At 36.2% G+C, this 144,179-nt stretch overlaps 7 protein-coding genes, 1 long non-coding RNA gene and 1 pseudogene across 22 annotated transcripts; 2 read left to right on the top strand and 7 right to left on the bottom strand.

Moving 5' to 3' along the window:
- Positions 1–11,578: 11,578 nt before the first annotated feature.
- Positions 11,579–16,736, bottom strand: LOC105163949 (acyl-lipid omega-3 desaturase (cytochrome b5), endoplasmic reticulum). Its single transcript, XM_011082487.3, has 8 exons — positions 16,237–16,736; positions 15,683–15,772; positions 15,507–15,573; positions 15,280–15,372; positions 14,451–14,636; positions 13,634–13,714; positions 13,352–13,489; positions 11,579–12,064 (listed from the first exon to the last, which is right to left on the bottom strand). Exons 1-8 carry the CDS (start codon positions 16,608–16,610, stop codon positions 11,864–11,866), a joined length of 1,230 nt encoding a protein of 409 aa, XP_011080789.1. The 5' UTR covers positions 16,611–16,736; the 3' UTR covers positions 11,579–11,863.
- Positions 16,737–26,685: 9,949 nt separating this feature from the next.
- On the top strand, positions 26,686–29,435 carry LOC105163951 (uncharacterized). Its single transcript, XR_847970.3, has 3 exons — positions 26,686–26,947; positions 27,072–27,107; positions 28,984–29,435. It is a non-coding gene; the product is annotated as an uncharacterized LOC105163951 (long non-coding RNA).
- A 2,456-nt stretch (positions 29,436–31,891) lies between these two features.
- Positions 31,892–33,209, bottom strand: LOC148787897 (uncharacterized; annotated as a pseudogene).
- Positions 33,210–56,650: 23,441 nt separating this feature from the next.
- LOC105163952 (RING-H2 finger protein ATL2) lies at positions 56,651–57,358 on the bottom strand. The gene has a single exon (XM_011082488.3). It carries the CDS (start codon positions 57,356–57,358, stop codon positions 56,651–56,653), a length of 708 nt encoding a protein of 235 aa, XP_011080790.2.
- Positions 57,359–59,328: 1,970 nt separating this feature from the next.
- F2KP (fructose-2,6-bisphosphatase) lies at positions 59,329–75,653 on the bottom strand. Of its 2 annotated transcripts, XM_011082489.3 has the most exons (23): positions 75,223–75,653; positions 74,974–75,037; positions 74,565–74,860; positions 73,584–73,799; positions 72,828–73,037; positions 72,629–72,724; positions 72,338–72,436; positions 72,221–72,250; positions 71,254–71,307; positions 70,300–70,353; positions 70,151–70,228; positions 69,325–69,416; positions 69,195–69,252; positions 69,017–69,091; positions 68,498–68,545; positions 66,025–66,122; positions 65,343–65,418; positions 64,699–64,761; positions 64,500–64,591; positions 62,436–62,504; positions 62,271–62,334; positions 62,121–62,186; positions 59,329–59,648 (listed from the first exon to the last, which is right to left on the bottom strand). In XM_011082489.3, exons 1-23 carry the CDS (start codon positions 75,403–75,405, stop codon positions 59,574–59,576), a joined length of 2,256 nt encoding a protein of 751 aa, XP_011080791.1. In that variant the 5' UTR covers positions 75,406–75,653; the 3' UTR covers positions 59,329–59,573. The 2 variants fall into 2 exon arrangements, with proteins under 2 accessions (XP_011080791.1, XP_088737446.1); XM_088881320.1 differs by lacking the exons at positions 74,974–75,037; positions 75,223–75,653 and having other exon boundaries at positions 74,561–74,700.
- Positions 75,654–84,131: 8,478 nt separating this feature from the next.
- On the top strand, positions 84,132–87,825 carry ROC7 (rotamase CYP 7). Its single transcript, XM_011082490.3, has 7 exons — positions 84,132–84,290; positions 84,656–84,734; positions 86,347–86,394; positions 86,486–86,509; positions 86,780–86,962; positions 87,137–87,212; positions 87,408–87,825. The coding sequence occupies exons 1-7, from the start codon at positions 84,222–84,224 to the stop codon at positions 87,544–87,546; spliced, it is 618 nt and encodes a 205-aa protein (XP_011080792.1). The 5' UTR covers positions 84,132–84,221; the 3' UTR covers positions 87,547–87,825.
- Positions 87,826–98,459: 10,634 nt separating this feature from the next.
- On the bottom strand, positions 98,460–101,393 carry LOC148787896 (uncharacterized). Its single transcript, XM_088881435.1, has one exon. The coding sequence runs from the start codon at positions 101,391–101,393 to the stop codon at positions 98,460–98,462; it is 2,934 nt and encodes a 977-aa protein (XP_088737561.1).
- A 2,644-nt stretch (positions 101,394–104,037) lies between these two features.
- Positions 104,038–106,415, bottom strand: LOC105163955 (protein EARLY FLOWERING 4). 12 transcript variants are annotated; one of them, XR_016065698.1, is made up of 4 exons: positions 105,910–106,415; positions 105,758–105,802; positions 105,535–105,614; positions 104,038–104,764 (listed from the first exon to the last, which is right to left on the bottom strand). XR_016065698.1 is itself a non-coding variant. In XM_088881011.1 (3 exons), exon 1 carries the CDS (start codon positions 106,292–106,294, stop codon positions 105,911–105,913), a length of 384 nt encoding a protein of 127 aa, XP_088737137.1. In that variant the 5' UTR covers positions 106,295–106,415; the 3' UTR covers positions 104,038–105,614; positions 105,758–105,802; position 105,910. The 12 variants fall into 12 exon arrangements, 5 of the variants coding, with proteins under 5 accessions (XP_088737137.1, XP_020549990.1, XP_088737136.1 ...); XR_016065699.1 differs by having other exon boundaries at positions 104,038–104,755; XR_016065694.1 differs by having other exon boundaries at positions 105,758–106,415.
- A 7,136-nt stretch (positions 106,416–113,551) lies between these two features.
- On the bottom strand, positions 113,552–123,517 carry LOC105163956 (smr (Small MutS Related) domain-containing protein). Of its 3 annotated transcripts, XM_088881742.1 has the most exons (12): positions 123,287–123,515; positions 122,429–122,999; positions 121,944–121,969; positions 120,273–120,383; positions 118,977–119,062; positions 117,593–117,822; positions 116,918–116,994; positions 116,763–116,831; positions 114,849–114,916; positions 114,667–114,773; positions 114,495–114,565; positions 113,552–113,953 (listed from the first exon to the last, which is right to left on the bottom strand). In XM_088881742.1, exons 2-12 carry the CDS (start codon positions 122,982–122,984, stop codon positions 113,831–113,833), a joined length of 1,524 nt encoding a protein of 507 aa, XP_088737868.1. In that variant the 5' UTR covers positions 122,985–122,999; positions 123,287–123,515; the 3' UTR covers positions 113,552–113,830. The 3 variants fall into 3 exon arrangements, with proteins under 3 accessions (XP_088737868.1, XP_011080796.1, XP_088737869.1); XM_011082494.3 differs by having other exon boundaries at positions 116,763–116,819; positions 122,429–123,514; XM_088881743.1 differs by lacking the exon at positions 114,495–114,565 and having other exon boundaries at positions 122,429–123,517.
- Between the last annotated feature and the right edge of the window lie 20,662 nt (positions 123,518–144,179).

Here is a 144,179-nt window from a genome sequence, read left to right as displayed (position 1 = left end):
AATCATTTTGCACTATCGATTAGTGTAACTGTTGGAAATATGGCCCAATACCATATTACAAGGCCCACTTATAAGAAGCCCACACCCGACCCACTTGGATGGCCCATCTACTCGATCCATATTTCTAACCCGGTTCGATTTCTACTACTTAATCCCTAAACCCAGTTGATTACTCATTTCCCTCTCTTTTCTCAACACTACGCCGACTCCTCTCTTCCTTTTCTTCTCCATATCTCTGTGATTCTCTTCACATATCTTTGTGATTCTCTTACTCCATTTCTCACCGGAGTCAATGGTAATCTTCCTTAGACAATACAATGGCTTTAGGAAAGTCACCAAGACTTTCCTCCTTTTGTCGTCCGTTCGTCCCTTTAAAAGGGGTTCTTCACCGTTGACTGAAAATATGAAAATACCCATAAATCTCTTCTTCTATCCGACTTCTGTGTGAAGCTTACTGTGTCTCTGTGACCGAGATCTGTGAGGTTGATTTGGTGATCTGTTCACCGTGGTATTCCTGAGGTAGTGGCGCAACCGTGGGTCAGTTGGAAGTGAATAATCGGGACTCAGTGACCAAGTGCTCCTGGATCTGGCAGATCTGAGCCGATCTTCATTATATATTGAGTTTGTTACTTTTCTGTTTTTCATTTTATTTATTGTGATATTTGTAATATCGATTTGTATTAAGGAGTTTCGCACGCCGCTGTAATAGTTGATTAGGATCTTGAGGTTACCACTCTACAGTGGTATCAGAGACTCGTCTCTGAAATTCGGCTCCTACACACGAACGCACACACACACCAACCCCCGTTCCCCCCCCCCCCCACACACCCACACCCACACACACAAAAAAAAAGACATACAGACAAGCACACAAAAATATTACATAGGACATAAATAGACAATAAAGACAAAAAATAACCGTAATGAGTATAAAATATTGCGAAACTATAGTGACATCCTGCACATGAAAAAGGGTTATCAAGATAGAAATGAACACTTAAAAATTGAATGAGAATGGCAAATGTAACAAGACGTAGAAGGCATTAGTTGACGCAGAAGATAAAAGCAACACCTCACTTTTTCTATGTTCAAAACGAAAGTAAAACATGTTCTACCGTGAATCAAACCCCCCGCCCCACACACATAAACACACACCCCCCCCCCCCCCACACACACACCCCACACTGCCACACACACACACACAAACCCCACCCACACACCCACACACACATACACAAACCCCACCCACACACACAACCCCCACACATACACAAACACACACCCACACACCCCACATAAACACACGCACCCACACACACACCCACCCATCCCACACACACACACCCCACACGCACACCCACACACACACCCCACACACATAAAAAAAAAAGACGCACAGACAAGGATATCTAAAAGCTGGAACAAGGGGCGACATCATTCAGCAAAACTTCTTAAGTTTGTGGGTCGATAAAATTGAAAAAAAATATATAGTAGCTGATTAGAACAAATAAAAATATATTCGTTGACATCGTGATCTTAACAGAAACCTGCTACACCAGATCATGATGGGTGATCCAGAAACTGGATAATATTTATGACAAAATTATTGGCCTAATACAATTACATATATAAAATACACTGGGAAATGCTGCAACCTTCTTTGCTCCACTAATAGCACTGGATACAAAAGAGCACACACACACACCCCCACACACACACACACACACCCCACACACACCCACGCACACACACACACACCCCACACGCACGCACACACACACACACACACACACACCCCACACGCACACACACACACACACAAAAAGACGCATAGAAAAAGCACACAAAAATATTACAAAGGACATAAATAGACAACAAAGACAAAAAATACCCGTAATGAGTATAAAATGTTGCGAAACTATAGTGACATCCTGCACGTGAAAAAGGATTGTCAAGATAGAAATGAACACTTAAAAATTGAATGAGAATGACAAATATAACAAGACGTAGAAGGCATTCGTTGGCGCAGAAGATAAAAACAACACCTCACTTTTTCTATATTCAAAATGAAAGTAAAACATGTTCTACCGTGACACACCCCCCCGCCCCACACACATAAACACACACACCCCCACACACACAAACCCCACCCACACACCCACACACACATACAAACCCCACCCACACACACAACCCCCACACGCACACAAACCCACACACCCACACACACAACCCCCACATGCACACAAACACACACACCCACACACCCACACACCCCACATACACACATGCACACACACACTCATTCTCCCACCCCACACACACACACCCCACACGCACACACACACACACACACAAAAAAAGACGCACAGACAAGGATATGTAAAAGTCGGAACAAGGGGCGACATCATTCAGCAAAACTTCTTAAGTTTGTGGTCGATAAAATTGAAAAAGAAATACAGTAGCTGATTGGAACATATAAAAATATATTCGTTGACATCGTGATCTTAACAGAAACCTGCTACACCAGATCATGATGGTCGATCTAGAAACTGGATAATATTTATGACAAAATTATTGCCCTAATACAATTACATATATAAAACACACTGGGAAATGCTGCAACCTTCTTTGCTCCACTAATAGCACTGGATTCAAAAGAGCACACACACACACCCACCCACACACCCACACACACACCCCAACACACACACACACACCCCACACACACCCCACACATACACACCCTACCCACGCACACACACACACACACACACACACACACACCCCACACACACACAAAAAGACCCACATGAAAAGCACACAAAAATATTACAAAAAACATAAATAGACAACAAAGAAAAAAAATACCCGTAATGAGTATAAAATGTTGTGAAACTATACTGACATCCTGCACGTGAAAAAGGGTTGTCAAGATAGAAATGAAGACTTAGAAATTGAATGAGAATGGCAAATGTAACAAGACGTAGAAGGCATTCGTTGGCGCAGAAGATAAAAGCAACACCTCACTTCTTTTATGTTCAAAATGAAAGTAAAACATGTTCTACCGTGACAACCCCCCCCCCCCCACACACAAACATAAACACACACACACCCCACACACACCCCACATACACACACACACACACACACCCATCCACCCCCCCCACACACACACAGAAAAAAGACGCACAGACAAAAATATGTAAAATCCGGAACAAGGGACGACATCATTCAGCAAAACTTCTTAAGTTTGTGGTCGATAAAATTGAAAAAAAATGCAGTAGTTGATTAGAACATATAAAAATATATTCGTTGACATCGGGACCTTAACATAAACTTGCTACACCAGATCATGATGGTTTATCTAGAAGCTGGATAATATTAGTGACAAAATTATTGCCCTAATACAATTACATATATAAAACACACTGGAAAATACTGCAACCTTCTTTGCTCCACTAATAGCACTGGATTAAAGGAGTACACACACACCCCCCACATACACACCCCACACACACACACCCCACACATACACACACACACCCACACACCCACACACACACCCCACACGCACACACACACACACATATATATATATTTTTGCGATTTGTTCGATCATTATATTTTTGTGATATATATTTCTGCGATTTATTCGATCATTTTATCTTTGTGATATATTTTTCTGTCCACGTTTTTTCTCTTTATCCACATAGTCCTTAAGATATCCAGCTTAGATGAGTCTTTCTATTTCTTGTTGTAGTTGGTGGCAGCGATTGGTGTCTTGTCCATATTCTCTATGGTACGCGTAGAAATACTTAGATTTTTGGAGTTGGGGGCCCTCCACGGAATGACCACTGTAGAGCAGGGAGTCGATCGATTGCCATAAGCATCCTGGATGGGCTAATTATGAGAGGTGTGTAATGGTCATTTTTTGGGTCAAAGGGATTGAAACGTCCTCGCGGTTCCCCCTTAGTCTGGGGGCAGCTCGCTCTCCTTCCTCCTATCACGTCTGTTCTTCTTTACCAGCCAGATATCCTCCAAATTCATTACCTTTTCTGCCCAAGCTAATATATCTAGGAAATTTGTAGTCAACTTCTTAGCTAAAGAATCGAGCAAGGGTCCTCCATGAAGTCCCTAGGTAAACATGCTAACCAGCACCTCCTAGTGGCTATGGTGACCTCTAGTATATCTATGTTAAAATGTTGGGCATAAGTCCAGAAAGTTTCCTTCTCATCCTGCTTGATCCCCAAAAGGCAAATGGCTTATTTCCTGTACTTCTTACTGCTGGCAAACTAATATTGAAAAAGTGAACTGAATTCTGCAAAAGATCTAACTGATCTAGCAGGAAGCTGGCCAAGCTATTGTTGGGTAGAATTCGTTAGTGTAGTAAGAGAAACACGAGACTTGATACCATCAGTATACCTGTGCAACAAAGCTGCGTTTTTGAACATATGAATCTGTTCAGCTAGATCGATGGTACCGTTATAAGCAGGTAGGTGGGAAGGTGCTCGCAAATGAGCAGGAAGTTCTTCCGCCATGATGTGTTCAGTGAAATGAATGCCACGCCAGCAAGCACAGTCTCTTCCATCACCTGCTGGCGAATTTCCACCATTTTCTTCTTCGGGGACTGCCAGATAGCAGGCGGTTGATGTCTAGCTGCTTCTTTTTAGCAAAGTTAGTGGGGGTGGATCGACCTTGCTGTGTGTTGTCAATTGATCAACAAAGTTGATGTGATACCATACCAGTTGTGTTGTGGTATGAATGATTTGACATATTGTACAAGCTATATGTTGTGTGATATGACTTATGGTGGGATATCATATGAGTTGTGTGTTGGGTGATATTAGAAAAAAAATAAAAATATATTATGGTTGAGATCATGATAGCCAGCAAAAATCATTGAGTGATGCACTCTATCTTGGATAAAAGGCCCTAAGAAAGTAAACAATTACGTCGGGCATTATAGTATAGATTAAAATGTGATTATTGGTATGTGTTACGTCTTACATTTGTTGTTATTACATGCCAATATTTGTTGGTTGGCATCATTGCATAAAACTTGTTTTTACTGTGTGTTTGTGTATATATATAAAAATTGATTTATATTTATTGAGTAACCAACTCATTTCTTGCCATACATTTTTCAAGACATAGCACTACAAAAAACAAATTGTCAATACAACGGATTTTTCGCCACAGGCATTTTCATGGCAAATTTGTCACAGCCTTCCATGACTTTGCAACGAAATTCCAAAAATTTAGATTTTCGTGATAAATTTCGTGCCAAAACAATAGTAAAATTTTGTAATAGACAATTCTTGGCAAAAATTCGCAAAAAAAATTATTCAACTATTGGTTGACCCACTTTTGTTGCAAGTCGTTGCAAAATTCACGAAAAACCTTGCCACAACACATCCATTGCAAATTTGCAACATTTTGTGCAACAGTTAATATACGTGGCATGGTTTGTAATGGATTATAAAAATATATCAGTTGCTAATTGTGACAATCCCTCCATAATCACATTCAATTATCTTAACAAACTCATATTTAACCCAATAAGATAACTGATATAATCATCATTTGACATACACCTCAAGCGAATTAAGTACTTCATCAAATCTTGGTATAACATTCTTCACTATAACATGTGGAAAAGGAGAAACATTTACACACATATAGGCACGTACAACACGAGACCAATATCATTCAACTCCAACAATCAACCAATTTTGGAGTACCAACTTCAATGACACCAATCAATCAATATTTGTTAAACAATTCAGTTGCATCACGTAGTAATAATGCCAATAATCATGCAAACACAATACCAGAGTCAAGCACCATCCACAACATAATACACACATCATTATAGTTAAATTTTCTTAAATACTAATTATTTTCTTTGGGCCCCGCTTAGCCTAACTAGAGTGCATTACTCAATGAGCTTTGTCGGCTATCACCGTCATCATCTCAATCACAATTTTTGGCGATACTGCACAACATACAACTCGTATAATATCCCACCACCAATGATACCACACAACACACAGCTTATATTATATCTCATCATCAATCATATTACACAGCTCACAACTCGTATGATATGCCACATTATCTCCATTGATCAATGACAGCACACAGTTCGTTATTAATCTTATCATCAGAATCATTGCAGTATGTCCCCTCCCAGTTATGTATGCCATCTTTTATTCCAATTCACACACCAACATCATTAACTTCATCATTTTATTCCACTTAATAATTACTTTCTCGTTAATAACTTTCTCATTTGATTGTATTCAACAATCAATTATAAGATCATATAATTATTCATCTAATTTCCGTTCGTCAACACCAAGATAAACACATAATACCAATTTCTCAAATATCCTGGTTATCCATATCGTCGACATCCACGATCAAGTATATAAACAATCCACACATTATATCCGTATACATATATAAAAATCCAACATTCAAGATATTATATTCATATAAGCATATAAATATATATAAACCCAACAATCAATATATTATATTCCTATAAATATGTATATATATATAAACAATTAGTTGTACTTACCTTAAATCTCAAAATGATTCAATAAATACAAAGAGTTGTTCAACCCCCTATATTATCGTCATGTCCTATAATAAGAATTATGCATATAATCAATATATTGTGAATATCTAAATTCTAAATAAGACATTAAAAATAATTTGTACATTTCCACCAGTCTTTTAATATTTCATTTATATCGAAGTTCAAACTTGCGTTCCATTTTTTCTAAATAACTAGACTTCCTAAACTTTCAAGGTATATAATTAATTTATCAACTAACTTGTAAGAATTCATCTAATTCAAACCCCTTATATCATTAAATTGATTCATCACAAGAATCTCATTCTTTTTCTAATAACCATAATATTTCTCAAATATAATTTTCTAATATTTTATAAATGTAGCTTTCGAATATTTTTATTCATTTTCTATCAATTTCTCGCTACTATATAATTTAATTAACCAATATATATAACTAAACATTTGGTTAATACGCGCGATGGAATTAAGTAAATTAACTATGGTAATATTAAATCTAATAAATTTAGTAATTTAATTAACCATCAATGACATTTTTAAGTCAAATGGATATGTAATTCAATATTAATTTAAATAGTGAAACTCATAAAACTTTCTCATTAAATAGTATATCAATCAATATAAAATACATTTAGTAAATAGACTAATCAAATAATATAATTATATAAATTAATAAAAATTTAAAATCAAAATCTTACCTCTGTTCCTCCGTAAATGTGTGTCGGTGTGTGTATTAAATATGAGTGTGTGTTAATTTGTAATTGTGTGTGTGGATTGTGTCAATATTATATATATATATATATATATAGAGGCTAAGCTTGAATTGTGAGGCGGTGGGACCCAGTGGTTGTAAAGCCGCTTTCCCCTTTTTTTTTTCTTTTTCTTTATTATTTTATTTAATCTTTTTTAATAATTCTCGTTACATCCTATCTTTCTTAATTAATATAATTCGATCTCAAATATTATAATAAGCTCCAATTTACTCTGTTTAAATTTTATTATATTTTAATTTTAAATTATATTTTTATTATTATTAATTTAATTATTTTTAATAATCATCAACTGTTCTCTTAATTATGTATAAAAATGTATGGACGTCACACTAATGATTGCAACGAACATTACACTGGAAAGAAGCCATTGCAATTTAGTTATACTTTTACAGACTTTTTTACAACATTTTACAAGTTACATAATTTATAAAATAATATAGCATAGTTTTTACCACGAACTTCTTAGTATTTATGTTGCAAAATTAAACAGTTGAGTGTTGCAATAAATTTTACCACGGATGTAAATCCATGGTAAAGTTGTCAATAAGTCTGCAATACTTTTGCAACGAACATTTGTTCCATTGCAAGCCGTACAAGGTAGTTGAAGGCATTTACTTTTGAGATGTTACATTTGCGATGATTTTTGCAAAGGATGTTTGATCAGTTGCAATCCGTACAAGGCGGTAGGTAGCATTCAATATTGAGATGTTACATTTGACAAGGGCTTTGCAACGAGCGTGTGATCCACTGCAATGCGTACAACACAAGCAATATTTACAAGATTGCACTTTTGCCTCGGATGTTGTAGCGGATTGGAGGTTCGTGGCAAAATTTGATGCAAAAAGTAATAAAAAGACAACCTATATCCATCTTTATTCTTGTTTTCTTATCCGTTATTTTGCCTATTCTTACTACTAATTCTTTTATTTTACTGGCATTTTTATTTTATGTGTGATTTAACTATTTATGATCAAACTGGTACAATAAGTCACAAGTCTAGAGATTCAGTTACCTTACATTGAGGTATATAAAAAAAAATTTGCTAGTTGTATTTATATATAGTCATTTTAATTCTTAAAATTTTGGTTTATTATCTTAGTATGTTATTGAATGTATATATATTTGTTGGTTTAATTTAGTATAAAAATGTTGAGAGTTGAGAAGGTGGATCTACGAGAAGAATCTATCCTGTAAAGAATTTCAATAAGGAATGGTTGAGTTTATAAACTAAGCAAAAACATAATATGTTTTAATGGATAAAGAAAACTCACTGATCATGTAGTAAATGTAAGAATAGTAAATATATATCCATAGAGGAGGTGACATACGACCTCCTTAGAAAAGGCGTTGTAGAAAATTACTATAACTGGACATCTCATGTTGAGCCAGACTATGAGCATTCAATGTCGGAAAATAACTTCCCAAATCAAACGATGTTTGATTTGCGTCAGGAAGTCAAGCACATAAAGAAACAAATGCAAATACTAAAAATACAATTCGCTGATAAACTTGATATGATGTTGGATGATGCAATGGAATAAAAAGATAAGTCCAATGACAATGTCCGACATCTCGATTTGGCGAACCACTTTTAGATGATTGTGAAAATGATGACGACCTCCCTTATTGAATATCTTAAATTTTAAATTTTTCTTTAGCGCATATGTATTAAATTATCTTTTTATATTCTGTTTTTGATTAAATTATGTTATGTCTGAATTTATAAATGTTTTGGTTGTAAATTAGATATAATTTTAATTTAAGAAATTATATATCAAAAATTGAAATAAAACATATTGTACAATAAAGTTTATAAATTTTATTGCAAAATTTTTCAATTTATTTTAGCAAAAATATTGGTTAATCTATTTCAAAATTTTACAATGGGTTGAAATTGCATGAGACAAGTTGCATTTTTTTTGCCATGAATTTTCGTTGCACGTATGGCTGCAAATAACGCGATGCAATTTTGGAATCGATTGTCGTTGCAAATACCGTTACAATGAAATAAGATATTGCAACGAAATTATCATAAATTTTACAACGAAAATATTGTTACAAAGTCGTTGCAAAAATATTATAAATTTCGTTGCAAATATCATTGTAAAATCCATTGCAGATTCGTTAAGAGTCAAAGGTCCGACAACGTAATTTGCAATTGCAACGGACAATTATCGGTTGCAAAATTTGCCACAGACGGAAAAACCAATGCGACTATAGCTTTAATACCTATAGCAACGGAAATTTTTCATTGCAAACTTTCCTGGTAAAATACAATTTTTTTGTAGTGTAGGTCAGAGTCTAAGCCAGTTGGATCTTATGATGTGTTGCCAATCTTATTAGGTAGGTCAGCGATGATATCTGAAACTAAAAGTTCTAGCTATGTAATTATCAAGTACACTAGTCTTTCACTGAGTTTGTATTTCAAATTTTGAACGGTTAGAAAACTTTACTACTCTTTTGGAAGGTACGTATGTACGTAAGTACATCAGTGCAATTGTAAGTATAAATTTTTTACTACGTCTATCATTAATTATGACATATATATATATATATATTACATCGATAAAAATAAAATTTGTTTTATCCAATTAAAATGAAAATTTATTAAAAAAGACGATTTAGGATTAGAAAAGTGTATAATAATTAACTTTAATAAAACGTAGTGTGATAGAGGTGCTATAATAATGATTTAGTAATATAATAAATTATATAAATAATATTATATACTTTAAAATATTATAAAATACTATATTATAAGTCTGGTGAAAGATTTTGAGATGGTATGTAGAATGGTTTTTATTTAACTATTAATATAAGTAATATTTTTGGTGAATAATAAAAATTAAAGAATGGCCCTCATATCACTTTCCCACTGAAGAGACCTAATTTTGATTCCTCCTTTATCATGTGTCTTTTTATTTTTTTCAATTATTTTTGGCTAATTCATTATTCTTAATAAATTTTTAATGGAGATAACCAAATTTGATGGAATTTATAAATATGAGGGATAAATTTGATGAGTCAGAAACTTAAGACATATAAAATGATACTTACCCTAATTATATATAATTATATACAATTATCTATAAATATATATAGGGAAAAATGCAAGCAACTCCTTGTGATATTGCAAATGAGTAAATTATCCCTTTTCCTGTATTTTTTAAAATACAACAATTTACCATCTCCCTATGATTTTTAAAATGAAGCAATTTACCTCCATGTATAAGGAGGTAAATTACTTCATTTTAAAAAAGTGCAGTAGAATAAATTGCTATATTTTTCATAAGAGGATAATATGCTCATTTTTAATATCATAAGGGGTAAATTGCTAGGCACCTTATTTATATATATATATATATATATATATGTATATTGGCTTGGTTATGTGTGGTATATATATGTATATTGGCTTGACTGGCACAAATATGTGGGTGAGTGACAGAGGCATGTCTGGCCACTACCTTGCAGTCATCCACATTAGTTTCTTGTACTTTTGTTCCCTTTTCTTTATTTATTTTTATTTTTATCTTTTTGGCTTAAAAAATTTAAATAATTAACAATTTAATTAGTTCCTTAATTTTCAAAATTACATAGTTTAAACTTAAAATAAATATAAAGTTTTAATTTAATCCCTTAAAATTATTTTAAATTACACTCCATAATTTATTTTCTGATCAATTTGAGACTTTCTAAGTATTATAAATTAAGTTTCATATTATTTCTTCTTTGTCTCAAATGAACTTTTTATGAATAATCCATAAACAAGAAATATGTAAAGATGAATATATTTCATGGGTGATATAATATACATGTAATTAATACAACAAATAAGGACTATCACACAAATACTTTCTGTCTTTGCAAAATTATAAATATATCCTCGAGGGGTATTTTATATAAATTTTTGTTATTAAATAGAGGATATATTTATAATTACATTACAACCTGAAGGTGTGTACATGCAATTTTGTTTGTGCATTTTAAATTATGTATACATAATTTACCCTAAGTACAATGTTGTTATTATTTTATTTTATAATATTGTTATATTTCATCAAATTAATACAAAAATAAGGAGAATATTAGCAACAAAAATAACATTGAAGATATTTATTTTGTAATATTTTCACATTGGTAATATTATTTTAAGTTATGACCATAAATATATTTCACGAGTTGTCTAGAGCAGTAATTTCATAAACAATTCTCATCACTAATAATCATATCACGACAAGATGAAAATCATTGTCCCTTAGTACATATTTCAAGCAACGATTTTAGGGTCGTCGCCGAACATTCTGTCCCTAATACTATCTCTTTATTGCAGCGACGGAAAAGACGACGCAACAACCAAAATAATTAAACATAAAATTTGGTTCCAACAAACCATTCTATTTCCCTTTTTTCTTTTTTTTCCAACCAAAATTTCAGCACTAAGAGGAGGAAAGAAGACTAAAATCTAAACTTGGAAGAGAGTTTAGTTGGTATGGAGCTTTGATGAAGGAAGGGAAGAGAAGTGGGAAGTGTCAGTCTGATAATAGACAACGTCGCCGGTGTCGCTAACGTAATGGTCACTTTGGATGCTGTTCACCAAGCTGGGAATTAGATGGAAAGGAATAGGTCCTGATTTCCTGGGCTCCCTGTAGTATTTTCCCAGCACTCTCTTTGCTTCCCTAGTCTGCATGTATATATAAATATTTTCAGAAAGAAAGAAAGAGAAAATAATCATAATTAATTAATTAATTTTACTAAATAAGTATATATATATATATATGTATTTTCATTTTTCGTGTATTGACGCTCTAAAAAAATATGTTTCGCCGTTTGGAGAAGCATTGAATATGAACATTGGACACAATACCTTCTAGAGCGTACAGAACGCGCACGTTAATATATTTGGAAATGCAAAAAATTCAACACGATGTTCACTCATGAAAGTTCAATGTTGACGAAGTTGGTGGTGGCCGACGCATTTTAAATAAGGTAAAGGTTTTTATTTTTTTTAATTTTATAGATTTAAGAGTTATGAATTTATAAAATAAATTCAGACGTTAAATGAAAAACAATATTAGTCCCAAAAAAATGCTTTTGAAGACTATTCTCTTTCTTTATTTTGCAGCATCGAAGCTGAGAAATAATTTAAATATTGCTCCTAATACTACAACGGACATAAATATCTTTGCAATATTTATGTATTTAAGTTATATATATATATACTTCTACTACTCCTATTTTAATATAAAATTTTCAAAATACTACGCTTATATCGTAATGCGTTATACATCTTTGAAAATTTACGTTAGTACTTAAGATTTTTAAAAATAAATAAATATAATATATTTATCGTATAATTAATTTTTAATTTAAAAAAATAATAATAAATTAGTCATATAATGAATATAATATATTTGTTATATATATATATATATATAATTAGTTAGATCCACCAACCCCTCACCCAAATATGAGATTCCAGTTATAAGAATATTTAAATTAGACTTCACAACCATTCATTCGTTCCGGGACTGACACATAGTAATAATAATCTAAAATGTAAATTGCAATTATTTTTTTAATATTTAACATAATTATAAATACTTTTTAATTATTTAAAAAATTATAAATACACTTTTAATTTTACTGTTCTTGAAGCCCAATCTATCGACCTCCTTCAGACTTTCATCTAATTTTTTGGGTGAACGCTAAAAAATGCACTATTAAAGTATGAATAATACTTTTATATATTTCTTAGAATTTTTTTTAATATTTTATCGATTAATATGTCTTAGAATTATAATTGAAAAGTAATCATTTCTACTTCATCATCCGAATACTATGTGATTTTTTAAAATAATAAGAGATATTTATAATTATAATAAAAAAAAATCTATAACAATTTATCATAATAAAAAAAAGGGGAAAAGAAAAAGGAGGGATCACGTGATTAGGGCAAAAGAGATCTCACCGCCTCCACCAAGTGGTAGTGTGGGATCTGAGGGAAGAGATGGTGAATGACATGGGTCCCGATGTCGTGATGGATTTTGTTAAACAATCCGTAATCCCGATCTACTGTCGTCAGTCCGCCCCTTAAATAACTCCATTCCTGCTCACAACCACACACACACAATACGACAAACACTTGGTGTGCATCATTTTGATTCCTTGACCGTACACGAATGTCTATGCTAAACCACAATTTTTAACTATTTCCAAACGAATTGATTAAACAAATTGGGAGAGGACAGACCTTGCCGCGGTACCAGGGGAGCTTCTGCTCGTGACCGTGGTGGTGCAGATACGTCACGGTATCCAACCACATCACAAATATCTGCTCCATAAATTAAAAAAATTAAAAAAAAAATAAGTGAAGTAATTAAAAAATAAATAAATTGAAGGAATCTTAATCTATGATTTAGTAATATTGTTAGAAAATAAGCTTATAAAATTTAAAAAATAAAATATTAAAAACTTATAAGCTAATTACTTAGAAAAAATAAGCTGTTATTTTTTTAAAAAATTTTAATAATCATTCGATTTTAATCATATTTATTTTGAAATTATATTTACGATAATCTATAAAGTTTATGATCTCGCCAAACACCCTATAAAGTAATATTTACTTTTCGCGGTTAAAATAGATTATATAAAAAGCTAATAACCAAAAATAGTTGTCTCGTTAACATATAGAAATAGGGGATTTCCACTTATTCTTGACAGATTACTCTCTATCTCTTTCGATCCATCAAAACAGATAAGGCCATCTAGTAATCGATTTGAAAATAGCACGTTCATATCGTTTCTCGTTCATTTTTGCTGCGAAAACAGAGCCGCCATAATAACATCAGGTGAAGCTGCTAGAAGCAGTCGTTCATTCGAGTATTTATGAAAAAGAAATTAATACGCGCATTTTTACCAATAAAAATTGCCAAGTTTAATAGGAAAAAGCTTATAACTTTCGGATTAAATGAGCTAAATTTAAACCATCTAAAAGCTATGTTTTAAACAAAAGTACTAATAATTAAGCTACATCGGAGGTGGCTTAAATAAAGGTGTAGGGTAATTACCAAGTAGGGAACACCATAGAGCTTGAACAAAGAGAGTGGACCAATAATGGTGGAGGCACAAAAGAGAAAAGCAACCATTGCTGCCCAGCAAATCGTTGAAGTCATCACCAATTTCCTCTCATCCGCTCTGAACAACGCGCTATAGGGATTGAAGTGGGATCCGCTCTTTCCCGGACTTCTGGACCACTGAGAATATTAAACACATCAGAACCCTAGTCCAATTGTTTTTTTTTTATTGCCCTTATTAAAAATATTAATTAATGGACAAAACAGTATTTGAATAATAATAAAATAATAATAATACGGATCCGTGAACTTTTATTAAAAATTAAAAAAAAAAAAAAGGTTCGTTGCCTCGTGTATCAAGAGAACCCTATTTTTCAAAAGTTTACAGGGTGAAATTATTCTTTTTCTTTTAAAGGGAAATTTTTCGTCTACTATTGCATTAAACCGTTGTTTTTGCTATAATATGAAATTGAATTGAATTCTTTTTTATCTATATCTAATTTATTATAAAATATTTCATATCATAGTGTATAAATGTACTCGACTGTATAAGTAATAATTAAAAAAAAAGTAAGAATGCATCGGGATAGAAAATACCAGCAATATTAATTATATTGCATAATCGAAAATATAAATTTTGTTGTTGGTATCAATTAATTATTATTTTTTTTAATATTTTATATAGATACATATAAAAAAAATTGCTGGTCGTATCAACAAAAATATAGATCACACTGCTGACGAGGCATAGTATTTTTATTATTTAATATTTTCAAGCACAACCCATATAAATATTTTGAGGAAAAAAGATTAAGATACTTACCAAATATATTGGGTATGCAAACATGGGGAATGGGATTTTATATCTCAAGAATTTGGTGGAGTAGTCCAGTTTCTTGTACAACTTCTCAGGCAGCTGCATTAATAAAGAATGTGTATGAATCTTGAAATTCAAAATTAAAAATAATTTTGCAATAATTAAAAAATAATTCGATTAATTTATAGGGTTTTTTTTTTTTAAATATGTAGATTTGAGAAGAGAACTATTACCGGTACCCATGACTCGTCGTTTTCAACGTGTCCATGGTTCTGATGATGCGTCTTGTGGCTGATTCGCCTGTAATAAATGTTAATTGAAAATTTAAAAAAATAATGGAAAAAAATAGAATATTTATTTCTAAAATGTGGTTATAATATTAATATTCAAAAAGTATGCAAGAACTAACCATCCATGATAAGGCACAAGAATTGAGGAATGGAGAAAATGTCCCACCACATTATTCAGCACAGGATTGTCTGAAAAGCTCCCATGCCCACTGCAGTTGATCAACAACTATTGATTAAAATAAAGTTTAATTGATTAATTAATTAATTCATATCTCATATAGTAAATATATTATTATTATTATTATAATATTGTATTTTTATTTTTCTAGAAAAAATATCTTCAATTTCATGCACTATAGATATTTAACAAAATAAATTTAAAAAAAAATATATTGATAGCCCTAAAGTTAGATTAATTACACAAATACCCATCTCTTAGAAAAATTACAAACATATCTCTAAGAGGGTGTAAATGTAATTTCTCTTAGAAGTGTCGATCAAAGGTTTGTCTCTGGGAGTGTGATACAAATTACAATTAAAATATTAGAGGGTGATTTTTATTTTTGACTTAAGGGGATGAATTTATAATTTTATAAGAGTAAGGGGGTATTTTGTAATTTAAAGTAAATCGCAATCGGTAACAGTACTCGCGTTGTATTAAAATGAGTATTACCAGTCATGGCCAAGAACGAAAATGGCCCAGAACAAGGTCCCCTGAGCCACCCAGTAGACCGGCCAAAAAGCCCAGCTGTCGAAGTAGACGGCGGCGGAGAGCAACCCTACGACGGCCGCCACGTCCTGGACGACGTAGGAGAAGGACCGCCACGGATCCTTCACCCAGCAATGCGCCGGGATGGCGGCTCGGATGTCCGCAATCCTGAACGGAGGCGGCGCTGCCGGATCGAATGCCTCACCTCCGGGCGTGACCGTCGCAGCAGCTGGCGTATTCTGCTTCATTCTCTCCTTCTCTTCTGGACCGCCATTGATCTCTTCCGCCGCTGTCGTATTTAGGAAGGAGGAATGGCGGAGGCCTGAAATTACGGCCATTGCCTTTGTATGGACAAACTACTAACAAACGTTAGTTAGAGAGATGTGAATGTGTGTTGTGTGTGTAATGTTCCTTCCTCCTTTTGGAATGCGGAGTGGTTTTTATACTTTTATTTGTGGAGTTCGCATAGGTGAAAGGCACTATATATATATATTTTCAAGAGAATCTATTGGGGTTGAATTTCACAGTTAAAAAGTTAGGTAAAATCATTTTTTTTTAATTATTATTTCAACTATAATATTTTATAAAGAAGAACCCTATTTTTAGATTTTGACATCCTAAATTTATACTTTTATATATATTTTTTCAAAAATTTTACACCCATTTTTAGAAATTACAACATAACGAAATAAAATATTGGTGCAAAATTGTCGTTGAAAATATATATTAACTGACAATAATTTTTCATCTATACTGTATATTACGGGGAGGACCCTGTAGGAATTAGCTATCATGGTCCGCAGAATATGAATCGTCTAAGATACTCTTAACTATATTTATTTATTTGCAAATAAGCATATTTTCTATTAATATTTTTTCTATTTAAATACATATTGTAGAGTTAATTTATTCTACCAATTTTGATCGGTTATTCATTTTATCTTACTTCTTTTTTATTTAATAAAATAAATATATTAATAAAATTTGAATTATATACATGTATTGATTGCACTTCAATTTAATAAGAAGAAATATACGTAAAGTTGTTACTATAAATGATGAGTGACAAATCTAAGGTAATAACTTAATAACATAACATAATGATACAGTTATCTGTTATCATTAAATCGTCACCGTATACGTATTATACAACTTTAATTATGCAGAATTGTTTGTCATCAATTCTTGTTAGTAACATTTTTTACAAACATGACAGTGATTGATAAAATCATAAAATTCATTATTATTACAAAATAAAATTTTTTGACATTAAATATATATAATTAGTGATAATATTAAAATGATTTTTTTCTTCTGTAGTCTTCTTTTTATGGGTGGTGATGCTTTTGACTTTATATTTTTTTAAAGAAAAAACATGTTTTCTTAAAATAAATAGTAAATTAATCAATTTATCATTTAAATGATAAAACTTTGCAACCCCATCCAACCAAATATATTTTTAATGTATTATCTAATGAGATATATTCTCAAAATGCACTAAAAATTTAAGTGACAGTTTTAATATTGTCATTAATTATATATATTGCATGACAAGCTTGTTTATCTTATCACAATAATGAATTTTATCATCTTAATAATTACTATTATTTTATAAAAAAATTTAATAGCAAGAATTAGTGATAAAAAAACTGTGTATAAAGTTAACAATAAATACAATTAGTGATTCATGTATAATGATGATCTAATGACAACAAATAATTCTTGTAATTATATTGTGTTGTCACAAAGTTGTCACTGGATGTGTCACTAATTGTATTTAGTAAAAATTTATACACAAACTTTGTCACCAATAATTATATAATCACAAGATAAAAATTGTTGTCGCTTAATATAAATTTTTAAGGAATAATTATACTCCTCTCCCCAAAGATTTGGTGTAATTACTCGTAGACTCCATGTGGCTTGAAAAATTATATCTAGTACCCCTGAGGTTTGTGAATCTTGACTAATAAAAAATCTATTTGTTAAACGAAAACTGATGTGGGGATATTTTTAATGTACCATTGGAGACCTTCAATTTGCTTTACAGACTTCCACCTTATAATACCATAGTTTTGAGGCTCCTGGAGACTTTAAAGAAGACAGATCTCTTTAGGCATACACCCTGAGAACCATGATAATCAATAGAAAGGTATCTAGAAGACTGTAGCACCCTCTATTGGTATTACGGCTATATCTTTCCTAAACATCATATTTAATGTAAATCATGTTTATATATATAAATATATACGTAATTCATATGCACATATAATCTCAACGTCACAACAGATACAATCAACCCATGAGATTATATATATGCACATATCACATACTACAAGAAAAACCATCATAAGTCATTCCCACACCGACCACATTTTTAGTTCCTCTTTATACATTCAAAAATGCAATTTGTATTTTGACTGGCGTATGAAGAGAAACTTGCATGCTAACTCGACCTAACAAAATACAAGGTTTGGACCTACCTCTCGGAGGGTAAAGACTTATTGTAGCACCCTCTTTGCTACAAGGGCTATATCTACCCTAAACGTCATACTTATAGTAATCCCTGTGTTTATATATAAATGCACATAATCATCTAATCAATATGCATACGTAATCACAACGTCATAACGAAATAGTCAACCCACAACATCACATATATACAAATCAAACACCACAGGTGATCCACCACAGTTGATCTCTACGCCTATGTTCTCTTTATACAAACAAAATAAGATTTGTACTCTAGCTGACAAAGAGGAGAAAAGAGCATACTGGCCCGACCTGCCTGAGTATAGTGCATAGACCTATTCTTCAACAGTCAGACATCTCAAAGTCTACTCCTCAAAGAAAATGTCAACAGAGGGACGAGCTTGCCACTCAGTAAGTAAATAATCAGCCTATCTATATTTGTATATCAAACACAGCCCAAACAGGACAAGTAGGCAACATGCATGGATTACAGTCAATTTAATTCCAACATAATCAATTATAGTACACCACATAGCTATCTCACAATAAAATAATCAATTAAACTTCTTTTTTCCTAGTTTGCTTACCAGAAGGTGATATCGTGTTTTTCCCGTCAACTCAATCTCGCTGTTATATAAATTTAAGTGAATCCCCTTGACAGCCGGCTCATCAATCTCATTTCACATCATAGCTCTTTCAATTCGCATCATAGCTCTTTTATTTCGCATCATAGCTCTTTTATATCGCAGCATCGCTCTTTTCATATCACATCTTTTTCATATCGCATCAAAGCTCTTTTTATTTCATTTCTTTCTCATATCGCATCAAAGCTCTTTTCATATCGTTTCGCCTTATAGGCTTTTCAACACATCAAGGGGTATTCACACCATAATTACATTCAATTTCCACCACTCCCTCATTTCCACATATCACCATTCTTGTAAGCAACTAGTAACGTAAGACAATATACCAATATATTCTCATTCTCAAACACTCACAACAAAACATCAAACAACAAACATAGTATTTCAACGCATTTCTCATTCCACATACACAATATCGTCAATCAAATTGCATCATTCACCACTCATATATATTTTCAGATAAATCAAAGTCAGCATGAACCACAAAATCATATAACAGTAATACCACAAGTAAAGGGGACATATATAGATAATACTAATTATTTACTTACCTCGACCTTACAATGCTTTTATCTATCCAATAGGTAGTGGTTCGGTCTTTTCACCTTACCCCCGTATCCTATAATGAGTTATACCACACACAACTAATATATCGAGAATATCGTAATTTCTTTTAAATATAATATTGAATATCATTGTACAATTTTTAATAATTCTAATATTCCATTTCTATCGAAGTACAAATCTTCGTTTTTCCTCTTTATTAACATACCATTTATTAAATATAATTTTCGAAATATTTCTATGAATTTTCTATCAATTTCCCGCTACTATACAATTTAATTAAATAACAATACGTAGAATTGCGTATTTGGTTAACAATTTCGATGGAATTGTATAAATTAGCTATAGAAATATTCAAATCAAATAAATTTAATAATCTAATTAACCAACGATATCATTTTTGTATCCAATTTGATATTTAATTCGACACTATTTTAAAAAGTCAAACTCGCAAAATATTTCGATTAAATAGTACATCGCTTAGTACAAATAATATTTAATAAACAGATTAATTAAACAATATTATTATATATATTATTATAATTTTTAAAATATAAATTCTTACCACTGTTTTTGTTTTCCTTTTCGCCGAGAGAATTTCAAATTTCCAAAATTGTTTGTGTGTGAATTGTGTATGGGTGTGTGTGTTCAATAAAGAGAGGAGAGAGAGAGAGTTGAGGCGGTGGCCACTCACTCTCTCTCTCTTCACTTTATATATATATATATATGTTATATTATTATATACATAATATTATTATGATATTATATAAAATATTTTATTTAATTAAATTTTTTTCAAAATACCCATTACGTCCTTCTTAAATTTCTTGATTAAGATAATTTGCTCTAAAATATTATAACGAGCTCCAATTTAAGCCGTTCAAATTTTATTATATTCTAATTATGGCCCGTAATTTATTTATTAATTAACTAAGTCTCATAAAAATTTACCAATTAATCGCCCAATAAGATATTATAATCTTTGGGGCGTCACAATTCTCCCCTCCTAATAAAAATTTCGTCCTCGAAATTTAACTAACTTACCCGTTCAGGGAATAAATATGGGTATTTTTCTCTCATGTCTTCTGCATAATTTCTACAAACTGTTGCATAAAGGGGTTCATTTTTTGTTGTGAGGCATTTCTATTTTGGGATCCTAACCCCTAATGTTTTCATCCAGAATCATGACCCTGCACAGACTCTAATGACTTAGTTGGGCCAGCAACGTTTTCCCTTGACGCTTCCATCCTATATGAAATACACACATGTGAGTAGATTCCTAGCATATACACCTTACGTATAATATTGTATTTCAACTACTATCCCAAAAAAATCTAATAATCCCTGCTCTGATACCACCTAATAGCACCCTCTTTGCTACAAGGGTTATATCTACCCTAAACATCATACTTATAGTAATCCCTGTGTTTACCGTCAAGTGTGTGTGTGTATGCAAATTTGTGTTTTCTTGAATTAGTGTGTGCTATATTATTAGCTATTATATATATATATGTACGTGCTAAAATGAGGCGGTGGGGGAGTGGCAGCACATGCCACTTCCCACCCATTTCTATTTTTTTTAAATACCATTACATCTTTTCTAATTTTCTTAATTAATATAATTTGCTCCCAAATATTATAATGAATTCTAATTTACTCCGCTCAAATTTTATTATATTTTGATTTCAATCTATAATTTATTTATTAATTAACTAAACTCCGTAAACATTTATCAATTAATCCCATAATTATGTATTAAAAATTTATGAATGTTACAAAGACCTTCATATACAATGAAAAGTATATCAGTCCTGCACAAATAGTGCTACAACCATCTTTATCAGTATGGTATACTTTGTTTACCAGAACCATTTTATGGTCCTATCTTGAGGATATGTACAGCCCACTGCAAACAATTATACTCTTAATTTAAGGTGCACGTGAAATTGTACAATCCAACCGAGATTTATATATATTGGCTCTCCCGCATCAGGTACAACTTTTGCTACTCTAATTCTTACGCTCATTCTCTTAGAGACCTTAAACCCTCACTGACTTGAGTAAAGGAGAGCTACCAGAAATCCTTCCGATTTGGCCTTGACGTTGTGTTCTTTTGCAAGATTTATATTATATCTAAGAGGAGATTCAGAGAAGTGAAAATCGTTAATATTCGTTTTATATCATCCAGATACCTTGCGGTATTTCCTGAATACAACAGAAGTAAACATTAAGAAAACTAGATATAATTTTTCAAATCAAACAACATTTACGTGTAGTTATACCAAATTTTAGTAGAAATTAATTTAATTATCTATATTTTTTATGATAACTTTAAAACTATCACTTAATATTTTATCACTAATATCATATTCTCTCATAGTGATATTTTATAATTAATATTCATATCGTATATGTTTAGTGTTTGTCCTAAAAAAACCAACTACGAATTAATAATGCTAAATTATTATTTTTATTCAAATAATTTTTAAAATGAAAATCTGTTTAAATCGCATTATAGCTCATGCCAAATATAGAAACTCGAGTTATTTATCAATTCATAACATATGGACAATTTAAACGCGACATCGAATAATCCGGTAACAATTAAATCCCCCCCCCCCCCCTCAAGAAAAAAATATGCTCCATTTTTCCTTAGCAAAATTTTGTAAAGTTAATAAAAGCTATATGCATAAGGCAATAATTAAATTTTCCATAAGTGAAAAAGCAAGTTTCTGGTTTTTAAGGGGAATCTAAACTTGTGAGTGGATAACATATTATTCTCGTAGACATATATAATTAATGCAGTATATGACGTGATTCATGTCCTATTGCCAAAGTATTATTTATTTTAATTTTATATGAACGTCATGTTTTATTATGAAAAAGACATCTCGTTAAGAAAAAAGTGGTCTTAGAGTTTAAAAGTCACTCAAACTTTTCGTCCAATCAATATAAAATATATGCCTATATCAATAATACTTGTACAGAGTTTTTCGCTGTCACCTACTTTAAAACTAAAGTACTAAGAAATTTACTTTGGTATTTCGTCCACCTATTTGCGTCGAAGCATAAAAATTTGCTAGATAGAGTTAGGCATCTCTACCATTCACCCTAATTAAGAGGGTGTTCGACTAGATTTAGAGGATTTTTAGATGAGTTTTTAACGCCCAAAAAAAAAAAAAAAAGATAACATGTTCCGTACATTATAATAAATATAATTTTAAAAATCATGGTAAATTATAGATTCTACAAATAAAGCTAATACTAAAATTTAAGTGTTGTGTATAGTTAATTAAAATTTATTATATTTTAGATAGGATTAGAATATTTATCATGATTTTTAGATATAATTAATATTTTGAACTTATTTATAGAAACAATTGATAATAATCGTTGTGCAGCCATTGTTAATTACATACGTTATGATTTTTAAAATTTAAACAAATTTCTTTAGTTTTAATTATATTAGTTATAAAATTATTATTACTAACATTTTATAGATTGTATTATTTAATTAGGAATAATTATACTTACACCATCTGACCTATGGTTTGTTTATACAAATTATTCATATCTTTGGTATAATTACAGAAACTGTCCCTGCCAGTAAAAGAATAGGGGTAGTTTATGTAATGGTGCTAAAACTTTTAGGGGTGTGTGCGCAATTTTTAAAAAAGTAAGGTGTGATTTGTGTAAGTGAGATGGGGTATATTTGTAATTACCTAAAAATTAGGGATGATTTGTGTAAACAGCCCATAAATCAAGAGGCGTAAATATAATTATCCCTTTTAATTATCTGAACACTTCATGAACTTATTTCAAACGGTGATATTAACATCTTATATCATATGCTTCGGGGTTATAAGATATTAAATCTTATATTAAAAAGTAAGCTAATGAATTATTTGAATAAAATAACATTATGAAATTTATAAAATGGTAATAATGATGATGATACGATCAAAATTGAAAGAGTTTGTTAGCATCTTATTTCTTATTCTTATAAGCTCATTTTCTAAATTTACAAAATATTAATTTCGAAGAATCTTAAAACATAGAAATAATTACGTTTACAGTCCATGATCTATATTTTATTTACATAAATTATTCATACTTTTCATGTAATTATAGAAATCACATCTAACAGTAAAAAAATAGGGATAATTTGTACAATAATGTCAATATTTCTAAGAGTATACATAATTTTTTTTAAAATAAAAACAATTTATGTGAATAAATAAAAGATTAAAAAATACACATATAATCATCCCAATAAAATATTTTAAAAAGCTTATTACCAAATTTAAATATTAACAGTCAACATCACTATTTTTAATTAGAAAAAATAACATAGTAAAAGATATAACCAAAAATAGAAAAAAATATTTAAAAATCTGAAATGTTAGTGGTCCAGTATTAAAGAGTAAGTGGAATAAAGGCGAGGCATAAATTTCAATAATGACTTTGCCAAGCCTAAATCAATTTATGAGTCATTTAAAACTGACGGTGAGTGTTGGGACACGTCTCCTCTTTTGGTAACAGAAATAGACAAGGAAAAGGCTATTGGTCCCAGATTCTAGTACTACACTAGGATCTGCATTTCATTATTAAATTGATTTATGTGACCCCACTGTACATGTTTGGTCCAATGGGAGGGCTGTAAGATAAAAAGCTAATATAGCTGTTCAATAGGATTGGATTTACATGTTTTGTCATAGTTTTTTTGTACTGAAAAATAGGATAGAGTGAAAATAGGGAGAAAGTCGAGCTGATATTGTGAATCAGTAAATTATATTTTTTATAAAAAAAATAGTAATTTATTTTATTTAATATTTTTTAAAATAAAGAGAAAAATTGATTTATTTTAACAAATATAAAAGGATGAATTATTATTTCTTTTATAGGGGGATAATTTGTTCATTTATAATATTATAGGTGAGATAAATTGAATTAAATCCAGTGAAAATATGTTTGAACTTTAGATGGTTTGTTATAGTTTTTTGTATGAGAGTACGTGATAGAATATAAATACGATTGACTTAGAATATATTGTAATGGTTTTATATCAAAATACGTGATTTATGTGGTATTTGTTGTGTAAAAGATGTGCAGAAATATAAATGTGTTTGGAGTAAGACGTTTTATTATAGTTTTTGTATGAAAATGCGTGATTTGCACGAAAAAATGTATTTTTTCTGATAAGTTTTAATACAAAAAGACAAAACAAAAACGTATTTGGCTTAAGATGTTTTAAGATAGGTTTTGCGCAAAACACGTGATTTTGTGATAGCTTTACGTAGGAAAAGACATAATGTTTGTAATAGCTTTTACACCGAAAAATGTAATAAGATGAATCCATACTACATAATTAAGAGAGAGTAGTCTTTTAGTGTCTCTTTTTTTTTACCAAAATAATCATATCGAATAATTTAAAATTATAGAAAAGTATTCATTATTTGAATAATGCAATTGAAATACATAAAAATAATTTATAATTGAGATTAATATATGTTCACAATCTGCAATAAATTTATATATTTAAAAATATTAGAGTTACATTGATGTAACTATCATCTTACATTGTTGAATAATATGGGTTAATCGGGCTATCAAAATTCAGATCAAACCGTTAGATATGATCAAACTTACAGAAAAATACACTTGGTAAAGTTTTAGATTTATTAGATATACGAATATTGAGATATCGTACTCGAAACATAAGAATAATCATTCAAGTCGGCGTGTCATTGAATCAGGCCCTGTAATTTTAAATCATATCGTTTGATATGATTTAATGGGCACAGTCCTATATATATATATTTAAATTTGGTATGAACCGGGCGTCCATATTTTAAGATATCATAATTGTTGATTAAACTTTTGGTTCTCATTGTATATACAATAAAATAATAATACAAATAATTAAAATTGTTCGACCATCACTACTATTATTGTTATCATTATTTTTAGATTAATCATAGGAATAAGAAATTTTGACATAAATTTATAAGTTATAAAATAGATTGCATAATGCATAGTATGTATCTTGATATAAATATAAAATTCAAAAATAGATAAAAAAAAATAATAAGTGAATTACTTGTCAATTTAGAAAAATTATAACATAATACAAATATATATTAAAAAATAACATAAAGTTTATGCGTCATATTAAATAATAATTTTAATTATAAAAATATTATAATTTATTAAGTTGTTGATTAAATTTATTTTTGTATAAAGATTAAATGTATAAATAAAAGTACCATAATTTATTATTATCCAAAATAAAATATATGATATGATTAATAATTATAATATATGGTCAATTTTGAGTATAAAATTGATAAAGTATTCAATATGAAATTAAATAAAAAAAAATAAAAAATAGAAAAAGCTCGTGAGCTGAACAGAGAGAATTCTCGACTCGAGCTCAAAATCGAGCGGGCTCGCGAAGCTCGCGAGCTGGCTCGACTCGTCTGCCTGCCTTATATGGATGTATGAAATTATCAACTTTGCCCTTATCGTATTTTTTTTTATTTTTTTTAAAATACTGAAAACTTATTAAAAAATCTAAATGGGGTGGATGGAAAAATTTTAAAAATTATAAAATAAGTTATCCACTTAGGACGTGTTTACCTGACTGGATCCCATATCACTCCTTGGGATCCATATCACTCCTTGGGATTGATTTGGGATTCGCAATGGGATTGTCCCCAATGGGACAAGGTACAGACTTGTTTACTACATCCAACAGGAATCACAATATATCCTTTGAAATTTGTTTACAAGCACGGATTAAATGGAGCATTTACTAGCGAAATTACCTTCTTGTCCCCTGGAAATTTTGAAATTCCATATCATCTGCCCTCATTCCTCGTTTGTCTTACCCCTCTTTCCCCCAAATCTGTTTTCATCCTTTCGACATTTTGCAGCAAAGAAAGGAGACTCCGCTTGATTCGTTCGAAGCCACGACATCGATCAAAATCTTTTTGGTAAGTTATTCGTCGTCCTCACGTTCTCTGCAAGCATTTACTTAAGATATACAGGTTGTAATATTTTCACAAACCCGTATTCCGATTTCAAGAGTTTCTCAAGTGTCCTATCGTCGTCGTGCAGCACGCAAATTCTGTGGCTTCCAAACCCCTTCGGACCGTAAGTCTGTAAGCTTAACATTGCCTCCCACTAGTAATTGCTATAATTTCTTGATTTAGTTTAGTCGCCTTTATGCCCGCTGTTATGACTTGCAATTTTGGGTTCCCATTTTGTATACATCGCTTACTACTACCGTCAACATATACAATACATTCGGCTCGATGTTACCTTTAATTTCGTCAATTTTAAAAGCCTTTCTTCGGGCGACAGTGTTGTACTACAATTTTAAAAGCCTTTTTTCCATACTGTGACTACTGTATAGTTTTCCACTAAATCCATGTCCATTGCTCCTGTTGTCATCAATAGATATTAGAAATCACTGAGGCTTAGCTTACATTGTGCTTCTGAAGATCATGATGTTGCTTCCCTTCACTTTTAATCTATAGGGCAACATACATGGAGACCCCTCGTTCGAAACAGGATTTTAGTAGTAGCGATTCCGAAGCCAGATCGGGTAGTAGGCACCGTTGTTCTGCCTCAACCGATGTTGTTGTGCGTTTTTGCAGTTGTGGTAGGGATGTTGTTGTACGAACCTCATGGACTAGCCTAAATCTAGGTCGAAGATTTCGTGGGTGCTCGGGTAATGAGGTTCGTTATTTAAAAAAAAACTTATCGATGTGCAAACAATGTTGGGTGGCTAAATCTTATTGGCTAGTCTCAGCGTATACGAATTATTCCTACATTCGTTGTGCTTCCATTATCGAGGATAGGTATATCCATTGCCCATGTGGCACATTCGAACAGGTTGACCCCACCATGTGCCGTAGGTCTAAATAGATTATTCCTGGATTGCTAAACAGAATTTCGAAATACGAAAGGCGGATGAAATTTTTAAATGAACGTCTAGAAGCGGAGGAGACACACCGTCGTACATTAAGAAGTTATTGCATCGTCTTACTACTTGTTTGGCTAATCACTCTTTGGATTGCGTTGAATGGCTAACTTTGCTTAATCCCTCGTTTTGTGTATATTTCCTTGTTACCTTAGAAAATTCATCCATGCTTTACTTTATGCAATTTTCATCATCACATGCACTGAAATTGACAAGTGAGTGCTCTTCAATCCTACGGTTTAATTGCATTTGCCTACTTCATGCTATAGTGTACATGCACTCAGTTCGTTTATTTGTCACCAGTGTTATGTTTTCCATTGCTCGGTATTATCGCTTCAAACAAGTTTAATAATCTACTCATCTGTTGGTTTACCTTATTTGCAAACATACATATCATTACATCTCGTTTGCATTCCATAACTTACTACATTAACCAAAATTCTTATTGAACATTCCTATGGTGTCATTTTTCGGGTTAAATGTAGGTTGTGTCTTATCAGTACATGTGCATTTAACAGTTCACTTTCCACTTAAGTCCAGGGGATTCCATTGTATAGTAAAGTTTACATTACATAACTTCATATATAATAAAACAGCTGCACCTATACTCTTTTTACTTAGCCCGACTATTCCCTCACCCCACAATTAAATTGTTGTCGCGCATTCATTCATCCAACTACCCATCCCCCAACTACTTCATTTACCGTGAGAAAACTTTGAACATTAATTGAGAACCTGCTGTTGTTAATAAATTCGATGCAATTGTTACAAATTGCCGGTGGTATCTCATTGCTTCCATTTTCTGCATATGCATTTACCACTAAGACACGTCATATCCTATCCAACTGCCACAAATTGGGATTAATTAATCCCATATACCAGGATTTATTGCAACAAACAGATTAAGTAATGGGGATTCTACTATTTGTCATCATTACTAATTGAACAGTGTTAACCATTCGCTATCTAAATCTCGACATACGCAGAACAGTGAACTTGGTTTACCAAAAATGTTGTTTTTGTGTAACAACTTGTATAATGCAGGAGATACCATTTGAACCAAGACGTATTACTATTCCGACGAACGGAAGTGGGAGTAGATGAAGGAGATCTTGGGGGGAGGTGACATTCTTTCATCGGGTGAAGACACTACACAATTGTACGAATTCAGCGATGATGGATCCGACGTCAATGTGTTGGGAGTGAACGGACGAGGAACGTGTGGAGGTAGTGAATTTGGTTACAAGCTCAGACGACGAGTGAAAATATTTGATAAGATTGTATGGACGAAAAGTTCAGCTTGTTGTGGTCGGATGACATTTGTTGAACCTATTTTGTTGTTAATCGAATTGATGTTTTAATTGCCCCAATTGAAAAGTAGAAACTTTTGTACTGGGCGACCTCAAGTTTAAATTATGTTTTGTTGGGTACTTAATCAGACGGAAGGCATTTTGTGGTTGTTTCTTATGTTTATAGTGCTATGTTGTTCATATGGCCATGTCTTTCAGTACATTTTATACACGGTTGGAATATTATTTAACGTAGGAGTTGTTCACATATTTTTCGTAAATACACCTGTTAGATGATGTTGAGATTACAATGGAGAAAGAAATGACCCAAACGCAGTACAACAACCATTTCTCTGGAGTTTAAAAATGTTCTCAGTAATTTCACGCTCTTGAAGGGAGGATGCTCAGTTGTTAAATACAAAGTCGATCATACAACCGTCTGTCAACTAAATAACAAACTAACTAACCGGACGTTCAAGTGGACCAACAAAAATATGAATAAGTGAATCAGATTACACGTTAGAGGAAGCTAATAAGAACCACACAGAAGTGTAATATGAAAAAACACAACTTCATCTTGTTTCTAGGAACTAGGTGTCTTCATTGTCTTCATGCTTGGTGATGCCTGCATGACATTCAGGTAATTGCTGAGCTACAGTTGATTCATGGCCTAGCTATTGTAGTTCAACAACAAAGCCATTTGATCATTTGTGTGTATTTGCAAACTAGTGCATGTTAACTATAGGGTCAAAGGTAAAAAAGATGCATTATGGTAGGTGAATTAATTAAGTTAATAATATTTAATCATCCATTTAGTAGTACTCAATATGATAACGGAATGCAAAGAAAAATCGCTAGAAAGTATAATACGTGACCCAAAGAATAATGAACAAAGCGAGGATGTAAAAAGAGCATATATGTAGGTAACGAATACATAAGTTATCTATAGGATTAACATAAATCCACACAATATGTTCACTACAACTGATCCCGAACAACAATATTACTGATCCGATGTCATGCTTACGTTGGTGCAATACTTACTTGTGCAGAGCGTTACGAAGATGTACGGCCAAAACCAACACATAATTAAACCAAGGACCATATCAAGGACGATTTGACCTTAAATCTTACCCGCTAGCATTAGCCGCACTATCTTTACCTTGGAATCCTTTGTCAAACCTAGGAAAAGCTCCATTTCTTTTGGGTCCTTAACAAGCCTATTTGCAACAATCCAGTGTTTGTTCTCGTCAAATGATTCAAGCTCTCTTACTTGTTCCAGGATCATCGTGCGATGTTCGGGGTCACCAAATTCGCTTTCAAGCACCCTCGTCAATGTTCTCAAATGCGTGTTGGCAGACTCGCAGAAGGTATACACCATTTCAATCAACTTTGGGATATCATCATGGGCATTACTTCTCTTGCGTTTTCCTGTTGAAGTGCTACCCGCCCGTTTAGCTACACTAGATAAATTCGTTGCTGGGTCGACGTTTACATTGAACGAACACAGTGGGTCGTCCTCTAGTCCGACTACACCTATGTCTGGATTCCATTCAGCATTCCGCACATTGCATCCCTATTTTTCGGCTATCTCCTCGTTTCTAATGTCATTTGCATCCTTATATGGGTCCGCACTACGGTCTCCAGTCGCACGATCCTTCCCAAATATTTCTCGTCATGCGCTAAAAACCGGCCATATCTTATACCGCATCCCCTTTACGTAAGGATCCATCTGAAACATCTCAGAGAACAAGCCAAAAAAAGTTTGAAAACGAAAATACATATTTCGGTTCAAGGTAGGAAAGTCATCACAAGTTTTGTTTCATTCCTTCACGTACTCATTCCAAGCATCGTCGTCTTCCACCATTACCATATTCCACTTCTCATCCCAACCCAACCCTGACCGCGTGAGCATAGTCGTTAGCGTCGAATACTGCTTCCATACATGCAACTTAGAAGTAATATGTGGTTTGGCTTTAATTTCAACATTTGGAAAAGTCTTCGCCATGTATGCCTCTAGTTGTCCAAGATAGCTATTCCTGAAGCCATTGTCGCACTTCCACCCAGTTACCACCAAATTTTTCAGTCTGGCTACAAGACATTCTTCTTCGAGAATCGTCCACATTCATCGACTTAAGGGCCTATCTTTGTTCCCTCCACATCGTTGCAACATGCTGGTACCCTCATTAGCTCCCAAGTTCATCGTCCTACTGTTGATTCTCGGCCTTATGGTGATGAAACCTACACCGAAGAAATTCTGTGCTGGTTAAATAGCAGAATTCAGTTCTACCAGGATACAACATGTAACGAAAATGTAGATTTGGGCACGTCAAATAATGAAGGAAAAACAGTTGCCATCATAGAAATTAGATAAATGTACTTTCGTGTGCAAGAATAGGGCTTCGAACGAAACAACAATTAAACCAACAAACTGTAACACGTGTGTACATTTCCTGTGAACGAGCAGTGTTCACACAACCACCAGCAAAATCTAAAAGGGCAACACAAAATTGATTATAGTAAACCGACGGAACAATACATCCCGCGCCCATCCTTAGTGTAAGAACCATTATGAAGGATCGAAGATATAGGTTTTCGATTGGCATCTGTCGTCACAGACGACTCACCCACTCATTGTACATTGATGTTGCCAATGTATCCCTCTAGGAGGACCATGAGGAGCTGCTCTCGATGTTCCACACGCAATCAACCTCAGCATCCGCACCTTCATCTCCATGACTAAGCAAGTCATTCTCCAGTGGATCGTCAGGCATTTCAGTCCTTCAAAAATTGTGCAAAAAGCAACAAGCAATATGATCCGATTTTGCACCTTGATGGAGTAGAATGATTGACTCCTTAGAATACCCTACTGCATTTTCAGTAGTCCAAACGTACGCTCAATTATGTTGAGCGCGGAAGACTGCTTTAGGATAAAACTTCCTGTTGAATTTGCGGTCCACCTGCACCACTGTCCCACTCTCATAGATGGTAGCGAACACCTTTGTACGGGGTCAAGAAACCTTCGGCATTCGCATAGCCTTTGTCACATAAGTAGTAATTCCCTGCACAAGATGTAACCGAACATCACGCAATAATTCAGTACATTTCCATTAATGAACGCACGTATTCAGCATTTCAAAGAGCTATATCAAGATTGTATGGATCACGGTGACACTTGTAGGAACTCTTAAACCACCCGGTCTGTGGACGGCATCACGTAAAATACGGCTATCCACTGAGCTTCCTCCCAGCCCCAAAGAACGTATATGAATTGCAGACACCAAGTATGTTTACGGTCATGTGATCTTTGCGTGTTCTATACCTTCCCTTTTCAACTTCAGGTACTCGGATGTCAATGAAGGTTCCATCCAAGGCCCCGAGACATTCCTACATTATGGAATACAAGTAGAAATCTAAGGTAAATATAATAAGCACATTTAAGTAGCAAACATCATATTCAAATTTATTGTTGATGTAGTAAATAAGAAATAAATAGTACTAGTACCTTAAACCATCTCCGGCGTGGGTCTGCGCAATCCTCGGTACTCGGCGTCGGTTGAGCTAGGAGGACGTTGTACAATTTTAGTTATTGCTCTAAAGACCCGGTGAAAATATTTGTGGATCATGCGGCCGGAACATAGAAAATCATGCTTGACCACACAATTCTTTTTATGATGGGCAACAACACTAAGAAAAATCGCGACTTGCTTCGGTACGCTAAGATATTTGGTTTGAGAAATGCTACCGGAATACTGGAGCAAATAGCACACGACAGAAGGCGTTATGGTCCATACGTAAGTTGCGCAGACAGGACTCATCAGTAACAGAAACTAGCCTGTGGAGGTGACGAATCTGGTCCGGTAGCCAACTATTGGTTATGTATCTCGGAGGCCCAACCCGAGGATGAGTAGGTTTCCGGACGGTCAGGTATTTTGTAACACAAGTGAATATAGTGAAAGCGACTGTAAACTCGTCGATCATTTGTTGTAAAATAATTAAATCCAAAGTAACTTTTTCAATTGATCTTATCCTGAACATTAAAAAAAACTTTTATTCACACTGAAAATAGTTTGGACAATTGCAAAAGCAAAGACAGTGGAAAATCACCAAACTGTGGCTAACCAACAGAATAAACCACACAACATCGTTATATTCTCAACAACCTAGCTACGCAAGGAAAAATCTGTAGGCAAAAATTGCATGCAACAAATTCCCAACTATTTGTGTGAATATGGTATACAGTGAAGACAACAAAGGCAAAGAGCCGTGTAACCATTAGATGGAAACGACACAGCCGCGTTAGGTAACTGATATAGTTTGCTGATACCAAGCAAGATTTGACAATGGTGAAGTGTTTACAGCACAACATTACTTGAACGGCAACAAAAGATCGAAGAAAGAAAGTGATGGCTTCAAACAAACTCACCTTCAGATTTCGAACGATTAATGATTGAAGCAGAATAAACACGACTGAATGCGGACAAAGCTGTCTGGACAACGTAAATTGCACCTCCGGCGATGAATCTTGCACCCCCCATAAAAATAAAAATTAGAATTAAAATAAAAATTATATATATTACACGAAAGATTGACATTGACGATGGTACAGATTACTACGTAGTATTTGAGAGTAAGATACGTAGCTATACAGTAACGTTGTCACCGACATCGAAGTAAACGGCCACGATGAACTCACCTCGAGGCGATGAGAACGCTATCTCTGTTGAAGACCTGCCCTTCACGCGGAATTTTGCACAAGTGGAGAAGACGATGCTTTGAAATAAAAAAAGGCGACAACGAAGTAAAGGCGGTAGGTGTGTGTACAAGGACGATTCCGTCATTTCCAAAGCTAAGTTGAGGATATTAAAGTCAAAGCAACAAAGCATAAAGGCTGGGATAGCTTGTCCGGATGCGAACCCCACCCCCATTGGCCGGATCCGTATACCGAGAATAATCCATCAATGTACCGGGCTTCAGTTGTGAGTCACGGGCCGCCCATTTCGCAGGTAAGCGTACTGCTGTGCCGGATTAGACCGAATGTATTGCGTAATCCCATCAAGTAAACACGACCTTAGTCCATAAAATAGATTAATTTTTTTAAAAAAAATAAAATTATAATTTTCAATCTACAAGGGTATTCTGGTTAGTTCACCACAAGAAATTAATGGAAACCTAACAGATTGGGCTAATTGTTAGATGACTGTTAAAATCAGGAGGTATTGGTATTTAATTTTCAAACAATGAGGGGGTACTTGTAATTATGCCAAACCTTATGGGAGGTCTTTGTAATTTACCGTAATATATATTAGTTGTATGTAGTACATATGTACACAAAAAATTTAAAGTAATTAATTATTATTTAATTTTTCTAATTTTGTTTGATTTATTTATCTGTGCCTTGTCATATATATATATGTATGTATATTTTTAACATTTTGAGATCATTATATAATTTCAGAGACGCAAATCAGGTATATTTTTGATTCAGTAATTTTGTGAATTTGAGATTTTCATCCTTTATTTTTTTAGAATTGTAAAATAATTCTGTAATTTTTGATATTTTGGAATTTTGGTATTTTTGGTGCCGAATTTTACAAAAGTAGCAGGAATAAATCATGTATGCCTTATATGGTTCGTTTAAAGGCTTTTGTTATGATTCATTCACTTTTGTCAATATGGATGAAAATTAGAAATAAATAATGTGGCACATGATTTATTTCGAAAAGTTTTACAAACTCCAGCAATTGTAAGGACTAAAATTATGAAATGTCAAAAAATTATAGGATTTTTTTACAACTCCAGGATAAAGGATAAAAAAATGCCATAATCACGAGGGACGCATGATTTATTCTGGAAACTTTTATAAAATTTGATAGCAGAAGGGCCAAAATCGTGAAATGTCAAACAACTACAGAACTGGTTTGCAACTCTAGAAAGATAAAGAATAAAAATATCAAAATGTCAAAATTACAAGTATTAAGCTTTATTTACTATATAATTGTCAAAGAATTAGGTTTATACAGATGATAATACAAATCTCAGTGATAATTATGCAGTCTTGACTATCAACTACCCATTGGTTGAAATTGTTTGATAGGTTGAAATTGCGAACCATTTAGGTGGAGAGCAATTAATAATTCAATTTAGAGCGTACTAAACGTGCATTTTATGGTGAATAAATTTATCCCCTGTGATATTAAAAATGAGCACATTACCTCCTATAAAAGAAATATAGCAATTTACCTTCTTATATTTTTTAAAATGAAGCAATTTACCTCTTTATACAGGGAGGTAAATTGCTTCATTTTAAAAATCATCGAGGGATAAATTGTTGTATTTTAAAAAATATTGGGAGGTAAATCACTATTTATTTTTTTATAAGTGGATAATTTGCTCATTTATGATATCACAAGGAAGCTGCTTGTATTTTTTCGAAAAAAATTTATACTACTTAATTAATGGACGGAGCTGAAGTTATCAAATTTTAAAGAAAAAGAAGGTTCGATATATGTGTATCTATAAAGGATTCAAAATCTTTCAACTCTCATTTTGAACAACGTTTCTTGAAATATTACGACCCCTTCGATTTGCTGTCATTTGATCTTTTTTTTTCAAATTCTTTATTCTGATTCCGAATTCTTCTATCTAATGCAGCATTGGTGAGAAATTGCACATAAGAACAGTGGACTCAAACTAGTAGCAATTTATTTTCAAACGCTAGACTCCAAGTCTGAATATTTGACACTTAGATCTCCCACATTTTGAAAATGACTCGTCATAATCAACCACATTTTCAATTATTGTTGGCCATCATAAACAATTTTAGTACTATGGTCCAAACCGAGGGTACTGATTAAAAAATGGTTAACCGTGAATTAAACGCGCGATACATATCAAGTTCGTGGTACGTTCACATGGTTGATGGCTACCACTTATTATCTAATTGTGTTCAATCAATCGAACATATGTCGATTGCCTGAATTGGTGGGTTATTCGGTTAAAATTATGTCTCTATTGTGGTGAAATGGTGTATCCTTTCGGTTCAAATGATGTGTTTATTATAGTGAAATAGTATGTCTTTTTGAATAAATGATTGATCTATTCGGCTGAAAAATCATGATCGTTTACAAGCGTTCTTTTCCAATTAAACATATTTATTCAACAACATCTTTTCAAACTTCATAAATAGGGTTCTCTATTTGCATTTGGTTCATTCAATTCAGAAAAAGCATTTTTAGTATTGTAGAATTTGTTTTCATTTGAGAGAGTTTCAAAATATTCCTTTTTGTCTGTTGTTTCTCAAAACTGTAGTGTTACTACTTAACAATTAATGGTAAATATAAGGAACTTTTTGAAATTTGATATAATTATTAATATCTCCTTATTATTTAAAAAATTAAAAATACTCACCCAATATTTTATGAAAATATATAATCCTTGGATGAAAGTATGAAATTGTGAACTATGCCTTTACTGTATTTTTTTTTTTTTAAAAAAAAGTTTATAAAGAAAAAACAGATGAAGTGGATGAAAAATTTAAAAAATTATAAAAGAATTTATGCACTTAGTCAGTAAAAAAAATTAGAAAATTTTAAGAAATAAATAAAATTATAAGTTTTAGTCTATAAGGGCATTTTGGTCAGTTCACCATAGAAAATGGATGGACACCCAATGAAAATTAACAGAATGAGCTAATTGTTAGATGGTCGTTAAAATTAGGAGAGTATTAGTAATTTTTAAAATAACGAGGGGTATTTATAATTATGCTAAATGTTAAAGGATATCATTGTAATTTATCCTAAATATTATGAAATCATTGTATCTTCATAAATAAATTGCCATTATCGCTAGAATCAGTAGGGGCGCAATACTTTATTAAAGATAACGAATAGATAACAGTTTCTCGAAATTGTTATTTTTTACATCACTTATATGTATATCACCTTTAAGTTATTGTGAAAAATTGGATGAAAATAAATGATGTCGTAGCCTAACAGTTAAGGTTGATGTTTCATGACTAAGTTCAAAGTTCTGAATTTGAGCTTTATGAAACACGTGGGTATTTATCACTTGGAGGATTGTATGTGAAAACCTCTGCTTTTAAAGAAGTGATTTTTGTGCAAAATATTGGAAATTGTAGTAGAATAGAAAAGTGGAGAGTGTTTGTAAACAAAATAAAAAGTAGATAAAAGTTAAATTGAGTAGTGTTTGGGAAAATTGTAGAAAGTGGATTGGCCATACACTACAAAAAAAGGTGGGATTTGGGACGGGTTTCGGAACTTTTCTTATTTTTTTTTTCTTTAGAACGGTTACAAGAACACATAACTGATTTGGGACGAGCTTTGAAATGGATGGAAATCCACCGTTGCAGTTGATGTTACAAAAATTTAGAAACGGTTTACAGGAAACCCGTTCCAACTTGTGACAGTAATTGTATCGATTACTGAAAACCGTTCTTAATATCGATCTAGTCCAAATTTTTTATAGTTTAGAAATTAGAACGGTTAGGGACGGAGTTTGAAATGGTTACTTATGGTTTTTAGGTGAAATTTTGAAACGGTATTTGTAATACTCGTGATTTAATTTTGAAATTATTATTATTTTTTTAATTGGGATCAATTTAGGGACGATGTTTGGAACAGTTTTTTGCAACGGATTATTGAATTTTGGAACACATTTGTAGAACTATTTTAGTATAACATTAGAAACAGTTTATATAATTTGGAACACATATTAGATACTGATTAGTAATTTTATTTGGAGCAGTTCATCCAATTTAAAAACACCTTTTTTGGCCGGTCTTTGTAATGGGTTTTGGAACAGATTTTTATAAAATTTGTAATATTTTATTAGCATTACTAAACTCATTCCTAAGTTTTGAATTTCAAAATTTTTTTAAATTAGTAATATATTTAATAAAGTTGAATAAATAAATAAATTTATACATTTTAATAAATTTTTAGATATAATGAATTTAATTTATGAAATTTGAATTAATTTTATCTATAAATTTAATTAATTGAATAAATATAAAATAATATAATTTCATAAATATTATGAAACAATAATAATAAAAAAATATTATATTAATATGAAAAAGTATCTAATTACAACAATTAAAAAATATAAAACCTAATCTAAATGGTCCTCGTCAGCGTCTTCCTGATTCTCGATCGATGGATTAACCGGAGGCCATGTTGCAGTAGACGAGGAAGCCTGCATCTCCGGCATCATGTCCATCATGTCGGCCATCATCGTCTCGAGATGGCCGATGTGGTCCTCCATGGCTGGGTTTGGCGTGGCGGTGGTGGTGGTGGTGGTAGTGTTGGTGTCGGTCTTGGTGGCGATGGTGATGTGAATTTGCAGCTGGAGACGTGGGCTTTAGAATCAAGGCCAAATACTCGGCCCTTGTTCTTCTCCCCGAATGCAGCCAGCCACATCTGCTACTCTATATCGCCATCGAAGCCTAGGATTCGGTGGAGGCATCGAGGTCGTGGCCATTGGCTGAGGTTGATGATCCTCCAATATTTTTTGGAACGTCTCTTGCAAAACAAGTAAAATTATTAGTACTTTATTAAATGAAGAATTAATTATTAAAAAAATAATATCAATCAATTAGCTACTTACTGCCACCTTCGCTGCCCTCGGCCATTCCAAACCTCGCCCTCTTTTTTCTTATAGCAGCACTTGAATAACTCCATTTGTTTGGGCGGTCGTCCGAGCTCTGTTTCCTGTATAAGAAAAAAGCAGTTAATTAATTAGCATCAAATTTAAAAATAATGATTTAACACACAAATAATTTTTATTTACTTACCAATTTTCTCTTGTGCATGCCGACTGAGGAAGATCCTCTCGGTACACAGTCGAGGACGCTGCGGGGTTTGCCGCCCAATTCGTTTTATTCTTTGAGGACTCTTGCTGAAAGTCCTTGCTGGCTCAGTATGCCTAAAGCTGGAGCAAGACCTTGTTGGACAACCATAATGGCCTGACCAGGCTGGACCGGGTGACCGAAAAGGTCTTCCAGATGTATTTTCCAGCCAACATGTGGATGACCTGAAACATGGCTTCATCGTCACAGTCCCACTAGTGGGTCATCTGCAGTAATATGATTAAACAAAATATTAGTAAATAACTTAAATAATTAGATTATATATTAGATAAAAATAAATTAATTTAAAATTAAGTACCTTCATGATTTCGAACCAGAAATATTGGTGCTCTGGCGGCACCTGCCTTAGACATAGCCACGGGTGGGGGAAATATCCCTAAACGACCGCATTGATGTGCTCATGGAATCGGTGGTCAGACCTTAATTTAATTTAATAGTAAACAATTAATTGACATTTTCAAGATAAAATAATTAATAATAAAAAAATTAGTTAACAAACTTACCTCGCAGCATCGAGGCTGATGGACTGGCGAACTGATGGTGGTTGTGGAGCAGCCGCCGGTGTGGCAGGCTGCTGTAACGCGTCATCCGTAGTCGTACATACAGCTCTAGATGCATCAACATCATTTGGAGTCTATGGAGCGGGGAATGGTGCGGGCGTATCAGGTGGTGTGGATGGTCGAGGGGATGCTTCCCCAATCTGGTAAGCATCTAACGATACTGGTGAAAATGGCGGGCCACGACCACGACCACTATCACGACCAGGTGGTAGAGGCGGCGTACCACTAGATATTATCCACACCAATTATATAAAAGTATTAGTCTAAAGTTTTGGATTATTGTCATTAATATGTTAATAAAAAAGAATATACTAAATTTTTTTATTATTATCTAAAAAATGGTAATATTAGAGAAATTGGTCTAAATTAATTTTTTTTATTATTTACATTATTATGTGAAAATTTAAATATGTATTGGGAATACTCTTCTAATTTATTATAATTTTTTTTATTAAAATGTAAAAATATTAATATTGGAAGAATTGATCTAAATTAATTTTTTGATTATTTATATTATTATGTAAAAATGTTATGGGAATATTGTTGTAATTTTATTTTAAATTTTTGTGATTATGATAAAAAATATTAATATTGGAAAAATTGGTCTAAATTAATTTTTGTGATTATGTACATTATTATATAATAATGTTAGTATGTACTGGGAATATTATTATTATGTAATATATGGTTATTTATATTTAATAATGTTTTATTATTAATATTGCATAAATTATTCCAAAATTTTTTATTAATGTGATGATTATGTAAAATTTTATTAAATTACCTAAATTATAGAAATTTGTGTCAATTACGCATAAATAGCATAAATTTATGAAATTTCATAAATTATAAATAAACATTATAAATTGCATAAATTACAGACATAAATTATAAATTGCATAAATTACAGACATAAATTATAAATTGCATAAATTACAGATAAACTATACAAATTGCATAAATTTATAGAAAATTAAAAAAAATTGAAAAACATTTTCTAAAAATATTTTTTCAATATTTTCTGAACCATTCTTACAAAGTTTTGTAAGAAAATTGTGGGGATGGGGAGGGGGAGGGGGAAGGAAGGAGGAGGGAAACTTACCAGGCGGCGACGAATGGCGGCAGATGGTGGGGAAGGTGAAGGGTCGCACAGGCAGCGGGAGAGGGGGGGGGGGGGGGGAGAAAGGAGGAGGAAGAATGAGGAAAAAAAAATATCTGCTAAGTGTTCTATATATATTGATTTTTGGAGCGGGTAATTTTAAATAAATCGTTCCTAAGCCCGTTCCTAATGTAAAAAATGATATTATTTTTGTTGACGATCATTTACTAAAAAACCGTTCCTATAAAGTAACCGTTCCAAATGAAACAAAACGTTGTCGTTTTTGTATTATATTAGCAAGACCGTTCCTAATTATGACAAACCGTACCTAATTATGTCTCATAATTAATTTTTCAAAAAATTCAAAAAAATAATAATTATAGGAAAAACCGTCGCAAACATATCAATGATTAGAAAAAAGTAAACCAACAAGTAATTAAGGTAATTGGAAATACATAATGTTATGAATAAAATTTGACAACTGTTCAAAAGATTAAGTATAATCGTTTGTACAGAATTATTAGTCTTACATAGATGTAAATAACATCTTATACTGTTGTATTGGATCGCATAATCAGACTGTTAAAATTTTAACGGACTGTTGGATATTAGGAAATCGATAAAATAATACATTTGATGATGTTTCGAATAGTTTGGTTATACGGATGCTGAGATATCGTATATGATACACAATCAACAATGTTAAAAATGATGTAACTGTCCATCAGACTGTTTAATTTTAGATCTTGCTAGAAATGTTCAGATATCGTACGTATTGTTATGTATTTAAAATTTAGGATTAATAGGATCTCGGATGTAGAGATATCGTAATCGAGAACAAAATGAGCAAGATGTGGACATTCAATGGCACGGGCTCAGGAACACATTTGGGAACTGGCCTAACAAAATATTTTAGGAACAGAGTTTTCGAAACATTTAGGAACAGAACTAAGTAATTTCACTTTTAGGAATGGTGAAGAATAAAAAACCATTCCCAAATTAATTATCCTTCCAGTTTTTCTTTTGGCGCATAATTAAATTTCTTGGAACAATATTAGGAATAGTCAAATTTAATTGACCGTTTATACGTTTTGGTTTTTCCTCCCTTTTTCTACATATCCGCCATATTTAGGAACGGTTTTAGGAGCGGGCTAGTATATTTTGACCGTTCCTATATGTAAAAATTGTGTACATACGAACGGTATTGGAAATATTGATCGTTCCTAAATAGAAAAATATCATACGTAGGATCGGTATTAGAAACCGATTTGGAAATTTTGACCGTTCCTAAGTAGAAAAATATCTTACTTAGGAAAGATCCAAGGAACGGTTATGAAACTTCTAACCGTTCCTAAATAGAAAAATATTGTGTTTTGTTTTAAAAAAAATAAGTTTTAAAATTATACTTCTGTAAGTTTAAAAATACGTACAAAAACACTAATTAATGTTAATATAACTACTGTCTTTTTCAGTCTTGTATTCCTCGTCAAAGCTATTTTTGTCAGAGTGGTCATCAGTCTCGTCAATATAGCTACTATTCATATGGGAACTTCCTTGATGTGTGGGGATGCTATCAGCCAAGTATGAAGTCATTCCGAGGACGTTTGACCATGGAGATATAAGGGCGATGATCAAGCACCACCCTGCGCGTGAGCAGGAGAGAAATGTGTGAAGCAGGGTGCTTTATCCTTGGAGATTTAAAAAACTGTATCAATGGTGAGATCCTTGGAGTGTTGGGAGCACCTCCAAGATGTTTAATAGGTAGACGGTTCCGTTTGAGTAGGAAACAACGATGATGTTCAGAGCCTGCCAGTTCAGTGGTGAGACTGTAGTGTCAGAGTATTGCGCGGGCAATGCCTCAGCCATAGATGATCAGGTGGGGCTGAAACTCTATAGTTATGATGTGGAAGTCGTAGGCTAAGCTACGGTTCAAGCAGCATGTGATTTGGACGTCGGTTGAGGGAGATGCGAAAAAAGTGCACTCCTCGGCCATTGCAAGTGTCTACTCCATGGAACAATAGAAAATATTTTTACGCCTATTATAAGAGGGCATGCAGTGGTGAGCTCCAACTAGCCCTCCCCGTGCATGACGGCAGTAGCATTAGATAATGTCTGCACTAAATGAGCATCTCTTGGGGGCATGATAGGGGCCTTCAAGAGCTGGCTCTAGGCAGCTCAAAGGAGTGCTTAGAGTCTCCAAAAGGCATGGGAACGTGACAGGCAACGTAGGGCCAGGACGGCCTATGTTGGGCGCAAAAGCGGCGGAGAGGCTCCATGTGACGCGCAAGGTTACTCCCCGTGCTGCGAGGTATTAAGGGCAACACCTCTCGTGCAAATGGGTGATCAAGGCAAGTACTCCAAGACCTCGTGATCCAAATCATGGGACGCGCTATCGAGTTCTGGCCGTCCATGGGGGTCCGTTGGCTACGATGAGCGGTCGTGTGGCAACGCCGCACTGTGGGCATATTGTGAAGCCATGCCGAAAGGAAAGAAAGCATGTCGGGCATGCCGTGCGGGATCAAGGAACTTCATTCGTTCCAGATCAATTCGGGTATATTTGAGGCACTACTTTGATGGACAATAGAGATGTCAAAGGTGCACTTGACAGACTTGGAGCACAGTTTGCTATGTACTACTGGAGCAACAGTCGGAAAGAGAGTGTAGAGCGAGGCCTAGATTTCCGATTTCAGTGGGCTACATTAGGAAGAGAGTGCAGAGAAAGACACAGACTTCCAACATGGGCTACATTGGGAAGAGAGTGTAGACGAGTACACAGGCTTCCAACTTGAGGCATTATTTGTTGAGATCTACCCGCCACTTTGGGAAGAGTACAGAGAGAGGTACAGATGATGGGTGTCGAATCCACCAAAAATAATTGCTACGAACACTTTTGTAGATGTGTGAGTATGGTCGAATCCACAGAGATTGGTTTTAAATTAATTTCTTCAAAAATGAAAATAATTAGGGGGAGTTTTGATTGTGAAGAAGAATAAAACTAAAAAGCTAATAAAATTAGAAGAGATAAATATAAGAGAAGAGTATTCCAGTTAAAGACAGGATCATGCTTATTTCCACGGTTGATCATAAATGCAAAGATAACAATTATTCATGATAGATAAATTGGTTATGGCCATTGGTACGAACTAACGACCTCACCTTTCCTTACCTTGTGGATAATCAAGGAGCGTCCATTAACTAAATCCCTAATCAGTAAACAACCTTGGGAACGTCCTCACGATTTAATTTACCAACAGCATTAACAATTAGAAAGGCTCAATTCTAACCAACAAATTCCTATGAGGATTTATTTAAGTTAGATTGTGCATTCCCCACAACATAATCGAAAACTTCTACATAATCAATTATGTTGTGTTACCACTAGTTATTGAACTAAACAAACAATTACGGATTTTCAAGTTCAATTGGCTAGGCAAATATTCTTGACAATGAATCAGATTATTTGTAATAAAAGCACAGAGAACAACACAAATACCAACATGAATAAAAGTAGAAAGCATAAATTAGATCTCACAACTCGTTGGATTTAAGCATTCACCAAGTCTTCAACCGGAATAAGAGAACTAGCTAAACATGCTAATGGAAGAACGCATGAAAAGCAAAATAAGAAAATATTATAAAAATATAGAGAAATAGAAGAGTTCAAAAGTTGTCTTTTAAAGTGAATTATATCACCTATTTATAATAGCTAGATACCTAATTTTACGAGGATTAGAAGTAGACTCCTAGTTGAACTAAAAGACTTATAGAGATAAAGTTACAATCCTAGTTAAACTCTTTCTTCATCAGAGGTAGTCCAAACAGCTCCAAACTCTTGCCAAAAATTGAGTTTGAGTCTTGTTTGAATTTCCATTTCGGTGATTTTCTTCATTTTCCAATTCTTTTGTCCTAATGCTGCAAAATAATATTTAATTAGGAGCATTTGGTCACAAAATAAGCTAAAATATTATATGAAATAAGCACAAAATGCGATCCTATCAACAGACTTCTGCTTTGAGTTTTCCTGTTGAGTGAGTGAATTAGAGGCACTATATTTTGTGGGGGAGCTTATCACCGATTTGGGAAGAGGATTTCGACGAGTACATGGACTTCCGCTTGGGTTGAGTTGATCACATCAGATGTAGCAGAGGCACCGTTCGTGGGGAGTTCATGTGGGGTGCTAAAGAGGCACTTCACGACTGAAGTGCTCGAAAGAGCAGGAGGTCGGTCTGGTGTCGCATGATACTAAGAGAGAGTATTGAGCATCGCATACACCTCAATCCTTCGTGTATGTGTTAACGAGGACGTCAACAGATCGAGTGGGGGAGAAAGTGACTGGCTGTTCCTTGGGCTAGACGGACGGCAGAGACTTGCGGAGGGCGTGCGGGCGGCTAGGGGATGCCGGACCTACGCTTACGTCCTTCGAGCAGAGACTCTTACCGATTGAGGATTGCAATAATGTTCATATGGGAACTTCCTTGATGTGTGGGGATGCTATCCGCCAAGTATGAAGCCATTCCGAGGACGTTTGGCCATGGAAATATAAGGGCGATGATCAGGCGCCACCCTGCACTCGAGCAAGAGAGAAATGTGTGAAACAGAATGCTTTATGCTTGGAGATTTGCAAAACTGTTTCAATAGAGAGATCCCTGGAGTGTTTGGAGCACCTCCAAGATGTTTCAGAGGTAGAAGATTCCGTTTTAATAGGAAACGACGATGATGTTCAGAGTCTGCCAGTGCAGTAGTGAGACTGTAGTTTCATATTATTGCGCGGGCAATTTCTCAGCCATGGATGATCGGATGGGGCTGAAACTCTACAGTTATGATGTGAAAGTCATAGATATGGTACGGTTCAAGAGGCACGTGATTTGGATGTTGGTTGAGGGAGATGCGAAAAAAGTGCACTCCCCAGCCATTGTAAGTGTCTACTCATTGAACAAGAGAAAATGTTTTTAAGCATATTATAAGGGGGGGCATGCAGTGGTGAGCTCCAGCCAGCGCTCCACGTGCACGACGGCAGCAACATTAGATAACATCTGCATTAAATGAGCATCTCTTGAGTGCATAATGGGGGCTTTCAAGAGTCAGATCTAAGCAGCTCAAAGGAGTGCTTAGAGTCCCCGAGAGGCATGGGAACCTGATGGGCAGCGTAGGGCCAGGACGGCCTACGTTGGGCGCAAAACCGGCTAAGAGGCTCCTTGTTACGCGCAAGGTTGCTCCCCGGGCTGCAAGGTATCAGGGGCAACACCTCTTGTGTGAATGGGTGATCGAGGCAAACACTCCAAGACCTTGTGATCCAACTTATGGGACGCGCTATCGAGTTCGAGCCGTCCATAGGGGTCTGTTGGCTAAGATGAGCGGTCGTGTGGTAATGCTGCACTGTGGGCACATTGTGAAGCCATGCGGAAAAGCAAGAAAGCATGTCAGGCATGCCGTGCGAGATCAAGGCAAGATGTCAGCATATTGAATGTGCCTCGGACTTATGATGCGGTCCTACTAGGGTAAGGCATAAAAGACGACCACGATGAAGGCGTGCATCGAGGATGCACCGCGTGTGCGTTGGGCATGAGACAGGCATTGCGGGCGCATGCGTAGCTCCATAATGCCGAAGCGGAGCGAGGATGCTCCTTGCCATCAAAGAATACATTGGTGGGTTTCGAGATTATGGGCGAGACGCATGGCGGCAGACTAGCTAGTTGAGGCTGGCCGCTAAGCGACGCTAAAGCGTGCATGCCAAGAGCCTCGAGAACATGGGCATTTTGGATAGGCGAGAGCAAGGGCATGCGGTGCCGCGCAGGGATGCGTTCAGATATTGTGCTAGCGAGTTTCAGGGTCGAAGACACGCGGCAGTCGGTTAACTCTGAGATGTGCAAAGGCTGGTCAAAGGTTGGGTATAACCTGAGACGCCTCATGGGCGAAAAATATATTCCGCTGCAAGAAAAGAGTCCGCCCTTGACAACCAGGGTAGTTGAAAACAGACCAATGGATACGCGTGTCGTTCATATATAGGTCATCATTTTTGTATGGCCTGTTCCGTTTGCAAGGAATCTGGGTCTTAAAGTAGTAAGAAGTGAAGAGACTGATTTCTTAAACAAGGTAAGCCTCTACAATTGACGCCTCCATGTGTGTTTTGTTTTTCACCTTTATTTTCAAGCCTCCAAGGAATCTAATAATCGAATATTTATTAGAAACATAATGATACTAGAACTATTTCAAAAACTAGAATAACTCGTGTAACAATAACCTCTCAAATGGATACATCCACACCTCCCAGCGCGATTTATATGGTAGGTGAACAATTAGGCACCCTATTGAGTTGAAGTTGGCGAAAATATTTTCTCGAGGTTGCACAAGATGGTTGCGATACTACCCTCCAATTCTTGTACTTCGTTCACATCGAGCGTCGCTGAATATAGGATCGAGAATAGAAGGCTAACCTCGGTTAATGCACTCCACACTGGTTTGGAAGCATTACAGAAGGCATTCGGTATCAACTTCTGCATTAATATGTGACAATCATGACTCTTCATGCCGTGAATCCTCATCTCCTTCATGTTGACACAATGGGCCAAATTAGATGTATAGCCATCAGGAAACTTCAGATGACTAATCCATTCACATATCCTCATTTTCTGCTCTTTGGTCAGGGTATATACTGCTTTGGGCATCACGTTCGGCCTTCTTTTGTCCACCTCAAGCTCCGGTTAGGTACATATGATCTTGAGGTCCTCCCGTGCATTTAGAGTATCCTTCATTTTTCCTTTTATATCCATCATAGGTATTGAATATATTGTCAAACACATTCTTCTTAATGTGCATGATATCAAGATTGTGCCGTATCAGATGGATCGACCAGTACTCGAGCTCCCATAAGATAATTTTCTTTGTCCACTTATGCTCTGTACTGTATCCATCCAGGAGTGACAACGGCACCTCAACCGCAGGACTGAACTCTTCAACCCATTCGCGGATTTGTTCTCCCGTAAATCTTGGCCATGCAACCTTCCTCTCTCTAGATTCTTATTGAACGGTTTCTTGTTCTGACGGCAGGGATGATTTAGGGGGAGGAACTGTTTGTGGCAGTTAAAGTAGCACGCCAACTTACTAATTCTGTAGGTAAAATGGACATGTGCCTTCGATACAAATCGGACACCCTATAACACCTGCAGAACTCCATCCAAACGCTATCACATAAGTCGGTAGGTCATTCACAATTCACATGAACGCGGAGCGCATTGGGAATGTCTCGTTCTTCGTACTGTCCCGCGTCAGTACACCCACATGCCACAAATTTTGCAACTCCTCAATCAACTGCTCCGGGTAAACATCAATGAGACGTTTCAGATTGGAGCGACCGAGGATCACCATCATCAGGAACATATACTCTAAGCTTATACACATTCCTAGAGGGAGATTGTATGGTATAAGTATAACGGGTCAAAATGAGTACGTACAAATGTACTGTCCGTGTGGCGCGAACCCATCTGTGCATAAATCCAGTTTATATTACGGGACTTTGCTGCAAAATCGGGATATGTCTAGTCAAAATGCCTCCATGCCTCTGCATCAGACGGATGACACATGGATCGCTCATCGTTTTGATGGTTGGCATGCCACATCATTTGCTCTAAATATATGATAAACTTAATTAAGTGAGCTTGAATTCAATTGGATTTAATTAAAATTATTTGGCCTTGTTTATAATTTATGCACCTTTTGTTTATCTTTTTATTATTAACCCCTTTTAATTTTATTAGTGTTATTATTAACTACATCGAACGCCCGGGTACTCGAAGGGTACACCCCTTGAAATTGTGGTTTTATTGCGTTTTGTTTTAATTTATGTTATTTTATATTACCACATCCGCATGCGCGTTCTCGGACTGATCCACTCGTATTTTGGGGGCTTTCATATTCTCTCTGAATTTTAAGCTATTTTAAACTTATAATTTGTACTCCACACGAATATTCATCATCCTTTATCATATCTCACCATTATTCTCACTCTATTTAAGTTTTCCTTATTATTTCTTCTTTAACCTGTTACTAACTTAAGCATCAAAGTGCTAACCTCTATTTTTTAGGGTTAGTCCCCTATAATCTTAGGATTTCATAGAAAATCCTTTGACTCTTGTAATGTGGCCAAATTAATGTTACGCATAATCAACCAAAGTTAATTATCCCAAAGAAACAACTAGAAATACAAGAAAAATAAATGTTTTGAAAGAATAGAAAAAATGGCCCAATTGCTTTGCTGGCAGCCAGAGCTGAGAATACCTATGCAACGGGGCACTGTTCAATTGTAAGCCGCATTACAGACGAGGAGGTTAAGTAGTTTATAAATAGGAAGACCTCCTCTCTATATCGAGATGCCTTTTCAGGACAAATTTGTAGGGTTCCTAGGATGTCAGAGCCAAAAAATACCTGATGTAGCGGGATAACGATCGATTCGCAAGCCGCACCATTTGGCGACGTTTGTGGGAACAAAGCCATGTGCCCACGCCAAGTCCCTCGTTTGGAGGCGGATGATATAGACAAATATCCCACATTGATTATAAATGAGGTGCTCTAACGACTTATAAACCCCAATACCTCATCTTCCTAGCGACATGTCTTTTAAAAAAATAACTTGTCAGACTCCTATGAAATTAGAACGAATAATACCTTATTCAACAAAACATCGAAGAAATTATAAATTACATTATTATATTTATTTTATGATTGATCACTTCTTTTGATCAGTGTTCTAATCATATAATATTTTTTCGTTTTTTTGTTAATGTAGGGAGGCTCAATTTTCGTTCTTACCTAACACCTTTTCCATAAGACACCGTAACGTATTATTATTATTATTCTAAACTATATACATACATAACATGCTTTCCTTAACAAACAAAACATGTGGATGTTATCACATTTATGTTGAAGCACGTAACATATTGACAAGCCCTTTCGTATCATTTTTATATGGAACAACTGTACATTTTGTTTTTAAATTTGTTATAAATACACATAAATTCTTTATAATTTAAAAAATTATACCTAATAGCTCTAGTATTTGTTTGTGTTCAATAAATAGATTCATATATTAATAAAATTTATTAAATTTGCTAAAAAAATAAAAAAAAATTGAATAAAAATTCATATTTACTTTCAATTAACTTATAAACTTATTATATATCAAACAAATCTTTTACAACCAAACTATCCTTATAAGAGTGAAAATATATGTCTTCATATACATCAGTGTTTAATGATATATAAGACTAGATTAATAAAAAATTATTTATTTGACCTCCAATAAATTAGTAATAAGTCAATCGAAAATAAATATGAATCTTCATTCAATTCCTTTACTGATAATAAGCAATTTTTATGAATCTTATCTAATGTATAAATCTGTTTGTTGGACGAAAAACACCAAACTTCAATGGGAGAGAGGTGTAATTATCCCTTAATATATTTATATTTGAAAGCAGTCCCTTAAATTTGTATTTAAAATTTTAATCCTCACTTTTATTTAATGCTCTTATCGACCCTACAATTATATTTTGTAATTTCATTTTGATTCCTCAGTCAACTTTTCAACGAATTTATAATTAACACGTGTCCAGAATTTATAATTAAAATATTAGGTTAAACGTAATTTACCTTTTATGGTACGCCAAATGAGCAAATAAACTACTATATATATAAAAAAATTACCAAATTACCCCCGTATTTCAAAAAATGAAACAAATTATCTTCCTTGGTTTAGATAGGGAGTCATTTGCTTCATTTTTCAAGACATAAATGATAATTTATTATTTTTTTTTATTTCTCATATCACACGAAAATAAATTGCATTTTTCCCTAAATTTGCAAACACAAACAATTCAGTTTGTAAACTAAATATTTTAAATACAAATAATTCTGTATCGATTTCGATTCAGTTAATTGTTAATCAAAATTGAAATCGAAACAAAGAACCAAATATTGAAATTAAAAAAAAAAAAAAAAACGTTTGTCGAATGCTGAATCAAAAATTTTCAAATTTCATAAAGTTCATTTCATTCAGTTACGAAAGTGTGGTCACAGTGACACACACGCAACGGCTTTCTCCAACAAACATGTATCATGTACATGTCATCTCAAATATGTACAATTAATCGACAAAGCCCTTTCTTCTCATTAATATTTATATATTATTATATATCATTTAATGATAGAATCGAATTTAATATTATAACAATTAAAAATTTAATTTTACTAGTTCAGGTTTTCAAACAAACAATATTCCCTATGAAGATATTGAAAAATATATCCAACATGATAATATAGTTATATAATTCATTATTTATTTATTATTTAAAAAATGTACATAATTAAAGAATTAAACGAGAAATAATATCATGATGTCTCGAATTTTTTAGATTTTTTTATTTGAATGTAGATCGCAGGGGTATTCAATTCGGTTAATCGAATGCACCGAAAGTTCGGTTGACTGAAATTTTGGTATGCCGAAATTGCGGACTGAATACCGAACCAAAATATTTGATTCGGTTGGATTAAAATCAAACTTATTTCGGTTCAATTGGATTTTTGTACCGAATTAACCAAAAATAATAAAAAAAAAATTAATGCTAATTTATTTGTTATAAAATATTAATAATTAGGTATGTATCAACTATAAGATTTTTTTTTTATTATAAATACTTATATTAAGATATTTAGTATTTATTTTTTAAAATTTTAATTATTTATATATATATATATTTTAAATTCAGTGCGACCAATCTATATTTTTTTAATGTTTTGGGTCTAAGCAAATTCATTAGGTCTGGACCTGAGTCTCTCAATTATATTATGGATTTGGGTAGAATCTTACCCTACTCATTGATACTCCTAGTTAAAAAATATAGATAAAACACTTCTTGCATTTTTTGAAATAATGCATATTGAATCTTTCCGTTAGTCAACGGGGTTAAATTATTTAGTAATTTTGTTATATTTCTTTTTTTGGTACTTATTGATTTTTAATAGTTAAAAATAAAATATTTAAAATATATATACAATTGTGTAAATCATACAAATTTAATATAATATATACAAATATATATATAATCGCAAGGGCAATGGCGATATTGCCCAACTCAGAAGGGGGCGACGGCTGTCACCCAAGCTAGGCAACAGACGCCATGGTTCTTGTGTGATGGCCAGCTGTGGTGATTGGCGGCGAAGGAGAAGTGGATAAGAACTAAAAAATATATTATTTTTAAATTAAATACATAAAATGATAATTTAATATTATTATAGTAAACAATATGATTTATTAAAAATATTTAAACTAAATGATAATCATTTAGATCCACATGGAATATTAAAATTTGAAAAGAAAAATTTAGTATATTATTTTTTGTATTATGATTTTAAATCTAATTTGGAATTTTTACTAAAACTTCATATATCTTTTTAATATTTTGATATTTAATTAATATAATTCATTAAAATATATGTAAGTTAGTTCATTTATATATAATTATTATAGTTGTTTATCATTTATATTAGTATAGATATTTAATTTTTGGAAAGTGAAATTTTACTATAAGGATTTTCGTATTAACTTGAAATATATAAAAATTTAATATATTCTTTTTCTAGTTTGATATTTAGTTAATATATTCTTTTAATAAATATAATTATTAAAATATATTTAACTAAATAATAATCTAAATTATTATAAATTTGTTAATCGTATATAATTATTATATTTTTTTTTTATTATTTTGTCTCTTGTACATGTAGCATTTAAATTTGAAAAGTGAATTTTAGTATATTAATCTTTTATGGTGATTTAATTTGGTTTTCAATTTAAATTTTAAATTTTTTAATATACTTTTCAAAATTAATCTTAGTATTTTTCAATAAATATAATTTACTAAAAAAATTGGGCAAGATCATAAAGCTTAACAAGAGCAATTCGGTCGATTCAGTGAGTTTTTCAGAGTTTTATGATTTCATGGGATCCTTTATGGTTATTTATTTTCTTGTTTAACATAAGTAAGTTTTTTGTATTTTCTGAAAAATTCTAATTCGGATCCATTTCTGTTGAACTTTAATTAATGATATGGTAAGTACAATATATATACAGCAAGTGATATATACTTATTTTGTGATTGATTTGGTTCCTCAAACTTGATGGGGGTACTTCAAGCTTTTGACTTAAAAATATTCTTTTTAACAACTCTAGAAGTAAAAATATGCATCCCAAACACATCAAAAGAGATTTTTTTTATTTTTTTTACAAAAGTTGAAATGAACTTTTTCAAAATATCTTGTAAACACTTTTTATAATTATTATAATTAGAGTAAAGTAGTCCAAAAATAAGTAAAAATTATTTACGAATAAAAAGAAAAAACAAAAGCAGCTAGAAGCACCCGAATGTGCTTAGAGCTTTTGGTTTAAATATACTATTTTAAACAATTCAAAAGTAGAAGTTGATATATCAAATACCTTCAAAAGTATTTTTTTTTTTCCAAAACTTGAAACTAAAAAATTACTTTTGCAAAGCTCTCGTAAACATTCCCCAAATACATCTGGAACTTAATATTAGTGTAAGTGACTAGAAGGCCAATTAGTGAAAGTACCACGAAATGCGAGTGGATTGGCCTGAGAACTCGCAAGCGAAAGTGGTAATAATAAATTTACATAAATTAAAATGAAAACGCAATAAAACCATGATTCTAAGGGTGTACCCTTGGAGTTCCCGAGCGTTCGATATAGTTATTTAAAATAACAATAAAATAAAACAAAATGCATAAAACTCCCCTGTGGTTTAAAAAGTCGGCTAAAAATCCTTTTCTATTTTAAAAATAGGCTAGGCCCCCTGTGTTTTGTAAAACTCAACAACAAACACCCCTTTCCATTAGTAATTAACGGAAGGTGCATAACACACGCTCTTTGTGCGTGTGGGGGTATTTTTTAACTGTTTTTGATCTTTTTCTTAGGTGTCTTCCTTATCAAAGACAGTTCAACATCGTCTCTTCCGGAGAAATTTCATTGAATGAGAATTTCATTCTCATTATCAGACATTTCAAGAACTCTCACTAAATACGTACCACCTCGATCCCATTGAGGGGTTTGTCTCCATAACCAGTTTGGTTCTCCACCTCAAGTCTAATTTTTTCGAACTTTTCAGAAGTTCTTAGGCTGTGAACCCTCTACTAGTATTTGCGTATTTAATAACTTACAGATGTCTATTTTAGATCCAATCAAATAGATCGTTTTTAGCAAGCATTCTTTATCCCACAAAGTGCTTTTATAGCTTTTTTCCTTATCAGAAAGGATTCACAAGTTAGTAAACTCAAAGCATCTTTAGCTCAACTCTTTGAATCGACCAACCTACTCATCCTAACTAGAGGGATGTGGCCTAGCTCATGCATGTCATTCTCTGTATGTTATATTCTTGACCATCCGTTATTTATTTTGAGCATGCATAATCCAATTATGCAGTATAGAATCTTTTATTGATCAAGCTCGTTGTCCAATTTGTCCAACAATTGACTAACGACTTGATCACGCTTGGTTACATTATCGTATATTATTTTAACATGAATACTATTAGCTAAGTTATTTAGTCTTATTGCTTTTGCAGTAATGGCCTAGCCATGAGCTTTAAGGCTACTTGATTTAACATTCTATTCCTTTTCATTTTTGCAAACTATTTACAGAAATGTGTTTCTAAAGCAAGTGTCCAACACTTAGGAATAAGAACAGTAATCATGTTTGCTCAAAAAATGCTATAGTTGGGTGAAGAGGAGTTCACAACACTCCTCTTCTAATGCCCTTTGGCAATTTCATGAAAACATCATAAGTAAATTTTGACTGTTGAACCGTTATTCCATTTTTCTTCACCCACTAAGGCGACAGGAGCACTCAAGGCGCTTGCAGCGGCTGACTTTGCTTCACCCTTCTCTCTCATTCGTCGTCTGGCTCCCTTGCCTTTCGCTTTTGAGGTTGAAACCTCTCAATTCAATATCGATGTGCAGATTCTTCAATCAATGCCTCGTATTGGTTCAACTATTTTATCAACTCATGAAATGGTCTTCTCAAACCCATTTAAATTTTGTGATAAATAGGTTGAATAAGGGATTAAGGGACCGAAGGACCACGTCAATGTACATCTCCTTTAAAGATCAACATTGGAGTTTTAGAGCTTCTCCACATGGGATTGCATCTTAGCCCAGTGTTTGTGTATAAACGACCTCTAGTCATCTAGGCTTAAAAAAAAATGCTTCCGTCGCGATATGCCGATTCGATGCCGCATAAAAAGATTTATGTGGGGCATTTATTGAACCATCAACTTCCAACCTGTCATACCGCTCATGAATGACAAAAGCAGATATGACGCTGTAGACCTTACGATTGTTCTTATGCCTTAATCTCGAACGTCAAATGTTTTTTAAACAAGGATTTATTTCATAATTCCGATGGAAGTGACTTTTCAATAACATAAGCCTAAATTCGAATTACTCTAAATTTTTCCAGAATATTTCTATATTAGTGGCAGACAAACAAAAACAGTTTTTTACCATGACTATACTATTGATTGTGTGATTTACCTTAAATATACACAAAATAGTGGCAGACATTGTGTAGAAGTCGGTCTTGTACTGTAGTGGCCATTGAAGCCTTGGGTCATTTTACTTGGGTGTCCAAAGATATTCAGGCCTTCTCCATTGTATCTTTATCTGCTATTGTCCAACTTTGACAACAAAAAACCTCACAGACATGGAGAGAGCAGAATCATTAGATTTTTACTAAGGGTGAATAGTAATTTATCTTCCAGTCATATTATTTAAATAAGTATATTACTATTATATAAAAAGAATATAGTAATTTATCCTTCTATATTTTAAAAATAAAGCAATTTACCTCCTTATGCAGGGAGGTATGTTGCTTCTTTTTAAAAAACATAGAAAGGTAAATTGTTGTATTTTAAAAAATATAGGAAGATATATCGCTATTTATTTTTTCATAAAAGGGTAATTTGCTCATTTGCAATGTCACAAGGTGGTTGCTTGCATTTTTCCCTTTTAGCATTTGGACTCCGCGTCTGATCCACTTGTTACACGTTTGAAATCAGCATCTGTTCTTCTATGTTAACTCTTTGCAAGAATATTGTATGGAAAGAGAGGAAAGAAAATGAGTTGGGTAAAAAAAGATATATAGAGATTAGGAAACGAGAGATGACAAAGAAAAAGAAAATAAATAAAGTATCCACCTTGGCTTTAGATTAGGTATAGGTGGATAAAAGATTATAGCAACAGTTGAAGGAGACATGTGGTTTTACTTTAGAAAAACATGCGAGCAACCCTTGTGATATTGTAAATGAGCAAATTACTTGTTTATGAAAAAATAAATAACGATTTACTTCATTGTATTTTTTAAAATACAATAATTTACCCCCTATGATTTTTAAAATGAACCAATTTACCTTTCTATATAGGAAAGTAAATTGCTTCATTTTAAAAAGTATAAAAGAATAAATTGTTATATTTCTTTCCTAAGGGGATAATATGCTCATTTTTAATATCATAGGGGGGTAAATTGTTATTCACCCTTTTTCTTTATATCCACTGTGGCTTTTAAGCAATGATAAATATTGTATTGGGGATACTCGATTTTCTTGTGGTGTTGGTCCGGGCACCTCAATTCGGCACTTAATGGTACTCGATTTGGTGATATTAAAATATCAAATAAATTAACTATTTATATTTGAAATTAAATTTGACAAAATTTTATTGCCTCCGCCCCATTCAAAAACCAAAGAGAAAAAAGGGAAAAGAACGATTTGTACATAGAAATAAGAGTATATTCTCTCCCAAGTGTCAAAACTCACTCAACAGCATTGGAGGATCGTTGGATCTTTCTCTCACATCCATCATCTGATCCATTGCCCGTGTTTGGAACCTCAACCACAATCTCAAGCCTGCTAGGGAGCTCGTTACTCGTCCTCCTCGTACCGATATAATCTCCGTAATTCTCCTCATTCAGATCGGTTTCACCGTTTCCCAACGACGAACCCGTTCCGCCAGCAGACACATGCACAGCAGGAGCACGACATATTGGGCACGTCGTGTGCGAGTGCAGCCACATATCGATGCACTCGACGTGAAAGGCATGACGACACAACGCCAGTTTCCTGCCCTTCTGCCCATTCTCAAAGAAACTCAAACAGATAACACATTCCGGTGCTTGAACCTCCTTTTCTTTATCTCCCTTGAAAACAAACTGAGGAATCGAAGAGATGACGCAAGATTCCAACCCCATAACCGAAGGAGAGAAATCGATATCGTTAGTACTATTATCAAGAGTTAACAAGCCAAGGAGATTATGCAAGCGACGAGCACCTAAGGCCGTCGAAACTACTAACACTGACGTCGATGATCTCCCATCATCTGCCAGACGGTCATGGGATAGGAACCATTTGGCGTAGCAATGCAACAATGTGATGAAGACGAGCACAAGAATCAACGATAGGATCGCAGCAAGCATGATGTTGGTGTCGTCGTGTGAGACTACGGCGTCGATGATTGCCTTCATTACTTGGCCGATAGACGGGTTATGTACTCTACGGAAGAATACAGAACAAAAGAGAGGTATGTGATCAGTTGAGACCGAGTAGAAGTTTCTGTATATAGGACAGTCTCGCGTCTTGGGACTGCGTTTACGTGAGCGTAAAGCCATCAAAAAGGAGACTACGATGTGGTCATCTGGGAGTGGTTTCGGTACCTAAGAGGAAGAAATGGGCATGGAGATCTTCGTGAAGGCGACGGCAGCAGGAATAGGTTATTGTGCATGGTGTTATTATATTACTCTTTCATGGGGATGGTTTCTGCCTTCATTTTTATTTTTCTTTTTGTATTCTTGGGCTCTTGTTTCTGCAGTGGGGGAAGATTCTAAGACCCTGGAGTCAAAGGCATGCCTTAGCAATCAATCTATTCTTCTAGATGTTTGATAATCTGCACTATTTGTATTTTAAGGTTGATCGCTCTAAAAATTTACGCTAGGGGTAAGTCAGAAATCGCATCTCTGTTAAAACAAAATACCAGACAGGTGTTATATTTGGAGTGTTTGGGAGTATTTATCTTGGTTTTTTTCTTTTTTAGTTTTCTTTTTTTTTTTTTTGGTGTATTATGGTGATGGGATTTGGGATAACATGAATTTGAATTCAGGACCCTGTCACTCCTAAGGATAATGATGCAAACTCAATTGACTATATCGAATTTTTATTAGTTAGTTGGAAGATTATTTTAATTAAATAGAATTTTTTTATTAGTATCTAATGTCATAATAATATAAAGGATATAAATAATTAAAATGAAACATGTAATTTAAATATATTTTATTATTTTTTAAAAAATAATTATATTGACAAAAAACAAGTGCAATGAAAGCAAAACTAGTACCATTTTAACACATTAGAAGAAAACAGCCTTTAATTCATCTCAAAACTGATTTTTACCCAACACTCCTAATTTGGCTTTTGTCTACGTCTCATGAACTTCTGCAATCATAAATCTACTCCAATTTTTCAAGTTCTCTAAAGTAAGCACTTTTCTGAAAATAAGAACCCCATGCAAGCGCTTCCATAATATCAATAACAGTAGCCAAATAACTGATATTTACTAGCTCAATTAGCACCAACAGATCACTTCGAGTCAAATAGTTGTGAGTTCGATTCATTATGCCAATTTAATGGTGAGTAATCAGTAAATACCCCTCTAATACACATACCCTGGTGCATGATGGTGATTCCGATACAGACCCACCTGAACTCAAAATATAAAAGAAAAACACCACCGAAACTTTTAAGCGGACCAAAATTATAACCCGACTAAATCCAATTACTCTAAGTAAACACAATCAAAAACCCGGAAACCCTCACCAAGCTGTTAATAAGCTTCCACAAGTGGATCATTCTACAGCGTCCACTTGTGATTCTACATTACAAGGTGAGAGACTTCAATCCTGTATTTGTTTTTCAATAGCTAGTTTTTGGGTAGAATTCTACCCGAATCATACCAATTGATATCAAAATCATCCACCCCCACTCCCAGTAGCAATTCTGGGATGCGTGGTAAAACAAGCATTCCATGCTAGCCTGATGCTAAGTATCTAGTGCAAAAGTAGTTAAAATAGACGATGACATCTGTATTTTAGTGTTAGTCGTATTATAGAGTACTAATGTGAAGTTTTTTTGACTCTTTAACGTTTTTATAGCTAGCTACTAAAGTACAGTTCTTTCAAGGTCATGTCAAAAGATCTCAGATGCAACGGGTTCAACCCACTACGTCCGTCCAAATTACACATGGATGCTGGTTCCCAACATTTTAACGTCAGCTATCCAGAGCAACTCTGCCAACACCCAGTATTTGATAAGGAGCTCAAAACTTGAAGCTCAAATCAGATTTACTTCCAAACAAATTTGAACATATTCTGCATCTATTCCGATTCCATGGCAAGCCCAAGAATCGCTTACAGCCAGTAAATAAGTAAATTAAGATGGAAAATTACAGGAGGGGGCCATGAGATTAATGATTGTTTCCAGTAGTTCCAATTAATGGTGTATTGACATATTGAGGTGCCAGCAGTTGTAAATTTTATTTCCTGTCTTAACAAAACCCTGGCAGTAAAAGCAATTCACATGAACTGACGACATAATGTTTGTGTCACTTTGTATTACTAAAAGTGTTGAGCTTTGTTAGCTTTAAGGAATTGAAGCTTACTACTGAAGATGTTAAGTTTTCGCCAGCTATCACATGAGCTTGTATCTTTTCTCCTGCACGCCAGTAACTCCCATTTGTATCTCTATTATTGTGTGAAGTGGCATCTGCATTTAAATATAGAAATGTATTTAGAGTTCAAATGTATGGAACAGGTATGCAGTTTCAGTATTAGGATCAGACATCATGAAAAAATGAAAAACCTAACCTCAGGGAAAACTGCAATCAGATATATGGCAACCTCTACTAATCAAGCATATCAAGCGTTTTCTATAATGCTATATTAAAAGAAGCAAAATGAAGAAGCGCTGTACGCAACAGCCACCACTAAAAACATGATACGACCACCTCGAGTCATCCAGAATCACTGAAAATGCAAATGAGCTATTCTAACCTGCTGGTTTCAGCAAACTGATAATGCACCGAAAATCACAACACTTGGTGTAAACTTCTCAGGAACTTCTTCAAATAACTACTCATTTGCCATGATGTGAACCTAACGTGTGATCTAGACCACCTCATCCAGTGTTCATTTTACCATCGCTAAAGACCACCAACAGAAAATCCACCAACGAGAATCTGAAAATTAAATGTACTTCATTCGCAGATAATCACATATTTGCATACCCGTTTTGCTAGTTAGGAATATGGTCTTGTTCATAAATACCACTTTATCTTTTTGGCACTGGGTATTCATGGATTCCTTAGAGAAACTTCAGTAATTCAATGTCGTAAAGGAAACAGTAAAGCCAAAGTAACTTTAAACAAAAATCTCTAAGGGGAGAGCAGAGAAAGTGGAAGTTCTAAAAGTTTCCGGATGTCGCCCTTAATAATTAGTGTTGAGTGTTGTGCCAAATCACTACTTCAAGTTAAAGGTTTCTTCTCATTTGTTTTTTCTTTTTTTTTTTCTTCAGATTGTTGATAATTTGTTTTAGTATAAGTTCCATCAGATCTCAAGGTACCAGCTTTCTTTACCAATGTGTTTCACATGGAGTATTTTGAACTCATAATTGAATTATCTGGTTTCATTTCTTTTGTCGAAAATTGACATCAATGTCATATTGTCTTGTGGTTGGGCATCCCCTTCATTATGTGTCCAGCTATTCAATGGTGCATGTCAGCGTAGAGATTTTTGCTGAAGATAATTGTGATCGGTTCCTGTACACACAGGCAAGTCCAATGTTGGGTGTAAGTAAAGCCTAATGGTAGAATCAACTCTCCTAGGCTCATAGTCGATGGATATATTCATATTTTCGTTAAGTGCCAGTCTATTATGTTTTCACCCATTCCAAAGGTTATTTCTATTTATCTCCCTATCTCCTGCAGAACCATGATCTTATAAAGGATTTGTTGTTCTAAAAGAGCCAGTAGTCATGTCACATCTTAAAAGTACTCTTGTAACCATTACAATCTCGACAATCCAGGTTTGATCATTTCAATAGTATTGTGCTAATCTTTAACCTACAAAGATGGGCTGTTGATAATTCTTCTACTTCAGAAATTCCAATCATGAGATACTCTTAGCTGTTTGTGTAGAGATATACTTATCAAAAGAGAAGAAAAGCAAGGAATTCAGAAGTTCAAGTCATTTCTCAAGTCAGACATTGAGAAACCAAAGATCTAGGTCCCTTCAATTTTTTAGCATCAAAGTTGCACATATTAGTGCAGTATCTGGAGATATTGTGTTTTACATTTATTGAGTGAAGCAGGTAGGTGGGGTCCCAAATTAAAGCCTATGGATCCAAAAAAACAGAATTCTAGACCTAATGTAGTAGATGATCCTAGGTAACATAGTCAATTGGTTCAGCATGTTGAAGTACTAAACTATGGCTAGACTGATATTACTTCTGAAATAAGTGTTCTTTGTATTCTTTGCCAGAAAAACTGTTAGTGAAGTTCATTTGTGACGAGCGTGACAATTGTTTACTCAGCTATTTTCACAAGGACAGGGTTGAGACTAGCAAGCTCTTTACGTTGTTAGGAACATATTAAACCTAGGATCCAGCTGAGGGTGGGAGCCGAAGGGCACCTGTGGAAAGGTTATATTTTTAACATTATGCCACTGTTATTGAACATAAAATTCCCAAGTCATCCCATGGTAGAGACCTACACATCCTCCGAAAGAAATTCACCATCAACATCACTTTAATTTTTATTTTCTGCAATAATTAGATGAACAAACTGATCCTGACCACATACATGACTATCAACAGAGATAAGATTAGATTAGACAGACTCTTATTAGTTACCTAGCCAAGGAGAGGTTAAATAGATTCTTTCTGATGCTAGCCGAAAAAGAAGATCTACAGCAGTTATAGCTTCAAACTACAGATCCTCAAGTAAAAAATTCTTTAAGTAGCTTCGCATCTTAAACTATAAAAATGTCATTCGCTGAGAATTGGTAAACTCATAATACATTCCACCAGATATTCCACGAAGAATCATGTTGATAATATTAAATCTAGTAGAACCGCATCTTGGAATCTGATTGTAATAATTCAATGTATATTTTAGTGCTTTATGTCAAATGCATATAGATAGTAAACTACTACAAGTACTAGTTACCATGAATATATTACCTCAATGTGGGGAACCTCTTTCAATGGCCTATCAGCAAAATAAGCATACAAAGCCCTCAAAACTGCCTAAAAAATTCCAAAGAGATCATTTGGCATCTGAAGCACAATTCTTTTCAGGAGAAAAATTGGTTATTTGTTTAAATGTATAACCTGATGAGATATCACCACAACGGGAGCTCTTTGCCGTTCGAGCTCAATAATCACTGGCTCCAGCCTGAGAAATGGATAAAGGCAAATAACTTGCACTAAGCATTGTAAAGTTTAAGCTTTTTGTTTCCCATGGCAAATAGATCATTAGATCTGCAGAACACGAACCTTTGTATAACATCAAGATAAGATTCCCCACGAGGATATCTGTACCTCAATTTGTCCTTTTTACGTGATCTGTGATACGCAGACAAAAATAACCTCAGCTAATGACCAAAAAGTAGTGCGAGACGCTCAAGAACACTAAATGAATAACTTGGAAAGGTGAAAACAGAAGTTACAGAACAAAAATATAGATTATAGAAAATAGATGACAGGAATAATCTGCTTGGAAAGAGGTTAATTTGGTTTAGTTGTTTGGCGGCTGAGTAATCTAATGTGGAAAAATAATTCTTAATGCAACAGTTGGTCTTATAGTTTCATACAATGTAATGGGATTAAAATCTACGAAAAATAACTAAACAGATCAAATCAATTTTAAAAGCTAGCAGCAAGATGCACTGTTATCCAATCCCAAGCCACTAGAGAGAACAATGCTTGGGTGTGGGAACTTGCCATCAGGTTTTTGGCAACTTGAGCTTCTTGTTCAGCCTATGTGAAAACTTCAACTGGACGTCTCTTATGTCTGAACTTGGGCAGTTAAAAGTGTACTAGAAGCTTCACAATATAGTTTCACTGGTTTCATCCATAAGCTCAAAACAGGGAGAAGCTGTGGCCCCTGATTGAGGAAGAGACACTTATGTGAAATGGACAAACCTAACTGGTTCTCAAGGACTCTGCTAGTTTTCCCAAAACTCCCTCAATGAGAAGATTTTCCAGTGTAAAGGCAGCATTCAATTTGGCAAAAAATAATTCTCATATCCTACTGATGGATTGAAGGATATGGATTTTAAACCCTTAATAACAAATCATTTGAATTTGTTTGGATCATTCTGAATTTAAAAGATTTCAAATTGAGTATAATTTGTTGAATATTGATTGATTTCAAAATTATGTTCCAATGGAGTAATTTCTTTCAACCCAATTGCTTTATTTGAGTAAAAATCCTTTCTCCAAATTCTTCCACCAAATCCAAATTCTTCAATCCAAAGGCATCTCAAGGAAATTCCCAGGATAATACACACAATGTTAGGCGCCAAAAATCTAATTATATGCCAGTCACACTTTGTCTACTTAATTGTGATAACGTGGTTGCCATGTGGATCAATTGATTAACAAGTTCATGCTCAAAGGAGTTGTATAACAATTATGCCAAACTTAGCGGACCTATGGCCATACAAGTTTTAGCATATGCTTGTAAGCCAACAATCAAAATTTAAGGCAAATTTTCAAGTCTATCTTCAATATAAGGTCAGTTTCCTACTCAAAAAGATATCTCATATAATTTGAAAATACAAGGACAAAATTTAAGGGTCTCTTATGGTGAAGTCCTCACAATGTCCATGACATTGTAAGAAGTTGTAATATTAGTTTTATGGCTTTTATTACCATATGAAGCTGGATAGAAACAAAACAACCTTAGAAAAAAATATTATTGGATATTCAGGAAACATATTGTGATGGGGAAGAAAAAAGTTTTTTGTGTGTCAAGGTCCAACTGAGATGGCTCAAGCATGACGTTTATAAGAGGTGTCAAATGGAAGCCAGTTTCTAAAGCACCTTGACATCATTCCCCAGCAGATTAAGATATCATAACACAGTCTTCATACATCACATGTAACATTTTAGACTCAGCTCTCCAAGTCCCCTGCATTTTCATTGCCAGTAGCGGAAATTCGAAACAAATTCCTTTCCCTAGACTCTTGCTTAACAGATTTCCCTCACCACATCAGTGGAATATTTAGATTGTTGATCTCACATGCCAAATTCATAAATGTAATGCTTTGTCCCACAGATGATAACACAAATTATTTTGCAAGCATGAGTAGTTACTCTCAAAAATTGCATATAATGGACACAATGCTTCTTTCTATTTTTATCCCAATTCAATGATAAATCACGAAGATGCGAGTATTAATACTCTTCATTTGTCAACTGAACAGTGATTTAAAAAAATAACTAGGCAGGATGTCCACGGGATGCATTAAACCATTTTCCAGTAGTAAAATGTTCTGATGCAAAAAATAGAAAAAAGGATCATTAGGAAGGGAAGAAACAAGAACTGGAGCATACTCATACTCCTCGGGCATATTTTTCTTTATTTCTTCATATGTCATCCCATCACATACACCTGCATTAATTTCATCAAGTGCACGCCATTGTATCTTCAAGGAGTACGCATGAGAAATCAGATGTCAGTTGAAAAGAAGCTGGCAATAGCTAATAATTAGACTTTATATGGTCAAGGAAATAATGAATGTTATTACACAACCTTTGGGAATCCAACTATCGGGCTTGCTGTTAAAATTGTTCTCTGTAATGTGCTAGTCCATATCTAACCAAAAGAGAAACAGCATTTACAATCATAAACTTCATCAGAAAATTTTATGCATAGTAGACGTAGTCACAATACCACCATAATTCATATTATTGAGGTAAGATGTTGTCTATAGACTACTAACAGAGAAAGTGATAGAGAGATACAACTCATGCTAAACATTCAGACCAAGTAATTTGAAAACAAACAGAAACATTCATTGAAACACTGCCATCTCATATTAGCAGCATTAATAGTACTGCTGACTCCTTATTCCCTTGCTTCACAAAAGCCAAAACAAAAAGAAAAAGGTGATGATCATAATGTAGGTAATAATAAAAAAATGTGAGATTGCAATAGCATGAGAAAAGGCTTCTCTCTGACTTGATTTGTTTCCTAAAATTAGAACCAGCACAACTGTTCAAAACTTTTACCTGACTGAAAGACAAAATAAGTACCTCTACCCTTCCTTTATCATTGCACATGACTTGCAAGGAAAATTTGTCAATCTTAAAGTCAATTGAATTCAGATCACAAGACTTTGCAGAAGATTTTATTAAAATGGACATAGTCTAGATTCAGTAATTGAAAATACTTACAGAAGCAGCCCTTTCATTTTTAAGACGTTTTTCCACAAAATTTGCAAGTTTCTTTGCATAAAGCTCACCAGAGTCACTGCAAAAAACAATAAATTAATTAATAGGTTAGTTCTGTGATAAATGATATGCAACTAATCATTGATTATCTGGAAGAAACCAAATCTGCATGGATAAATCAAATAAAATACAAGAAAAAATAACAAGCATTGGTAATGTAAATTTTCTTATTTCCATGCTAGTGGAGATCCATAATTTTCTAAATATAAAAAATAAATGGAGTTCTTGAACAACAGTGCCAACAACCTATAATTTCTTAATGGATTTTTGGAGCACTCTTTTTTTCTTGACCAACCATAATTGCACAAGTCTTCTTTCCATCCATCACTCTTGGTTTTCAACGTAAGCAGATGCAAATTAGCCAGTTATTTGTTACAAGACTTTTCATGGTTATTATCTTAGGTAAGAATAGCTCAGATTTATTTGAGTCCTTTCGTGGAATGCATTGTTATAATCAAAAAATGAATGAAAATTTTGGCTACAAAGGATTTGGAATGCAGGTAAAGGGAATTAAGAATGTCTTCATAATCCACATAGCAAAACACATATAGCTAAGATATATAATTTGGAACCCGAAGTAAAGAAAGTTAAACAATGATGCTTCATATTCCACATATGAGAGAACCTTATGACGCTGTCACCCCCAATTCGACCTCTAACATTGTCTAGGCTCTCCCCATGCCGGGTGAGCAAAATTGGACGGGGTGTCAGATGCGTATTTACCTGCAAAATAACAAGCAATGACATTTGAAGTCATATCTGGTAGCAGGAATACCTTCCAAAGGGCAAAAGTAGATGGAGAACAAATAAAGTGAATAATGAAGAAAAAACAAATTAAGAGGGAAATTGTGCATTCTGAGACTGCAGCTAATTCATATAATAAAGGAAATAGTTCTTTTCAACAGTGAGTAACTGACATACTTCCTAAACATTTTCTACAATAATCATCTTAACAGAAACTTATACCAAAACTATCATTCTTTCTATCACAATTCAGAAAGTTCTTAAAACTAATACATGGACAAGAATGTTACAGCTTTAAGAATAACAATCCAAAGAAAGGACAGATTGTAACAGCTCCAGGAAAAGGACCACAATGTTTTGAAATATGAAAATTTCTCATAACAGGGATTAAGCATTTGACGAAGAATAATAAATCACGGTTTATCATCATACTTGGTCCCTGTCAATTTTTATTATTCTTTTCTTTTTATTTTTCAGCTAATTATTGGGTGAGTTCAAGTAATTAGAAGAGCTAAAACTAAGATAAGACTATCTATCGGGATAGAAAGGTCCTGCAAAATCCACAAGTATTTAATAATTTGCTATGTCTTGAAAAATGGGGTAGAGAAATTATGTATAATTTTTAAGTCGATCATTTTCCTTCCACGGAGTTACTTTTAAATTGGAACATTTAGCTGGTATTCCTTTGAAGGGATTCTATAGGTTCAGTTTCTTGTATGTTGCACACAACTTGTAAAGCTTATTTAAAATAAAAATGCGTTGGGGGCTAATGAAGACATGAAAACATAGAACTTTATTTATGAACCTAACATTTCAAGTCAATTTTTAATGTCTACATTTTTCTCAAAAATTATGACAACTTTTCGAAGTCTTTGTTACTTATTTCCTAAACTTAAATTGTATCTTGGTTTGTGCATATAATTCAACTTTAGAGGTTGATGAGATGTGATTGTGGCCAGCCGGCAAATGTTGTTCTTGTTAATTATTGAAGTCCTACTATTAATTGTCACAAAACATTACCCATACCTATTTTTAAAGCATGAATAGCATTTAAGGATTCCTGGAAATATTTTGTAACCCAAAATATCTCTTAATTTTTTTAATTTGATGGCAATTATGCAATTTAACAACATTATAATTATTATCATCATCATCATCTTCTCCTAAAGATAGAAAGTAATTTGACATAATAATTATCTCCTAAAGAATAGGACTCAATTGACTTATATGTTCAACCTAACCAAGTTTACCTTGGTTTAACAAAATATCAAAAATAATGTAACAAATTTCCTTAACAGATTTGCCCTTTGGGGAAGAAAATATTACCATATATCTCTTTAATCTCTAAATGGTAAGAAATTAATATTTTTCAACAAATAAGAATTCCTATATCTTTTAAAAACCTCAATTGAACACTGAAATAATAGAACTATCTCAATAGGCTGAAAGTAGCGAAAACATTCAACTAGAACAACTGATTCTATTTTTTTGGCAAGTTACGTATTAGTTTAAAACATTGAACTTGAACTTTGTGTCATCACAAAATAATAAGTCCACTGAATGTAAATTTAGACACTAAATTCCTAATTAGCATCTATATATATTTCTTTTGTACATGTATGTAGTTATATTAATACACAATAGATATATATAGATATATTGTATATATCTCCCATCACCTCAATCAATCAAATTAGAATGTCAATTATCATAATCAATTCTATTTTTAACACCTCTCTGTAATTAGTTTCACTTGCCCTATATTAATTTCAATGCAAGCATTGACCAACAAATGAATCCCATTTCAGATTGATAATAATATTTAGGATTAATCACGGAATATTATTTCAAGGGTTTCCAGATAGGACGAAATATCAAGTGAAGATGCTATCTCTAAAGTGATCATGAGTCATGACTATAACCAATATGCAGAATATGTACAAAAAACGTGTTAAACCAACTGACTCAAGCACATTATGTTATACTTCAACATGTGTAATACAAGTGTCATTGACGAGCCATGAAACTAAACCTTAGTACATAAGAATCAGAATTTAAACTTTATCTTACAACAGCAGCAATCTTGCAGCTCGGAAAAATTTTACCATAGGAAATCCATTACTAACATCTAAAAAGAGCACAATACCCTCCAATCATTCAAAAGAGGATTTTGTCATCATCTAAGCATCTTGATTTCTTATGTTAGATAGTCCCTAGCAAGTATCCTGGATCCTAATACATGTGGTATGGTGAGGAAAGTAAGATCAGATCAGATGAGAGATACAAGCATATATCAATACAGCATTATGACAGAAACACAAGCCAATCACTATAAAAGATGAATTGCAACATACCAGGAAGAATACTATCCGCCCAGGAAGGTAGCCACTAATGTTGTTCACCTGTTTCATAACATCCCATGAAATTGATAAGATAACCACATAGCATTCCATCTAAAGTTTTATCTTGGACAGAGCGACAGTAACACAAGAAGTTCAAGGAAGAAAAGAGGGAAAATATTAGAAAAGGTATATTCTGGCATGATCATACAAAAACCACTGTTTAACCTATACTCTCTCTTTCTACGCAACAATAATCATAAAATGATTATTTTTCTTCTGTTCAAGACTGGGCCAGCTCTCTCCGTAATTATGTTACACAGGCAGAAACAAAATCTCAAGTATCATTCTGTTAACAACAACATAATCCCGTTCCTTACACAGGTCAATGGGATCATGTTGAAGCAACCTTGAACACAATGAAACAATAGTTCACCAAGTTTTTAGGAAAAGTTTAGGCAACTATTGATTGAATAAATAGGTTAGGTGCTGAAATGAATAGATACAATGTGCAATAATGGAAAGGGGATTTACTTGTATTTGTCCACCGTGGCCACTGACCATATCAATCATTTTGATATAAGAGCCTTCATCCACTGGCTCATAAACCTAATTCAGAAGTAAGGCAACCTGTAAAATATGTTTTTTCTCCACAATATCTGTTGAAGAAAACCATCGGAGGCTACCAGCAAAAGTACGTTCAAGGACCTACCTTTTCATAATTTTCTAGTCGGACTTTAAAATCATGATACCCAGCTTCAAAATCTGGCCTGAAACATACCACAAATCACAATGTAATCGTATGGGTGTACAAGAAGAATGGAAGTTTTCTTGCATCATACTCTTCTGCATAGTCCGGGCTTTGTTGAACTTTGAGACGTATATTTCTTTCAATTATCTGCCGATCATTACATAGTGTCTCTAAAAAGATAATCTGTGAGTAAAAAAGCATTGATCATATATCAGACATCAAGTGAAAAGATTCAGCACACGAATGTAAAACATTATAATGACTCCGAAAAGCAAGAGTTAAACAACCAAGGTAAATGCCGCACAAGCCTATACAAGTTTCCAGCACATAGCTGCTTTAAACAATTTAAATGACCATGTCTACAACACCTTCACAAACAGGATAGTACAAGTGTAATTCTTTATCAGCCAATTTGAATTATATTCTTTAACTGAACTTAATTGAAAGTTTAGAGCTTCCCTGGAACCCACTTGCAAAGTTCAAAGTTTAGGGTAAACTTGAAATGGATATACTAACTCCAAGTGCAGTTGTAGGTTTTGAAATCCTCTAGGCCTACAATGACTAGTCTATCGTATTTTGTTAATAATATAAAAAGGAGAAGCATATAGTTTATACAGTACATCACACACACATCGCAAATTCATACACATATATGCAATAAAAGTTCCTTAAGCGGCCCAGAAACACCCAAAAGAAGAAGGGAAGAATGAGGAAACTAAAAGTTCCTCAGGTGGCATCATACAACCATCTTTCACGCGATGCACATCAAGCACATCATAATATATGTAAAGATTTTCACTGAAATATACTTAACACAAATGGTGATAATCAACAAAGGTATAGAGACCTGATAATTAATTTTAGTGAAACAATTATAAATTTCCAGATGATAAAGTAACTAAAACTCAGTACTGTACCTTGCATTTTCCTTCAGCCATTTTCATAAGCATATTTCTTCTTTTCCTTGTACTATTTGTTGCATCAAATATCCCAACCTAAACATCATGAGAGAATGCAGTATAAAGTACCAGATACATATGCACACTAAAAAGATGAAGTAACTTACCTGGCCACCCTCTTGCATCCAAGATATCATATCCTCCATTGCAAGTGCTGCTACCTACTAGCAGGTCATGAATTAAAACTATGCGCAAGGAAAAAGGTCAATAGAGGTTATAAGTAACGTAAAAACAAATGAATAAAAAACAAGTTCACAGCTTGAACTATGTCATTGTGTAACTCCAATATGAAGAATGCAAAAGAAACATTTAAAACTAAATCGAGTCACATTTTTTAACAGTATAATGTGTATCTGTCTGCATGCATCAATGTACAATATGCTTTCCTGTTACAAAATTTCATGAAGCCTTTATTATTATATTTGTTGGTGTATAGAAGATATTTATCATGCTCCTTCCATAGAACAATAAGGTGCTTAAGCTGGTTGCTTCTGTAGCATAGAAGGGCGGGGCCTGAGAGTTTTTGACCAGTAAAACCATTGAGTCCAAACAACCCAAAGTAATGCTCAGGCGCAATACTGTATCCATCTTATATTAGAGAGAGACGGAGGAAAGAGCAAATTGTACAAATGAGCATCAAAATCTGGTATCCCAGCTTCTATGCATCATGTGAGGCAGAAAGGAGGGACGAGATGAGAGAGATAAGCAAGAGAAATTACTTGTTCTCTGACCTTTTTTTTAATTAAAACCGTAGGATGTAAGAATGCAATCAAATGAAGTTTAATCTTTGGAAATGGAAACCTAAGTTATGGACATCCCAAAATGAGCAGCGTAGCAAACAAGTTGGAAGAAAGGAGTCTCAATGAATGTCAATTTCCAAAAAAGTATCTCATAACAACCATCAGAGCATCAAGCAGAAAAAGAAAATTCCAGGAGAAAATCACATAGCAATCTAAGCACACAGTGATAACATCAGCTGACAATATCAAATCGAATCTAACATAAACTCAAAAACATTAATAATTATTTTCTAGTTCTAAAAGCACCAATGGAAAAGTTACCTCATTGCGTGCTTCCAAGCCTTCTGGATTGTCACCTCGGAAAAAATCAGCAGACTGCATAAAGAAGAAGGTTGGTTCAGATCAATGACAAGTAAGCTCAAAGGAAAGTAGAGAACCATAAATGGCAAGCACAGATCGTCCAGTTACATATGATAACAATTGCTGGCCCATTTCTCTCCAAGTTGTATGCCCTGAACATATCATCATACATTGTAATCCCATATTTTCATGGCACCTTAAAGACTAAACTATAGTAGTCATAGTAATATGCTGAAACAAAACATACATATGTAGGTATTATTCCTAAAATATCATGGAGGATGACACATCCAACAGCTCAAACTTCTGCAAAAAGAGGAAGTTAGTACTCATCTTCTTTCATTCTCTTTTTCCCTTTTTCCTATTAGATTAATAGTGGCTAACAACAGGGTAAAATGGCATTTAAAATATTCTGAAAAGGCAAATGGAATTGAGACCAGTTAAGCTATTACTTAAACACTTCTTGGATCTAAGATGATAAGCTTCTTCTGGCTCATGATGAATTTAGCATTACAGTTTGTCTTGTCTTTTTTCCCAAAACAAAATGCAACACAAATATCATGATATATTGAGGTAAAGAAAGCTTCTTAGACTGTGGTTTTGCTTCACTGACCATATCTATAACCTCTAAAAACTATGTCTGGATTGACAAGAATTACTTGAAAAAAGGCCAAAACCTTTCAAAAGACATGCACGAGGCAGAAAACAGCCCAAAGAAGCAAAAGGGCGGAGTTATTCTTTATTTTAGCACCAAAAATAAAGCACAACGAGAGGACATATTAGTTTTGACTGCTGAAGAGGTATCTACAATGTTTTGTATCATCTTCTTTTGGAAGGATGGATAAAAATATTATACAGAAAATTCACAAACCAGTTCTGCTGAAACAATAGAAAAAACGAAGAAAGATATGTCACCAACTGATAGTACCTGGTTAACTCCATGCTTTAGCCTCCGATACTGCAACAGAAATACACAATAATGCAGCTTTCTCTTGTACACAACTTCATAGGAAGACCAAAGAAATAACAGAACACCCCTGATTACCTTCCCAACATTGAAATGTTTGGTGTCATGACCTAACCAACGAAGATACCGAGTAAGTTTAGCTGCAGTGAAGGTTTTGCCCCGCGCAGGCAACCCAACCTGTAGTAAGCATAAATTCAAGTAGCAAAGGTTGACATCCAATCAAATAACCCAACCCCAACTCATAAGGAGAGCTTCCTTCTATTTGAACAACTTTGGAAGGAGCCAAAACAGGACGTAAATAACAATCTCTGACAAAAATACCAGAGAGAAAATGAAAATTTTAAGTATTAGAAGATATGAGGAAATTACTAAGACAATTGCTAGATGCCTGTCCTCCTTTGGGCCAAGCATCTGATCTGCTACAGCTGCAGCTGCAACAGCTCCTGCAGCAGCCGGCATGGAATTCTAAACATACACAGTGAGAAATGGATTAGAGGTAGGCATCATGATGGGAGATATATAGTTTAAGCATTCTTCAGAGTGAATGCTGTAGGTTTGAACAACAAACCTTGGATTCTGAATCAAGTTTGAGATCAACAAAGAAAGTTGTTGCACTTGCTGACTTCACTAGTCTAGGAGATCCTACCCCCCTATCCACAAAGAGTCCTCTATGACCTTCTTGTTTCTGCACAGGTGAAAAAGTTCCAACCGACTTTGACTCGACCAAGCCAGATCCTGAAGATATTTTGGCTGCATCTGGGACAGTGACTTCCATCGGCTGAAATTACCATGGCAGAGTCCACACAAAAAGGAAGACATATCATTATTTGTGAATATATAAAAGACAAGCTAAAACCAAGTTTTCAGATGGTAATAATACATAGGCATGTTCAAAGATCACTTTGTAGTACAATTATAAATGACCTATAAACATATGTACAGTCGTTAAGTCCTCTTTGTATTGAAATGCAGCCAACTCCAACCTTTCATATTAAGAACCAAATTAGGAGGATGATTGCTCTGCTGTCTTGACAAAGGAATAGCAATTCAATTTCCTGGACAGATTACATTCATAAACAAAAATCGCAATCTGATGACAATGCAATAGCAAGTGGAAGATTTTGTTTATCAAAAATCACTCTCACTTAATTATATATTACATGGACAACTATCTCCACAACAAGCAGGAAACCTAACAATCTACAGGAAATTATTGTTTCTTGCATATCAGGTCATTATGTGTCGGGAAGCATGAAGAACACTGCATAAGGATGTTATGGCAAGGAATAAGATCAGAAATGATAGATAAGGAAAAGAACACCACCGTCAGATCAGGTCGATCAACAGAAACACCAGTATCTCTCTGGTAATGTAATGCACCACTAGAGCCATCAGTCTTGGAAAATACCCCTCTACGACTCAAAGACCTAGGAGTTTCTGTCATGTTAGCTGCATAAACCAGACCTGAATTTGCAGATGTTGTTGGAGCTGGAACAACATAATGCTCAAGATCAAGCTCCAAACTTGCCGAAGATCCATTCTGCATTGGAAAGTGTCAAAAGAATGATATGATGGATTTTAGTTATGAAGCTCCATCCAAGAAGAATTTCAAGCATAAAAATTATAAAAGCCGCAAATGAACCCAAAAAGGTTGATTTCACATAATTTCTGATAACTTGAACGGAAACGAGCTAATAATAGAATTGATAAAATTGTGGTAAATAGGTAGCATGTCGAAAATACTTGTTTGGGACATTTTTGAGATCTTTTGATTAACTAAAAAGCTTCTAAAATTTTGCAGTTTCTAGAAAACTTCAAAATTCAAATAAGTACCAATTTACCGAGCAATCAACATAGGAGAAGGGAACTCTTCGCTAATCACTCAACGAAGACATTCATATGTATGATGGGAGGACCATGTTATCAGAAACTCAAAACTACACATTTCTTTATAATATAACTTAAAAGCATAAAGAAGATAAATGCTTTCACAACTTTCCATGTGCTTGAGAATCCCTTTTTCCATAATCAGAACAAAAAGGCAAAACTGCATTCGATATGTTTTTTCTGATCAGAAATACTTGCAGGGGCTACATATTCATTTTCAGCCACGAAAAGTATCCTATTAGTTTAAATGACACAAACCCGAAACCGACAAGAAAGATGTAGAGAGAAAGTACAAGCTTACACGAGCAACTCTCAACATCCTATATGGTAAAGAGTTTTACAATATTAGAAATTCAAGAAGCCATTAAATACTTAGCAGGTCAGCACTTTCTCATTATTTAGTAAGTTCCGTACCTACCTCATTACTGGCTTCCGCAGCTGAGTTTATACTGACGTCTGGGATTCCACGAACGCTAGAAGGCTGGAAATTCTCCTGATATGCTCTCCAACTTGCTGCAAGATCAAATGGGGAAACCCTATCTGCTTTAATGAACACTCTGTACTCAAGAACCGCATCATCGCTCAACTTAAACGTGGCCGATGGCCGGTCCCCTTGTAATGTACCCCCTGTCAATTGCCTGTTTGGACCCTCCTCCACTAAGCAAGGGCCATTGCTATACTTGGGTTTCAACAAAAACTTAAAATCCAACGTCTCTATTACATCACAAAGAAACAGAGGAATAGACAACAAATATTAGACTGTAAAGTTCCGAAACACAAACCTCAAGGAACCAAAGCTCTTGGCCTGAAAATTCGTTGTTAATTACCGTGATTAGGAGGTACAACAAAACTTAATTCCCACATAGACGTCGATTCTCGTTCCATCGGGAGCTGATGAATTCACAGCAGCTAGTTAATCAATAATGCAAACGGGGTAACAATGTGAACCCATTTCATCAAAGTTCAAAAACACTATCCGGAGCAAATTTTGCTATTAAATTAGGAAAAATAAAGAAACCAATAAGCACATAACATAAAATCGAAGGAAGTGGAAGATGGCGATGATTCCAACGTACTGCTTTGGAAGAATCCCAGGAGCCAACGAGGGGTACAGAGCCATAAACGTGGGGTGCAAGTTCCTCTTTCAGCTTGCAGTTCTCCATCTTGAGAGAGACGTAGAGCTGGCCCCCAGCTTGGTCTTCTCTCTCTTCGCTGCCATGGGAGCTACTGTCAGGATTCCTAGATGCACCAGTGCCCATTTTCTAGTGAATTCGATAGCCGTTCATACGGGGTGGGAGAGAAGGACTGAAAAGCAAGAAAGTGGAAGAGAATGGCGATAAGAATGGAATGGAATAGCGGAGTAGGAGAACGATGGATATCCTACTGCCTTCTGACGCCGGGTGGCTTAAGTGCGGGCCAAGAATATAGTAGGTAGGGCCGAATCACAAATTCCTTTATCCATCCAACGATTCCACATCTCCAAAGATTTTAGCTTTACTTTTTCCATTATTATTATCACCCAATGACGACATGTATTTAACGGAATTTTACGATCTCTCATATGAAAGGAAGGTTTGCTCTCGAATGTGTGGTATTATCTAAATATATCTAAATAGCCTCAGATTTCCGATGAGGCTAGAGTGCCTTCTTAGGGCTTGCTAGCTTGTCATATCATGGGTTTCGTAGTTAGAGCACTCGAAGCAAACCAAAAGCTTTGTATCAGAAAAAAAAATATGAACGGTCAAATCTCCTAAAGAGAGAACTCATTGAGATAATTTTGGGAGGACGCATTGGGGAGCGAGGGCTTCCATCGAGCTAGGAAGGCCCAAACTACAAAGTTAAAGTAGCACACAGCATGGAGATCTTTGACGTAAGAGTCGGTGCAAGCGCCTTACAACCACTTTACCCCTAGTGAGAGGTAGGGGCTCTATGTTCCCACTTTTGGTTAATTGGATAGGTGTTGATAGTAGAAGAACCCATTCATATTAACACCCTGGTTGTTATGCCCCCTTTAAGAAAACTATGAAGTAAGATTTATCAACTCAGAAAGCTTGATTGACATACTACTCAGTGAAGCCTACAACCAAATGGAGTTGGGAGCCCCCTTAGAGCCAGTCTACACCTTCTTGTACAACTTCGGGAGAGAGGTACTGCAGCCCAGGAGAATGGTATCCCCCACCCCATCACTGGGCATACGCCCTGGAGGAGGACCTATAAGATCACATTCCTAGCAGTGGACGTTCCATCAACATACAACACCAACTTGGTTAGGCCAACTTATCGCACTATGCAATGATAATGCGCTCTGATACCACTAAATGTCACACTTCTTAATGATAATATGCTCTAACACCATTAAATGTCACACTTAAATTAAACCACTTCAACATAGACCAACCCACAATTGGATATCCATAAATAATCCCGTCATCATAACCAACACAAGTATCAATTGATCTAAAAGTCATACATATATTTGTTAAGTATATCAAAATAGAACTTTTATAATTGGTTCACATCCCATACTTACTTCTAGTGTGTAACTAACACTTTCAAAATTTATGACTTTAAATTTTATTTTACTTGTGAGGAGAACAATGGATACTGGCTCAACCCAACTTGTAACACAAAATTTAGACCTATAGCTTGGTGAGTGAAACCATCAAGATCTACACCTGAAAAATATTAACAAAAGAATAAGTCTGCAATTCAATAATTAAACAACAGGAATCACCGATACATGTATGTTAAGTTAAGTTCAAACGAGACAACAATGGGCAACATATATAAATTATCATCAGTTGGATTCCAACACATCTCATTTTACTTTAGAATGCAATAATCTCATAACATGACAATCAATCACGCTATTTTCTTTTCTAATATGCTTACAAGGATATAATGTCTTTATTTGCCAACTCAGTCTCACCACTCATCAATCAATGTTTAAGTGAATTCCCCTTTGTAAACCACACAGGCATGGAGGCCTTTCATATTGCATTACAACTCTTTTGAATTTATTTTTGCCACACAGATTCATAGGGACCAATTAAAGAGGTATTCACATAATAATTATATTCAATTCTCATTGCTCTCTTATTTTTATATATCATCGTTCTTGTAAGCAACTAGTAAAGTAAGACCACATATCATCATATCTCTTCATCACAAGCATATAGCGGCAATGTCATATAACTCATGGAACATGGAAAATACGCTTTCTGTTCTTGCTTCCACCACATCATCATTCAAAGTAAAGCATCAAATAGATCATAACATATATAGTAATTCATTTTCAGTCCAATTCATACATAAAAGTAATATCAAAAGGAAAATACAACATATATAGGCAATACCAATAATTTAATTATGTTGCTTTTACCATATAATCATTCAACTTAAGTCATGAATCAATCATACACTACTCATAGGTTGTTAGCAACAGAAATCTTAGACTTCATAAAAGTAATATAGAAGAACACATATAGATAACACTAATTATTTATTTACTTCAGTTGTTAGATCATCGATGGTCTTAATTTGTTGTTTGAGTTTTCCCAAATTGATCCAACTCCTAATAAGATTTCAGATATTGATTCATTTTATAATTCAAACTTTCGAAAAATAAGAATAAAATATAAATACTTATGTCACCATGTTAATTGACCTTTTCTAGACAGACTTAACAACATCTCTGTTCTTGAAAGGATCGCGTGTACTGCCCAGAACGCGCTAGGGGAATCGATAAATAAAAATGCATAATAAGAAAATTGAAGCGTAAAAAACAAACGAAACCAAGGGGTGCACCTTTAGAGTTCCCGGGCGTTCGATTTAGTATGAAAATTTATGCAACAATAAAGTATAATCATACGAGGCTATGATGGGAAAATAAAAGTAGAAGCAAAAATTAAAATCAAAATTTACCTCTTAAAGTTCGAGCTTCCAACTGGTTAGTTTTGTTGAACGTTCACCCAAGATTCCAATTTAGAAATCCTCCAAAGATGATCTGCACCACATCGAGAAACGACACCTTGATCCCTTTGCTAGAAAGAATCAAGATTAAAGAAAAACTCATCCTTTGAGAATAATGGAGGGGGCGGCGAATTTTGTGATGGAGGAGGAAAGTTTTTGTGTTGTATTGTGTAATGAATTATTACCATAATAATCATACACAAAAAATATATTTATATACCTTGAATAGATAAATAAGAATGTATCTAGATACATTCTATAATCTATAAGGTAACTCTTCAATCCATTTCAAATAGAGAAGAGTCTAAATATGACCAAGCTAGCACTTTTCAAAAATGCAATTATTTGGTCAATATTCCCTCCATCAATTTTGCTAGTGGCACTTAATCATTGGGCCAATTTTATGTAAAATAAATTCAAGACCTAATGAATTTTAACTAAATCTAATTTAATAAAATTTATTTAATTCAATTAAATACTTAAGCCCAAATTGTCTCTTATTATTTAATGAAATTCAATTCATTAATTATATAAAGACAAGCCCAATTTAAATTAATCCAATTAATTTAAACTTGGGCTATCCATCCAATGGACCCCCATATGTGAGTAATCCAATTACTTACATCTTATGGAATTAATTCCTAATTAATTCCTTGTTCTTTCTCAATCATTTGTGTGTGACTCTTTAGGTTCACCTTTCAACTAGACTTGGGCTAGTATCCAACACTATTATTAATTAAATCTAATTTAATTAATATTTCTTGATTAACTTTTAATTAAGAAAGTCCGTCACTATGGGTGGCCGTCTAGCAATAGTCCAGGCACTAGAGACTAGGTGAAATTTTTGTTGTGAACATTTAGGCTCCTGAGTCCATACGAGTACAGTCCTTTTGTCTACCCTCTCCCTACCTTAGTCTATAGCATGAAATTAGGTGTCGGTTCCCATCCTAGACTAGGCGTCTATGCTTAATACTTGAGATCATGTTACACCATGTTTCTCGACATAGAAACCTCTTTTTCCTATTTGATCTATGATTGTGGCCACAAGTTCATAAAATGTGAACACATCTCCAAGTGCATAGGAGATACCTCTGTCACATACTGACAGGGAACGGATCCTCTTCTTAGAACTTGTCGTCATCACCACATACTCCGACTGTACTAGAAAAGGCTTATGATGATCATGTTTGTGACACAATCACCTCTCGCACAGATCCAAGATACAATCATCGTATGCACGTGACTGTCGTGATTCCTCAAGTCTGAGAACTACTCCCGTACTATTGGAGTTGGGGATTGGTGTCATGCCGACCAAGCCTCCAAGGCTTCCATATGACGATCCCCGCGAGTCAGTTCAGTCAGTTGACTACCTTGTCAACTAACCCACTGAAATTGCATAGACGTCCAATGTCTGTCGCCGATGAAACGTGGCACTCATCCAATGAATGCAATACTTAGAGCAAGTCTCAATGGGATTCTCGTTGCCTAGTCTCGAGATCCTCGACTTGAAATGTATCAGACCAACCCTCAAAAGTTGGTTCCAAAGCCGCCATCCAATTTGCAGCCTAACTACATGGGTCATCAAGTGGTCTGAGGGCATCTGTTGTGACGTTAAATCAGTGATGTAATTGGTAAGCACAACAGATACATGTGTCAAAGACGAATACTTACCATATTCGTTGGGACAATATTGCTTAAATAAAGATTAGTTGAATGGTTTCCAAAATCGCTAATCTAATTGGCTTTTTGGTCACCTATTCTAACTATACAATCTATAAAAATTCTACCCCTAAAAGCTCTACCTTGGGCAAGCATCCTCCTAATAAGTCATGTCTTCCACACAGGCTTCAATAACCTTGTTCTAGGCATACATCCTTCTAATAAGTCCTGTATTTTACAGATGCATCAATAACCCCTGTTTTGGATAGATATCCCCTTAATAAGCCATATTTTCCACACAAGCATCAACATGACCTACTCTAGGCCGGCATCCCCTTAAGTAAGCTTTGTCTTCTGTACAAGCATCAACAAACCCCTACTTTGGACAAACTCTCCCTAATAACCCTTGGTTTGTGCAGGACCTAATAAATATTGCTTTCTACAAGCATGAAAGTAGCCCTAGTAATAGTAGAAACCTCCATCATTAACTTCCCTATCAAAACACAAGACTATACCCCTTGTATGGGCTAAGAAGGCATCTACCAAAAGCATATCTTATATAAATACTTCAAGAAACTGTCTCTTGAAACAATGAAGGAAGGCCCACTCCAGGTGGACACATTTTAGCAACTAAGATCTTGACCCTAAAGTATGCCCGAGACCCACCCACAAACAATGCGCCTTGAAAAGGTACCTAAAGAATACATACCTATGCTATGCACAAATGTAATCCTTCCTTATAATGTATCCCTACATTACTACTGTTTCTTTATAGGAAAATGAACTCTAGAGAGCTCTATCCCTAGAGCTAGGACGAAAGTCATGTGCCCACTCTTAGGGGAGGATCTCTCCCAAAACTAGCCATGAAGACTAGCATTATTCTACTTATCAAAGAATTACCATGCAGATGAAGCTTTACCGCTCACCTAAAGGGGGAAGGCAAATATCACATCTTGTCTACAACACCTACCAGATCAAAGAAGATCCCACTCTCAATCAACAAACATCAAAGTTACAGAAAAAAAAAAACAACCACTTGAAGGCGACGAGCCTCAAAACCAACAGTAAACGTACATAGGAAAGAGGCAAAACTCAACTAGAAAAAGAACAACAACAAAGTAGAAATATTGTAGAGCAGATATTATAAAGCATTCAGGCCAAACTAGCCTTCAATATCCATGTCCATAGTATACTTCAAAAAACTGTTTACTAAAAAGTGGGGGTTCAAGCTTCATTTAGCAAGGGGGTCGTGGCTTTCTCCCCTTTGGAGGGCCCACCACCTTCACAACTAGATCACTTCTTCTCTTAATCTTCCAACAGGAGTATTGACTGAGGTCTCCTCAATGTCTAGGTCCATGATAACGGGGGGCATTTCTTTCTTTTTGGTTGCTTGTGCCACTCTTTCCAACATAGATAGGATTACTGTTTCCAGCTCTTCCTCACTTTGGTTGTTGCCTACCGTATCATAAATAACTTAACCATATTGTGAAGGAGGGGACGAAGGCAAACATCCCCTCTTCACATACTCCCTCTTAGCTTTCCTCGATATCCTTAGGGGCTTCCTTATCCAGGCTGGGCAATTTCTCCAAGCCAGTCTCCAAGTCAACGGAGGAGGCACGTGAGGGTAGCTTTGAACCCCAAACTATTTCTGACATATACTAGAAATGTGCATATAAAAACCAATTGCCTTGCTCGCTAACACGATCTTGAAGTGAGTCCACCGTAAGAAAGAGGCCTAGCAACTAGCCCAGGATATCTCCATGTATGCCTTCCCCTCATTGATATTGGAAAATTCAGGTACCCCTCCTCCTTGGCATTGACAATGCACTCTTCCTGGCGTTTCATCTCTACCAACAAATATTTAAACGTCTTGAGGTCCTTATACAGCTGGCGGTAGCAGCTGGACCAGTCATCTCGTGCCTTCTTCTCCTTTGCCACCATCGCTTACAACTATTTTATTTTCACGTCCCTCCCCTCGTTCTGTATCCCCATAGACACCGCCATTTGATGCAAGCAAAGTTAGCTTGTAGGATATATCTTGAACCCGGATGCCTTGGACCAAAGTCTTCACAAGTCTTGAATGAGGGACCTGCAAAAAAGACGTTAGGACTCCGACGCCCAAGTTAGTATTCAATTATAAAAAAGATAAAGGCAAGAAATATAAGACAATAATGAGTATTGAGGAATAATGAGAGAACAATCATGTTAGAGTGCTCTCATACAAAGATTTATGCTAGCAACATCCGCCCCTTTTTACTAGGTGAATAAGGCTGGATTTTATAGCCATAGTTCCCAACTGGGTGGAGAAGTATACTTCCTGGAGATTAAGGTCAATGGTTGCCACAAATAAGGCCCTTTATAATTCAATGGTGATTGGCTAGAATCTTCGAGAATTTTGTATTTTGATGAGAAGTCCTAGGGTGGATAGTCTCCCAGCGAAGAAGTGCTCTGAATTCCTAGCGGGTTGTAGGGATGCATATAAGATCCTCCTATATCTTCATGCCTGATAATAGTTTACGTGGCCATCTTTTTTGCATTGGACGAGTGGTTTCCTGCCCTGCGAGAGGGCGATACTTTTGGAAGCCAAGTTGGCCACCTGTTTGTTCATGGGTCAGTGGGCTTTCATTGGATGTAATCCTTCTCGGAGTTATTTAATTTTTTATTATAAAAAAAAAAGAAAATTTATATTAATATAATTTTTTTAAATATATTAATAATAATATAACGAGTCGCGATTTTGAATCGCGACTCGACTAAAAAAGAATTTTTTTTTAAAAAAAAGTCCCAAATCGGGATTTCGAATACCGACTTGAAGTCGGTATTCAAAATCCCGACTTGGAGTCGGTATTTGGAATACCGACTCCAAGTGCAAACTTTTTTTTTTGTTTTTTTAATTAAATTTTGTTAGTTAATTATATAATTTTGTTTAATTATGTATAATTAATATATTAAAGTTTAAAAAATTATAATATTAAAATTATATTAATATAAAAAATTATAATTAAGTGTACAAATATAATATGTATATTTTTTTTTACAGTTATAAAAAATATAATGAAGTATACAATTATTCTTGACAATCCAATACCAGTACATCTAATTGTGTATCACGACTTGGGCAATTTTTCTTTTTGTTTTCATTTAATTAAATTGTAAATAATTAATTATATAATTTCATTTAATTATACATAATTAACATATTAAAATTACAATTATATTAATTAACATATTAAAGTTATAATTTTATTTAATTATATATAATTAATTAAAATTATATTTATTTAAAAAATTATAATTAAGTGCACAAATATAATAATGTATATTTTTTTGTACAATTGTAAATAATACAACGAAATATATAATTATTCTTGACAAACCGATACCGGCACATCTGATTGTGAAGAAGAATTTTTGGAATATTTCTATAAATTTTCTATTAATTTATCATTACTATATAATTTAATTAAACAACAATACATAGAATTACGCATGTGGTTAAATATAACAAATCTAATAATTTAATTAACCAATTATATCATTTTTATATCAAATGTGATGTTTAATTGAATATTAATATAAATAGCCAAAATCATAAAATAGCCAATAATATAATTTTATAAATTATTCACAACGAGATAGATTGGGCACAAACGCGTGTAAGGCAACAATCCTAACAAAGAAATTCTTCTACGCAATTAAATGTACTAGTATTGGATTGTCAAAAATAATTATATGCTTCATTGTATTTTTTACAACTGTACGAAAAAATATACATATTATATTTATACACTTAATTATAATTTTTTATATTAATATAATTTTAATATTATAATTTTTTATATTAATATAATTTTATTTTTAAACTTTAATATATTAATTATACATAATTAAATAAAATTATATAATTAATTAACAAAATTTAATTAAAAAAACAAAAAAAAAATTGACTTGGAGTCGGTATTTGGAATACCGACTCCAAGTCGGGATTTCGTATACCGACTTGAAGTCGGTATTCGAAATCCCGATTTGGGACTTTTTTTAAAAAAAAATTTTCTTTTTTAATCGAGTCGCGATTCAAAATCGCGACTCGTTATATTATTATTAATATATTTAAAAAAATTATATTAATATAAATTTTCTTTTTTTTATAATAAAAAATTAAATAACTCATCCTTCTCGACTATGTGAATTAGCTGTTGACTGGAGACTGATTTTTCTCGGCCTCGTACTTTCAAGGGCCTTTCGTTGGGTCTCCATGTAGATTGGGCTTTCACTTGGGCTAAATAATTTTTTGGGCATCACACTTAGTCCAAGACGCGTACGCGTCAGTGTCCCATTGGTTTAATGAAGAAAAATACTCCAACAAACAAATAAAAACCCTTCTCAGTACTCAGTTTCTCAAAGCCCCAACTGCCGAAGAATCCATCATCAATCAAACAAGAAAATGGCGACAACTGCGAGACTGCTTCTCCTTTTCACTCTAACCCTCCTCCTCAGCGTTGTTCTCACTCAGGTTCTTCTTCAGCCTGATGCGTTTCCTATTTATTGCTTTTTTCTTCTTATTTTGTTTTATATTCATTTTCTGCCTGATTGCTTGTGAAATTGATAATTTCAAAGTCCGTGTTCTCCTTGATTGGTTTTCGGTATAAAGATTATCAACTGGGCTGTTGAAATTTTGGTGTAATGTTGTGAGAACTAATCTGAAAATGGGAAAAAGTTGTTACTTTAAGAAAGTATTTGGGTATCTTTCTTCCTGATCTGATAACTAGAGGTCTTGTTTTATATTTTAGTGTTGTGATCTTTGTAGTGGGCTCTGCGGTGCAGATGCATTCTTGAGTGTGTTGCATCTTTTAAGACATTATGTTCTTTGTCCTGCAGGCCAAGAAATCAAAGGAAAATTTAAAGGAAGTGACTCACAAAGTCTACTTTGATATCGAGATTGATGGAAAACCCGCAGGTCTGATCTAATTTCTGAGCAGGGTGGTTTTTCAAATATAGGTTTGAGTTGGATTTAGAGGGAGTTTACATTAATATTCTGCATAAATCGTATATATTCAGTTGTGTGGGCCTCTAAGTATGGATATTCTTGTGTTTCATAATTGGAATGTTGCTAATTCAAATAAGAAATTGTGTTTCTTGTCAAAAGGTGCAATATGATCTTCCTCCATACCTTCCTATGTATAGCAACTCTGGAGACACCCACATTCGAAGACCAAACTCTATATTTCTTACTAAATCAACAAAAGTTATGGTTGTTTTCGTTGTTAAATTAACTGAAGCATGGGCCTCTGGCTGAGTTAATTAACTGATGTTTCTTAGAATCATACCCCACAAGTAAATATTTGGAGGCCTTATGGCAATTGCAGGTTACCCCAAATCCTCTACATTCCGGGCTAGGTAGGATTGTCTTACCTGGAAACTTAAGTGTTTTTATGAATTGAGGAATTTTCTGGGGGCATCTTAGTCTTTGCAGTCTAAAGTGGTGGTTATATCTAACCATTTGAAGGGTTCACAAATGTATGCCACATGGTTAGAAGATTGATGGAGGTATAAGTCCATGGGGTAGGATGCTCTGATCACCAGGGAAGAGACAATTATGAAGTGTGGGCGATACTCAGGGGTGTGCAGTGATCGGGTACGTCAGTTGCTAAAACCCTAGCCAAAAACTGCCCAAAAGTGTATATAAAATCTGGCAGAATAATTTTTGTAACTAGGTTAAACAGCCCCAATGTGGTAAATTCCTATTGGTTCGGGAGCTTCAGGTCAAAACACAAATCTACTTGACTCATCACGCACTCCTAATGGCTACTTTCTACAAATTGATGATCGTGAGGATCTCCTCATTTGTATTTGTTCCAAAGGATATATATATATATATCTGTGTGTGTGTATCAATTTTCAACCATCAAGCACTTAAAATTAGTTTGCTAAAAAAGTGTTGTATTCTTTTGTCAATGTTTCAAGCTACCTTAATTAGGTATGTTCCTACCTACAAGAATTTATATACTTGTAACTTTGGACATGATACTTGATTTAATTCATGCACCTAGCTCTCTTGTAAATACCATCAACATAGTTCGTCAAGCTTTAGTTTGACAATTGGAAGGATTTTGAGTGCAGAAAATTGTTAGACACAAAAACAAATAAGATTAATGTAATAAATTATATTACTCTCATACTCTGTTAGTTGATAGAAATAAAGGATGAAAAGTCTGTGCCAAACAAGTTGCCAGATGAAGTTGGCAGTGGAAGTATGAGTATTTGTGTGATTAAAACATTAGAAAACGAGTGTGTTATTGTTGTAGTATTATTGGAAATAATGTATCCATGAATGCCTGGTAGTGTTTCTTTCAGATTCTCAGGTTGCACATGAAGAAAACATGACTTAGGTTCATAACTAGCATGCAAAAATTTTAAGAACATATCTGCTGTTATAGTGGTAGATATATAATATTTTGTGTTCCAAATGTAAAATTCTGAAAAATATGATTTGCATGAAGATATACGGATTATTATGTCTAGTTTTTTCATAATTTGAGCTTTCACCTAATATCAAATGTATCCTTTAGGGCGCATTACCATGGGCCTTTTCGGGAAAACTGTACCCAAGACAGCAGGTATGATTGCATTATTGGAATCAATGCCTTAGACCTCTTCGGTACCAGTGGCTTATCTTTTTAACTGATTCTTGCTTTTTTTCTCTTGCAGAGAATTTTAGAGCTCTGTGCACAGGTAATAATTTTCTATGTTTGTCACCATTCTGATCTCTTAAATGGATGACTATTAGAAGTGCAGTTGACCTGTTTTAGAATTTAAAATTGATCCTTTTGATCTGTTATAGCATCTTATAGTTGAGCATTTCCAAAAGCGTAAGCATCTACAAAAGTTTTGGACTCTACTAAAATTTCATGAAGGATCTCGGTTGTTCTGGAGCAACTGTTTTTGACTGGGATTTTTGGAATTTCATACATGGGAATTGCACTAATGGTTTTCTGCATTCAGGGGAGAAAGGTGTTGGAAAACATGGGAAGCCTTTGCATTACAAAGGAAGCATATTCCACAGAATTATACCAAGCTTCATGATTCAAGGAGGTGACTTTACTCTTGGTGATGGAAGAGGTGGAGAGTCAATTTACGGAGAGAAGTTTGCTGATGAAAATTTCAAGATTAAACATACTGGACCTGGTACTACTACTCACCATGATCTCCCACCCTATGAGAAAAAGGAGATGAGAAAAACAAGAAGGGGAACAAAAATGAAATTATACACCTAAACTAATTAAATTCTAAAGTCCGTTTTGACCAAATATATACTTGAGATGCTATTGTTGATGACATCTTAATCTATGTGCTTTTCAGGACTTCTGTCAATGGCTAATGCTGGGCCTGACACCAATGGATCCCAGTTTTTCATCACAACTGTGACAACCAGCTGGTAAGTACTAAAAATAGATATTCTAGCAGATATCCTTTTGATTCAGTCTAAAACTTTGATTCACATCTCTAACTTCATTTGCTATCCATCTGAGCTTACTGTCTCAACATCCTTTGCATTTTAATGCTGCAATGAATTGACACCATCCTGTGATCATCTTCTGTGTGTTTCATGAAATTTGTTGTTGAACTACAGGTTGGATGGCCGTCATGTTGTTTTTGGAAAGGTGCTGTCAGGGATGGATGTGGTCTACAAGATTGAAGCTGAAGGTAAGCAGAGCGGAACACCTAAAAGCAAAGTTGTCATTGTGGACAGTGGCGAACTACCCCTGTAGTCTAATTGGCTCCTACACATGCAATACTTTTCCGACCTTTTTCCTGCCCGATATCTATTTTTAGATACTCTGCTACTAAACTTATTAGAGCGACACTTTCACATGGCTTTAGCTGCAAAGTATGTGAGCTTCAACAATGAAGCCATGCTTGAGATTGACTAGATTCTGCTGCTTTCTTAGGTTTTCATATTGGGTCCTTTAGCCAGTGTACCACTTCAGTCTTGGTTATACTGATAAATTTCAATGGTGAAAGTACCAGGGAGCCTTCTAGTCTGCTAATTTGTTACCATTGCGTGGTACCATTTTTAGTGAAAAGCAGGATACTCGTTCAACCTATATTTGGTTTTTACTAGGGGTGGCAAATGAATGGGTTGGGTTGGGTCTGAATGCATTGGATAGAAAATGGATTTGAATTAATTGGTTGAAGATGCATTGGGTTGCAAATGGATCGAGTTGGGTCGATGATATCCATTTCTTTAGATGTAATATTTACAAAATTCAAAATTTTACATTATAATAAGATGATAATATTTTGGACAAAATGCATAAAACCCCCTTGTGTTTTAAAAAGTCTGCAAAAAGCACCTTCCTATTTTCAGAATAGGCTAAAACCCCCCTTATGTCTTATTTTAGTCAGCAAAAAACCCCCATTCTGTTAGCAACTAACGGGAAGTGGAGAAGACGCGCGTCTGCTGCGTTTGGTAGTCTTTTTTTGCGAGTTAGGTTGATATTTAATGATTTTTTGGATCAAAATACCCCTCTATGGGTCTATATAACACACAAAAGGGTTTTTTGCTTGTTTTGTGTATTCTTTTTGTCATTTCTCACCTTAAAAAATAAATTAAATTTTGACATATTAAATTTAAATTGAAATATTAAATTAAATTATATTGAAATTCAAATAATTTTGCAATTGTTAATTATTAAATCTAACTATTATTTTTAATTAATTAAAATATATATTTAATTACAATAATTATTATTATAATTATTATTAATTAGCTATAATATTTAATTATTATAATTATCTAAAATATTCTTAATTTACTAAAATATATTTTAACTAATATAATTAAAATTAATTAAAAAATTAAAAAAAAAGAAAGAAAATCTGGTATTTCGCCCACTTTCGCCGGAAACTTCGAAACAACTTTCCGACGCCGTCCGGACGAATTTCCGACGACCAATGGTACCATTAGAATTCTTTTTTCAAGACGAACATTTTCATACCTTCAATTTGAGTTTTCGTCGATTATAGAGAGTGGGCTCAAGCAACGATCGCCGAACATATTTTCCGTCGATTCGTCTCCGTCCGATCGAATCTCGGTCTCAAAATAGCATCATCAGACTCGTCTCTTCAAGACGATTCTAACGAGACCAGCCTCACTCAATTTGGTAAAAAATTTATGGAGATATGATGATTTAATCGAAATCTCGTCGCCGGCGACGAGATGTGGTGGTGGTGGTGGTGGGGGGAAGGGGGTGGGTGGGGTAGTTAGTTATTTTTTTAATATATAATAATAATATATTTTTAAAATTTTAAATTATTTATATATAATATAAATTAAATAATATGTTGAATCTAGACCTTTTATTTTTTCAAAATCTAACGGTTGAGATTAATATTAGATCTAACGATCAATATTTGATCAAAAAAATTCAACGGTCATTAGAATAAGAAATAATATATATTAAGTAAGGGTATAACGGTCATTTTTTAAAAAATTAACACCGTTAGTTGAATTTAACGGAGAGGGGGCGATTGAGCTGAGTTTACAAAACACATGGGAGCTTTTAGCCTATTTTGAAAACAGGGAGGTGCTTTTTGCAGACTTTTAAAACACAGGGGGGTTTTATGCATTTTGTCCTAATATTTTTAATACAACTTGTTGTATGCTAAGACTAAATTTGTATTACTCATTATTTATGGAAACTAATCATGTTATATTAAAAATTCATTTGTTATGTATAAAATGAAAGCTCGTAATGAATTATAGAATATTGTATTTTTTGAAATAAATTATAAGATAAATAGTTGTGTAATTAATTTCTCTATAATTATTTTTAAAATTAAATTGTGGATTTTCAATTGCTAAAATAATAGAACTTGTTAGTTTATTCTAAATTATTATTAGATTGAATGTTTGATATGTTCATTGAAATTTATAATATAATTGTATATTCGTGCATGGTGCAACCTAATTTTATTAAGTTAATTAAATCATGCTTAACATGTTTAGGTAAATTTATTTTTAATAAAAAATGTGAAAAACATTAAAACATATGGAAGTAGTTATACGTGGTTAACTTGATCAACAATAAATTTAATTATTAAACCATGGGGTTAGACTCATCAGTCATCACCAACTCACATAGAATTTATTAGCAATCCATTTAAAAACTCATTACCAGCTTACTTAAAATCCATTATCAACCCATGTAGGACATATGATGGGTTTATAGATTATAGTTTATACTAATATCTTTCATCAATTCTATTATTATTATTAAAATAATTTTTGATAAATTAATAGAAAATTAAATATAAAGAACCACCCATAGTCTATTCAAATTTGTATAAACAAAATTATAATGAACCTATATTAAAAAATGTTAAACCTAACCCAACACAAAAGTGAGTGAATTAAGTTAGAATCATGAACTTTTACCCATATTCCCACCTCTAGTTTTTACCTTTGTTATAGCTATTAAAATTAATCTCAGATTAGCTTTCAGTTAAAGTTCCTCAACATGTTGAGACTCGAAAGGAAGAAGCCCATTGGTAATGAGTAAAACTAGAACCAAACAGAGGGGAATGAGACAAAAAAAACAAAAAAAGAAGGGAACGAGTTGAATTCTTTTTCACAATGATTTTAAAAAAAGTAATAACATTGATCCATCTTGAGATTATGTTCAATTGTATAAATGATTTTTTATTACCTAACTTGTCGATGTACAATATACCTTCTATTTAGTAGTAAAATTTTAAATATATTTTTGAAGGTATATTTCATTAACACCCGTTCAGGAGATGTATTTATAATTTATAAAGTATGAGGTGTTAATATAATTAGGTTTAATTTTAGGGAGTGAAATAGATGTAATTTTTCCCTAAGAACAAGTGAAGTTGGGTATTATTTGGCAAAATTATATTTGTGATCCACAAAATAGGGGATTATGCAAAATTGGTTGTGACCTTTACGGGGTTAACAATTAGATGCCAAAACTAAAAAACAAAATAAACACTTGAGTCAACTCAGACGTTTGAATGCCTCATGTGGCTGGCATGTTCCGAATAGTCATTGTTTGGAGTCAAAAAAATCGTCAGACCAGCAAATTGTTGTATTTTAGAAGGATAAGTAGGTGCCAAATACAGCTTTTTTGGGGGGATAGTGGCAAATTTTGTGTCCAAAGGTTAGGGCAATTGTTAGTATACAAAAGAAGAAGTTTGGCAACAAACATTGAAGAAGGTGAGCGAGGATGTTCCGAATATCTCAAAATGGCCTTGTTCTCTCTCACTTTTTTTTTTTTATAGATCTATCTAGCTCTAACCTTCTTTTTCTTACAGGTCTCCCTGAACTCATTTAAAATTTGGTGATAGGGTGAGACTTGTTTTGGCCCATAATTGTGGCCATTTACTGGAAGTATTGCTAGCTTGTACACCTCCAAAAAGATCTCCAAATTATAGCATGGATTGACAAATTTTTCTGGACCTAGTAATTATATTGCATATAACGTTCATGCCATGATTGTAGGGGGTCCAATTAGATCCCATTTTCAGCATGTGTAAATGTGATGTTGCAACATAACAGAAAATTTCATGATTCCAATCATTTAATTTGGTTGGAATATAATCTGCAGCCTAATATGGAATATGCTTTGTTACCCTAACTTAAGTGAATGCAATCTCTATTCCCACCCATCCCAAACGTTTAACATAAATTGTTATTTTGTCATTTTTTTAATAATTTTTAAGCTTCTTTTGGTGCTCTCAGCATTAGCCCTCTTAATTCTTTTTTGATTCTGAATATCATCCCAATTGCAAAATTGATATCACATTTGTTTATGGGATTAAACGTTTTGATTGTTTTCCCTTTGTATCAAATCAAATGTCATTCTCAAAATCATATTCATTTACAGACACATCATCATCTGAAGTGTTATTAGACTCAGATACTGCATGCACTCCTCACCATCTTGTACCTCGCATTTCTATTGTTTTCCCTATTCTCTTCATTTTCTGGCTCACAGTCAGATTCATACAAACTTTCTCCATCAACACCCCCCAACAATCCTATTACCCTCTCCTTCACTCTGAAAATCAACTTGCCCAATATCCTGATCACATTCCCTCACATCACCCTGCACCCCCAATCTCATCACCCTGCATACCACCATCTACATTACCCTGCCCAATGCCCCCTGCATAGCTATCAACTATTCTATGAACCTACCCCAATCATTCTCATTCTCATCATCATTCAACCTAGGACTAGCCATATCTTCCATTTCTACCCCTTCTGCTTTCTAACTTTTAGGTATGATATGGCACTTGTCAGGGAAATGACATTTTTTGTCATGTAAATTAGGATATTTTTATTTTTGATTCCATTGATTACGAAATTATCATTTTTTGTCCTGTAACTTTTAAAAAATAGCACTTTTGATCTCATCACACATTTCCGTTATATAATTTAATGAAAAATACAACTGATCCGGGTCGAAATATGCGATCTCGTGATGCGATCTCCACTCGAAGCGCCTATTCGTCCAAGACCAGATTTTGGGTTCCCTGAGAATGAAAACACGAACTGTGAGCTCGTCGGGCACGTCCCGGACAATGACCCTCCGACGCTCAAGTTAGTTTGGTCGAATGAAATTGGTTCGATCTAGGAGTTCGGTCTCAATTAATGCATATCAGTTACCTCATTTATGGCGTGTCGGGGTCTATTTATAATACCCAGTTGTACGGTAAATACTGGGCCACGTGGCCTTATCTCGTCGGTGTGCGTTCCGATCGAACGGTGGGGATTGTCCGGGTTTCCAGTCGGTGTGCGCGATCCGGGTCGGGTCTCGCGCGACCCGCTTGCTTCAATATTCGCGGATCCTGCCCTTGAAATGACGGCAATGCCCTTAATGAGGGGTGTTTTGGTCTTTTCGCAGGTGCAATATTTGAGTACTCATCATTACTCCCTCACTTTCTCAAAGTGCGAGCTCGTGCTTTGAGGAAGTCGAATCGACGCCGCGGACACGTGTCTCCATCCTATCGGTCTGATCTGTGGTGCGTATCCCGAGGGGCTTTGCCTATAAATACTCCCATCTTTCAAACATTTCTCCTGCCCCACATATTGACTTTCGGCGACCATCTTTACAGCTTGAAGTTCGAATTCGATCTGCAGCTTCCAGAGCCATCCTGTTCTAAGGTACGATGTCTTCCAGCTCTAACTCGAACTCTAACTCGCGTCCTGGTTCTGGGTCTGCTGGCATTCCTGTCTCTGGTTCGGAGTCCGTGTCTAGGTCTGAGTCCGGGTCTGCATCTAAGTCTGTGTCTGGGTCGGCTCATGGGTCCTTCTCTACTTCTCCGAAAAGGAATAAACAGTTTCCTATTTCCAAACTCCATGATAAACAAGCTGGACCATCGGTTCTTGCTAGATTCCAGGATAGACTCACTAAAAACCCTTGGGAAGCTTTGGTTAGTAAGGTGACGGCCTCGGTTCTTAGGATCAGAGAGAAGTACTACATCCCGCCTGATTATGACATCATCGTCCCGGCCACCTTCGATCGTATGCACCGTCCCCCTGAGGGTTTCAGTGCTTTCTCCCTCAAACACCTTGATGCCGGACTCCGGTTTCCCTTGGCCCCTCCTGTAGCTTCGATCTTGAATAAGTTGGGGTTATGTCCCATGCAACTCTCCCCTAATTCTATCACTCATATTATTCTTTTTGTGGTAATAATGCAATTTTTAGGTCTCGAACCTAGTTTTGACAACTTTTGGAGTTTGTATTCTTTCACCACCTCCAAGCGATCTGGGAGTAGGGGTTTTTTCTACCTTTCTGCCAAGCCTGAATGTGGGTACCTGAGTGCCTTGAAGTCGAATGTAGGGGTCTGGTTAGATCGCTATATTTTTATTCGACCTCCTAGAGGTGTCTGGCCCTTCAAAAACGAGTGGACTAAGTATAAACCTCTTCCGAAAACTAGCGGGGGGGGGGGGGGGGGGGGCTAGAAGGCGACCAAATAAAGAGTATAACGTCCTATAAATATGACCCCAAGAAGCTTCTATCTGAGAAGGTCTTACAACTTTCCGGGCTTTCTCCTGCGTCCCTCCGCATTGAGGAGTCCTTAGGTGATTTTCTCTTCTCATGCTGTTCTCCTTGTTTTGAATTATTACGCTTACGTAGCTGCCCCCCTTTGCAGATAGTATTATCATGAGTTCGCGTAATGCCCTGCGGATGCAAGCGGTTGCGAACAAAGTGGATAAGGCCAAGGCCAAGGCCAAGGGGAAACAGGTCGTTTCTACCTCAACTAAGGACCAAACTGCGAAAGGTCCTGTTCCCCCCAAGGATCCTCCTCCAGCATCCATTCCATCGCAAGCCCAAACGTTGCCTGTCCATACCGACCGTCAGCCCATCCTTGTCGACAGTGAAGGGACCCCATCTCTACCACTTCTCGGATATAACTCCAGCGATCTGGAGTTGAACCTGGACACCCTCAGTGGAGACCTGGGGTTGGAATTCGATAAACCGGAGAGGGCTGGCTGGGAGAAAGCGAAAAAGAGGAAACGGTCTTCGTTGAAACACGGGCACGAGGAGGGTTCGAAGGGGAAGGAGTCGGCGGGTCCTTCTGATCCTCCCGAATCTCCGTCTCCCCGGCCTAAGAGTCTGAGCAGGATGGCTCGGGAAACTGCAGACAAGTGCAGCCAAGAAGACGAGCGGGAGAGATATCTGAAGCTGGAGCAGCTTGCTCTGCACTGGGAGGAAGCCCGATCATTCACGGCGGGCTCTCGGTCGAATCCCACGAAGCCCACAAGGTGGGACGGCTCCACAAGCTCGGTGCTTTTTGCTGATGCTGAGGGCGAGCCTTTCGACGTATACAACTCGCTAACGTCACTTCGCGATCAGGGTTCTTTGGTCACGACCAACTCTGTTCGGGTCGAGCAATTCGGTGCCCACGCTATGCTACAGGTAAATTTCTATCTCGACTGTTCTTATCTACCCGAACTCATATGCTGTGGTCTTGCAGGGTCTAACATTTCTCCGGAGCTTGTCGCTGAAATGCACCTCCTACCGCAAGAACTACATCAAAGCTGACAAGAAGGTGCAAGAGCTTCAGGCCCGAGTGGTCGAACTGGACAATCAGGCCCTGAAGCACGCGGATGAACTGTTGTCCTATGCTGAACAAATCAAACGGTTGTCGGGCGAGCTCGACGTTGCTAGGAAGGAGAGGGAGATCGCCTTATCTGAAAGGGATGTTGCTTTGGCTGAAGGCAGGAAGGAGGGATTCGACGCTGGCCGCGAGGCCGGACTGGCTGAGGGCCACACGAGGGGTTTTGAAGAGGGCCAGTCAGGTCGCATCCCTCTCGAGGAGCACCAAAGACTTCTAGCAGACTCCCGCATGGCCGCTGTCCGCGACTTCTTGAAGACGGACACTTTTACAACTGCCTTGGAGCTCAAAACGACTGATTCGTTTGCCAAGGGCTATAAGACCTGCGAGTATCAAATTGAGAAGCTCGGAGGGTTTTCAGAGTCTTTTGATCGCGGCCGGTTGGATATCACTCTTGATGGCGATCTCCAGCCTTATCCCCCCGACCCCGAACTGAAGGATGACGAGTTCATGGTGCTTCGCGCGGAGATGGAAGCTGAAGCCGATGCGGAGGGCAAAGATGACGAAGCTGCTTAGACTCTTTTTGATAGGATTTTTGGTCTTTTTTGTATGACCTCTTTTTGTATGACCCCTTCTTCCCCTCGATACATACTGGCTAATTTGTACATTTTCTGGGGGAATGGACTCATGGGTCATATCGAAACTGTAAAGTCCTATTCATTAATGCAACTTACTCTTTCTATCTGATGTTCTTCATAATTGGCTTACGCTTTCGCATGTTACATTTTGCCTTTGCGTACTGGGAGTTCGTTTCCCGAGATGGTATTTGAATACACTTTTTCCAGTTTTGTCTTTGCCCGCGTCTTTTTCAGTTCCCGTCGGGTTTGGAGTGCATCTTTTCCATGTCGCATTTGGTTTATAATGCGTCTTTTTCGGCTCGCCTTTGATTTAGGGTTGCGTCTTTTTCAGTTCGCATTTTGTTTTGAATGCGTCTTTTTCAGTTCGCATGTTCTGGACGCGTCTTTTTCAGTTCGCGTTTTGTCTTGAATGCGTCTTTTTCAGTTCGCATGTTTGGACGCGTCTTTTTCAGTTCGCGTTTTGTCTTGAATGCGTCTTTTTCAGTTCTCATGTCTGGACGCGTCTTTTTCAGTTCGCGTTTTGTCTTGAATGCGTCTTTTTCAGTTCGCATGTTTGGACGCGTCTTTTTCAGTTCGCGTTTTGTCTTGAATGCGTCTTTTTCAGTTCTCATGTCTGGACGCGTCTTTTTCAGTTCGCGTTTTGTCTTGAATGCGTCTTTTTCAGTTCGCATGTTTGGACGCGTCTTTTTCAGTTCGCGTTTTGTCTTGAATGCGTCTTTTTCAGTTCGCATGTTTGGACGCGTCTTTTTCAGTTCGCGTTTTGTCTTGAATGCGTCTTTTTCAGTTCGCATGTTTGGACGCGTCTTTTTCAGTTCGCGTTTTGTCTTGAATGCGTCTTTTTCAGTTCGCATTTTTGGTCTTGGTAGATTGGCATATTGCAATTAGGAAAAGATGAGCAACGAAATGAGTTTATAAATCAATTGTGCATGGAAGAGTATAACAAAGATGCGCGTAATTTTATAAATCGAATTAACACGAGCTTACAGTGGATACAAATGTTTACACAATAGCATTTGTTCAATCTGGTGATTCGAGGCACCGACCCCCCTAACCTTTAATTCTGCTATTCGGCCCTTTACAGGCTCTTGTTCAATCTCCTTGCTTATGGCCTTTCGCAGGCTCCTGTTCGATCTTCTTGTTGATGGCCTTTCACAGGCTCCCGTTCGATCTTCTTGTTGGCCTTTCGCAGGCTCCCGTTCGATCTTCTTGTTGATGGCCTTTCGCAGGCTCCCGTTCGATCTTCTCGTTGGCCTTTCGCAGGCTCCCGTTAGGTCTTGTTGTTGATGGCCTTTCGCAGGCTCCCGTTCGATCTTCTTGTTGATGGCCTTTCGCAGGCTCCTGTTCGACCTCCCTTTCTGCGATCTGGGTTCTACGCGTAGAACCTTTTCAAGTTCTGGATATTCCATGGTCGCGGTAGACTTCGCCCCTGCATGTCCTGCAATTTATACGTCCCCTTCTTTTTGATTTCCACCACCTTGAATGGTCCTTCCCATGGGGGTTCTAGTTTACCTACGTGTTTCGAGACTTCGACTTTTTTAAGCACGAGGTCCCCCACCTGGAGTTCTCTCGGTCGAACTCTTCGGCCTTGGCTTCTCATCATTAACCCTTTGTGGTGCAGAATCCTTGCGTACGCCCCATCTCTCTTTTCTTCGATCATAGTGAGATCAAAGCTTCGATCCTGTTGGTTAGCCTCGGGGTCATACATTGCCACTCTCTGAGATTCCTCCCCGATCTCTGCCGGAATGATTGCCTCCGTTCCATATACCAAGCAGAACGGGGTCTCTCCTGTTGCGGTGCGAGGTGTTGTCCTGTAAGCTCATAAGACCCCGGGTAGTTCCTCGACCCATGATCCCTTACTGCCCAGCCGCGTTTTCAAATGATGGAGGATTGTTCGGTTGGTCACCTCCGTTTGACCGTTAGCTTGCGGGTTCGCGACTGCCGTGAAGTGCTGTGCGATCTTGAGCTCCTTGCACCATCCCGTGATCTTCTTCCCCTGAAACTGCGTCCCATTGTCGGAAATTAGTATGCGAGGTAGGCCAAACCTGCAGATGATATTTTTCCAGATGAAGTTGATGACTTCATTCTCAGATATTTTAGCAACCGCTTCCGCTTCGACCCATTTGGTGAAATATTCTACCGCCACGATGATGAATTTTTTCTGGGCTGGTGCGGGGGGAAAAGGTCCGACGATGTCGATCCCCCATTGGTCGAATGGGCAGGCTATTTTGATCGGCTCCACCGGGGTCGCGGGCTGGTGTATAAGGGATGCGTATTTTTGGCAACTTTCACATTTCTTCACTAGTTCTTTGGCGTCCTTTGCCATTGTGGGCCAATAGAACCCCTGACGTATTATTTTCTGAGCCAGCGACCTCGCCCCAGAGTGGTTACCACAGCTCCCTTCATGAATTTCTCGCATAACATATAGAGCTCTCTCCTCATCTAAGCACTTCAGGAGAGGTCCATCCACCGTTCGCTTATAGAGCTGTCCTGACAACATCGTGAATCGGGTGGCTCTGAATTTGATCCTCTTAGCAGCAATGGGGTCCAGAGGCAGGGTACCGTCTTTAAGATATTTGGCGATTTCATCCTTCCATGATTCGGGCTCTGCGACCATCTGCACCTCCTTTCCGTCTGCGATACTTGGTCGTGCTCGAACCAGAGCCGTGATCTTGCGATCTCCAATCCCATCCATGGCGGCCCCGAACTTGGATAAGGCGTCTGCCTTGTCATTTTCTGCTCTTGGGACCTGCAAAACCGAACATCTGTCAAATTTCTTCATCCATTGCTGTGCGATTTCCTTGTAAGCTGTCATGGTCTTCTCTCTCGTCTCATACGTCCCCTCGATCTGCAAAGCGATTAACTGGGAGTCCGTGAACACCTCCAAATCTTGGGCGCCCGCCTGGAAGGCGAGCTCTAGTCCCAGTACGAGTGCCTCGTACTCGGCCTCATTGTTGGTCACGGGAAGGCCAGGCGAACAGCTGTTTCGATCTCGACTCCCTTCGGTCCCTGTATCCATACTCCGGCCCCTCCACTGTTGGCGTTCGAGGCTCCATCTACGTGTAGCATCCATTTGGAGGTTTGTTCCTCGACCATTCTAGGTGGATCAGGTTCACCTGCCAGCTCTGTCACAAAATCTGCCAGTACTTGTGCTTTTTGGGCCGTCCTTGGTCGATATTCTATGTCATGTTGGCCCAACTCTACTGTCCATTTGATCAGTCGACCTGATGCTTCGGGTCGCGACATTATGTGCTTCAAGGGGTAGTTCGTTAGCACGATCACTTTATGCGATTGGAAGTACGGTCGTAGCTTTCGAGCAGTGACTACGAGTGCGAGCGCCAACTTCTCCATCTCCGTATATCTCAATTCGGCCCCTTGGAGCATTTTGCTCACGTAGTAGATGGGGTTCTGTCGACCTCCTTCTTCTCTCACCAACACTGAGCTTACTGCGTGTTCCGATACACCCAGGTAGACGAATAGTTCTTCGTGTTCCTTCGGGTTCGCTAATAAGGGAGGGGTCGTCAGGTACTTCTTGAGCTCGTGCAGGGCCTTCTCGCACTCTTCGTTCCATTCGAAGTTCTTGGGTTTTCTCAGAATCCTGAAAAAAGGGAGACTTTTGTCAGCTGACCGCGAGATAAATCTTCCGAGAGAGGTGATTTTTCCTGTCAACTTCTGGACGTCTTTGATCGTGACTGGAGAGCGCAGATCCATGATGGCTCGAATTTTCTCCGGGTTAGCTTCGATTCCCCGTTCGCTAACCATATATCCCAAAAATTTTCCTCCACTTACCCCGAACGTGCATTTGTCCGGGTTGAGTTTCATCCCGTACGCTTTCATGATGGCGAACGCCTGGGCGAGATCGGCGAGGTGATCCTGCGACCTCTTGCTCTTTACGAGCATGTCATCCACATATACCTCCATCGTCTTTCCGAGCAGGTCTCCGAACATCTTGTTGACCAGGCGCTGGTACGTGGCTCCTGCATTCTTTAAACCGAACGGCATCATATTGTAACAAAAAATTCCTTTTTCCGTGATGAACGAAGTTTTGTCCTTGTCCTCCTCCGCCATGTGGATCTGGTGATACCCCTGGTACGCGTCCATCATCGAGAACATCTCGTAACCGGCGGTGGAATCCACCATGACATCGATCCGGGGCAACGGGTAGGGATCCTTGGGACATGCCTTGTTCAGGTCCGTGAAGTCCACACACATTCGCCATTTCCCAGCAGATTTGGGGACAAGCACCACATTAGATAACCAATCGGTGTACTGAATTTCCTCTACATACCCGGCATTGAGCAGCTTGTCCACTTCTTTCCGGATGATTTCATTCTTGTCGCTCCCGAAAGACCTCTTCTTCTGCCGCACAGGTCGCATCGCCGGGTCTGTGTTTAACCTGTGCACGATCACCCCGGGGTCGATTCCAGTGAAATCAGAAGGACCCCACGCGAACACGTCCATGTTCTCTTTCAGGAATTCAACCATGGCCATTTCCCTCTCCTTCAAGCTCGCCCCTATCCTGGTAGTTTTATCCGGCTCATCGGGAGTGAGCTGGATGACTTTGTACTCCTCGCTAGGCTTTAGATGTTCCGGCTCGAAGGGCCTTGGTTCAGCGTCCTCTTTCACTCTTCTCTTCTTTGCCTCGGGTTCTCCCTTCAGCGAGAGATTGTAGCATTTTCGCGCCTCTTTCCGGTCGCATGCTACCTCTCCTACACCGCGATCCGTTGGGAACTTCACCTTCATATGGTAGGTGGAGATAACTGCCCTGAACGAGTTCAGTCCTGGCCTGCCCAATATCACATTGTACGCAAATGGGGTATCCACTACCAAAAATTTTACCATTGTTGTCCTCCGCCTGGGCTCGTCCCCGATGGATACTGGCAACTCGATCATTCCTAAGGACGTTACCTCGCTTCCGCCAAAGCCGACTAGCGGTGTTTTGACCGGCTCCAACCGAAGGTTTTCCAAGCCCATCCTGTCAACCACATTTTTGAAGATGATATCTGCGGAACTCCCGCTGTCCACTAAGACCTTGTGTACTGTGAAATTAGCTATGTCGAGTTTGATAACGATCGGGTCGTTCATCTCCCCCATCTCCTCAGGTTTATCAGAGCTGCTAAAGGAAATGGCCTCCTCTTCTTCCACTTTCAGTACGAACTCTTTCCCTCGGCTTGAGTTCGAAGTTCGGGCGCTTCTCTTCCGGTCCCTGTTCGAGCTATTCGAGTTAGAACCCCCTGCAATCGTGTAAATTACTCCTTTAGTTGGCGCGTTGTTTGGGGTGGCCTGAGCGTGCATCGACTTCGACGGCCCCGGGTTTCTGTCTCTGCTCCTCGACCTGCTTCTCCTTGGCTCCTCTCTGCCTGTTCTGCAATTGTAGGGGACTCGGTCTCTAAAGTACCCCTGCCTCATTAACCTTTCGATTTCGTCTTTCAATTGGAAGCACTCTTCCGTGTTGTGCCCTCTCTCCCGGTGAAACCTGCAGTATTTGTTGGAAAATTTCTTGGAGGGTGTATATCTGGTATGCCGTGGCCATTTGAGAACGTCCGCGTTCTCGACCATCATCAATGCCTTTTCCCGCGACATCGGCAGTGGGGTATAATTGTGATATTTGGGAATGTACTTGGGCTCCCTCTGTTTTTCTTGCTTCTGCCTGCTTCCCCCGGCTTCTCTCGCTTCGTGCGGTTTCCTGTACATCTGCTCGCGCTCCTTCCGCTCATAGTCCTTCATCGCGTTCATCTCTTCCTCGTCTATATATTTCTGTGCTAGGCCCATGAGCTGCTCAGCATCAGCAGGCGGGTCGCGCGCAAGTGCGGATGCAAACGGTCCTTTTTTCAAACCATGAATCAAAATACTGACCATCATGTCTATACGCAGATCTTGTATCTCTATCATTTCGTTATTGAATCTCCCTACGAAACTCTTCAATGTCTCGTCCTCTCTCTGCCTATGGTGAATAAATGGGTGGCAGATCTTTTTTGCTTCCTCCGGCTCGCAAAGTGGAAGGAGAATTTCTGGATCATCTGCTCATGTGAATCAATGCTTCCCCTAGGTAAGTTGGTGAACCATTCTTGTGCCTTTCCAGTTAGTGTGGTTGCAAACAACTTGGCCATGATGGGGCCTGGCTGCCCATACAAGTTCATAACCATATCGAAGGCCGCTACATGTTCGTAGGGGTCCTTAGTCCCATCATATCTTGGGAGATCGGGTACTCGGAACCCGGGTTCCACCACTTGAACCAGGATGTCGTTGCTAAAGGGTGAATTTTTGTTGTGCGCAACTATTTCTCCTCGTTTTTTAAGCTCATCTATCTGTCTGTTAAGATTCTCTATCTGCCTTCCCACACTTTCGACCTCCGCTCTCGAGATCACCGGTTCCCTTCTCTTCACACGACTATGGCTGCTAGAGCCAGCGTCGGATGACGCTGGTCGTTTACTGCGATGCTCCTGTCCGCCTTGCACTCTTGACTCTCGGATCGGCTCCACATTTTCGAACAGTTGTCTCCTCGCTGTTTCCTTGACCAAAGGGGTCGCAGTTCTTCTTTCGTATTCCACGATTGCTTTCCGACTAGCTTCCTCTATCATTTTCTGTAACTCATCAGGGGTTAACTGAATGGTTGCCCCCGTCCCTTTCCTTGGTGTTTCTTCTTCCCCGGCATTTCTCCTCGACGAACCTTCCATTATGCTAAGGAATTCTCAGATGTTCCCACAGACGGCGCCAACTGATCCGGGTCGAAATATGCGATCTCGTGATGCGATCTCCACTCGAAGCGCCTATTCGTCCAAGACCAGATTTTGGGTTCCCTGAGAATGAAAACACGAACTGTGAGCTCGTCGGGCACGTCCCCGACAATGACCCTCCGACGCTCAAGTTAGTTTGGTCGATCTAGGAGTTCGGTCTCAATTAATGCATATCAGTTACCTCATTTATGGCGTGTCGGGGTCTATTTATAATACCCAGTTGTACGGTAAATACTGGGCCACGTGGCCTTATCTCGTCGGTGTGCGTTCCGATCGAACGGTGGGGATTGTCCGGGTTTCCAGTCGGTGTGCGCGATCCGGGTCGAGTCTCGCGCGACCCGCCTGCTTCAATATTCGCAGATCCTGCCCTTGAAATGACGGCAATGCCCTTAATGAGGGGTGTTTTGGTCTTTTCGCAGGTGCAATATTTGAGTACTCATCAACAACGTACTTAGCACGTTACAGTTAGAGTCTTTATTTTGCCCCATATATTACAGATTCTCACTTTTAGTCTCATAATTTTAAAAAAGTAGTACTTTGGTCCCGAACACAGAATGACCAGGTGGCCATTTTCCTTAAAACATCTAAGAGAAAGGTGCCATGGGATTAAAATTGATATTTTTTTAAATTTACTGGACCAAAAATGAAAATTACATAATCAATGAAATTAAAAGTGAAAACACCCTGAATTACGGGACAAAAAAATATTTCCCCACCACTTATACAAGGTCGGGGTTCAACAATAGGATTTGATGAACTAATTCTGGTTGTTGGTAGGTCTATATACAACCCAAAGACAAAGTTAATAAAGTCCCTAAATGTAGATATTGGGCCAGCATGAAGGAGATCGTATTCAAAATTATGATTTTAAGATGAATAATATTTATAAATGTGACTAAGTTAATTACCTATAGTTCTTGAATCCATTAATGAAGCTCAGTTCTCTATGCATCAAAGGAATAAAAACACGAAAATTAGAATGAAGTGAAAAAATTAATTAAATTGTAACGAAATTCTCTAGATATAGTACTGCAAATATATCTGGGAGTGCGGTATATATATGTGTTAATTTAATATTCTCAAAATAGCATAAATAACGTGATGTCAATTAAAGAAGCCAAACAAAATTGAAAATTCTACCATCAATATTACCTACTACGATTAAAGAAATTTAAAAATTCTGATATGTCAGCATTTGATCAAAATTGAAAAATTGAAGTCAAAGACCCCTTCTAATATATATAGTCAAAACTGAAGAATTGAAATCACAGACCCCTTCAAATATATATAATATTAATAGATAATAGATTACATAAGCCCGGAAGTCTACAGAACATATCAAGGAATTTCAATATGTTCCCAGCAAAAATAGAAATGGTAAGGTACTAGCAATATGGTAAAGTTGTTGGGCTAAATCCAGCTGCAATCGCAGCTAGTAAAAGCAAGTTTACACGTGACTAAAAACAAATAGTTCCAGGTGCTCGACTCCCCGATAAAAGGTGATGCAATAAACATATAATTGAACTTGTACATAAAGCACAAGACTACCACAAGGCGAGAACTTTGCCGAATTTCCTTCAATGAACATCTCGTAATACAAGAATTATTATGACAATCCATACCAAAAATTATGGGCTACAAAAGCATGTAGCCACATGAGTCTCTTTGAGAACGAAACAGGTGTTCTCTTCATAGCTAATTTTGTTACAGAGAAAAATTCCAACAAGGATCCTTGTAAATAATTAAGAAACTTGAGAAGTAGATCTGTTTGTTAAATGAAAATGTGAAAGGCTGGCACAGGATCAAAATCTTGTCATGAAAACAGACTTACAATTCAAATATAAAAAGAACATAGCGAGAGTCACAAAGTGACATGAGAAGGAAAAAAAGATTACATAAATAGCTCCATCAAATTCATTGTGGTTGCTCATGATGAACCCTGTTGCCCTACATATGGATTATTAGTGTTCTATAAATATCAATTACTTATTCTATGAGCACCTACTCCAGTATATTAAACTAAAGAAACTAACTTCGACATTTCAGGAGATACCGAAGGTAGCTCAAACCTGTCACTGTAATTTAGCGGAATGACATAAGATATCAAATCAGACAGTCGGTCAAAGATCTACCCAAAAGAATGATATTTACACTGAGAAAATCACAATGCAGAGCAAACTAAGACTACCCCCTATAGGGGACACACACAAGCATACCAATAAATGCTATGGTATAACAATCACAAGCTAAGTTATGCTTACACAGACACTACTCGTAAAGATTAGTCAGAACCAAAGGTGCATGGTATATGTACCACAATTACTACAACATGCTTGTTAATAACATCAGAATCAGCCTCCCTATGTAGCACAATGTGTAAAACGGCTGACATGATTCTTGACATTCAGCTCCTCCAATGAACCAAAATTGTCCAAATGTGATAAAAATGAAGCATCATTATCGTCAAATGAGATAAAAACCTTTGCTAGGTATTTAGTCCTCCAAGATGTTCTCTACCTGCTCAAACTAAAGCAAAACTCTTAGTCACACAAGACCCACATCCATTTAATGTCAATCAATATGTACATAACTACATATGTCATTTCCAATAAGTTCATTTAAAAGAGAGTGCTGAAAACAACTAAAATATGCCAAGTGCATTCAACGAAAACAAGAAAGAAACATGTAATACTATTTAAAAAATGGGATAGAACATAAATGTTGTGCCGGTGAGTTATTAAAAGAAAAATCTCAAATAATAAGAAAATAAAGGCAAATCCACGTTTGTTTTCCTTTTGCAATCCATCTTTTTGATTGAACACAAAATTACCTTGTAACAATAGATCAAGTTGAACAGCAATACCATCTACACCGGTAATAATTAATTAAGAAGAAAACCACAAATCAGGATTTTTCTCTTTTAGCCATGAAGTCTAATTGAATCTAGCAAACAAAAGTGAAAAAGGAAAATCAAATTACTAACTCAAATGGTTTCATATTTGTTTTAGGATAGAACCGGGATAAATCATAAAAACTTCACAAATTTGGTTTTGTCACAGAAGAAAAATTATTATAAATTTATTCAATAAATAACTCTCTGTCTAAATGCCGTGTTATATACATCCATTCTCCTCGCAATTTCAACGAAAACTAATCAAATAAAAATGTCTCCATCAGTATTTTATCAGCTAAACAAATCTAGATCTAAACATAACTCAAAGCATATGCCACCCCAGCCAATTTATTCACAAGAGGAACCTAAAACAAGGTGGAGCTAAATATAGTAAAAAGTTTACCTCAAATCTGGTCTGTAGGCACCATTCAGTAACTGTGGCTAATAAGAATTCCGGCACCTCATCAATCAATCAACAATCCTCTATAAAAAACGCAAACAAGAAAATACACAAAAATGACACATATAAGCATCAAAATATCATACCATCAAACATCCACCTCCACCGTTGACTCAGCAGTAAATTATCTTAAACACCATGCGAACAGGTATCATAACTGACTCACCAAATCGACTTAGACGCCATGCCAACAGTTATCATAACCGACTCACTGAAACAACAATCAACAACACTAAAAACACCAATTTTACTCACGCGCACAAGAGCTGAAACCTTATATTAACGCAAAGGATTAAATCGGATTTAGGGGATTATTACTTCAAGATTCGACATTCTTCACGACTTTATCGGAGACAGCGCGCCGCTGCTGAACGATGCTGGAGAAATTCGTTGAGAGATTGGAGTAAAGGCCGATGACTTTGGAGATATTCGAATTGATCTCGCGTATCAAGTCGACATTCTTGGCCAAACTACTGGGGATTTTGGAGCGGTGATTGTCATTCACCTGTTGAATCAGTCGCCGGTTGTGATCTAGCACCGACTGGACTTCCTTGAAGCCCTTGCTTAGGGTTTCCCATGCCTCCACGTCGCAGGACTCCTCCTCGTCGTCTTCTTCTGCTGCATCCTCTCCGTCCATGTCGTCATTGAAGGAGTGATCGGCGGTAGCGTTGGCTGTGATTAGGATTTGGGAGGTGTCGTCCATAGCAGAGGAGGATCGAACAATTGGGTTTGTGTCACTCTTCTTGCGTTTCCATCGCTTTTGGGGAATAAGGAAAAATGAGAAATTTGGAAGGATCCGTTCAAATAGGCGGTGAACAGCATTGGCGGTTATTGTTTATACATAAAATAATTAAAGATACTGTTTACCTGGGAAATTTAATTCGCCCATATTCTCGTCATAATTGAATTCATTACACCACATACTCATTAAATAATTGGTCTATAATTAAAAAAAAAAGAATTAATTATATATTCAGCATATTACACTTAAAGTGTAATTAATTGAATTAAATTTAATTTAATTTAACTAAGAATTTTTCTTATGTATCTATCAATGACCTAAAATTTGAAAATATATAATGAAAATTTATCTATCCTGTTAATCAGTTTATCTCTACACCATAAGGGGCAGTTTCCATCGTTTGTAATGGGCCGAAATCCCTTGCATCCTGTCCCACTCTCATGCTTCCTTAAGTAAATGTTGGCCCGATATCGTGATTTCGACCCTTCTTTTGAGATTTGAAATTTGTCCAAGGAAGATGTGTCGTACTTCGTAGCAGAAACGCGATTTATAGAGACGATTACTCGATCAGATCGATCCATCTTGACCGTCCAATTGAGGGCACAACTGATTTGGGAATTTTCGAGGGGTACGACACCGTTTAAGAGAAGGAGGTGGAAAATCAATTTGGGGCTGCTGCTAGGTATCTCATGCCTGATTTCAACATTCCAGTGGAACCAACAGTGGGACACGTGGAGCCAGGAGATGGGTCAAAGCTGGAGAAGTAGAGCTGTAGCTCAAGGACTTTTGTAGAGGATATTTTCAGACTGTGGAGCTGGAGGACGACAAAGAAGACAACCAGTTTCCATTTTTAGCTATACCTTTTCTGTTTTTTTTTTCTGCCATTTTGTTGAATGTTGCTGGGCAAACATTGTATAAGGAGATGCAAAGGCAGATACTGCCATTTTTTCTGCCATACTGGAAAGGTTCGACGATCTTGATTATGAGAGAGTAGTGTCTGAATTCAACATGCTAAGGCAAGAGACTACTGTCAATGCATATTTGGAGAAATTTGAATAACTGGAGGCCTATATGCTGATATTCAATAAAAAAATGTGAATGAGCACTTCTTTATGATGAAGTTTATTAGTGGGTTGAAAGATGAAATTAAAGGATATATGGTACTATGAAGCCTATTGCCTTGAATCAGGCTATTGTTCTCACTAGAAAGCAAGAAACTATGGTGGATGCTATTCTCAGAAAAACAAATCAACAGCAGTGAAGTAATTTAAACAAGAACCCATACAAATTTCCTAACAAGAGCCAGCCCTATAAACCTGCATTCAAACCTGCAGTCAAGAATAGAGATGAAGTTCCACCCTATAGAAAATTCCTCACTGAAGCTGAGGTAAAGGCTAGAAAGGAGAAGAACATTTTCTATAAATGTAATGAGCCTTACAGCCCTGGGCATAGGTGTAAATTGAGGCACATGTACTTGTTGATGAGTGATAAAGAGGTTGAAGCTTATTTGGGCATAGGTGTAAATTGCGGCACATGTACTTGTTGATGAGTGATGAAGAGGTTGAAACTTATGAAGAAGGAAAGGAACAACCTGAAGACAGCAATGAGGAGGATACACAGTCTCCCTCTATGCAATGTATGGAAGTACCAGCAGTAGAACACTGAGAATTAATGGGAGGGTCAATGACAGTGGAGAACCCACTGTTTTGTTGATGAAAAGGTGGTGCAAATCCTGGGCTGTAACTTGGAGCAAACTACACCAATAGTGGTGAGGGTTGTAGATGGAGGAAAGGTTCTAAGTAAGCTACACTGTTCAACCTTCTGCGAGGAGGTGCAATGTTACAAATTCACTCATCCTGTTAGAGTTTTGAAGCTTGGAGAGTATGATTGTGTATTGGGATGTGATAGGCTCAGTGTCAACAATCCAGTTGAGTTGGACTTTTGAATGGAATGAAGAATGCGAACAAGCTCTACAAAATCTGAAGAAGTACTTGACTTTGCCACCATTATTGGCGAACCCTAAAGAAAATGAACCGATGTTCTTGTACTTGGCCATCCTCTACCCCAAGATTGAACTCCTCATGATTTGTTGCCTCAACCATACACCTTCCCTATTTTCAGATATTTCCCCCGCTTCCATGAGTTTGTCTCTACCTAATTCAGCACCTCCTCCTCCTATATTTGTCCACCTTCCTATAATCAACCCCAAGCTCCCACCATCTCGCAGAAACGTAAATACACTAAGAGAACTCGCCCCTATACTAAGTCAGCTCCTAACCCCACTCCTAGCCTTCTTGCCAAGCGAAAATTCGTTGATGAGGATATCTGTGCCGCATATTTTTCTATTCCTAAAAGGGTGAACAAAACTAATGGTCCACTTACTGATATTCTGCCCTGCAGCCCCATTAGGCGCCATGAGTCTCATATTGTGGATCTTTTAAGGGTTAGGGAACCCTGGGACGGTTAAAAACCTCCGGGATCTCCTCAGAGCGAATAACCCTCACTTGGTTTTTCTGGAGGAAACCAAGTGTTAGGCTAGCTAGATTGAATCTTTAAAAAGACGGTTAAATTTGTTTAGTTGGTTTTTGTGTTGAGTCAAGAGGCAGAAGCGGGGTAATGGCACTCTTTTCGCAAAAATCCGTGGAAGTACAACTCCAGTTGTTCTCTAGCTACCGCATGGACATGTTTGTTAGATTAGACAAGGCAGTAGATCGGTGGCACTTTATAGGGATTTATGGAGAACCTGACACCAATAAACAGTCTGAGTTTTGGAAACTCCTTTGTCAGTTGCATCATCACTCGGTACAGCCATGGCCTTGCGCTGGGGACTTCAATAAAGTCCTTGCACATTCTCAAAAAGAAGGTGGCCCTTTACAATCAGAACGACAGATGTATAATTTCCAAAATTGTTTAGATGAGTGTGGTTTGCGTGGCTTTCGGGGTGCTACATTCACATGGTGCAATAATCAACAGGAACCCCACACCGTTTGTGAGAGGCTTGATCGCGCCTGTGCTAGTGACTTTTGGTCTTTAGCATTCCCTAAGGTGAGTGTTCATCATATTGAGTCCCCATATTCCGATCATTCCTCGTTGGTGGTTGAGCTTCGGCCAAGGGTATAGCGGGATATCTCGGGGTGTCGGAAATATTTTCGCTTTGAAGCGGCTCCGCTCCAAGAACCGGCTTGTGTAGATATTGTTACCAAAGCTTGGTCGGTCCTGGGGACATCTTGAGCTGAGCTCCGGTTGAGAGAAGCTTGCCATGGTTAGTGCTTGACTTTCTTGTTGGGGACGTCTTTATGGTAGAGAAGCACATGACAGAATCAATGCGCTTGAATGGTTGCTCATCGCAAAGAAATAGATTATGATGACAAAGGATAACCGAGACAGCACGTTGAGAGATAAGGCCGAACTCACCAAACTTATTATCCATGAAGAAATATTCTGGAAGCAACGTAGTAAGGATTTGTGGCTTAAGGAAGGGGTCTAGTTTTTCCATACCAAAGCAAGTCAAAGACATCAGACCAATTCCATAAGCTACATAACTCGGATGGTTCTTGGATTAAGTCAATTAAGGGGATCCAGCGGTGTATTCTAGAGTATTTTTAGGGAGTGTTCACATCTAGTAAACCTCGTCCAGATGATATCCAGAGTGGAACTAAGTACTTTCCAATCATTGTGAGTGATGAGATGGCAGAGGACTTTCTACGACCCTATACGCAGACTAAGGTAACTAAGGTTGTTTTGGTATGTCTCCTTTAAAATCCCCTGGACCTGACGGCATGCCTCCTCTTTTTTATCAAAAGTTTTGGCATATTGTCAAATTCGATGTCATTTCTTTTGTTCTTTAATTTTCTTAATTTCGTGTTCTTCCTACATGTTTTAATGATACAAATATCGTGCTTATTCCAAAATGCAACGAGCTGCAATCCCTTTCCCTGTATCTCCCTATTAGTCTGTATAATGTGGCTTACGAGATAGCCTCTAAGTCTGTCTGCTCAATCATCTTTTGTGCCAGGGCGCCTCATCACTAATAATATTTTGTTAGCTTTTGAGATTAACCATTTTTTAAATACCTCACTCTAAGGGGAGGAATCACTTCATGAACCTTAAGCGCGATATCAATAAGGCTAATGATAGGGTGGAATGGTCGTTCCTCAAAAGGGTGCTGGGTAAGCTTGGTTTCCTAGTGCTTTTGTTGATCTCATTATGTTTAGTGTTTCTTTCGTTTCTTGCCCGTTTGTTTTGAGTGCGTGCAAGTTTGGCTCTATCACCCCCCAAAGGGGACTCCGTCAAGGGGACCCTCGATCCCCTTTTTTGCTCCTACTTTGTACAAAGTCGCTTAGTTCGCTTTTTCAGGCAACTGCTGATAGGGGGTCAATACTGGGGATGGTTGTTTGTAGTGGTGCTCCTCGCATTTCCCATTTACTCTTTGTAGATGACACCATGGTGTTTTGCCCAGCAAATCTCCCCATGGTGCAGGCTATTCGGCATGTTCTTAATACTTACAAATTTGCCTCCAACCACGAGATTAATCTACACAAGTCCTCTGTCGCTTTAAGCCGTAATACTCCTCTTGATATTCAATAGGACTTAGCTTAAGTGTTGGGTATTGTCTTAAAAACTACATGAGTTGCACCTTAATTTACCTACAGTGGCTTTTCGGTCCAAAAAGGCCCTTTTTGTGACAGTAAAAAGATCGTATTTGAAAAAGGATTCAGGGATGGCACGAGAAGTCTTTATCTCAGGCGGGCAAGGTGGTCCTCATCCAAGAAGTGGTGCAAGCTATCTTGTCGTATGCTATCTCTTGCTTTAGATTGCCGAAAACATTACTTCAGGAATTCCAGGCCTTGGCGGCGAACTTCTTTTGGCATGATAGGGATAGAAGGAGAATTCATTGGTTAGCATGGGATTAGATGTGTAGAAGTAAACTTGAGGGCAGACTTGGATTTTGTAATCTTGAGGCATTTAACTTGGCTTTGCTAGCTAAGCAATTGTGGTGGCTCCTATCTTGAGAGTTTGGTTAGTCAAGTTCTAAAAGCAAAGTACTTTCCTCAGTCTCATCTCTTTGTTGCCCAGCTCGGGGCTCGGTCGTCATTTACTTGGAGAAATATTATTGCTGTGATGGACCTCTTTTGGTCAGGGTGTAGATAGCTCATTGGAACGGGACATTCTATAAATATTTGGACAGACCCATGGCTACCCTTTACACCATCATTTCGAGTCATCACACCAAAACCCCCTCATGTTAATGCTTCGCAGGTTAGTGATCTTATTTCTAAGGACTCGAATAAGTGGAATAAGGAGTTGGTTCATGCGTTATTTTAGTCGGAGGATCGAGGCCTTATCCTGCAAATTCCTCTTAGCTTAGTTGGTTCGGCGGATTTGATTGTCTAGCACTACTCGAACAATGGAAACTTTTCCGTCCGTAGCACTTATCACCTTACTTTGTCTATGTCTGTCCACATGAGTTCTAGTGGGATGCATTGGGCTAAACAAACATGGCGTAAAGTGTGGCAAGCTCCTATGCCGAACAAGGTGAAGGTTTTTATTTGGCGAGCTGTTCGAAATATTCTCCCCACCGCGAGCAATTTGCATAAGCATATGCCTTATGACATGTTCTCTTGCCCTCTTTGCGAGTCAGTAGCTGCACGCTAAAACTCCTATTCACACTTTTCCCCTCTATTTCTTTGCACGACAAGTATGGGCATTATACAATGTTCAATGGCACATCATTGACTCTCCAACCTTGTCTATGGAAGAGTGGATTATTGATCTCTCGTTTAAACTGACTACATCTAGCTTCGCCCTTGTCATTATGATTTGTTGGACTATTTGGTGGACGAGAAACTTGAAACTTACACAAGGATTTCCTCCTCCCTCTGCAGGTTGTAGAATTTGCTCGCAGCTACTTGGTGGCCTTCACGTCACACGGAGATGCAATATCCAACGGTTGGACTGCACCATTGGAGAACCAGTCTATATGGATTCGCCCTCCCCCTAACAGCATTAAGAATAATTTTGATGCAGGAGTCCTTGTTGGTGGGTGCGCTTTGGGTCTTGGAATTCTTGCAGGCGATGCTGATGGCCAATGCTTAGCCTGGTTATCAATTCGCTTGGACAAAAGCGGCACTGTTGAGATGGATGAGGCGTTGGCAGCGAGGAAAGCGGTTCGTTTTACTCTCCGCCACGGGTGGCCTCCGGTAATTCTTGAAGGAGATAGTAGTACACTATTGATTTTCCTCTATTCATCCTAACCTCTCGATCATTAGTCCTCTTGTGGTAGATATTCGGTTCTTTTCTTCATTCATAGCCTCTGTTTCGTTTTCCTTTATTAGAAGGTTGGACAACTCAGCTGCTAATGTTTTAGCCGGGTGTGCTTTGAATCAAGAGGGAGATGCTTCCTGTCTCCCTCCGAGACTACTTTATGTAATCCGTGATGACTATGTTAAGTAATATGAGTGAAAGTTTCCTCTTTCAAAAAAAAAAAAAAAATTGACTTTTATATTGCATAAAAAAATTTATTTGAAAAGTCAATTTTAGCATATTAAATTTGTATTGTGTTTTTTAAATTCAAAATTTAAATTTAAAAAAATTATACACATTTTAGGTTTTTTATATTAATTAATATATTTCATAAATAAATATAGTTTATTGTAATATGATTAGATTCAATAAATAAATTACATTAATCAAATATATTTAGATAAAATAATAATATAAATAGATTAATTTAAAATATATTTAAATGTGAAAAAATAGGCAAAATGAACATTATACACTTAAAATATCCCAAATAAGGTAAAACAATGCCCACTCCCACAATAGGCGAGTGTCGCACCCTCTCCGTAAGTTTCTAATAAAAAGAGAATTTTTTTTGTACTTCATAAAATACATGGAGTATTTTACTTTTTTTTTTTTAATACAAGAAGTTTTTAGTTAAATTTTGAAAACACAGGTTTTTTTATGCAATTTATCCTTATTTTTACTCCCTTTGTTGATGCAAGTGTCGGAATACTAACCATTCTCTGCGACTACCATTACCCTTGCATGAAGACAATTTTCCCATATTCAAGTTTATGATGTTGAAAGTTTAGTAAGCGTCATTGACTTGGTCTCACAGAACATTGTGCTAAGGCGTGAGTAGCTAATCTGGAGAACCAAGGTGAAAATCAACACCTAGTAGGAAATGAAGCTCAAGGCCAGGCTACAACACTAGGATAGTTGGAGAACAAATAGCAAACTGACACTTTGTACATCATATACAACAACATGCAACTGTCCAGCTCTAATCTGTCTACTTCTGGAATCATCTAAAGTTACAACGATCTTCAGCTAATGACAATGATTAAAGAAATCTTCCACACGGGATAAACTACAATGCTAAATTAATAGTTGGTAATAATACAAGGGATCTACCTGACATTAGCAACTCTTTGCTAACACAAGGAGCCAACTAGCAACTTTTTGGCTAAACATGAGAATGCTGCGCGTGTATTGTTAATCACTATCACTACCAGAATCTAGGAAGCTGAAATCTCTCTGTCCGTCAAGCCTTATGAACAGTGTCCCACGGTTCTCTTCAGACCATGTGATACCTTCTTTCTGCAGAAGATTAATGACCTGCATGCAGCGCAGAAGATAGTACCAATAGATTTAATACAAGTGATATCCAAAATTAGGTAGTTAAATCTTTCTAAGCTGAAGCTCAAAGAAAAGATTTCAGGCATGCGTTAAGCACTCAAAGTGGAAAAGCTCTGTATTATTTGATCTCTCACAACTTAGCAATATTCACCAAGAAAAATTACAAACAATATCTCAATCACAAGCAACAGTTGTTCAGTCAAATACCATAATATTTTATCCCCATTTTGATTTTGGAGTGCCTATGGATTGTATATGCTATGCATATCTAGTATATTCGTAGAAGCTCGTCTTACATAAGATCCTAGATAATAATACAAAGCCAACAGTACAGGTTCACACTTGAGCACAATCCTATGGTAAAGAATAAGTTGGAGAAAAACGAAAAATAGGATTAAGCTGCTTAGAGAATTGTTCTAGATGTCTACCAGAAGCTTTTGCACTCAAATATAGAAGAAAATCTCCAAGTGATAGAGAGGAGATATGACAATGGAAAAGGAAGCTGGGATTGTAAACTTACTGAGTTTTTCAGTTTTGACTTGCCAACTCCATGGCTCCCACATCCAGTGATAACCCTAAATGACCGCACAGCTAGAGATGCAGGCCAAGAAAAGAGACACATGATTGAGTCCTTCAAACATACAGTTTCAGAAGTAGTAATTAATCCAGTTAAATATAGCAAAGGTTCTTACAGCGCACATATGCTCCAAACAGAAGATGGAGCTTCAAAAGCTTCATCGCTTGTTTAATATGTTGTCCGTGAAGATCAATCGTTATCACATTTTCAATACTCTCATTTCTGCAGTTCAACAGATAGGTGAGGCACGATAGACTTTTGACCAGATCAATTTAGTTTAGTTCTCAATATGACTACCTAGCACTAAATATATCCTGGCTAGCCTTTTCATCTGCCTCTCGAGCCATTTTATTTTGTAACCTCCCCTGCAGTGATTCAGATAGATGCTGTCAGTATTCCCATAACATGAGAGTTAAACCAAATAAATGCATTCTATCTTATGCACACAATAAATAATGATTTCAAGAAGATAGAAAACTTTATAACAAGCAATTGGAAGTGCCGTGATATAAACATAAATATATTTGTTATACATTATACAGTAACCAAGGAAAAGGAGAATGCAGCAAATAATCCAATACAACTTTGAGCGTCCAAAAGCAAAATTACTAATAGATTCAAGATCTATAATGAACCAACTTACCGCCAGATACACGTTTATATACATCTCCTCAAAAGAAATCACAAGGTGAAGATTCGAACATAACTGGTTGTCTAAGAAATGATTCACCAAATCATGTCAGATAGGACGAACTTCAAAATTTTGGGTTCTTAATCATAAGACAGGGTTAATATAGGGCATTTGCACTCTTAATTATCTCCGACAAGCCTTCTTTTTTGGCTGAAAAGAAGTCGACTATCTCCATGCCTTAACATAATATTCTTGAGTCTTGATGTTATGTCATTCTTCCCTCATTCAAAGACATCCTATTGTCAAGTTTTGAGGGACAAAACTGATAGAGGTTCCTGCCCGTGGAAAAAATATTTCACTATGTAACATGGAAGCCTAATGCTATAAACTGTATTTGGTAAAAGCCACTAAGAGGAAGTTCAGGAATACAAGTGATGATGTTGAACTACAAAATGCATGAATAGCATCTTCACATCAGAAGATTGCTTACTTTAATATCTTGCAAGATTCCTTTGTTTTTCTTTTTCCTTTTGGCACTTGTGTAATCAATGTGGAGGTGTTTCTCTACATCCTTTATTTTTATTAAACTAGTTACCAATTGCAGCCTTTCACTTCCTAATGGAATAACAAATAATAAAATTTCTCCCATTACAAACTCATTTTACTGCCAGGAAATGAAATCTGAGATGAGGCCATATTAGGCTTCAATCTTAATGAAGCCCATTTACCAGCTTAAAAAGGAAACAGAAGTGTCTATAAATGGAATGTTGAATAAGAAAAATTGACAGACAAAAGGAATAAAAAAGAGAAGCAATAGAGCTGACAAGGTTGGGACCACCATAAAAAGGGGCACAGAATTGACAGTAGTCCTTTGAGAAGAAAAAAGGACTACTGTTGTTCTGCATATAGATGACTGATAAGTTATTCAGATGACAAAACATTCCAAATAAAACTCAAAACATAACAGAATCCTAGCTGAAGACCAAAGTAAAATTTACTCTATGTGTACCTATTAGCCAAATGCGTGTAGCATGAAATACTTTAGCATGAAACACAGTGAACTATAGGAAGTCTTTTGGCCATTTAAATTAAGCCTTCCTCTGAGCTGAAAACAGCTTCAAGATTTCCTGCTCAAAACTAATTTTTTTCTCAAACCTTTTGCGATCAGCAAGGAGTGGTGGGGAATGAAGCTGCCACAGCCTTTATAAACAAGAGATGTTATTAGTATACCCATGGGGTTGAGGGGAAATTATATATTTGTGGGTGGTGATTATTTCATAAGGGTTTGGGAAGAGTGTTCGATAAATCCACAATTTGAGGAAACAGAGCATTGTTTAAAGCATTCTTGAAAAGATATGGTAACATTTAAATGTGGAGGACACAAGTGGTTGAAGCACAGACTGTTGATCATCACCAACAAGGAAGAACTGGTCTCCTTCAATATAAGGATGAACCATTTGAACCCCACCCCCACGTGATACATTTGAGAATCTCATTGAATAAACAATTATATGTATAAAAACAAACATCACTGAACATGTGAGATGGAAGAACTCCAGAAGTCATCTCTAGGTTAATACCTGCTGAGAAAGATATGCAGCATATTCCTTCTCCCCATTTGTAAATGCTGTCGCAGCCTGCAGAAAAATCTGCCTTCTCAGACTCACTATCACTCCAGTGGAAAACCAAAAGTACCATATGCTCCACAAACTAGACAGAAGACAGTAAACGCTACCTTCTGATAGTAAGATTTCATTGAATTCCAGTGCTGTTTCGCAGCTTCTCTGTAAACCTGATATTCATCTCCTTTAGCTACACATTAACAGAAGTTACATGAAGATTCAGCTAGATATGACACTCACATTACCCAACCCACAACATGGGGGGCAAGTGAACAGAAACATGGAGAAGCAACACTGCAAGGAGAAAATATCATTAATGAAGCTCATATGATCTAGATTAGAATAGCTACCCAGCAACTTATACAACTGAACTCCCAGTACCATATCCAAATTGAAAGAGAGGAAGAAACTTGAAGCAATACCAATTATACTACACAAATAACATAACGTGAAAAGCACCAGCTTCAGAGAATGGTGTTGCAGACAGGGAAATGACAGTTTGCATCTTGAACGGGCATGCTTAAGAGTTAAGATGACAACTAGAAATTCTATTTCTTTCAGAAAACACAAGATTGACTTTACATCTATCTCCATCAGAAAATACAGAATCATAGGTATCAAATCACGCCTGTGTCATTGACTTACACTTCAAGATAGAAGCAAAAAAAGGAAACTGATGCAACATAGACAACAAAAATAAAGAGGCATCAACATAAGGACCAGCAAAATCAAGTCATTTTATAAGCAAAAGTATGTTCCAGTAAACATAATCACACTATTGAAAGTACCATTGATAGGGCATCCTTGTTCACTGTCACCAGGTTCAAATCTATGACCAAGGGATGTCATTTTCTTAACCACATTTCTCCAGTTCATGGTGTTAGGTTCATGTTCAGCAGTCTTGGGTGTGGGCATATTAAACAAGGATTCCAACACCTTCTGAGGAAGTTCTGATTCCAAGTTTCCTGTCTCTGTCGGATGATGAGATTCACCCGATTTGATAGTTTTTGAAACATTCCTGAAGAAACAAAATTGACAAATCAATTTAAGCCTCTGGGCCACACATAAATGCCATAGCATCCTAGGGTAGAGAAACATATCCCACAGTGAAAGATGTAAGTATGACCATAATAGTTCTTGGGGTAATTACTACAAGCAAGACTACACGAACTTCATGCTTAGGTTCGTCGTTAAAAACTATGATGCTTTTCAATTTGCCTTCAACACAAAAACATTCTTAATTCCCCTGAAAGATACTAGCTCCTGGGAGCATGGAGAAGTTTTTATTCTGAACAGTCTGTTTCCAGTAAATTTGCTATTTGTCAGATAAAATTGCGCTATCATCACCTCTCAAGAAGAGAGAAATGTGTTTCAAATCCAAACATAAACAAAAAGCTGCTATCCTTCAACTTAGAAAATTTCCAGTAACTTGCCTAATTCTGCATTCTCAAACCATATATGAGCAAAAAACGTATTCAGAAAGAGCTTGTTCACTCGTGATACGCATTACAGGTAAACAAGGGACAGTTTATTCAAGAAAAAAAAATTAAACAGAAATATATTCGTACCCAAAGTTTCCCCTACCCTAACTTTACAAGACGTTGGATAAGCTGAATGCAGTTGAGAATATGCTAACAGTTGGTATCTTTCGCCTATATAAATATTTTATGTAGTGCATTCTTACATTAAACTCATGAGTTACATTAATCATCATTTCTTTTTTTTTACTCCATGTTTATGCTCTTTCACTATAAGTGTCTCGCGGAACCTTTAGCAGAAGTTAATATTCAACTTTCAACATAGCATTATATTGTGTATTTGGATTAAGGAGAAAAAGAATATATAAACTTTAGGGTGATGAACAGGCCAACCCTCGAGGAGACCCACTCACAAAAAGGGATAGAAAAGATATACTACGTCTTGGTTTCACATCCTAGAAACCAAGGATAGGGGAAATACTTGTGCCTGAACTTCAATTCCTCCTTTGACATCCTTCATGTCAGGATATGAATAAAACTGGATACCGGGAAGGATGGCCTCACCTCTCCCTCCTCTTCCCCGTACCCTACATGTTCTTTCCTACTCAACAAAGAGACCCTCAGAGCAGAAAACGTAAAGACATTCATCCTGGAAAAGAAAAACAGATGAATCACCAAAAGAGAACTGCATTACCTGGAAAGATTTCCTGTAAACCAAATATTGTCTTGAAGTTCAATATCAGATGATCGAGAAGTTGAGTCATATATTCCATCAATTAGCTGCAGAGCAACAATAACTATGTAAGATAATTATGACATGTTAAAATAAGTTTCAATAATCCATTATAATAAAGTTTGAATTGAAATTAGTCCATGTTGATAGACATTTATGAAAATGCACCTTGAAGCCAAGATAAGAAAAGAGAAAGCATCAATCGATATGATCGTGAATAATTTGACATACCAATCACACATGACTTCAGAAACAGCCACGTATCAAGCACAAAATATCAGAAGAATAAATAAATCATCAAGGAAATGCTAGACGAAGATGGTGTAATGCACACACAATTCAGAATGCATGATGCTTCAGCGCTTATTCATCAGTCTCTTGTGTGATATACAAAAATGAGGCAAATTGTCTCAAGTGACATAGCTTAACCATAGAAGACAAAACTGCCGAAGAATCCAACCAATTATCAAAAGAAGGGCTATATAAAAAGTGGTAGGCATTCTGCAAGGAGGGTTCTCCACCTTTCAAATGTTCAAACTCTCTCTCAAGATCACTGACATGAGGCGCTAGAGGCAAAATGCGCCACAATGTTCTATCATTTCATCCTCTTCAAACTCTTCAGCGATAAACCAATTCCTGACATATCTCAAGCACTCAAACAATCAAACCCCTTGGTGGCCTTTGCTGGAATTCGGTAGAAGAAACTGAAAAGATTGGGGCTTTCAATGAACGTGAAGGCGGTTTTAGGTAATACATTTTTGTCATGCTTTACAGATAATTAGGGTGAGCAGCTGTATATGATATTATAAAGGAATAGATTTATGGCCTCAAAGAACGGAACATATTCTTGGTCTTTCACCATGAGAAGATGTTTCCATCTCCCTTCGATGCATAGATGAAGAAACATACAACTATTTCCAGGGTATTCTTGAAACATTACATTAGAAAAAAGATGCATAGCTCAGGTGCTAAAGAACTTAAACATCAGAATCTAAAATAAGTTAATGAGAAGCCAAACAACATTTGAAGGTGTTTCCAGTTCAGATTTCAAGCCAGATCATTTATCACAATGTAAAGATTACCTATCCAGTAAACATGGATTTTGGTTGTATGCTCCTTGCAAGCATATATATAAGTATGCACTCTGGACCAGTTGCATACATGCAACTATTGAGCACACCAGCAAATGCAATTAAAATGGTTTCAGCATATTCCATTAGAAACCAGCAGAAATATAAGATAATAGATGAAGCATACAGTGTAATTTGATTCAAGAAGATACTGAGCGTCTCCTCTGCTAGTAGACTCATAATAGCCACTGACTTGCTCTTTAGAGGAAGCTGATAATTCAAGCAATACATCTAAAGCCTGGAAAAGGAGGGATATCATCAACCAATATAAGAACATTAAACAGATATCTTTCTCTCTATCCCAAGACCTTTAGAAGAAAACTCAACAGTTATTCTATGGTGAAAGATGATCTCATGGATAGACAGATAAGAAGGAACCAGAAATGAAAACAAGAATTCTGTGCACCATAGCAAAGTTTAGAAAGCACTATGATACTCCTATAACATATGAAATGGCAAAACAAATACAATTTACATAACTCGGAACAATTCATAGCCAGACACTCAGGCATGCGAACCCACACATTCTCATAAAACGTTAATTATTGCTACGTCGAATTTCTAAAGCTATCACTATAAGCCAAATCGAAATTAAAGCAACCAAACAAAACCCTAAATTATAATCAAATAAATCTCCATGAACAATACCAGTTTCACGCAAACCAAACCACCTATACCACCAAGCAAATCAATGAGAGCGGTACACCACTTACACAGATATATAACAGTAAGTCTTAAGCAACCTTAATTCCTATTCACATGCAAAAAAAGCAAAAATAAAAAGTTATAACCATTAAAATTTATGTGGTAAACTGCCTTTGATGGTCAATTGTACAGGATCATGCAAAGCCATTAGGTGGAATCTCAAAGAGCCGTCTGGAAGCATCATAAAAGAATCCAGTTAGTCAAACTAAATTTTACAATTTTTCCGTGTTACTACAGTAGAGAATAAAGATCTAATACTGGTCATTCCTCAAGGTTTTAGTGGCACCATAACAATGGGGTTCAAGATTTTGGTGGTGTTGGAACGATGATAGATTTCAAGATCATTGCTCGTTGCACCCTTAGTGAGTGAACTATGGCATACATGCAGAGTTTATCTTATGATATAGAAGTGAAAGTTTTACAGCAGTCCTGGCATTTCTTAGTTTTCATTTGTGATTCATGCAGAATGGTTATATGGTTATTGTTGTTCTCTGTTATATTTTATATAGTGTTACCGGCAATGTTCATATAGCAGTTTTGATAGGAGGCTAAGGCTTAACTGTTACTGTTACGGTACTGTTGCAGATGCTTCTTAGGATGTTTTCTCTTTTATTATTTTGTCTTTGATAAGCAATGGTAAATCTTAGTGAAGGGCTGATATATTTCCCAATTATGTTGTATGCATATATAAAGTCTCCCAAAGTATATACTTTTGGCTTTACTATTATTTATTGAAATAGTTTCTCTTGTTCAGTTAGTATAGCAAGTTAAAGATCTGAAATTGGAGTCCTTCATATCCTTGGTACATCCTTTTTGTTCCATATATACATGTTAGTTTTATTGGAAAAGAAGATAAACATCACAGAAAAGGCAACAAAGGTTGTGCTAGAAAGGCCTGAGCAATGCAAATGAGGTGCATCCTGAAGGAAAAGTGAGAGAAAATCCATACATCTTACATGAATGATACCATATCAACATTCATTTGAAACAGTGGGATTGCCAACGAGATATGACTTAGCAACATGCTACAGCACATTTAGTTTTCAAAAGTTAAGGTTTTAAGTAAAGAAATAAGAGAAACAAGTCCCCTTACCTTATCTAGATTATAATCGCATTGACCTGTAAAAAACAAAGACGGTTTCAAGTCACAATCAATCTAAAACTATCCACCACACAGAATTCAATGTAAATTTACCATCTCTAACCCCATGAAATGCAGACCTTCATTCAGATCAAACTACGTAATCCACTTTCCTATTTGATAAATAGTTATTCTAAGTGAGGAACCCTGAGTTATAACTAAGGAGTTGGAAAATACATTTCCAGCTTCTCAACGATATACATATACACTCCATAGCCTTTTATCTTCAGCTAAAAGCCTATAAGACTCAGCCACTCACTGTTTTTACTGTAATAAAATAATCTTACATGGAAAATACATATAGCACACACCACCCTAACCTCCCCCTCCCCACGACACACACATATCCTCCAACAATAGAAAGAAAGACAGGAATAACAGTTCGACAAAAATGCACTGAGAAGGAAAACTATAAAATAAAATTAAGAGCAACTCACATAATACATCACTAACTACAGCCAAGCTTAATTCACAATCATCTCCAAGCATTGAGCACAAGAACTGTTCAGCTTCCTCCTTGCTCCAATTCTCCTCACGAAACCCCTTCGATTTAGAAGGAGCCTTCTTTGGGATAGACCTCACATAATCTTTCCCCAACACTGTCGACACAGTGCCTGCAGAAGCCACAATTTTCTTCAACTTGTGCTTACTCTTCTGCTTAAACCCATCTTGAAGGAAATTATTTGCATCACCAAACACCTCCGATGCATTTGAACTCGAGCTAGAACCCGCATCGTAATTCTGACTAGAGCTGGAGCACGTCATGCTCTGCTCCTCCAGGACTGCACTCGTGCCGGGGGTTTCCGCAGCCTTACTCAGATCTCTGTCAGCTTCTCTGTACGCTGAAGCAGCTTCCTCCACCGACACCGAAGCAAACCCCTCCAACAAATTTTTCAGAATCCCTTGTTCTTTTTCATCAGCAATCTTATCGTGATTTTCAGCATTCCCCTTACTAGAAGCTCGCGATCTCTTCTTTTTCTTTGATTGCTTCATTTTTCAGATATAAACCTACAGATACATACAACTATTTACGTATTTTTCTATCTACAATACAGCTGCTATGTACATGTATAAGTACTATTGCACAGAAAAGAGCAAAGGCCAACGGCAAACGCCAACTGGGCAAAGCTAAATAGGATCCTATTGAAAGCAGAATCCTATTGACAGCAGAAGAGAAAATCAGTCAAATATCTCTATACAAGGGTCAGAAAATTGGATATAAATTAATCTAATCACTTGAAAACAAATAATAATCATCTTTCGGGAAAACCCCAAAAAAGATTAGGTCGACGAACTTGGATATCAGGGTTCAATTTGGAGTGGATGATTAAAAAAAAAACCCTAATTCCAAATTATGGGGTCAATGTGGCTGCCCAAAAGGAAATCTTTTTCCCCGCCGTGCGCGTTAGAGATCCGAAAGGTTGTGTCCTTGTGGGTAAAGGAGTCGAGGAAAATTAGGGGTAAAGCGAGGTGTGGAGTCGGACGACGTTGGAATATATGTGGCTTTGTTTGTTTTCAGTTTTTTGAAGGTTTTTCTTTTAACTATAAAATTGGCCAAATTACATATTTATGCCCCTATTTTAAATAACCGATTAAATATCCTCCAATATTTTAAAAATAAATAAAAAAATATTTTATTTTCTTAAATATTGCAAACTTATCCCTCACAATTAATTGAAGCTAATTACATTAATTTTTTTTATTAGAAGACTATTGTTTCCTTATCTATTATATATTACACCCCCATCCCGTCACCAAATTTTCCTGACACATCAGTCGCCAAAGTTGAGGACAATGATGATGTTGGCGACGTCATCATTGCCCCCCAATTGGGCAACCATTGTGTTAGGAAAATTTGGGCGACTGCTGCATCGCGGTCATCCAAGAAGCTTGAGCGATGATAACGCGATGATCGCTGTCGTCATGTAAATTAAAAATAAATTAATTTGTATTTTTAAAAATTAAAAAATAATTTAAATTAAACAATAAAGATTTATATAAAATTTTGAAACTTTTAAACTTAAATATTATTTATATTAAATAATATAATTTATTTAACTAAATAATAAATTAAATTAGTTAATAATATATAATAATTATAATTGAATGAAATTTATATTCATATAGATATTTAAATATGGGAATTGAATTTAGTGTATTTTTATTCTAATGTATTTTGATCTAATTTTGTCAATTTACATTATATATTGAGGGAGAATTGCATTTACTTTAGGCCAATATTCCCAATAAAAATATTATTTACACAATAATGTCAATAATCACAAAATTTAACTAATACTTCTCAACAATTTGTAAAGATCATGTTTAGTGGTACACTTCCTATACCGTGTGGTCGTGATTGTGGCCGCAGTCGTATCCTGCCACTTCCAGCAGCGCCGTCTGATCTTCCCAGGTTGGGGAAGTAGTCCTTCAACCACCCCACCACCTGACACGGCCAGACCGTCATCCGCCCTGCAGACATCAAATGTTGTTGGACCATCTGGAGCTTCACCGCCAGTTGAGGAGGCCATACAACAGTTTGACACACCAGCGGCTACTCCACCACCACCACCATTAGCAGTCCCCCCACCATTAGCACCCTAGTACATCAGCCTCGATGACGCGAGGTAATTTGTTTATGAATTTTTTTCGGTATTATTTTATCTTGAAAATATCTAATTAACATGTCTTTTCAGGTCTGATCGCCGCTTGCACGAGCATGCTGTAGCGCAAGGACACTTTCCCCACCCATGGTCATGTCTAAGGCAAGTGCCGCCAGAACACCAACATTTCTCATTTGAGAGTATGAAGGTAATGTACTTTAAATTAATTTGGTATTATCTAATAATCTAAATCGTTTAATGAATTTTACTAATATTTTATTTAATTTTCTTATTGTAGATGACCTACTAGTGGGACTGTGACGATGAGTCCATGTTTCCGGATCTTGCACATGTGGGCTGAAAAATACATCTCGAAGATATTCTCCATCGCTTGGTCGAGCTTGGTCAAGCCACTTTGGCTGGACAGCAAGGTCTGGCTCCAACTTTAGGCATACTGGGCCAGTGAGGACTTCTAGCAGGAGTCCTCAAAGAATAAGGCAAACTGGGCGGCCGCACCACGGTGTCCTCGATGTGCACTGTAGGGGACCTTCCTCTATCGGCATGCACAAAAGAAAGTCGGTAAGTAAATTACATTATTTTTAAAGGGTTAATATTATTTTATAAATAATATGCTAACTATTTTATTTTTCTATAGGAGATAGAGCTCGATCTACCGCCGAAGCAGATGGAGCTATTCGCCTGATGCTACAAGAAAAAAGGTTACGGCGGCTGGAGTGGGCCGAGAGTGACTAAGGTGGCGGAAAGTGCATATTACTAATATTATTTCTTTAAAACAATTATTTCTTGGTTAAAAGTACTAATAATTTTATTTATTTTTGCAGGAGACGTTCCAGAAGCTGATGGAGGATCAACAGCCTCAGCCTACCGTTGATGACAACCATATCCGCGTCGAATCGGAGGCTTCGATGGCGATGACCGAGCAACATATGTGGTTGGCTATAGTTTGGGGTAAGAACAAGGGCCTAGTACTCGGCCTTGAATATGAGGTACGTCTCCAGCCAGATCTTCACATCACCATCGCCACCCCCACCGACACTGCCACTACCACAACCTAACCTAGTCATGTGAGGGTGACGCGGGCCAGCTCGGGACCATCACAGCTTATCGCCTCCACTAGCGCCCCAGCGCTGCCTCCGACGGACCCCTCGATCCCGAACGAGGATGATATGGACGTCGCCGAGATGAGGAGGGTTTAGATTAGGTTTTATTTGTTTTTCGATTTTATAATTGGATAATATTTTATATTTAATATAATATCTTTTTCTTAATTATTCATGTTTCATAATGTTTATTACATTCCACTATTTCATATTTATTCAATCAATTAAATTCATAAATATAATTAATTAAAAATTTATTAAAATAATTTATTACAAAATTGAATTTATTTAATTTATAAATTAAATTATTTATTAAAATTTATTAAATATATAAATAAAATATAATTTATCACATTAACTAAATTATTTTTTATAATTTATTTTATTAAATAATTTATAAAAATTTTATTATAAAATAAACAAATAGGAACAATTTTAGTAATTGTAAAGAAAATATTACAAATCTAAATAAATAACTATTCCTAATACTATTGCTAAAATTGTTCTAAAATCATTTTAAATATGTGTTCTAAATTAAGGATGATCGTTCCTAAAACCATTGCTAATACAGTTTTAAGTACGTGTTTCTAAATAAGAACAACCGTTCCTAACACTATTGCTAAAATAATTTTAAAAAAGTGTTCCTAAATATGATTGACTCGTTCCCAAAACAGTTAGAAAAGACTGTCCCAAATAAAAATTTTTGACCGTGCCTAATACTATTGCAATGATTGACAATCAAACCATTCCAATGACAGTTACTAAATTTATAACTAATACAAATGAATACAGTTCCAAAATTCAAGCATGAGTATTACAAAGATAGTTCTAAATGTAATCCGAAATAAATAATATAACCATTCCAAATTTCATCCTAATCGTTCTAATTAAAAGAAAATCTTGTTTACACAGATTCAATATTAGGAACGTTCAACAATAATTGTTGCAATGACCGTGCCAATTTGGAACGGTCCATCATTAGTCATTCCTAAATATTTGTAGCATTGTCTATAAGAACGGAAGGCGAATCGTTCCAAAATTGCTCCAGAATTCGGATCAAATTAATACCATCAATTCCAAACCGTTCCAAATGAAAAAAACAAAAAAAAAACGTACCTAAACCTGCCCCAAATCTACCTTTTTTTTTTGTGGTGCTCATACTTGTATTTGTCTTTGACTTTTAAAGTAGCTTCGATGTTGTTCCTATCCCACCATACTAGAGGGTTTTCGCTGAAATACCTCTGGAAAAGTCTCTTGACATTCAAGTCTGCTCCCCTCACCTATGTCTATTATCTTTATCTCGTGCAATGCTTCTTTGAGGTTCTTAATTTTTTCTTTAGATTTCTCGTAGAAGCTATCGCAATCGATGAGTCCCTGTTGCCTGAAAGACAAAAGAGCTCTACCAAATTTTCTCTTAACCTACATTTTTGGATGGGTTAAGTTGGCATCATAATCACCACATTTGATTTAGAAAGTGAATGATTCCTTTATTGGAAGAAGATACTAGCTTTAACTTTTTGGAAGAGAGGTAAGTTTCATGAAGTAATCAAAATCCATTACAAGTTTTTATGCTAACTTTGTTAAAGGTTGAGGCGTCTTGTGTGATTAATGTTTCTTGTCGCTTGGGGTTTTTCTAAAATGCCTTAGTAAATACAAAGCTAACCCAGTGCTAATTGCTTTTTGTTAACCATCCCATGTATTCATAGATTTTTGGATTTTGGTTTACTTTTTGATCTCATGTTGCTTCTGAGCAGTATGGGTAGTTAGATTACCTTGAAGGTACTTTTCTATTTCTTTTTTTGTTTTTCTTTTTAAGGAATTGAAGGCACTTTTCTGAATTAGGTAAATTGCAGGAACTGAAGCGCATACGAAGAAAGAGGAAGAGTAGGAAGGAGAAGAGGCGGAGGAGGAGTCACCATCATTCAGATAATGATTCTTCTGATGATTCTACTGATCTGCGGCATAAAAGGAGGAGTAGGAAGGTGTATTCAGACTTTGATTCGGACGTCAGTGCTTCAAACAATTCGCGAGTGGGTAGGGATAAGAAGCGGTCTGAGAAGAAGAGCAGAAAACATCGCCATGAAGAGGACTAACTTCTACTGTGGGTAATATGTCATGTGTTTTTAAGGTTCTTCTAAACTGCTGCTCAGTGTGCCCTATTCAATCTTTAATTTGGTGATTGATGAGCTTCTTGATGAAAACCTCTTTAGCTTAGTGGACAATGTATTAGTTTGGTGCATTTGTTGTTTTTCAGTTTGATGTAATGTATCATTTTAATTGCTTTATTGTTCTAGTTGTAAGAATTCTTATATTTACTGACTATGCTATGTGTGATTCCGACATGTGATCGGTCCTGTTAGTTGAAATATTGCAGTAATGCTTTGGAATTTTATTAAGTTTAAAGTTGTTTTACTTGTCGGTTGCTATTCGATGCTTTGGGGAAAGCCTGCCTGTGGGTATAAAGAAGAGCTTAACTATTGCCGCTCTTTTGAACCCATTGCTATTATTGGAGCAAGGAAGGTTGCAACATTTTTCAGTGTGTTTTATATATGTAATTGTATTAGGGCAATGATTTTGTCATTAATATTATCCAGTTTCTGGATCAACCTCTCTGAAAATCAAGATCTGGTGTAGCAGGTTTCTGTTGAGATCATGATGTCAACGAATATATTTTTATATGTTCTAATCAGCTACTGTATTTCTTTTTCATTTTTATCGACCACAAACTTGAGAAGTTTTGCTTATTGATGCCCCCTCCTTGTTATGGCTTTTTCATTTCCTTGTCTATGCATTTTTTTTGTGTGTGTGGGGTGTGTGTGTGTGTGGGTGTGTGGGTGTGTGGGTGTGTGTGTATGTGTGGGGAGTGGGTGTGTCACGGTAAAACATGTTTTACTTCCATTTTGAACATAGAAGAAGTGAGGTGTTGCTGTTATCTTCTACGCCAATGAATGCCATCTGCGTCTTGTTTCATTTGCCATTCTCCTTCAATTTCTAAGTCTTCATTTCTATCTACACAATCTTTTTTCTCGTGCAGGATGTCACCATAGTTTGGCAACATTTTATGCTCATTACGGGTATTGTGTGTTTTTGTGGTCTATTTATGTCCTTTGTAATATTTTTGTGTGCTTGCATAGATGTGTATTCTCATTTTTGTTTACCTGATATAAAAGAGAATTTATTGAAATAAGAGCAGTAGCAGGACAGGAGAGAGTGCATTGTCCCTCCTCTTTTTTTCTTTCAATATATCTCGTTAGCAAGAGTGGTCTTGGACTGATTTACTTTACTAGAGGGGATATAGTGAGAGAAAATGAGTGGAGGACTGATAAAATCTAATAAAGGCCTTGGGTGTTTATGATCTGCTAACCAATTCTTGAATTGGTTGCCAGCGACCACTACAAAATGTTGTAGTTTTGAACCCTAACTTTGGTGTGTTAGCCATTTTGATTTCCTTCCTGCTAATAGCGGTCTCTATAATTTTAACCCTTGAATCACATGGTAGTTTCTGTAGCATCACCTTGATTTTTGCTCGCATGGAAGAGGAAGAATAGTGCTTTTGCTCAAGAACATTTAATTAGTTATATATGTTGTGGTTGATGCTTGACTCATGCTTGTCCTTACATGTAGCTTACAATTTATTAGGTAAAGAACTAATCATTCACCTGCCCAAGTTTCTGTTATTTTTCTGTCTTCAGTTACTTATGGTAGTTTCATACATATATGAGTGGTAACAGTTTCCTAGTAATTTGGTTTTGGTATTGCAGAAACTAGGATGTTAGGCCTATAAGTTGTTGAATCTGTGGTGTTGCTCGATAAATGGCTCTGCTGTTCCTGTGGCTCTTCTTAAGAAAGCGAATGATTCCTTTACTGGAAGGAGACACTAGCTTTAACTTTTTGGAAGAGAGGTAAGTTTCATGAAGTAATCAAAATCCATTACAAGTTTTTATGCTAACTTTGTTAAAGGTTGAGGCGTCTTGTGTGATTTATGTTTCTTGTCGCTTGGGCTTGTGCTGAAATGTCTTAGTAAATACAAAGCTATCCTAGTGCTAATTGCTTTATGTTAACCATCCCATGTATTCATAGCATTTTGGATTTTGGTTTACTTTCTGATCTCATGTTGCTTATGAGCAGTATGAGTAGTTGGATTACCTTGAAGGTACTTTTCTATTTCTTTTTTGTTTTTCTTTTTAAGGAATTGAAGGCACTTTTCTGAATCAGGTAAATTGCAGGTATAAATTACAGGAATTGAAGCGCAGGCGAAGAAAGAGGAAGAGTAGGAAGGAAAAGAGGAGGAGGAGGAGTCAGCATCATTTAGATGATGATTCTTCTGATGATTCTGCTGATCTGTGGCATAAAAGAAGGAGTAGGAAGGCGTATTCAGACTCTGATTCCGACGTTAGCGCTTCAAATGATTCTCGAGTGTGTAAGGGCAAGAAGCAGTCTAAGAAGAAGGGTAGGAAACATAGCCATGAAGAGGATTAGCTTCTATAGTGGGTGATATGTTATGTGCTTTTAAGGTTCCTCTAAGCTGCTGCTCAGTGTGCCCTATTCAATCTTTAATCTGTTGATTGATGAGATTCTTGATGAAAACCACTTTAACATAGTGGAAAATGCATTAGTTTGGTGCATTTGCTGTTTTTCAATTTGATGTATTGTATCATTTTAATTGTTTTATTCTTCTGATTGTAAGAATTATGATATTTACTGACTATGCTATGTGTGATTCCGACATGTGATCGGTCCTGTTAGTTGAAATATTTCAGTAATGCTTTGGAATTTTATTAAGTTTAAAGTTGTTTTACTTGTTGATTGCTATTCGATGCTTTGGGGAAAGCCTGCCTGTGGGCATCAAGAAGAGCTTAACTATTGCTCCTCTTTTGAACCCATTGCTATTATTGGAGCAAGGAAGGTTGCAACATTTTTCAGTGTGTTTTATATATGTAATTGTATTAGGGCAATGATTTTGTCATTAATATTATCCAGTTTCTGGATCAACCTCTCTGAAAATCAAGATCTGGTGTAGCAGGTTTCTGTTGAGATCATGATGTCAACGAATATATTTTTATATGTTCTAATCAGCTACTGCATTTCTTTTTTAATTTTATCGACCACAAACTTGAGATATTTTGCTTATTGATGCCACTCCTTGTTCCGGCTCTTCCATTTCCATATCTGTGCTTCTTTTTTTTTTTTTATCTATGGTGTGCGGAAATTGGTATGTGTGTGTGTGTGTGCATGTGGGGAGTGTGTGTGTGTGTGTGTGGGTGTGTGCTTGTATGTGTGGGGTGTGTGTGTGTGTGTGTGTGGGTGTGTGTATGTGTGGGATGGGTGTGGGTGTGTGTGTGTGGGGGGGGGGGGAGGAGTGTGTGTGTGTGTGTGTCAGGGTAAAACATGTTTTACTTCCATTTTGAACATAGAAGAAGTGAGGCGTTGCTTTTATCTTCTGCGCCAACGAATGCCATCTGCGTATTGTTACGTTTGCCATTCTCCTTCAATTTCTAAGTCTTCATTTTCTATCTACACAACCTTTTTTCTCGTGAAGGATGTCACCATAGTTTCGCAACATTTTATGCTCATTACGGATATTGTGTGTCTTTGTGGTCTATTTATGTCCCTTTGTAACATTTTGTGTGCTTGCATAGATGTGTATTCTCATTTTTTTTTATCTGATATGAAAGATATTTATCAGGTAAAGAACTAATAATTCACCTGCCCAAGTTTCTGTTATTTTTCTGCCTTCGGGTACTTATGGGCAGTTTCATACATATTTGAGTGGTAACAGTTTCCTAGTAATGTGGTTTTGGTATTGCAGAAACCAAGATATTAGGCCTATAAGTTGTTGAATCTGGGGTGTTCCTCGATAAATGGCTCAGCTGTTCCTGTGGGTCTTCTTTAGAAAGTACAATGATTCCTTTACTAGAAGGAGACACTAGCTTTAACTTTTTGGAAGACAGGTAAGTTTCATGAAGCAATTAAAATCCATTACAAGTTTTTATGCTAACTTTGTTAAACGTTGAGGCGTCTTATGTGATTTATGTTTTTGTCGCTTGGGCTTTGGTTGAAATGCCTCAGTAAATACAAAGCTAGCCCAGTGCTAATTGCTTTCTGTTAACCATCCCATGTATTCATAGCATTTTGGATTTTGGTTTACTTTCTGATCTCATGTTGCTTTTAAGTAGTATGGGTAGTTGGATTACCTTGAAGGTACTTTTCAATTACTTTTCTGTTTTTCTTTTTAAGGAATTGAAAGCACTTTTCTAAATCAAGTAAATTGCAGAAATTGAAGCGCAGGCGAAGAAAGAGGAAGAGTAGGAAGGAGAAGAGGAGGAGGAGGAGTCAGCATCATTTAGATGATGATTCTTCTGATGGTTCTGCTGACCTGCGGTATAAAAGGAGGAGTAGGAAGGCGTATTCAGACTCTGATTCCGACGTCAGTGCTTCAAATGATTAGCGAGAGGGTAAGGCCAATAAGCGGTTTGAGAAGAAGAGCAGGAAACATAGCCATGAAGAGGACTAGCTTATACAGTGGGTGATATGTCATGTCCTTCTAAGGTTTCTCTAAACTGCTGCTCAATGTGCCCTATTCAATCTTTAATCTGGTGATTGATGAGCTTCTTGATGAAAACCACTTTAGCTTAGTGGACAATGCATTAGTTTGGTGCATTTGCTGTTTTTCAGTTTGATGCAATGTATCATTTTAATTGCTTTATTATTCTGGTTTTAAGAATTATGATATTTACTGACTATGCTATGTGCGATTCCGACATGTGATAGGTACTGTTAGTTGAAATATTGCAGTAATAATTTGGAATTTTATTGAGTTTAAAATTATTTTACTTGTTGGTTGCTATTCGATGCTTTGGGGAAAGCCTGCCTGTGGGCATCAAGAAGAGCTTAAGTATTGCTGCTCTTTTGAACCAAGTGCTATTATTGGAGCGAAGAAGGTTGCAACATTTCCCAGTGTGTTTTATATATCTAATTGTATAAGGCAATGATTTTGTCATTAATATTATCTAGTTTCTATATCAATCTCTTTGAAAATCAAGATCTGATGTAGCAGGTTTATGTTGAGATCATGATGTCAATAAATATATTTTTATATGTTCTAATCAGCTACGGTATTTCTTTTTCAATTTTATCGACTACAAACTTGAGAAGTTTTGCTTATTGATGCCCCCTCCATGTTCCGACTTTTCCATTTCCTTGTCTGTGCATCTTTTTTTTTGTGTGTGTGCATATGGTGTGTGTGCATGTGGGGTGTGTGTGTGGGGGGGGGGGGGTTTGTGTGTGTGTATGTGTATGTGTGGGGTGTGTGTGTGTGTGGGGGGTGTGTGTGTGTTTGTGTCGGGTGGGTGTGTGTGTGTGTGTATGGGTGGGTGTGTGTATGTGTGGGGTGTGTGTGTGTGTGTGTTACGGTAGAACATGTTTTACTTCTATTTTGAACATAGAAGAAGTGAGGTGTTGCTTTTATTTTCTGCGCCAACGAATGACATATGCGTGTTGTTACAATTGCCATTCTCCTTCAATTTCTAAGTCTTCATTTCTATCTACACAACATTTTTTCTCGTGCAGGATGTCACCATAGTTTCGCAATATTTTATGCTCATTACGAGTATTCGTGTGGACAATGCATTAGTTTGGTGCATTTGCTGTTTTTCAGTTTGATGTAATGTATCATTTTAATTGCTTTATTATTCTGGTTTTAAGAATTCTGATATTTACTGACTATGCTATGTGCGATTCCGACATGTGATAGGTACTGTTAGTTGAAATATTGTAGTAATGATTTGGAATTTTATTGAGTTTAAAATTATTTTACTTGTTGGTTGCTATTCGATGCTTTGGGGAAAGCCTGCCTGTGGGCATCAAGAAGAGCTTAAGTATTGCTGCTCTTTTGAACCAAGTGCTATTATTGGAGCAAAGAAGGTTGCAGCATTTCCCAGTGTGTTTTATATATCTAATTGTATAAGGCAATGATTTTGTCATTAATATTATCTAGTTTCTATATCAATCTCTTTGAAAATCAAGATCTGATGTAGCAGATTTCTGTTGAGATCATGATGTCAACGAATATATTTTTATATGTTCTAATCAGCTACGGTATTTCTTTTTCAATTTTATCGACCACAAACTTGAGAAGTTTTGCTTATTGATGCCCCCTCCATGTTCCGGCTTTTCCATTTCCTTGTCTGTGCATCTTTTTTTTTTGTGTGTGTGAATATGGTGTGTGTGCATGTGGGGTGTGTGGGGGGGGGGGGGTTTGTGTGTGTGTGTATGTGTATGTGTGGGGTGTGTGTGTGGGGGGTGTGTGTGTGTTTGTGTCGGGTGGGTGTGTGTGTGTGTGTATGGGTGGGTGTGTGTATGTGTGGGGTGTGTGTGTGTGTGTGTTACGGTAGAACATGTTTTACTTCTATTTTGAACATAGAAGAAGTGAGGTGTTGCTTTTATTTTCTGCGCCAACGAATGACATATGCGTGTTGTTACAATTGCCATTCTCCTTCAATTTCTAAGTCTTCATTTCTATCTACACAACATTTTTTCTCGTGCAGGATGTCACCATAGTTTCGCAATATTTTATGCTCATTACGAGTATTCGTGTGGACAATGCATTAGTTTGGTGCATTTGCTGTTTTTCAGTTTGATGTAATGTATCATTTTAATTGCTTTATTATTCTGGTTTTAAGAATTCTGATATTTACTGACTATGCTATGTGCGATTCCGACATGTGATAGGTACTGTTAGTTGAAATATTGTAGTAATGATTTGGAATTTTATTGAGTTTAAAATTATTTTACTTGTTGGTTGCTATTCGATGCTTTGGGGAAAGCCTGCCTGTGGGCATCAAGAAGAGCTTAAGTATTGCTGCTCTTTTGAACCAAGTGCTATTATTGGAGCAAAGAAGGTTGCAGCATTTCCCAGTGTGTTTTATATATCTAATTGTATAAGGCAATGATTTTGTCATTAATATTATCTAGTTTCTATATCAATCTCTTTGAAAATCAAGATCTGATGTAGCAGATTTCTGTTGAGATCATGATGTCAACGAATATATTTTTATATGTTCTAATCAGCTACGGTATTTCTTTTTCAATTTTATCGACCACAAACTTGAGAAGTTTTGCTTATTGATGCCCCCTCCATGTTCCGGCTTTTCCATTTCCTTGTCTGTGCATCTTTTTTTTTTGTGTGTGTGAATATGGTGTGTGTGCATGTGGGGTGTGTGGGGGGGGGGGGTTTGTGTGTGTGTGTATGTGTATGTGTGGGGTGTGTGTGTGGGGGGGGTGTGTGTGTTTGTGTGGGGTGGGTGTGTGTGTGTGTGTGTATGGGTGGGTGTATGTGTGTGTGTGTGTATGTGTGGGGTGTGTGTGTGTGTGTGTTACGGTAGAACATGTTTTACTTCTATTTTGAACATAGAAGAAGTGAGGTGTTGCTTTTATTTTCTGCGCCAACGAATGACATATGCGTGTTGTTACAATTGCCATTCTCCTTCAATTTCTAAGTCTTCATTTCTATCTACACAACATTTTTTCTCGTGCAGGATGTCACCATAGTTTCGCAATATTTTATGCTCATTACGAGTATTCGTGTGGACAATGCATTAGTTTGGTGCATTTGCTGTTTTTCAGTTTGATGTAATGTATCATTTTAATTGCTTTATTATTCTGGTTTTAAGAATTCTGATATTTACTGACTATGCTATGTGCGATTCCGACATGTGATAGGTACTGTTAGTTGAAATATTGTAGTAATGATTTGGAATTTTATTGAGTTTAAAATTATTTTACTTGTTGGTTGCTATTCGATGCTTTGGGGAAAGCCTGCCTGTGGGCATCAAGAAGAGCTTAAGTATTGCTGCTCTTTTGAACCAAGTGCTATTATTGGAGCAAAGAAGGTTGCAGCATTTCCCAGTGTGTTTTATATATCTAATTGTATAAGGCAATGATTTTGTCATTAATATTATCTAGTTTCTATATCAATCTCTTTGAAAATCAAGATCTGATGTAGCAGATTTCTGTTGAGATCATGATGTCAACGAATATATTTTTATATGTTCTAATCAGCTACGGTATTTCTTTTTCAATTTTATCGACCACAAACTTGAGAAGTTTTGCTTATTGATGCCCCCTCCATGTTCCGGCTTTTCCATTTCCTTGTCTGTGCATCTTTTTTTTTTGTGTGTGTGAATATGGTGTGTGTGCATGTGGGGTGTGTGGGGGGGGGGGGTTTGTGTGTGTGTGTATGTGTATGTGTGGGGTGTGTGTGTGGGGGGGGTGTGTGTGTTTGTGTGGGGTGGGTGTGTGTGTGTGTGTGTATGGGTGGGTGTATGTGTGTGTGTGTGTATGTGTGGGGTGTGTGTGTGTGTGTGTTACGGTAGAACATGTTTTACTTCTATTTTGAACATAGAAGAAGTGAGGTGTTGCTTTTATTTTCTGCGCCAACGAATGACATCTGCGTCTTGTTACAATTGCCATTCTCCTTCAATTTCTAAGTCTTCATTTCTATCTACACAACATTTTTTCTCGTGCAGGATGTCACCATAGTTTCGCAATATTTTATGCTCATTACGAGTATTGTGTGTCTTTTTGGTCTACTTATGTCCTTTGTAAAATTTTTGTATGTTTGCATAGATGTGTATTCTCATTTTTGTTGACCTGATATGAAATATATTTATTGTAATAAGTGCAATAACAGGACAGGAGAGAGTGCATTGTCCCTCTTCTTTTTTCCTTTCAATATATCTCGTTAGCAAGAGAAGTCTTGGATTGATTTACTTTACTAGAGGGGATATGGTGAAAGAAAATAAGTGGAGGATTGATAAAATCTAAAAAATGCCTTGGGTGGTTATGATCTGCTAACAATTTCTTGAATTGGTTGCCGGCGCCCACTACAACATATTGTAGTTTTGAACCCTAACTTTGGTGTATTTAGCCATTTTGATTTCCTTCCTGTTAATAGCGGTCTGTATAATTTTCATCCTTGAATCACATGGTAGTCTCTGTAGCAACAACTTGATTTTTGGGTACTCGCATGGAAGAGGGAGAATGGTACTTTTTCTCAGAAACAATTAATCAGTTATATATGTTGTAGCTGATGCTTGACTCATGCTTGTGCTTATATGTGGCTTACTGTTTATCAGGTAAAGAACTAATAATTCACCTGCCCAAGTTTCTATTATTTTTCTGCCTTCGGGTACTTATGGGCAGTTTCATACATATTTGAGTGGTAACAGTTTTCTAGTAATGTAGTTTTGGTATTGCAGAAACCAGGATATTAGGCCTATAAGTTGTTGAATCTGTGGTGTTGCTCGATAAATGGCTCAGCTGTTCCTGTGGCTCTTCTTTAGAAACTACAATGATTCCTTTACTGGAAGGAGACATTAGCTTTAACTTTTCGGAAGAGAGGTAAGTTTCATGAAGTAATCAAAATCCATTACAAGTTTTTATGCTAACTTTATTAAAGGTTGAGGCATCTTGTGTGATTTATGTTTTTTGTCGCTTGGGCTTTGGTTGAAATGCCTTAGTAAATACAAAGCTAACCTACTACTAATTGCTTTCTGTTAACCATCCCATGTATTCATAGTATTTTGGATTTTGGTTTACTTTCTGATCTCATGTTGCTTTTAAGTAGTATGGGTAGTTGGATTACCTTGAAGGTACTTTTCTATTTCTTTTTTGTTTTTCTTGTTAGAAAATTGAAGGCGCTTTTCTGAATCAGGTAAATTGTAGAAATTGAAGCACAGGCGAAGAAAGAGGAAGAGGAGGAGGAGGAGTCACCATCATTCAGATGATGATTTTTCTGATGATTCTGCTGATCTGCGACTTAAAAGGAGGAGTAGGAAGGTGTATTCAGACTTTGATTCCGACATCAGTGCTTCAAATGAATCGCGCGTGGGTAAGGGCAAAAAACGGTCTGAGAAGAAGAGCAGGAAACATAGCCATGAAGAGGACTAGTTTCTACAGTGGGTGATATGTCATATGCTTTTAAGGTTCCTCTAAGTTGCTGCTTAGTGTGCCCTATTCAATCTTTAATCTGGTGATTGATGAGTTTCTTGATGAAAACCACTTTAGCTTAGTGGATAATGCATTAGTTTGGTGCATTTGCTATTTTTCAGTTTGATGTAATGTATAATTTTAATTGTTTCATTCTTGTGGTTGTAAGCATTCTGATATTTACTGACTATGCTATTTGTGATTCCGACATGTGATCGGTCCTGTTAGTTGAAATATTGCAATAATGCTTTGAAATTTTATTGAGTTTAAAGTTGTTTTACTTGGTGGTTGTTATTCGATGCTTTGGGGAAAGCCTGCCTGTGGGCCTCAAGAAAAGCTTAACTATTGCTGCTCTTTTGAACCAAGTGCTATTATTGGAGGAAAGAAGGTTGCAGCATTCCCCAGTGTGTTTTATATTTTTAATTATATTAGGGCAATGATTTTGTCATTAATATTATCTAGTTTCTAGTTCAACCTCTCTGAAAATCAAGATCTTGTGTAGCAGGTTTCTGTAGAGATCAAGATGTCAACGAATATATTTTTCTATGTTCTAATCAACTACTGAATTTCTTTTTAAATTTTATCGAACACAAAGTTGAGAAGTTTTGCTTATTGGTGCCCCCTCCTTGTTCCGGCTTTTCCATTTCCATATCTGTGTGTCTTTTCTTTTGTGTGTGTGTGTGTGCGGTGTGCGCGTGTGGGTGTGTCTGTGTGTGTGTGCGTGTGGGGTATGTGTGTGTGTATGTGTGTGCGTGTGGGGTGTGTGTGTGTGTGTGTGCATGTGGGGTGTGTGTGTGTGTATGTGTGGGAGTGTGTGTGCTAGGTAGAACATGTTTTACTTCCATTTTGAACATAAAAGAAGTGAGGTGTTGCTTTTATCTTCTGCACCAACGAATGAGATCTGTGTCTTTTTATGTTTGTGTGTGTGGGTGGGTGTGCGTGTGGGTTATGTGTGTGTGTGTGTTTGTGTGTGTGGGTGTGTGTGTGTGTGTGTGTGTGGGGTGGGTGTGGGTGTGTGTGTGTGTGTGTGTGTGTGTGTGTGTCAGTCTGTGTGGGTGTGTGTGGGTTTGTGTGGGGTGTGTGTTTGTGTGTGTGTGTGTGTGTTACGGTAGAACATGTTTTACTTTCATTTTGAAAATAGAAGAAGTGAGGTGTTGTTTTTATCTTCTGCGTCAACGAATGTCATCTACGTCTTGTTACATTTGCCATTCTCCTTTAATTTCTAAGTATTCATTTCTATCTACCGCAACATTTTTTCTTGTGCAGGATGTCACCATAGTTTCGCAATATTTTATGCTCATTACGGGTATTGTGTGTCTTTGTGGTCTATTTATGTCCTTTGTAATAATTTTTTGTGCTTGCATAGATGTGTATTCTCATTTTTGTTTACCTGATATGAAAGATATTTATTGAAATAAGAGCAATAACAGGACAGGAGAGAGTGCATTGTCCCTCTTCTTTTATTCTCCCAGTATATCTTGTTAGCAAGAGTGGTCTTGGATCATTTACTTTACTAGAGGGGATATAGTGAGAGAAAATGAGTGGAGGATTGATAAAATCTAATAAATGCTTTGGGTGGTTATGATCTGCTAACCAATTCTTGAATTGGTTGCCAGCGACCACTACAAAATTTTATAGTTTTGAACCTTGACGTTGGTGTGTTTAGCCATTTTGATTTCCTTCCGGCTAATAGCGGTCTTTATAATTTTTCACCCTTGAATCACATGTTAGTTTCTGTAGCATCACCTTAATTTTTGGGTTCTCGCATGGAAGAGGGAGAATGGTGCTTTTGCTCAGGAATAATTAATCAGTTATATATGTTGTAGCTGATGCTTAACTCATGCTTGTGCTTATATATGGCTTACTGTTTATCAGATAAAGAACTAATCGTTCACCTGCCCAAGTTTTTGTTATTTTTCTGCCTTCGGGTACTTATGGGCAGTTTCATACATATTTGAGTGGTAACAGTTTCCTAGTATTGTGGTTTTGGTATTGCAGAAACCAGGATATTAGGCCTATAAGTTGTTGAACCTGTGGTGTTGCTCGATAAATAACACAGCTGTTCCTGTGGCTCTCTTTAGAAAGTGAATGATTCCTTTACTGGAAGCAGACACTAGCTTTAACTTTTTGGAAGAGAGGTAAGTTTGATTAGTAATCAAAATCCATTACAAGTTTTAATGCTAACTTTGTTAAAGGTTGAGGCTTCTTGTATGATTTATGTTTCTTGTCTCTTGGGCTTTTGCTGATATGCCTTAGTAAATAAAAAGCTAATCTAGTGCTAATTGCTTTCTGTTAACCATGCTAAGTATTCATAGCATTTTGAATTTTGGTTTACTTTCTGATCTCATGTAGCTTCTGAGCAGTATGGGTCAAGGTAAGGTACTTTCTATTTCTTTTTTTTTTCTTTTTAAGGAATTGAAGGCACTTTTCTGAATCAAGTAAATTGCAGGTATAAACTGCAGGAATTGAAGCACAGGTGAAGAAAGAGGAAGAGTAGGAAGGAGAAGAGGAGGAGGAGGAGTCACCATCAATCAGATGATGATTCTTCTGATGATTCTACTAACCTGTGGCATAAACGGAGGAGCAGGAATGCGTATTCAGACTCTGATTCAGACGTCAGTACTTCAAATGATTCGCGAGTGGGTAGGGGCAACAAGAGGTCTGAAAAGAAGAGCAGGAAACTAAGCAGTATGGGTAGTTGGATTACCTTGATGGTACTTTTCTATTTCTTTTTTGTTTATCTTTTTAAGAAATTGAAGGCACTTTTCTGAATCAGTTAAATTGCAGGAATTGAAGCACAGGCGAAGAAAGAGGAAGAGTAGGAAGGAAAAGAAGAGGAGCAAGAGTCACCATCATTCAGATGATGATTTTTCTGATGATTCTACTGATCTGCGACATAAAAGGAGGAGTAGGAAAGCGTATTCAGACTCTGATTCCAACGTCAGTGCTTCAAATGAATCACGAGTGGGTAAGGGCAAGAAACGACCTGAGAAGAAGAGTAGGAAACATAGCCATGAAGAGGACTAGCTTCTACAGTGGGTGATATGTCATATGCTTTTAAGGTTCCTCTAAGCTGCTGCTCAGTGTGCCTTATTCAATCTTTAATCTGGTGATTGATGAGTTTCTTGATGAAAACCACTTTAGCTTAGTGGACAATGCATTAGTTTGATGCATTTGCTATTTTTCAGTTTGACGTAATGTATAATTTTAATTGTTTTATTCTTGTGGTTGTAAGCATTTTGATATTTACTGACTATGCTATGTGTGATTTCGACATGTGACCAGTCCTGTTAGTTGAAAAATTGCAGTAATACTTTGGAATTTTATTGAGTTTAAAGTTGTTTTACTTGTTGGTTGCTATTCGATGATTTGGGCGAAACCTGCCTGAAGGCATCAAGAAGAGCTTAACTATTGCTGCTCGTTTGAACCAATTGCTATTATTGGAGCAAAGAAGGTTGCAGCATTTCCCAGTGTGTTTTATATATGTAATTATATTAGGGCAATGATTTTGTCATTAATATTATCCAGTTTCTAGATCAACCTCTCTGAAAATCAAGATTTGGTGTAGCAGGTTTCTGTTGAGATCATGATGTCAACAATAAATTTTTATATGTTTTAATCAGTTACTGCATTTCGTTTTTAATTTTATCGACCATAAACTTGAGAAGTTTTGCTTATTGATGCCCCCTCCTTGTTCCGGCTTTTCCATTTCCTTGTCTGTACGTCTTTTTCTTTGTGTGTGTTGTGTGTGGGGGGTGTGCGTGTGTGTGTGTGGGTGTGTGTGTATGTGTGGGGTGTGTGTGGATGTGGGTGTGTGTGGGGTGTGTGTGTGTGTGTCACGGTAAAACCAGTTTTACTTCCATTTTGAACATAGGATAAGTGAGGTGTTGCTTTTATCTTTTGCGCCAACGAATGCCAACTGCGTCTTGTTAGATTTCTAAGTCTTCATTTCATTCTACAAAAGAGCAGGTGGGGGTGTGTGTGTGGGTATGTGTGTGTGTGTGTGTGTATGTGTGGGGTGTGTGTGTGTGTGTGTGGGTGGGTGCGTGTGTGTGTGTGTGTGTATGTGTGGGGTGGGTGCGTGTGTGTGTGTGGGTGGGTGGGTGGGTGCGTGTGTGTGGGTGTGTGTGTATGTGCGGGGTGTGTGTGTGTGCGCGGGAGGGTGGGTGCGTGTGTGTGGGTGTGTGTGTGTGTGTGTGTGTGTGTGTGTGAGGGTGGGTGTGTATGTGTGTGTGTGTGTGGGGGGGGTGTGTGTGTGTGTATGTGTGGGGTGTGTGTGTGTGTGTGTGTGGGAGGGTGTGTGTGTGTGTGTGTGTGTGTGTGTGGGAGGGTGCGTGCATGTGTGTGTGTTTGTGTGTGTGTGGGGTGTGTGTGTGTGTGTGTCACGATTGAACATGTTTTACTTCCATTTTGAACATAGAAGAAGTGAGGTGTTGCTTTTATCTTCTGCGCCAAAGAATGCCATCTGCGTCTTGTTAGATTTCTAGTCTTCATTTCTATCTATACAATCTTTTTTCTCGTGCAGGATGTCACCATAGTTTCGCAAAATTTTTTGATCATTACGGGTATTGTGTGTCTTTTTGATCTATTTATGTCCTTCATAACATTTTTGCATCCTTGCATAGATGTGTATTCTCATTTTTGTTTATCTGATATGAAAGTGATATATTAAAATAAGAGAAATAATAGGACAGAAAAGAGGCGTCTTGTGTGATTTATGTTTCTTGTCGCTTGCGCTTTTGCTGAAATGCCTTAGTAAATACAAAACTAACCCAGTGCTAATTGCTTTCTGATAACCATCTCATGTATTCATAGCATTTTGGATTTTGGCATACTTTTTGATCTCATATTGCTTTAGAGCAGTATGGGTAGTTGGAAAATACCTTGAAGCTACTTTTCTATTTATTTTTTGTTTTTCTTTTTAAGGAATTGAAGGCACTTTTCTGAATCAGGTAAATTGCAGGAATTGAAGCGCAGGCGAAGAAAGAGGAAGAGTAGGAAGGAGAAGAGGAGGAGGAAGAGTCACAATCATTCAGATGATGATTCTTCTTATGATTCTGCTGATCTGCGGCATAAAATGAGGAGTAGGAAGGCGTATTCACACTCTGATTCCGACGTCAGTGCTTCAAATGATTCGCGAGAGGGTAAGGGCAAGAAGCGGTCTGAGAAGAAGAGCAGGAAACATAGCCATGAAGAGGACTAGCTTCTACAGTGGGTGATATGTCATGTGCTTTTAAGGTTCCTCTAAGCTGCTGCTCAATGTGCCCTATTCAATCTTTAATCTGGTGATTGACGAACTTCTTGATGAAAACCACTTTAGCTTAGTGGACAATGTATTAGTTTGGTGCATTTGCTGTTTTTCAGTTTGATGCCATGTATCATTTTAATTGCTTTATTATTCTGGTTGTAAGAATTCTGATATTTACTGACTATGCTATGTGTGATTCCGACCTGTGATCGGTCCTGTTAGTTGAAATATTACAGAAATTCTTTGAAATTTTATTGAGTTTAAAATTATTTTACTTGTTGGTTGCTATTGGATGCTTTGGGAAAAGCCTGTCTGTGGGCATCAAGAAGAGCTTAACTATTGCTGCTCTTTTGAATTAAGTGTTATTTTTGGAACAAAGAAGGTTGCAGCATTTTCTAGTGTGTTTTATATATGTAATTGTATTAGGGCAATGATTTTATCATTAATATTATCCAGTTTCTAGATCAATCTCTCTGAAAATCAAGATATGTTGTAGCAGGTTTCTGTTGAGATCATGATATCAACGAATATATTTTTATATGTTCTAATCAGTTACTGTATATCTTTTTCAATTTTATCGACGACAAACTTAAGAAGTTTTGCTTATTGATACCCCCTCCTTCCGGCTATTCCATTTCCTTGTCTGTGCATCTTATTTTTTTGTGTGTGTGCATGTGCTGTGTGTGTGGGCCGGGGGGGGGGGGGGGGTTCGTGTGGGGTGTGCGTGTGGAGGTGTGTGTGTGTGTGTATGTGTGGGGTGGGTGTGGTGTGTGTGTGTGTGTGTGGGTGGGTGGGTGCGTGTGTGTGTGTGTGTTGTGTGTATGTGTGGGGTGGGTGTGGGGGTGTGTGTGTGTGTGTGGGTGTATGTGTGGGGTGTGTGTGTGTGTGTGTGTGTGTGGGAGGGTGGGTGCGCGTGTGTGTGTGTGTGTGTGTGGGTTGTGTGTGTGTGTGTGTGTGGGGTGTGTGCGTGTGGGGTGTGTGTGGGGGTGTGTGTGTGTGTATGTGTGGGGTGGATGTGGGTGTGTGTGTGGGGTGTGTGTGTGTGGGGTGTGTGTGTGTGGGAGGGTGGGTGCGCGTGTGTGGGTGTGTGTGTGTGGGTGTGTGTGTGTGGGTGTGTGTGTGGGGTGTGTGTGTGTGTGGGGTGTGTGTGTGTGTGTGTGTGTGTGTGTGTGTGGGAGGGTGGGTGCGTGTGTGTGTGTGTGTGTGGGGTGGGTGTGTGTGTGGGGTG

This window comes from Sesamum indicum, linkage group LG6 (assembly GCF_026168435.1).
Source record: "Sesamum indicum cultivar Baizhima isolate 11 linkage group LG6, ASM2616843v1, whole genome shotgun sequence".
In the NCBI taxonomy this organism is placed as follows: domain Eukaryota; kingdom Viridiplantae; phylum Streptophyta; class Magnoliopsida; order Lamiales; family Pedaliaceae; genus Sesamum; species Sesamum indicum.
This window is presented reverse-complemented; position numbering and strand designations above follow the sequence as displayed.

Coding starts and splice junctions, on each gene's coding strand:
- LOC105163952 (XM_011082488.3), bottom strand. CDS start 57,358: ATGAAGGCAATCATCGACGCCGTAGTCTCACACGACGACACCAACATC.
- F2KP (XM_011082489.3), bottom strand. CDS start 75,405: ATGGGCACTGGTGCATCTAGGAATCCTGACAGTAGCTCCCATGGCAGC. Junction 62,187..62,270: donor TTGTGGTGATATCTCATCAG/GTTATACATTTA, acceptor GGAATTTTTTAG/GCAGTTTTGAGGGCTTTGTA. Junction 59,649..62,120: donor AAGAGGTTCCCCACATTGAG/GTAATATATTCA, acceptor ATTTAAATGCAG/ATGCCACTTCACACAATAAT.
- LOC105163949 (XM_011082487.3), bottom strand. CDS start 16,610: ATGGCCGTAATTTCAGGCCTCCGCCATTCCTCCTTCCTAAATACGACA. Junction 14,637..15,279: donor TTGCATACCCAATATATTTG/GTAAGTATCTTA, acceptor TAATATTCTCAG/TGGTCCAGAAGTCCGGGAAA. Junction 12,065..13,351: donor ACTACCACTTGGTGGAGGCG/GTGAGATCTCTT, acceptor ATATACATGCAG/ACTAGGGAAGCAAAGAGAGT.
- ROC7 (XM_011082490.3), top strand. CDS start 84,222: ATGGCGACAACTGCGAGACTGCTTCTCCTTTTCACTCTAACCCTCCTC. Junction 84,735..86,346: donor GATTGATGGAAAACCCGCAG/GTCTGATCTAAT, acceptor TGTATCCTTTAG/GGCGCATTACCATGGGCCTT. Junction 87,213..87,407: donor ACAACTGTGACAACCAGCTG/GTAAGTACTAAA, acceptor GTTGAACTACAG/GTTGGATGGCCGTCATGTTG.
- LOC148787896 (XM_088881435.1), bottom strand. CDS start 101,393: ATGATAGAGATACAAGATCTGCGTATAGACATGATGGTCAGTATTTTG.
- LOC105163956 (XM_088881742.1), bottom strand. CDS start 122,984: ATGAAGCAATCAAAGAAAAAGAAGAGATCGCGAGCTTCTAGTAAGGGG. Junction 119,063..120,272: donor TTCTTGAATCAAATTACACT/GTATGCTTCATC, acceptor GTTGCTCTGCAG/CTAATTGATGGAATATATGA. Junction 117,823..118,976: donor TTTACAGGAAATCTTTCCAG/GTAATGCAGTTC, acceptor TTGTTTCTTCAG/GAATGTTTCAAAAACTATCA.
- LOC105163955 (XM_020694331.2), bottom strand. CDS start 106,294: ATGGACGACACCTCCCAAATCCTAATCACAGCCAACGCTACCGCCGAT.